The sequence below is a fragment of the Fringilla coelebs genome, assembly GCF_963513975.1.
Source record: "Fringilla coelebs genome assembly, chromosome: 12".
Taxonomy (NCBI): Eukaryota; Metazoa; Chordata; class Aves; order Passeriformes; family Fringillidae; genus Fringilla; species Fringilla coelebs.
In genome coordinates this window covers 13,833,644-13,961,137 of record NC_140038.1, presented here as the reverse complement: position 1 = coordinate 13,961,137, position 127,494 = coordinate 13,833,644, and the positions used below count along the sequence as shown (strand labels likewise).

At 44.3% G+C, this 127,494-nt stretch overlaps 3 protein-coding genes across 4 annotated transcripts; 2 read left to right on the top strand and 1 right to left on the bottom strand.

The window, feature by feature from the left end:
* Positions 1-45,812: 45,812 nt before the first annotated feature.
* Positions 45,813-92,953, top strand: CEMIP (cell migration inducing hyaluronidase 1; the record flags this gene model as incomplete). Its single annotated transcript, XM_084213598.1, has 28 exons — positions 45,813-45,888; positions 48,766-48,918; positions 49,582-49,720; positions 50,487-50,723; positions 51,122-51,301; positions 55,243-55,313; positions 56,056-56,151; positions 56,777-56,898; positions 59,072-59,213; positions 60,029-60,220; positions 67,902-68,077; positions 68,636-68,845; positions 74,084-74,289; positions 76,896-76,965; positions 77,772-77,900; positions 78,570-78,655; positions 81,316-81,447; positions 83,314-83,349; positions 83,555-83,710; positions 85,202-85,382; positions 86,592-86,807; positions 87,734-87,945; positions 88,400-88,585; positions 89,279-89,483; positions 90,205-90,291; positions 90,605-90,762; positions 92,194-92,294; positions 92,826-92,953. The coding sequence occupies 28 exons, from the start codon at positions 45,813-45,815 to the stop codon at positions 92,951-92,953; spliced, it is 4,083 nt and encodes a 1,360-aa protein (XP_084069724.1).
* Positions 92,954-100,983: 8,030 nt separating this feature from the next.
* Positions 100,984-108,699, bottom strand: MESD (mesoderm development LRP chaperone). Of its 2 annotated transcripts, XR_014616448.1 has the most exons (4): positions 108,481-108,699; positions 105,085-105,317; positions 102,900-104,372; positions 100,984-101,228 (listed from the first exon to the last, which is right to left on the bottom strand). XR_014616448.1 is itself a non-coding variant. In XM_084213358.1 (3 exons), the coding sequence occupies exons 1-3, from the start codon at positions 108,673-108,675 to the stop codon at positions 104,108-104,110; spliced, it is 693 nt and encodes a 230-aa protein (XP_084069484.1). In that variant the 5' UTR covers positions 108,676-108,699; the 3' UTR covers positions 100,984-104,107. The 2 variants fall into 2 exon arrangements, 1 of the variants encoding a protein (XP_084069484.1); XM_084213358.1 differs by having other exon boundaries at positions 100,984-104,372.
* Positions 108,700-117,281: 8,582 nt separating this feature from the next.
* On the top strand, positions 117,282-120,736 carry TLNRD1 (talin rod domain containing 1). Its single transcript, XM_084214135.1, has one exon. The coding sequence runs from the start codon at positions 118,898-118,900 to the stop codon at positions 119,963-119,965; it is 1,068 nt and encodes a 355-aa protein (XP_084070261.1). The 5' UTR covers positions 117,282-118,897; the 3' UTR covers positions 119,966-120,736.
* Positions 120,737-127,494: the final 6,758 nt, after the last annotated feature.

Here is a 127,494-nt window from a genome sequence, read left to right as displayed (position 1 = left end):
TTTCATGTGACAAAGGCAATGAAATATGAACAGAACAGACCCAAATGATCACTTCAGTGCCAGGAAAGTCCTCAGGAACTTGGCTTTGACCTAGATCCTCACAAGGGCATTCTGAACTTAGAAAAAAGGTCACAACAAAAGCCATATGTGTCCTGCTGAAAAAGAGAGATTCCTGCTCCAGTCCCGACATGTCCAGTTGCTGTGTCCTCTGCAGGACCCTGAGGGATATTTTGGTGTCTGTGAGCATTTCCTCATTCACAGGGTGGGTGCTCAGGCTGACACTCCCTGACCTCCTGTGTTTTTCCTGACAACTTTTTCTCAGTCCTGTAAGGACTGAGAAAACTGTGAAAGGCACAAAATAGAGATGTGAAAGGGTCCCCTGAAAGAATGTATTCATGAAAATGCAATATAGAACCTGTACAACACAGGAGCACTCTTCATACATCCTAAACTTGATTTACATTGTTCATATCACTCGACATTTTTGATTGCCTTCCCATATTTGTGGTTTTCTCTGTCTGTAGAGCCTAATTCTGTATACAGAGTCCTCCTTGACAGGAGGCTTGTCCAGAATGTGTGGATGTAGTTTAGCTTTCTTTCTTCTGCTTGGGTATTAAAGCTCTGGAATTGAAGTAAGGTGTCTGGGATGAAAAAAAAAGGTTTATGCTAATAATGGTCTTTAGAAGAATGGTCTTGCTCTTTATCAGGAGGGAGGTGCTCAAGGGTTTATCTGCATGTGTGGGGTGCAATAGAGCAATCAATAATCCAAGTGAGATCCAGCCCTGGTCATGTGACCCTGAGGGCTTTGAGTTCTTGAATCGGTGAGAAGATTTTATAGTAAAGATTAAATATGTGATTCTTTGAAAGACTCGTGTGGCTTTGATCTATAGTCATTAAAATGAAGAGCAGCTAAAATGTAATAAAGAGCTTTGCTTTAAAAGAATTTAAAATAATTTGCAGTTCCAGAGAACAGCATGTGTATCAGAGCAAGGCAGTTAAATAACACAGACAGGCACCTGCTTCAGCATCACATCATGAAATTCCAGCCCCTGAGGCAGACTAGACCAGAGAGGAGGCTCCCCCCCTCCCTTCCCGAGGTTTTAGAGCATGTAATTTTAGATGTACATTGCCAGAGTGGTTTGTGCTCCACTGTGAGTGGGTCATGCAGAGCTGTCTGCACTCCCCTTCTCCATCTGCTGCTCTGTGCCAGGCTTGTGCTGCTTTGCAAGCCAGCAGCAGCTGGGGTTCCTGGGGAGCTGGGAGCAGGCTGGGCTGAGCCCAGAGCTGGGCACATGTCAGGCGTGTGCAGGCTCTGCAGTCTGCCATGGCCAACGTTACAGGGCAGAAAGGTCACCAATATTGTGTTGCTGAACTATTTATAATTCAGTGTTTAGAGGTGTATTAATCATCTAGTGCTGGGGACAGTGTGTCATGCTGGCACATACAGTGACAGTGCCACTGTGACAGTGCTGCAGGTGGGTGCCTTTCCAGGCTTGGGGTTTCTATCAGTGACATGCTGGAATTGATCAGTTATTGGGGTTTTGTTCTGATGGCATGGACCCTTATCTCTGAGTGCAAATGCAAGTGATCTTTAAATCACTTTAGTCCTGGTCACGAGAGTGATCTCTACAGTTTCGTGCGTGTGACTGTTCAGGGCTGCCATGCAAGCCTGAAGCTGGGACTGGTTCATATCAATTGGAGCTAAGATCTGGTTTTGGAAACAAGTCTGGCTTTTCATGCAGCCCTCTGAAGCACAATTAGCCAAACTGCAGCTAAATGCAGAAGAACGAGACTCTACAACTGAAATGCTCTTTAAAACAATGAGCAGTTTGTTGCTGCAGCTTTCTGTCCAAAGTTAGTCTTCCATGGCCTCCTTCTGCCCATCACTTGGGAGGGTGGAAATAGCCAGGCTTACTGATCTTAGCAGGCTGGCAGGCACACTTGCATTTTTGTCTAAATCCATTTCCTATTTGTGTTTCCAAGCCTCAGCTGGCTGGGAGGGACACGCTCAGTGTCAGCTCTCTGTTCCCCTCCCTGTGGCTCACTCCAAGCTGCTGCACCCATGTGCAGGGTCCTGGTGAGTTTCCAACACTCAGTCAGGAAGAGCTGGGTACCTGTGAGCCTCATTTTGCTGTGCCTCATTTTTAACTCTCTTTTGCACACCTCATTGAGGCAGAAACAAGAGCAGCAGATGACAAGTTTGAGGGGTGACTGCCAGGAAAACAATGAAGTCCAGCAGAGCTATACCTATGGGGACTGTAGTGTTTGTGGCTCCAGATGTTATGTACACTTGCAGCCCATCGAGGGGAAATTACAGGATATGATTCCACGAAATGGATTTATTTCAAGTATCCCTCTGTATACAAAAATAACCAAGCAGGTTAATATTAGTTAATCTTGCAGTCTTGCACAGACATAACTGACGTCAGCAGGAATTTTGTATGCCTGAAGAGGGAATATAAATGCTGACAGGGATCATTTGAGTACAAAGTTAAGGTTTCTGTAAGATTTAGGAACAAATAGCTGGTATTTTAACTAGCCTGATTTAGTATTTACATTTAAAAGAAGGATTTCAGAATTTATCTTCATAAGTCTGTACATCAAAGGAGGCTTGTGCTAAGCCCTTTTGGTCAAATTAGGGTTTAATGCAATATCCCTGGGCATGTCAATTAATATTAAATGGACTGAAATAGTAAAATACCATCTCTACCCAAGATGATCATTACAGGAAAGAAGTGGCCCTGCACCTTCTGAGAATGGAGGAGAAAGAACGTGAATCTCGTTAACATAAATTACTTTGCATGGTGCATTTTAAAGACTATCTTATTTAATTTTGAAAATGTTGCAGTCATAAAAATATCTAGATTAACCATGCTGATTAGTTGGTTTATCATGTGAGACACATTTATCTTTATGCATCTTTATGTAGATATTTACTCTATGACACTGAATCAAATATTCTCTCTGAGACCTGACGGTATTTTTAAATCCAGTATTTTGCAATTTTTGCTTAATTTTGCATGTAATCTTCCTCAGAGTAGTTTTAGATCAGTGGACAGTTTTGGATCAGTCCACAGTGATGCACACTACCTGTAGTTCCAGTCAGCTCCAGGACTGATGGAGGCACCTCTCAGTGATAGAGGGTTAGCAGTGTTCTTGAACATGCAAAAGATTTATCCAATGAAATAAGACAATGGATTTCAACACTTTCATAGTTATATCTGGCTTCTGTGTGTACCACTGCTGAGCTTCCCTCTGAAGAAAAACTCCTTACTGGGACAAACACCAATAATATATCTCCTTAATCTTCTTCTTAATGGGCCACTTGTGGCTTGCAAGAATATTTGGGTTATTTTTTCATGGAGAAGCTTCATAAAATCATAGACAATCCCTAACTCCTGCCATTGCCCCTAAAGTTTCTAAAAACAGACCAGAAGTTTCACTTTTCAGATATTTTCCAAAGCTTCTTAACTTAAAAAAAAAACCAAACCCCAACCCTTGGATTTCCTTCAGCTGCATTGAACAGAGCATGGATTTTGTGTTAATGTTCACATATAATTTACAATAGGTTCAGCATGTGGCTCCATAAATGACCATGTCTGACTTTACTAGAAGGTTTATTTTCCTTAAAGAGTGTCATTAAAAGGTTGTGTGGAGTTTTAAAGTCAATAGGAGAGTTGTGGCTCAAGTCCAGGGCAGTGCTATGAAAATGTATCCCTTCCTGTTTGGTAACTGCATAGGATCATTTTGATTTTGATTTTTCAGGGCTGTCAGCACGTTCTGGATCGCAAATCCAAACAACTTAATAGAGAATGCAGTGGCTGGTGCTCAGGTAAAACCATTTAATGGCAGTGCTGTGCTTTGCCTCCACTTCCCAAATATTCTACATAAGTTTTTACTAAGACATGGAACTTGGACATGTATTTCTGCACCCTTTGTCTCTGTTAAGAACAAATATTTGCCTACACTTGTCCACTGTTTTCTCTTACAATTATGCCTGGAAACAGTGTGTGATATCTCTTGGAAAATACTGATTTTTATTAGTAGTTAATAGCTAAAGGCTCAATAAAATTTTATATTTCTATATATGAATACATACTCTCTCCTCATTATTATCCCTTATGTTTACCCAAAACATGTTCGTGCTTTATATACCTGTACAGACCTGACTGTTTTCTAATAAACCACCTGAATTTCACCCACAATAAATGCATTTTTAAAACCCTGGGGATCAGTGTGTATGCCAAAGGCTCAGCTGGGAGGTGCAGGAGTTATGGGCTGCCCTGTGTCCCCCAGGAGCCGCATGTTGGACAGGCTCAGGGTGGAAATCTGGCCAGCACAGTGTGAAAAGCTGCACTCCAAGGGAGCCTGCATCACTGATGTGAAGTTTCTCACACCTCCCTCTGTCTTCTAGGATGTTGGGATATGGTGCCTCTTCCACTGGGTCCTCACCAGGCAGACTGGGGGAAAATATCCAGAGGGACAGGCTGAACACACCCCGGGAGGGTTTTACAGCAGAGCCCTCTCCAGTTTCAAGGCAAGTGATGGTTTTTGTGTTCCTGTCAATACAATAGCATGGCACTGACTGTGTGTGCTGCTCTGTGATGCTTGTGGGTGTCTCACATTTTGAAAAAGGTCTTTTTAACCTCTATCAAGACACAATCAACTTTTGGGGGGCCCTGTTTGTTCTAAATATTGAAGAGGGAGCTGAGGGGAGTAGAGGTCCCGTTCCAGGAGCTTCAGCTGGGTGGCTGTGTTAGAGGCAATGTGCCCAGGCTGTGAGAACACCTACTCTAAGTGAGATTTAAGGACAGACAGGCAGGACTCTCAGCACTGCTGTGATGCCAAGATGTAAGGGGATGAGGGGAAGTAATTTGTGCCAACAGCTGCTCATCACCTCTGGAAAATGAGACCAAAAATTCAAGGGTAGTTCCAAGAAAAACACTTTCCCCCAAATAAACTGTTGATGTGAAAACATAACGTGTAAGACATAAAAAGCATTTTAAACTTATTTCTCAATATTCTAGATAGAAATTGGTTTTGTTTGCTGTGCTGTGTGTATTTTACCTCTTGGTCCATGGCAGCTGCTGCTCCAGCCCCAAGCCTGTAATTTGGCTGCAGCAGCTCATGTTCTCTTTTGACTGTCGGGGGACTCGTCACTCGTTATTTAAAGCCTTAATTCTTAACAACACTCTTTTTCCAAAAAGTTATCAAGAGCTTGGCAGGGTCCCTTATTGCTTTCTGCGAGGGAGGGAGAGTGGGAGTTCAGAGCCTTGCTTTGGGTCAGAAGAGAGCCCAAGATGCTGATGGATAACACATGGCAGGGCAGGCTCTGTCCGCATTCAGCGCGCTACATCCTGCGCTGATGTCCTGCAGAGCAGCGCCAGGAGACACCAAAGGGAAGGAGAGCCTGGCTGCTGCTGCTCCTGTGCCTGCACGCTCTGCCTGCCCACACTCATTGATAAAATCTGCTATCTTTGGTCCCTGCTGAGCCATCTGTTAAAGTAACTGGAGGTGTGTGCATTTCCAGGCTGGGTTGTTTATTGGAGAAGGAGTAAAGACAATGAGAGCCTGAGGATCCCAGGGAGGATCCTGCTGTCGATAATGCCAGGTGAGCACACGCTGCAAGGCTCAGTGTTTTGGATAGTTGGACTGCATCTTGGCTTCTGCATTGCATTTAGCAGATCATTAATGCCTCATTATGGCTGGAGCCTCTGAAAAAAAACACAGGCTTTCTCTGATGTGCAGAGGCAACTATTCCATAGCTGTGCACTGGGTTGCTTGTGTTATTGCTGGCCAAAAGGGACACCCATGCGCTTGGGGTTGTGAGGACTAAGCAGTGAAGCATGTGGAAGGGGATCCAGATCCCATTAGTGCATTAGTGGGTTTGTAAACTCTAGTATTCATCACTAATTGCTTAGAAGAACTTACATCTGAAAGGTGATGTGAGAGGCTGCTGAGACTGCTCTGGGACTAATGAGGAAAATAAGAAGCCTCAAAGGTTTTTGTCAGCTGCCTCTTGCAGAGTGGAAGCAGGTAAATCAAGGCCATTTTCTGCCTCACTGCAGTCCTATGGGTCTGTGTGAGAAAGTTGAGAGAAATCAGCTGCTGCTCCTGGCCAAGCCTTGGCTTTTTCCCTCCTGCATCATCCCCTATCAGTATGATGTTCCCATAAGGCTGAAAGGAAAGGATGACTGTGTGTCCCTTGGGACAGCCCTGCCAGGGCCACCCCCTCGGGCACCAGGGAGACACGTGCCTTTGTACCTCAGCTGGGAGAGGTAGGAGGTGAGGGTACTCTCAGAAAAAGAAATGGTCATTCTTTTCCCAAACACGGCACAAATCTACCATTGACAGCCACTGTGGCAAGAAATAGCCTGTGAGCAATTTAGGTGCACCCAGTTCCCAGAGAGGATCCTTTTGCTTTCAGCAGCTTCTCCTTCAGCAGCCACAGAGGCACTTGGGGGTTTGGGCTGTACCTGCAAGGAGAGCAGCTCCAATTACTCTGTCAGCTTTGCTGAATGAGATTCCTGGAAGTGGCTAATTGATTTTCCAGCATTAACAGAGGGATTCTCAATGGGCCCTCTAAGGACATCTACAGAGGGTCTGAGGGACTTGGGAGAAATGTTTTCTATGCCTCTAAATCACATGGAATCAAATTAAAGAATAGCTGTGGGCTCATTGGTGTCTAGTGAGAAACCACCTGCTCCTTCACCTGGGCCAGAATTCCAGCCTTATGAATGTTTCTTGTTTTCTGCTTTACACCAAAGCTCAAAAGTGAAATCAGGCTGATATCCTGACTCTGATTCAGGGCATCTCACCTCTTTAAACCCATCATGCCAATAAATGGAAGACATTTACTCCTACTGGGCATTACTGCCTCTGTCTGATGTTGATTCATGTGTCCCTTGTGCTGCATTAACTAAGATTCTTTCTTCAGGTTTTGCCCACATCAAGATGCTGATCCTGAAGAGCCAGGAGTTCCTGCCATGACTGATGGTCTTATTGCTCTTAAAAATAATGACCTTAGGGCCTGGGATGGTGACATTATTTTCTGCAACTCAGGGTAGGTTACTGTTATATCATTCCTCCCCCAACAGGCATAAATAGGTCTGTAGGCCAAATTCACTGCAGACATTCCTCATCATTTACACCCCTTGTGTTTCCTCTGTCCCAGGTTTTCAGACAATGGAACTGGACTCTGGCAAGGTAATTTCTTAAAATGGGTCTTCCATCCATTTTTCCCCTCAGTGTAACATGCTCAAGAATGGAAACTGAGACACTCCCCTGCTAATGAGTGTAAGACAGGAGAAAAGCTTAATTCTCCCTCTGGACCACATCAACTCTTCCCTGGGCAGCCATAAATACAAGGGGCAATTTAGCCTTTCATTCTGTTTGCCTCAGCATGCCTGGGGAATACATGATAATTGCTGAATATTTCCTGCTGACAGGAGGTCCTGGACAGGAGGTCCTGATGCTCAAGCACAAAGCTAGCTTGTCACTAACTTGCTGGTTTCTACACATACTTTAGAGCAGGCTCTTATAGAGCTGCATGCACCTTTTTCCAAAGTAAAGACACAAATTCTACTGTGTCTGGGGTGTAATTAAAAGTGTTAATTAATTGGTGTGCTGTGCTGCATATTTACATGGTGTTTCTTTGCCTGCAGTGATGGGACTTTCCCAACGACAGCTCCAGCTTGGAGGTTACATGTTCCATTTTTGTTGGAGAAAGCAGCAACTTTGGCTCCCAGGGAGGCCAAAACAGCTACTGGGGAAAAGGGGCAAATGGAGAACACAGAACACTGACCAGAAACAAGTGAGTTATTCTTCTGCTGTTTCTTCTTGGCGTTAGCTTAAGGTAGAAGAAAAGCCCCAGGAATTAATGTGGCTACCAATGAGTAATTTATACCAGGTGCTTACATTATTGTTCAGGCCAGAAATAATAAGCATCCAAATAAACTCACTCTTCAGGCCAACAGCTTGAGAGCATTCTTGACTGAAGGTGTTTGATTTAGTTTTCTCCTTGGTTCATTAGTCAGTGGAGAATGGGTTAGAGGATCTGACTTATGCCAAATGGCTCTTGTGTGGTGCTTCAGTGGTGCAGCATCAAGGTGCTTGTGTTTAAATCTCCTAGGACATTCCCTGTCCATGGATTCCAGATTTATGATGGCTCTGTCAGGATGGCAAGTTGACAGATACTCAAGGGCCATTGGATTCTTCATGAAAAACCCCTGTCAGATCAGCCCTCAGAACAATGTTCACAGATCCTGATGGAGAAAAGTGTGAGAGAAGCAGAAATGTTTGCTGTTAGATGTGATAGGTTTTGAAGTTTTTAGCAGTGATGAGAGATCAATCCTAAAGCAGGATTTCCAAGCAGAGGTGTGTGTTACATTGGTGCATGCCATCAATTATTTTTGAAACCCTTTTCTTCTCAGTAATGAAGGTTATTCATAAGCAAGTAAAATTTGATATCTTATGCCTGGGCAGACATACAAAAAGAAATCTGCATTGGAGAAAGGTTTCACCTTGCAATCAGAACACCCAGAACACAAGTCTCAGGTAGTGCAGCATTGCCAGCTGCTGAGGAGCTGGTAAGGACCTGGTCTCAGAGGTTGAGAGGATCACACTGAGGATATCAGGAGCCAATAAGCTGCAAAACAATTCTAGAGAAGTAGCAAATGCACTGAGAAGCAAAGCCACGACCCAGTTTCTGAGATCAGCTGTGAAATTCCTGTTGTGCACAACAGGGACATCCCTTGAGCTGTGACAACAGAATGGGGCTCTGTATCTCTGCCTTGGCAGAAGCTGGAGAATGCTGAGCAATTCCAGTCCTTGTCCTGGATTCCTGTAGGGTTCATGACCCTGGACCCTTGGCTTTGGAAATGATGGATTGCACCTGGCTCTCTCCAGGAATCATGACCTCCTTAGCTTTTTTCAAACAAGGTCCACAGTTGTTGGGATGTCCATGAACTGCAGTAACTTTGGCCTGAGGTTTGGCTTTACCTTGAGGAAAATTTCCATTGCTCTGAGATTGACCAATATCACTCCTCTGGCAAGCAGAGAGTTTATCTGTCCCCTCTCTGGTACACTTTAGACCAACAGCCAGGGGGTATTTCATGAAAGGATGGTGTTGATTGCAGTCACTTGACTGCTCCTCTGAGTAAAAAACATGGTCTCTGTGCATTTTGGTGAGAAGATCTTAATTGCCTTGGATGCTTTATGGACCTTTGGAACAAGAATAAGGGGTAATTTGCTGTTCCTTCTTCATGTGTTCCCTTGGGGAAATGGTTACAAGATGGTCATGGGGAACATCAACAAGAAAATCAACATGGAACAGGGGAGGGGAGCTTAGAGAAAAAATGTTTGATCAGTGAGGTGGAAGAGAGTGGAAAATTTCCTCCAGTAAAGGCTGTAGGACTGTCCACCAGAATGGTTTCAGACAGGTGATATCTGTGCACATTGACAAAGGGTTGATTATATCTCAAATGGCTGAAAATGCAACTCTTTAATACAGTCCCAACATCTGAGGCCAATGAGCCTGCTGAGTATGCAGCATTATCTGTTTGAGAGGCAGTTCAGTGCTCCAAGACCTTTAGGATCTAAGGTTTTCAAAGTAAAAATGGTCAGAAGATTTCCTAAATAATTCTGCAAAGTAAATGAAACCAGTACAGTGTAAGCCTATTACAAAAAAAAAAAACCAAAAAAACCAGCAAACAAAAACCCCAAACCCAAACAAACCCTAATGACATGATCTCAAGAATTATCTAATAATTTAATTATTATTAAAAATTAATTATTATTTGTATATTTCCAAGAAAATATCAACTTCTGAAGCTGGCACTTTGCCATGTATGTTAGTAAGCACCTGCATCCCAGGAATTTTCACTTTGATTCTCTTTTATCTGGATTGAATCCAGATGTGCTACCTCTGATTTTATACTTGTAGGATCACACACAGTTTATTTTTTTTGCTATTGTTGTTGCTTATTGCTATATGGGGTAATATATCTTTGCCTAGTTAAGACAGAGCCTGTCAACCATTTTAATTAATTTTCCATCTCCAGGCTTCTTAGTTTTATTAGCCATTTTATTAGTTTTTAAAGGATGGCTAAGTACTAATTCCCTAAAGTACAATCATTTTACTGTTGTTCTTTAAGAAGAAATTAAACATAACTGCAAGTTGTGGAGTGATGACAAAACTATTAGTCATGCTGAAGGATAATTGTGTAATTAATCAGACTAATCAGCAGATTGGTTAGACAACAAAATAATAAAGCCAGTCAGGTCTTGTTTAAATCCAGCATAAAAATAACAGTGAAGCAGAACAGAAGACCTAAACATTACACTCCACACAAAGGATTCTAATTGTCTATCCACTGGCAAAGCTGAATATCACATATTATCTATGCATTTATCCATTGCAATATTATTGCTGGGCTGGTTTGCTGGTTTTGAGAAGAGTGCTTTTAAAAAGTGATTTCAAAGCAGTGGGAGCAGCAGTTGGCTGCAGCCCAGCAGAGGGATGACTGATGCTGTGGTCTGTTGTATCTCTGTCAGTCAGTGGGATCCGGAGAGCTCAAGGAAGATGCCCCAGCCCAGAACCAAGCCTTGTCCAAACACTGGGGCACCACTGCTTGAGAAGACCTGGCATATCTTTTTTTAGTCACAAAACAGCCACCCATTCACCCCTGTGTCCTTCTGAGGCACAGAGGGAGGGGAGGAGCAGGAACACCCACCTGCAGCAGGTGCAGGACTCCCAAACTGTCCAGCTCACCCCCACTGCTAAACATCCCTCTGGTCATTTTGTCCCTGCAGAGTTTAGGGTGGATTCCACCCTACCCCACTCCTGCCTGTGCCAACTCTACCCCATCTCAGGAATTGCTTCTGCCAAAGAAATCCCCGTGGGCTGTGTTGGGTGGGTTTGTGGTGCCCAGGAGAGCTCACAGGGGCTGCACTGAGCCCTGGCTATGGACTAGCAATCCCAGCTTAGCTGAGATGGGCACCTCCTCATGTTGGCTTTGCTATGTTTAGCCTGTGTTGTTCTAGTGCTGGCTTCTGTGTCAAAGCACACATTTGCAAACAGCTCATGATGGGAAAAAAGAAAAGCAGACAGTTAGTAAAGTCTGTTATTTCCTGAAATAGAGAGGAGAAAGAAACCAGTCCCAACCCTGAAGTGACTCCTGACCAAAGGGAACTTGGCAGGGTGAGGGTTTGCATCACTCCAGCAGAGGAAAAGCCATGGGGACAGAGACCCTGGGGGTAAATGAGAGGAAGATTCCTGCTGGATGAAAGTGGTTTTATTAAAATGATAGCAGTGATACAGTGAGATGTCTTTTGTTGGCAGCTTGTGCAAACACTTGAATGTTACAAGGAGTTACTAATTATTACAATGATTTCAGCACCTTATTGTTTTTTACTATAGAAAGTGCAGTAGTCAGGGCTCCCTGCAGGTGTGTTAGGTGTGCTGCCCTTGGACAGGTTGAGTTAGCACATTCTTAAGAGATTACAAACTCTGTCAGGCTCCAGACAGGTAACTCAAGTATCCTTTTTACCGTGTCACTCAGAGGTGGCCACACCTAGTGAAAAATAGGTGTCTGAATAGTACTGTGGTATCCAGACATGACCTGTCTCTGCACCCTCTCCTAGCTCCTTCCTAGCTCCATGTGAACAAACCTGAGGAGCAGAATCTTTGTTCCTGTGTCTTCACTTAGGAAAAATTATAAACAAACCACTGCCACAGCTGTAATTGCAAACTCAGTGGCACTCCTATCCCCAGTGTACCAAAGTAAGGTAACCTTGAGGCTTACACAAGAAGTGACACTGCTCATTAAAATTTCCACTTTTATTCTGACTTTTTAGAGGAGAATGTAAGAGATGAGAATAAAATTAACACCCAAAGTGTCTGCTGCCGGATGGAAACACAGAGTGTTGATCAAATGTGAGATGCACTGGCTGTGCCTTGGTTGGTTTGAAGTGCAGCTGACTTTGTTCTCCTCCCCGGTGCAGTGCCTGTTTTCATAGGCAGCTCCAGAAATGCCATCACAGAGTATTTGTAATGGGGTTTTGAGCTGCTGCACGGTGTTTACATTTTTTAATATCTCATTTTTTATAAATTAAAATGAAAGAAAAAACCCGACACGTTTTGGAATCCTCCTAGGCCAAGGCCAAGTAGCCTTTTGGGGAAAAACTTCCTGTGGTGCAGCGAGAAAAGACTTAAAAAACCTCAGAAATGCACCTTAAATTTCCAAGTGTTTGAGCCTCCTTTAAAGGAGACTGCCTCAAGTATTTGCTTATGAGATTCATACTTAGACAAGAAGGTGGCAGAAAATGGTCCTAGGCTTTAATTTCATTTTAAAGGCATAAAGACTTTTATTCTGCCAGTGGTTGTTGCTGCAGGGTTTGGGTTTTTTTAAGGTGATGGATTTCCCATCCAACTCAGAGTCACAATAACCCTCCTATTCTCCTAATCCCATCTGTTTATTATTGTTAAAATAAAGCCTTTAAAGCCCTTAATAAACTTTCAGCCTAATCCTGCTGACCCTAATTCTCATTCATGTGCACAGTCCAATTAAAATGAGTTGGGGTAAATGGAACAAATGACACTCCTTTGGGCTGGCACCATCCCGTGGTTATTTATGCTGTCTGCTCTGATATTCATTGCCAGCAGATTCATTCAGAGTGCTTGACCTGGAGTCATTATTTTCTTGATTACTTCGGAACTTAATCTTCACACCCTGTAATAATTTCATCTGCAGACATTAAAATATTCCACGCTTCTTTGGCTGAACATCTGCAGTTTCCTTGTTTTGATGTATTTTCATATCAGGACAGATATTTTTACTTAGCTGCTGAAGAATCTTGAGAGCAGAGCTATGCACAATGAGGATAATGCTTCTTCCTGTTATTTCTCCTTCCTAAAAAAAAAAAAAAATCATGGGATATATTAGAATTTGCATGAGAGCCAATTCTGAGAATTTAAAACTTTTGTAAGTTTTATGGGGGTTTAGGAAGAACAATTAGGAAAAAAAAATGGCACAGACAGAACCACTTAAATGGGACATTGAAAAGATATGAGAAAATTCCCCAAATACCTAGGTTTTTCTTTCTTTATTAACAGCTGTGATATTCCTCAGTATATTCCATAATCATCCAGTATTTTCCTACACTCTCAGTCACCCTCTTCTTTTGCCACTCTTCAGTTTATTGCTATGTGATTTCAAGCAACACATGGTGGTGTGGGTGCACTCCAAAGAGCCAAAAGTCTAATTTTTGTGGCAATATCTCCTGGGATTAAGAAATGAGAGGGAGAACCAACATGGCTGGCATATTTTCTAAACAGAAGAAGCAAAACAAAACCCTGCTCAGACAACGGAGCTTTCTAGTTCCAGCTCTATCAGAGTCAAAACAGAGTTTTGCAAAGTTCAGTCCTTACTCTGAGCTTTGCAGTGATTTTCCACCTTATTTTCTCTTCTAGGTTGGACTGAAAGTGTTTTTTGGCAGACCAGGCCAGTGGTTTGGGAACAATGAGAATGGAAATGTGCATCTTCCGTGATGTGGATGGCAGAGCAAGTCCCTGCTGCCTGACCCAGCTCCCTGCTGGAATGGGGGATCTCTCCTGGGCAGCTCTCAGGCAATGGGGCAGCCCAGCCAGCACCAGACACTCTGCTGAGGAGGGAGGCAGTGAAGCTGCTCAGCACTTCCCACACCAAGGGTGAGCAATAAATTTGGTATGGTTCTGCTGCAAGCTGAAATCCACTTGGGGGAAGGTTTGGTGCTTTCTTGTTCCAGGCATTTGTCCACACTTTGATGGGGCTCTAGTGGATTGTTCTGGTGAATCAAGCCTCAGTGAGGGAAGATGTTTCCTCTCTGGTACATCCTACTCGTGTTCAGGGTGGTTGAGATGCAAACTCACAGCAATTTCTCATTTCCCATGCGGAAATCACAGGCTGAGAGATGGCCTTAGACCTTGCCAGCAGTGAATGTCCCAGTCAAACACAGAGTGTGCATGTCTCCTTCAGCTAAAAGCATTGGATGCATCTGCTTTAGCTGCACAGCAGAGAGCAGGAGTTGCTATTTAAGCATCTAAACACTGGAATTAAAAACTCTGGTGCGTTTTGGCTGGGCAGAAAAAGGATTGGGCTCCTATGAAACAGCCCCTTTGAAATAGGATTTTGTCCTTGGCACTTTGTTTGGCTCTGTGTCTCTAGAGAAATAATTGTCCCTGCTCTGGCAACCTAACAGTTAAATTCAGAGTTGCAAACAAGTAGGCATTTATATTTTTATTTCTATTAATATCCTCCTGGTTATGGCACTCTGCATGGTGAGACAGTTTTTCCACCATAGAAAATTTCCTTGGCTAGGTTTAGCCAAGCATAAACATTTACTTCTCTGGGATCCATTACTTACCAGCATTTTTCAAGTAATAAGCATCCAGCAGGATGAGTAAAGGTCATATGAAATGCTTCACTTTATGGGTTTTGGGGAGGGAAATATATGTATGTGCAGGGGAGAAGAAATTGGTCTCGTGCTGCAGGGTTTGATTAATTTGAAGAGGATAACTGTTAGAATATTTCAACCTCACTCTGATTCTCAGCACCCTTTCTGACTGGTGGCTTGTTTGTCTGCTAAATTCTGAGTGTCATACTTCAGAGCAAAAGCCCAAAAGAGTGAATCCAATTACGGAGCAAGATGGTTTGCTTTGATCTTAAAAACTTTATTACAAAATCTGTTTTTCTGCTCCTTTTCATGTAGCTCTGCTAGACAAGAACTTGCGTTCTCCCCTAGTGCAAGCAGGTGAAAATATCCTTTCAGCTAAGGAAAGAGTGACTCCTGTGTTACTGCTGAATGGAGCCCAAGACAGTCAGTCTAGGGATGGGCTGCTTGGCATGGAGAACTGGGATCCAAGTCCTTCCTCTAACATTGCAGGCAAATCCTTTCTGAGCTAAGTGCCTAGAGTACAGTTAATTCCTTTCTGCTTGGTTTCTCTCAGCCCCATTTCATGCTCCTCTTCTCCTGGATGTAATTTGCCCAAGAAAGGAAACGCCTGGGGAAAAACAATTCCTCTGGCAGTGTTTCTAGATCCAAAATCCTGGGGATGGGCTTTCCTGGGGGGGTTTTCATCTGGCAGCTCAGGCTGATGTTCCCACCCTCTGTGGCTGGTTCATGGTGCTGCCTCCTCAGTGTCTCCAAGGAGCATCAAATCTCCTTCCCCCTGTGGTGTCCAAGGGCTCCCTCCAGCAGGGAGCACTCAGGAATGCCTTAGTTTGGTTTGGGGACCACCTTAAAATCATGAAATTCACTCAGCAAGAACCAGCAGGTGTTCTAGTCCTCCCTGTTTGGTTCTGGAGTCTGTGGGGTTGTTGTTGTCCAAACAGGACCAACCCCTTTGCTCTTTAATGACAGCTGAAACTCTCATGTTGTAATGTAAATAAAACAAGGCTTATTTAAAGGAGGGACACTAAACAGAGGGAAAGTCACAGGGAAAGCACAAGAGCTGTCAGCACCACATCTTCTGGAGTCTCTGAGTCACTCAGACTTCATCATCGGGGCACCAAGGTCCTTGGTGTCCATCAACCTGATTTTCAGCTGCTGCAAAGGCCAATAAAGAAAGAAAAATGTAGAAAGAGGTTTCATAGTTCTCCCCATGCAGGCGTGTGAGATTTCCAGTGGCACAGAACTGGAGACTCCTTGACACCTGCAGTACTTGCTACAATGTAAATGAGATTCCTAAACCTTTTCTGATTTATGGATAAATTGTAAGAGAAGTGCCTTGGGTCCCACAGGGCAGTTGAAGCTGGGCATTTACTGCAGCACATCAGGGGAGGCTGTGAAACTTCTTTTCTTTGGTATTAGTCTTTATTAAAATAAGCAGAGTTTTTGGCAGGATGTGCTGTTTTCTTTAATAAGCTTAAAAAGGTGTTAGACAGTCATAAGAGACTGCCACACAGCCAAACTAGTGTCAGTTTTGAATTTAAAAAAAATTGATGCCTTGCAATTCTAAAATGCTCCAGGATATGCTGTTGATTTTACACCTGTTCACTCAGTCACTCCTTCACTGCTGTTGGCTGAAATAGGAAATATTCCATTTTTGTTAACTCTGCCCTTGCAGTGAGTGTTTGCACTTGTGCTGATCCTTCATCTCTGGGCTTCACATCCTCTGTGGGCTCTGTGCCTGCCTTTGGTACTGATGCTCTCAAGTGTAAAGCAAGCAAGAGATGCAGGAGGTAGCCAGCAGTGGTTTTTCCAGCCCCAGGAAACTGCAGAGTCCCAGGATGTCTGTGGTGCTTGAGGATTATCAGCACCTCACACTCTGGGAACAAGGAAAAGCCTGCAAGACGTTTTTCAGTTCATGGTGTCTGTTTTTGGATAAAGAGGTTTAGTTTGGATCTGTGATGCACATCAGTTGAAAACCAAAGTAGTTTTCCTGATGCCAGTGACATCCCAGCATGCCTTAGAGAAAGAAAGCTACTTTTTTTTTTTCTTTCTGCAAGAATTTTAAAGCCTTCACTTGGAAATTTCAGCGAGAAAATGTTTTTCCCTGAGATATTAATATTTTTTGAGCAGTCAGTCAACCAGAAAGGGAGAAGGTATGTTTTGATCTTCTCATTTTTAAGGTTTTTTGCCCCAACATGACAGCTGACAGCATGACAGGACAAAAGCAAGAGCAATGAAACAAGAAAGCAAGAAAACCTTTTCTCAGAAATCAAGATTGTCATTTCCAATACTTGGCATGTTGCTTATCTTCATACTCACTCTCCAGCTGAATACCAGATCCCCCTGAATTGTAAAGAACTTATCTTCTCAGTTTCACAATCTACTCGGGAAAATTGCCATGTAAGCACGGGGGAATCTGACACATCTCTTCAGCATGAAGTGTCAAGCAGCTAAAATGACAACTATGTCCACTAAACCACCCAAGCAATGAGAAGGCTCACATTTTATAATGTTTTAACCAGCTCTTCTTCTCCTACCACATCAATCTGTCACCATTTCTCTATTTTAAAGTCTCGCTGTGACCCATTTTCTTTTAAAGATTTTGATAGAAGTAACCAAAAATTGTGGAGGTGGTTCTAAGGAAGATGGATTTTTCATTCTAGAAAGTGGGTGAATTTTTCATTCCTGTTGACTTAGTGATGTTCCACATGGGCAAAACAGACTCTTCACATAGGATCTGGGTTTCTTGATCAGGGCTGTAGCCTCCTTTAGTAAGAAACACGTTCAGAGAGCTGTCAGATAATACTGTTGCATTTCTAGGGGAGTGACAATCACACTCTTGCTGTTTTGCACTTCTGGAGAGCATTCAGCCGGTGGCCACTGTCACTGCAGGAGGCCAAATGACACTCTGCAAGTCATTTACAAGTAAATTTACAACATTTCTATAATGCATACGTGGCATTTTCCTTGTTCTGGTTAAGGTCATTCTCCAAAGAGCTGTGATCATTATCCTTGTGTCAGACCTGTGTCTTGGTCCCTACACACCTGGAGGAAAATGCTCCCAAAAAATCTCTGACCTCCTTTCCTCATCACCTTGTTGAAGCATTCCAGCACTATTCCAGCACTTCTTTGGGTTCATTCATAATAGCAAGCACCTTAAGCCATGCATGGCTCTCTCACTCCCTTTTATTTTTTTCAATCTTTACACAAATAGCTCAAAGCACATCAGAGTCTTATGTTCTTGGTGACCTGTAATCTAGGAATCTTCGGGGCTCATTGAGTGCATCTCCTTCCTTTCTTGGCTTTTCATTGGTGCATTTAATTTTGTAGTTAAGTGCAATGTAAGTGTTCATTCCAACTGGTTTTCATTAGAAAATGCTGTTTGGATTGAGAACAATTAATACACTGATGGGATTTCAGGTCTGAATGTGTCTGATGGGTCTCCTGCTCCAACCTCAGCACTACCCCATCCTGATGGGACCAAGTGAGAGTGAAATGAGGGTTATTGTGTTTTGTGTTATTGGCTTTCCAACCATGGTTTGAATGTGAATGCAAAATAGGTTTTTCTTCTTGGTTTCAGAGATAAAAAAGGCTTTTTTTATCAGACTGTGAAATAATTCACAAGTCTTTCTTGATTCATCAAGAATGAGCAAATTCATTACCGCCCAAAAATGTTGTTTGGAGTGAATTCCTTGATCAATAGTTTCAGGCATCAGGAAAAAATTTATGTTAATGTCATTCTGGGATCCACTTTAATCTTCCAGTATCTGCAGACACCACTCAGAATTGCTTCTCATCACTGAAGTGCAATGGTGTGAAAGGAGGAGTGGACTGAATATCCGAGAAATTTTCACAACCACTTTTGGACTGTTCCTTTGGCAGGAGATCCAAATGTTTAATTTAAGTACTCAGCATAAGGCTGCTGGATTCAGGGATGAGAGGAGGGGTAGGCAAATGTGGTCCATCTATTGGAGCTCCTTAGGAGCTCAAAATCAACACTAGGAGCAGGAACAACTGCAAGATCCTTCTGAACATGGAACTGGAACGAAGGATGAACTCATTGAATCCATAACTAAAATAAGCCCACATACAAAGCAAGGAGAGATAGTCTGGTTTTGCAGAGCTTTCAGTTTCTGTAGACAAGAGGAGGATAAGCAGATCTGGAGATGTGAGTGCCCTGCATTAGCAGGCAGATATCTTGATAGATGGAGTCTTAACCTCTCTGCTAGTCTTGGCTGCACTTGTATCCTTGTGAAATTAAAATCTGATAAGAAACTACTGCTTCCATTTAGATCTACCTCAGAGACACAAATTGAGTTTAAAAATAATTTTGATGGATGGATGCTCATGTGGAAGGTTAGATATTTGTGAGTTACCATGGATTTCTATGTTGGATGCTTTAAGTTCTTGATGCAAAGAGTGTTATTCTACACTGTAGGAGAGCGAAGGCAGCAGGATTACAGATGTCCTCATCTGTCCTTTGTGCATCTGAAACCCTTCAGGGAACATGACAAGCTGCCTGAAACAGCCCTGCGTGCAGAGACAGATTTGTATGACTAGCTGTGTATCTTCCTTTTGCACTGGAATTTCACATGGGGGAAAGCAGGGCAGTGTCATACATTCAGCCTTAAAACTAATGTTTGCCACACAAATTTGCCTTTGAGTGATGGCAGGACAGAAAAAGCACACAGCTGGAGTGTGGCTTTGTAATTGTTCTGTAGAGGTGAGCTGCAGGTCAGAGGCATCTCTTGGTCCCTGCAAGAAGAACTTTGCTGAAACCTTGGACTTTGGTATTTAGTCTGTAAGGGGATATAGTCAGGACATCAAGTTTTAGCCCCCAGAATTTCAGCCTAGTCTGCTACTTGAGAGCAAAGATGTGGATTCTATTAGATAACTGGGTCTGGTCCAAAGACCATTGACATAACTTCAGTTTTCTGTATTTTCAATGGAATAAGCCTGTTTTGAAAGTGCAGTCATTTGAATTCATAAAAAAAGGGTTACCTTGTGATGCTTCCTTGATTACCCTTCTCCCTAAAGATTTTGAATAGTGAACATTTTTATGGCACTGTATATCTCATATCCCACTTCATGGTTGTCCCTGTGGATGGCTGCAGATGCTATTTCTGGTTTACCTTTTTATTTGAACTGGAAACATTTCAGTGACTTTCCAACTGTTCTGAACTCTTCATTGGCAGAAACCATTTACAGGCAGCGATGATCAAATGCACATGTGATGGCTGTGCCTGGCTGGTTCAATGGACATGTTTGTCATTTTCCTTTCACTCTCAGCTTTACATTCAGGCCAGATGCCCCCAGGAACCTGACCCTGCCCACTGCCAGAGCATCATTCCCTTCCCACTCTGTGTGGCTGCGAGGTGTGAGCGGGCTGCCAGCAGGGCCAGCAGTGCCAGCCTGCTGTCCCACTCCAGCAGGATTAAATCCTCCACTGGAATGGCAGAGCACCTGAAAATGCCATCCTGGACTCCAGCAACTTCAACAGGTACTGCCCTGTGTTGACAGAAATCGTTCTGTTTTCCAAAGGTCTGGAGATTTTATCATTTTATCAAAATATTCATTAGTGACCTTTTGATGGTCTCAGCAATTTCGGAGAGTGTGGAAGGAAGGTTTCAAAGCTTGACACTAACTGATGCAAAGAGATGCTTCTGCTTTCACTCTAGCCCAGCTTTTTTGATGTGCAGAGAGGTTTCTCTTTCCAGAAAGTTTTGAAATATAATCCAAGTAAGTCCTGGCCTGCTGTCCCTGAAATCCCTCCAGAGGAGCTCTGGCTCTGGTTCATTTATTTGTACTAGTCACTGCTCACATAATTTATCTCCCATATATATAAAGTGCAGAAATGCATCAGAATGTGCACAAAACTTTGCATCTTCTGTAACCCAAACAGCACTGGAATTATTGTGTTTTTCTAACTCAAGGTTTAAAATGTTAGGTCTCAGCACAGCAAGATTGCAGGCTCTGCTGTATTTATTTCCCATGTTTTCTTAGCATTGTATAAAGACAGGGTGTATCCACTTTAGATGCTGCTTTTCCCCTTGCAATCTTCTTCATTTTGCTCGATTTCATTTATGGTTTTTATTGCTGTTGTTACTTTAATGAAGTTACTTGTGCCTTGCACTGGTTCCACTGTTAGGAGAGAGCAGGGGTGGGCATTGCCATGGTGCACAGAGGAGACGCTGCAAGGGATGAGCACCACAAGAAATCCTGGCCATCACCTTGGCATCTGCAGTGTGTCTGAGCCCTCAGTTATTGTTAAAAACCCACTGTGGTGAAAAGCCAGAGGTTTGCAAGTGAAACCTGACCTGGTTGCACACAACAGAGGCTCGGGTTGCCAAAGCAGGTTTGAGATAGTTGGCATGAAAGGCAAAGGCACTGGGGACGTGAAGCAGCACGTTCTGCTGGTACACCTGGAGGGCTCCCAGCTCCCTCCAGTGTTATCCAAACCCCACACCCATCTGCTGCTCCTCTGGCAGAGTGTCCCTGCTGTGCCTTTGGGTAGGACAGTTTTGGGCAAAGCTTGAGCTCTGTTTGCTTCCCCTGACCTTTGGAGCTGAAAAAAATTCTAAAGATCTTGTCCTTTGATGGCAGCATGAATGCCCATGGGAATGCACCTGAGAAGGGCAGTGTTTCCTCTTTATACAGGCCCATTCCAGAGTGACACACACCCTGATTTAAACATGTGGTAGCTGTAGGGTCATGACTGAGTTGCTGCATGATCAGTGTTTGGACGCTACTGTCACAGGGGAATTATCAGAATTAAATGACTTTTTTTCTGTATTAATACATCTTTGTGCACTCTAAGGAAGAGGAAAACCTACTAGCTGCTCATGGACAACCTGAGTTTTGCAATTATTATCTGTCTTGGTTTTGCAGTTATTATCTGTCTTAAATGGTGAGCTCTCTCCTTGCAATTGCAGAGCTAAATCCTCTGCCAAGTCCCTGATGGCCAGCTCACACTTGCCAAAGCTTTGGCCCACAATCTTCAGGCACGAATTTAAATCTGAAGGCAGCACCAGGGCTTTGGTAAAGTTCAGCTTTAACTTTAGCTCTTGTTCAAGCATCCATTTAACTACATTTTACTATTGAAAACCACAATGTGGTTGTGGTTCCTTTTGTCTCGTACAAAACCAGTTATTTGAACTGGGCAAAGGTTTGTAGAGTTTTCTGATCCAGAAACTGTTGGCAAGGTAGCTGTTTTGAAGAATCATAAGCAAGAAATAAACTGTAACAAAGGAAAACCACAATTTGACTTTATTTCATTTAGAGCATCTTGCTAAGAAATAATTGGGAATGAATTGTGGGGCTGCTCTGTCTACACTCAAGTATGCTGGATGCTCACTAGTGTGAGACTTCAGGCTGATGCAATAGTGAAATCTCCAGACTGCATGGAAAAACATGGAGAAATGAGGTTCCCATGGAAGGGTGAAGGAATTAAGGAGAAAAAGTGTTTTTTGGAGTTTGAAGGAAAGTAAGTGCCTGCCTAAGTGATTTCATGTCTGACCTCTACTAAGCATTGTATTCCAATGATTTCTGGAATGAAAGAATTCTCAGATTGTGGAGCCCAGAGTAATCAGGGACAGAAAACCAGATTTTTACCTGTCTCAAGTGGCTTTATGTTTTATCTGTTCTTTTAAAATTCAAAATACTGCATAACTTCCAAAAAATGTTCTCTTAAAATAGTAGCATCTGTGCCAAACGTGAGATGCAAATGAAATCACATTTGGACGAACTTTATCAGCAATCTTCTAGGGTTAATAATTTCAGAAATAACCTGAGTGAACAGCTGAAGTGTTTTCAGTGCTGTCACTGTAAGCTGACAGATGGCTGTGTCCAGGATGCTGCCTTTGCAGGCTGCCCTTCTAGAATGATCTGCACTAGGCTGGCTAAAGGAAGGTCAGAGGGGAAATAAAGAATTTGACAGGAAGATGTGTACCAGGATTTGGATATCACTAATGTTGGACACTTGCATGATTAACACTTTCCCTGCATCTGAGGCACGGTAGAAAGACCCAGCAGATCTTGTGCCAGTGCAGACATCTGTTACAAGGCTGGAACACCCAGATTCCTGGGGTGGGCAGGAGCTGCTGGGGATGAATTCACATGACTCAGCTGAAATTGGCAGAGCTGAGAGCTGGGAATCTTGTCCAGTGAGCTCAGAGGCACTGCTGGGGTGGGTTTGCTCAGGGAGGAGGACACCAGTTACAGCACAGCCAGCAGATCTTTATCTCAATCCTTCTGCTGTGCCCTTCCTTCCTTCCTTCCTTCCTTCCTTCCTTCCTTCCTTCCTTCCTTCCTTCCTTCCTTCCTTCCTTCCTTCCTTCCTTCCTTCCTTCCTTCCTTCCTTCCTTCCTTCCTTCCTTCCTTCCTTCCTTCCTTCCTTCCTTCCTTCCTTCCTTCCTTCCTTCCTTCCTTCCTTCCTTCCTTCCTTCCTTCCTTCCTTCCTTCCTTCCTTCCTTCCTTCCTTCCTTCCTTCCTTCCTTCCTTCCTTCCTTCCTTCCTTCCTTCCTTCCTTCCTTCCTTCCTTCCTTCCTTCCTTCCTTCCTTCCTTCCTTCCTTCCTTCCTTCCTTCCTTCCTTCCTTCCTTCCTTCCTTCCTTCCTTCCTTCCTTCCTTCCTTCCTTCCTTCCTTCCTTCCTTCCTTCCTTCCTTCCTTCCTTCCTTCCTTCCTTCCTTCCTTCCTCCCTCCCTCCCTCCCTCCCTCCCTCCCTTCCTCCCTCCCTCCCTCCCTCCCTCCCTCCCTCCCTTCCCTCCCTCCCTTCCCTCCCTCCCTTCCCTCCCGCAGTACTTGTGCCTCCCTCTCACAGATTCAAACCAAGTTTAGAGTAATCCTTCAGTTTCTTTGCCTCCATCAAATTAGAATTCCAGCATCTCCACACGCTGCCAGGTGCTGCAGAGAGGCTGCTCCACGCCTGCCAGCGTTGTTCCCAGGGAGAGCTGGACTGGTTTGCGTCTCTCAGGGCATCTGTGTCTCCCACTGCCTGCTGGGCAAACACAAAGCCACGATGGAGACCTGCAGGTTGTGTTTTCAGGCTGCTGGGGAACGTTGCAGGCTCAGCAGAAATGCCTGATGAAGCTCCAGATAAGAGTTGTCTGCCTCATGCCTGGGAGTGTCCGTGTGAGGATGAGCAGGAGGATGGGTGTTGATGCTTCTGGAAAAGGGATGTGCAGGGCAAGCAACTCTGAATGTTCTGGCAAGTGAACAGGAGAGCACTGGCTGGAATTTTAATGCCTAGCAATGAAGTGTGCTCCAGAATCTGCTGGGTGTTTCTTTCAGGGCAGAAAAAGTGAGTGTAAAACCTTCATGCACCCTCAGATCTCTTCTTCAAGGGTTTTGTCTTTTTGTTGGAGTGGTTTCCATGACTTCACCCTCTCCAAGCTTTTTTTATTTTTCCTTTCCTTTTATTTGATTTGGTTTACTTTTTATCTTTAATTTTGGGGGACAGTGTTGGCTGTGAGGCTTTTGAGGTAGGTTTTTTGGGGGGGAGGGGGGTGTTGGTGTTTTTTTCTGCTTCACAGAAGATGATAATTATCTGTAAGACTTATTAAGGGCTTTCCTCAAAATTATTGTCCTGAAGCACAAAGGTCCACAGAGAACATCAGGCTGGTTACAAGCTGGAGGAGAGGCTGATAAGCCTGGAGGAGAGGATGGAAAACATTTATTGGTAGCCAGTAAGTGCCTTCTTTTGGGTGCTGGAGAGCAGTACAAAGATTGGCATTTCATACAGTAATCAAAGGCAGAATTTTAATCCTTCCATTTAATGACCCAGGCATTGTGCCTGTGCAAATCTTCTAAGCAAAGGCAAATACTATTATCAAAGGCACGGGGCTGTTCAGTAAGTCAGCCAGGCTCCTTTGTGCTATCAGCACATCTAAAGATAAGAATTATATCTCCTCAAAGCACATATCTGAAGTACAGTGTAATAAGTCATGTTGTTGAGGCAGCCTGAAAGCAGTGGCAGTTGGATGAAGCATTCCTTGCCTTTAATGAGAGCAGGGAAATACCTTCACACGTGCTCTGCCCAGGCTCAGAGGGAAGGGTTTTCCCTTGGCAGGGCTCTCTGCTGTGGGTTGACAGGGAGAATTCAGGGAACTGTGCCTGCAGGTGGACAGTGAGGGACACAGGGCTCTTTGGTGCCTTGGTGAAGCAGTTGGACCCTTATGAGAATCTTACAGAAAGAAACAGGGAGGGGAGGGCCAGATTTCTTGTCAGCAGCAAACAAGAGGGCAGATGCCCATGTGAGTGCTCAGGCATGTGCTCAGCCTTTCTCCTGCTGTGGTGTTTGTGCAGGGATGGGCACAGGTTCACTGCTCAACTCCTCCATTTCATGGGCTAAAAACCTGTGCAGGGGCTTGTTATCATGTTCACTAGTGAACAATCTTAATTATTTGAAAATTCAAGAGCCCAGAACAAGCTTGTGTCTAAACTTTTCTTTAAAAATCCTGGACCTTTCTGACCTTTGGTGACACAAAGCCTCCAGGAGGCTGCAACCCATCCAGAGATGGAGATCTTATTGCAGGGAAACTTCCACAGCCCAAGCCTGCACTCAGACTCTGGGGGACTCACTAGATTTGTATTTGCCATGGTTGTGCAGGTAGATTTTTTCCTATGGCTTATTATTCCATGCCAGTCTGATTCATACTTTCAGCTACCTGCCATTTTTGCGATTAAATTCCTTAGTGGTGATAAGGTCTGGAGAAAAACAAAGATAACAAGACAAGGCTAGATTGTGCTTGTTGCAGTCTTGCACAGTTTAGAGACATTTCCTAAATTGTTTCTTTTTCAGATTAGTTCCAAGTCAGCTTTTCCTCTTGCTTCCCAGATTGATAAATGCTCAGGAAGGCATAATTAGTATTTCAAAGTAGAGCTCACAGTTTAAAGCTGTAAATGCTTTCTTGCTCTTGTACATGCAGGAGTTCTGACCCCTCCATCCCCTAGATCCGGATGCAATACAAGGAACACCACCACTACTTCCAATAATAATAAAGTAAAGTGCTACTTGGGTTTCATAACCTGCCCCTCCTGATAACATCTGTGATTCAGAGTTAATCATCCACACAACACAGAAGTCAGCAGATCCCTTTGAATTCCCTCCTGTCTATTTAAATCCCTTAAACTACCCACAGATCAACCCATGGATGAAAGCCACAAGATTTATATACCTTTGTTTTTATAATTGGAAAGAAGCTGGAGCACTTGCCAGAACACCAGGCTGCAGATTGCACCACTCAGTGCAGTTGGGTGAAGCCTGTGCTGGCATTGCCATGTCCAGGTGATCCTAAAGCCCTGAAGTTTTCCCTCCTCTCCTCCTGCCTTGCTGGTCTCTGTCCTCTGCAGCTGGGATTACCAAGGTGACTCTGAGGAGACACATCCTCCCTGAGATGATCACATTACAGCAGGAATTAGAGCAATCCAGCATCAGACAGCCCCAGGTGGCTGTGGCAAACCAGGCTGCTTGTCACTTTGCAGCTTGGCATGTGAAACCTGAGGGGTTTTCCCTGCCTTGACCCTTCCCCTGGCCCAGGGAGTGGGGACTGGGGGTGCTGAGGGAGCATCTCCTGACCTGGTGTGCATCCGAGGCAATGCAGGAAAATACAAAACACACAACAGCCTGTGATAGAGAGCTTGGGGAGACATGAAAGAGATGGGAACTGAACTGGCATGGGATTCCTCCATGGAACCTGTAGGGTGGGAAAAGCCAGGATAAAATGATGAACTGTGTTTAAATGCAGGAAGTTCTTATTTTTGCTCGAATGCATTTGTCTGCAAGCCAGATGCTCTCTGAGTCAGACCTTGGTTTCACGAGGATCAGCAGATCTGTACCTCAGGGCAGGATCCCTCCTGTAATTTGTTGAGCTTCACAAAACCAAAAATCCTTCTTTTTGCCTAAGGGGATGTGGATAAAAGATTTTTAATTTGTATTAAGATATGGCCTATGCTTTTGAATTTTTAATGGCATTTCCTAAATAGCAGTATTTAGGAAAGGCATTTAAATCCCAGCACACCTGACTTGTTACAATCCCTGCAAAAAGCAGTCCTCCAGAAGAGGCTACCCTCAGTAATGAGGCCCTGGCAAAATTGGCTGGATGCTCACCCCATGTTTACCATTGTGGGGGCTGGGTGTGTTTACTGGGCTGGAGCTGAAGGCAGAAAACTTTTAAAAAAGCCAAAATCTAAGAAAAAAGGAGCGAGTGGCAGCTGCAGGGAGCTGGTGGGAAATGGAAAACAGCTTGAGCTGGGAGAAAGGGGCAGAGCCACGGGCAGGTCCCTCTCTCCCTTTCTCTGCTCCTCCCTGCACCAGGGAGATGCGTGGGCAGCTCTCACTCCTCTCTCCTCACCAGTGCTGCTGACTGAAGATGAGGTGACTGTCCTGAAAGCAGCTTTGGTGCCAGAGGAGATCCAGCCAAGTGCTGGGCAAGACGTTGGGAGAGTTTTTGTGAGAGAAAAACCAGCTGTATCCTGAGTGAGAGCAAGAAGCACTGACCTCCTGTGATTTATTCTTGGGATGGGTTGGAGGCTAAATAGGGGCTGTGCATTTTTTATGGTCCTTTGAAGTTTAAACTTCAGCCTGTAAGAGACCAAAGCAGCATGTGGGGATTTCTGTTTGGTTCCCATTTTATGAACAGGAAAGTTTGAAATTCCCAGTTCTCTCACTCCCTCTGAAAGTTCAGCTCACGTAGATGTTGACCAAAATGTCAGAGGGGTTGTTTTTAAATAGGAGAAATAACAGTTGGGGGAGACTGACTCACTGGATGGAACTCTCTTGTTTTTTCAAGCCCAAGGAAAAAAATATGTAATTTTCAGTTGTGCTCTATGGCATTCCCTCGTCAGTTTACCCCAGATTTTCATCAGTGAGGTCAGGATTTGGACTGTGCCCTTCCATGTTCATCAGCTGTGTGACACACCAGGTCAGTAAACATGGCAGGGCTGTTTTCTAGAAAAACATTCATCAGCTTACAGGTCCCCTTTACTAAAATACAGCCAGGATGGACATCCAGGACGACCAGAAACCCCAGCATGGATGATTCCCATTCAGCCAGGACTCACACTGCACCTGACATAGCCAATATTGTGGTTGCTCACAATATTCAACAAGTGTTATTCATCCTCTGCCAGGCAGTCAGAGCCCCAGACTTGCACTTTTTGTGTCTATTCCAGCCAAATCTCATCTCCAAGTTCGTGACTGGCTTTACATCCCCCCACTCAGGGCAGTCTCCCCTCCTTTGCTGCTTGATCACCTTTCTGATCACATTTCTCTGGTGTCTTTGCTTCTGAGAGTTCAGGGTTGAGCTGGAGGAGTGTTCTGGGGGCTGTAAATGAGCTATGGACGTGTGTACGTGCAGATCTCTATCTGCCACATGTTACAGAACAGGAAACCTCTCGCCTGCTTTTTTGCCTTTCCTTGTCCTTTTAATGCTTTTGCTTATCCCAGGAAGCCTGCTCATTGCCAAAGCAGAACATTTTTAACACTTTGTCTGATGGTTTTGCTTTACCTGAAAGAGCCAGAACTGCAAATTGCAATATCTTGGTGGAAAAAACCCAAATAATCATTGGGTTTGTTTCATCCAACCATTTCCAAAAGAAAACAAGCAGGATAAACACAATGGTAAAAATGCATGAGATGCACTGTGGGGATTGTTGAATGACTGAAACAGAGTGGCAGAAATGTCAGGTTTTAGACAGTCTGGTGTCAGCAGATCCTCAAAAATTTTCAAAGTAATGTTTGAAACAGTTGGCACCCATTAAACATTGACTTTTTTGCAAGTGTATATTAAGCTTTCCCCCTTCAAAGACCAAAAAAAAGTTAGCCTGATTAGGAACACGAATTAAAAAAAAGGAAGACTGTTCCTTATCTATAAAATGAAATGAACCTTTTCACTAGAAAAGGTTGTGAACACAATTACTTAGTTTTGGGGTGCAAATACCTTAAATAGCTTAAGTTAATTTTTTGTGCATGTTAGTATGAGTTTAAGTTAAACTGAAAAGTTAGCCTTTCTACCTAAAAATATTTTCATTTGTTTTTATTGCAAGAAACTCCTAAGAATGAAAGTAGAAGACACAAAAGTGGTCCTGTTTATTGCTTTGTGGTGGGACAGTATTTATTTCCATCTCTTCCTCCACGAACTCCAAAGTAGGTGCTTTTCATTTGATCTTTTCAATCCTGGAGTGATTGATTTCATTGCTTCATTCAGCCTGCTCACCTGCACCCTAGACTGTCGCACTCCTATTCCCAAGTGACCTGCCAACTCAGGATGTGGTTTTTATTTTTTTTTTAAATTCTTTCACCCTCTAGTTTTCTTTTCTCATTCCTCAGGGAGGTGGCAGTCAGTGCAGCAGAGCACCAAAGCTGGTTCCCAGCATCTGGGGGAGTGACAAGCTCTTTTTGTGACGGTGACTTCAGGGGATGAAATGTGCTAACCCATGCAAATCACCCTTATGAAACAGCCAAATGTCCTGGGACTCCATCCTAAAATATTCCATGAATATGGCTCTGGTGCATTTCTTTCATTTCCTCTAGTCAGAGGCCAGATCATCTGAAAATATATCCGTTTTTGAGCTGTGCTGTGTTATGACACAGCTGGAGCTGGTTAAAATCTAGAGGGCAGTATCTGGCTTGAGCTGATGGCTCTTTGTGTAGCTTTGATTTATTATTTTAGAACAGCCTGTCCCCTCTTCCATCCTGTAGATAGCTTTGTTTTGTTTTGATGAAAAAACCAGAAAAAGGCCAAAATAGCTTTTCTGTATTGCTGTCCATGTGTAAAGCAAAGGAAAGGTCCAGGCATGCAGACCCCTGATTTCACCACCATGAACTGGTTTCCCCTCATTTATTGCTCTGCAGCCAGGGATGGCTGGTGGGTCACTTCAGGGATCCTTTGGAATAATTCTGACTTCCTGAGCTTTATAGAACGCAGAGAGGCAGATGATGAAGGTGCTGCTTCCTTTCTCTACTCCAATTTTATATTTTCCATTTTTACCAGGAATGCAGGTAGTTCAAAGAACACATTTAAATCCTGGAAGGTGACACAAGGAAAGCAAACCATGGTTCAGGCATCTTGGTGCTACATGCTGAGCCACCTAAGAGGGGAGAAAGGACAAAAAAACCCCAAAAGCAAATTATCTGGAGTTTAGTTTTTCTTTCCAAGTGTAAACTTCATGTGGCTTTCTGCTTGGCACAGCTCAGGTGCCCCTCATAGACAGGAATGGGTGTTGGGATCCTTTGTGGGAGATCCTTTCTATCAATAAAAGAATTGTGCAGTATCTGCAGCTTTGGCTCTGAGGCTGGAACCAAAGGTTTCTAGTTTGGAGCCTTTTTTTCTCTGAAAGAGCGTGGCAATGGGAACCAGAGGGTGAAGGAAAGACACAGGGGCAATGTTTTTGTAAATGTGTAAGCTGAAATTTGGGGAAACAGGAGTTAAAAGATGATTTAACTTTATCCTTAGTTATTCTAAACTGACATTGAAGAAACAGCCAGGGAGAAAATGGAAACCATAATAATAAACTTCACTGTAAAGTGGAGGAAGCAGGTCTCTTTAGACTGTGGCTCTGGTTCAAGTTGGAGATTACTTTTCTAATTCCTGAATCTGTGCCCCAGGAGAAATGTCTGCTGGATGCTGGTTCCCTCTCCTGCAGCAGTGAACTGGCTGCCTCAGGAGACAGAGTGGGTATGTGACTGGTTGTTCCTCAGCCTCACAGGGCAAGGAAGAGAAAATCCCTGGTTTTAAGCCATCCTGGCACCTGACTCAAAGTTCCCAGAGGTCAGCTGGGGTCCCTGGATCAGACCTCTGTAATAAGCAGCCGTTGTTTCCAGACAAAGCAAAAAAAAAAAAAAAATCTGATTTTCTTTGGCTTTGAGGATTTGTTGTGTTTTTTTTAGAGCAGAAAGAGAACCTCAAAGGACATTTCTTTGTTTTTCCCTGAAGTCTGTACTCTTGGCTGCAGACCATCTCTCTGTACTCCAGCCTTTAAGTGCATTTTTTCCCTTTGCCCCTGCCTGCCCTTTCTGCCAGCAGAGGACACTGGCAGTGTGTGACCCTCTGCCATCCCAGGGAGGGACAGGGACAGTGTCCAGCACATGGAACTGGTGAGTGGCTCTTCCACCCAACAGGGGTGAGCCCTGCTGTGCTCTGGGTGGGCAGCAAGCCCTTGGGGTCTTTTTCTTACCCCAGCACCTCCTTTCTCTTTCTCACAGTCAAAATTCAGGTCTGTCTGCCTTGCATGCTCTCCTCCCTGATTTCAGGCCAAAAAGGGTTTCCAGGCTGGAGTGCCTGGGGCAGGTCTGTGCCCGTACCTGAGCTGAGATTGGCAGGGCTGCTCAGAAAAGGGCTGATTTCCAGGCTGGACTGGGCTCCTTGTGCATCCCTGCTGCTCAGACTGCTGCAGGTGTGGGCATGATGTGAATATTTGTTTAAACCCATTGTACCCCAAAGGGCCATGAGAAACACCCCTTTCATGACCAACACTGAGACAGTTTGTGAAACTACGACCTCCTCATGTACCCACAAAAAAAGATTTCTAAAATAATCCCATTCTAAAAATCAGATTTTGTGAAAAAAGGTGAGCACCAAAAGCACATCTCTTATTTTGGAGGCATGAAGACTCCTGAAACTCTTGCACTGTCTTTGTGAGACTTGAGGACACCTTTGGTTAAAAAAACATATTACGAAACTGTGTTTCTCAGTCAGCTAAAATAGTTAGGCAGGAAAAAAGTGTTTTGTGGTTTAACCATGAGTCCCATGATGCTTCACCTGACTAAGCAGCTACTTCAGGAATCAATCCACAAACGCCAGATTTGAAAATAAGATGGGATATATTTATTCATTCAACCATAACACATGAGCAATCGAATCCCGGAATGCCTTCCCTGCTAACCAGGCTCCTTGATGATGGCCAGGTCTCTCTCATCACAGGAGTTGTGAAACACCAATTTGGTAATTAATCCTACTTTTTTTAAAAAAAAAGGTTGCCCAAATTCTGTAAACATGTTGTTTACTACTAAATAGCAGGAAAATGGTCCCACGTGTGGGGGGAGAGCCATGAGAGCCATCTGGAGCTGGCACAGGCAGACTGATGGGTCCAACCTGACTGAATTCTGGCAGTATCAGCACTTTGCTTCTCTCTTTAGTTCAGCAGTTATTTTTTTAGCCTTTCAGAGTCCAGAAGTTATGGGATTGGCTTTTTTCTTTTCCTGTTGTTGTTTTTAGACTATTTCATAATGAGTGGGATGTTTCCCCTTCTTTTTTTAACCCCACATGCTGGATCTTTGGAAAGGAACCAAGCTTACTCAGTCTCTCTTCCAGACAAATGGAAACAAATATTTAGTTTTGAAAGAGATAGAAGGAAGAATCCCTGTAAAGCTCACGTATCTTTTTGATCCTGGAGCTGAACTGAGTTGTTTATATACTTTCCTCAGCCTGAAATGCAGAATGGACAGGATTGAGCACATACTTGGAACAGTGAGAAATAAAAATGAGCTCCAAAGGCCAGAAGCCCTGGCTGCCTTGGAGCTCCTGTCATGCATGCTTTGGGCTGAGCTGGTGCTGGTAGCTCCAAGCCAAGCTGTGTCCCTCTGCACAGCAGCCTCAGCACGGCTGCTGCTCCTTCTCCTCCTCTGGGGGGATGCCACCCTGCCTGGCAGGCAGGTGGGTGCACATCCATGGCAGCTCTCCCCCTCATTTCTTTCTCTTAAACCAGAACCAGAGGACTCTTGGGAGGGTTTATTTTAGATGAGCTTTGAATTCCAAAGATATTGCTGCTGTGTTTCAAACCAGCAGGTAATTCCGGTTAACAGGAATAACTGAAAAAGTAGAGGCAGCTTTTCTGCTCATTTGCTGTAAATTCACCCCCCTCTAAATGTGCAGAACTGTCTCAGGCTCATACAGATCTGCACTTGATTTTATAGCCAGGTAAAATGTGTGAAATCCATGCTCAACTTCCTTCAAGCCAGAGTGTTTATCAGAGGATCCCTCAAACTGCCCTACAACAGCCCTTTTATAAATACTGATAATGAACACTTAAATGGGAATCAGGATCACAATTTGAGTAAAGGATCTTATTTGTGGGATCATGTCTATCTGGGCCTTGATACCCAGTGGGGTTCTGCTGATGAAAACCAGTCAGCAAGCCAATTTCTAAGGTTGTCCCTGGTGTCATTGCAGGTTGCCATCAGCAGCACACCCTCAGTTGAGTACATAAGGATCCAGATCCAGTCTCTCGGCAGGGCAGACCTACAAACCCACTCTACATCTGCATTCTTTAAGGTATTTTGTGTTTTACTGAATTTGAAGCGGTGGTTAAACAGGGGGAGCTTTATCTCCAAGGAGAGTTACTGCAGAATCTCACTGAGCCTTGGCAGAAGGAAATGGGAAGTTCCCTTGGGAGGGGCAAATACATTGTTCTCCCTTACAATTAACTCAATTAAAGTCACTGGGAGTTCGTATTCTATTCAGATGAGGATTTGAGCTCTTAGGGGAAAAAAAAAGGCCTTTTATCACCTCAGAAGAAGAATTAACTCCACTGCTCTAATGTAGAGGAAGGGGAGGAAAAAGCAAACTAGAAGCCATTGTTTACAAAGGATGTGGGGGAAAAAACAGGTTTGTTTTTCTGATTATCTCTGCTGGCATTGCACTAAAAGATAGAAATAACTATGTTTCACTACTAAAGAGGTTTGGAACTGTCAGATTGTCCCTGCACATGACTTATACATCTGTCTAGACAGAGAAGGGTGAGTGAAATAATTCTTGCAAGGACACTGCCAAGGCTTACATGCCTGCGTGCTACTGAATTATAATTCATGCTGACAAATGCCAAGCAAAGCTGGTACAGCATCCTTAAGGAATATGAGCAGCCAAGGTTTCTTGCTAGTCAAAAATGTATTCAAAGCCATTAGCAAGCAGGTGTCAGTGGAGGCAGCATCCTCGCCGTGGTGAAGCACAGACACCTGTGTGGGATCCTCAAAGCTTCTTTGTCTTTTCTAAGGCTTTAATGCAAAGTGCTGTTTTTCTAAGGAAGTTTTAATTTCAACACATGTAGTCCTACCTGAGGTAAAGGCTGGTATAGGCAAAGGGTAAAGGTTAGTGCCTAAAGGGGGATTCTTACCCTAAATCTTGAAAGCCACAGAACATTTGGAAAATGGAGAAGGACGTGCTTTGTTCTTGTTTTGCTGAGCAAAATGCAAAAGCTGGATGAGATGTTTTAAATTTCTGATCCAAGCTTCCCCAAAGGCTGAGTGAGCTGGCTGTGGTGTGCCCTGCCCCAGGTGCCACAGGGCTGTGTGCTGGCTCCTTGAGGGATGGGACAGGACAGACAGACATCACAGCTGGCCCTTGCAGTGGCTCACCTGTAGCTCTGTTTGCTGGGGTGGTTGCTCTCTGCTGTGCTTGCATCCAGGCTTTCCCACACTTCCCACACTTAGGATGGTCAGACAGCCAGGACAGGCAAAAGATTTTGTCTGTGTTTGCTCTTTCTCACTCCCCTTTGCCTACCCATGGCCTGCACATTCATGTTTCCCTTACCCCTGACCCCATACTGCATTCAGCATCCTCTGACATCTTGCAGAAGTCACTTTTCAACACTTGGCTCCCACATTTAGTCTGGCCTTATATTCCCTGGAGAAATGCATGTTTCACATTGATGGGATGGGAACTTCCTGGTCCTGCAGGCTTTGGAAAACTGTGTGCACTGCAGTCTTGTGTCTCCTGGGTTCAGTGTTCTGACAGCCTGACCTTGCTGTGCTGTTGCTCTCCTGGGTGGAGGTTCTGTTCTCTCAGCATGGGCTGTGCCCAAGATGTTGGGAGCACACACCAGTGCCAGGCTGCTCAGAGAGCTTTTGGCTTTCTGAAAGTAAAAACCATGGCACATCTTGAGGTCTGTTACCTGGGGAAAGAATTCTTGCTGTAGGAAAGGAGAAGAGCAAGAGCTATTTCTGCTACAACTTTGAGGCACTGGGACAGGCCTTCCAAGAAGGAATAGTTTGGTTGGGATATTTACATTTTCAGGGGAAACAAGAAAAAAAGCATGTGTAATTTCTATTCCCCTGTCTGCTGTCTCAGCACCTCTCCCAAATCTGCTTTGCCCAGTGACAGTAATTTTCCCCACATGAAAGGAAACTGTATTAAGGCTGAACTAAGCATTTTACTCTCAGGATTCTTGGCTTCCTATATGTGTCTTACTAATCCACAGAAGATGCTGATGACCTCATTGCTCATGGTTTTGTACCCCTTTGAGAAGGGGTTTTGCTTCCTCCTTCCACTGACCCACAATCAATGATGTCACTTCATCTGTACCAATGATACATTTAAAATTATAGGTATTTTTCAAATGCAGATATTTTCCTTGCCTGTAACTCCCTGAAGGAGGGGCAGGATCACAGTCTAAGGCTCCTCAGCCTGCCTCCATAAAACCTACCTCTGCTTCTCTCATTGCAGGTAAATGGCACAGTGCTCCTGCTCACCAGCACTGGGATATTCTTCATGGTGCTGGATGCATGCTCAGGAGCAGTGGTGGTAGGCAGCACTTTGACACAGTTACCAGTGAAAACCCTGCCCTTGCACTGACTGAAAATGTCCAAACATCCATAAAAGAGAGGTAAGAAAACTGCTGAGACTCTGCTTGGTGTAGCAGCCTGATAGACAGAGAAAGAAAAATGATGTCATTTCATAACCAAACCTGTGCTCTGAGGAAATCTGACACAAATTAAAATGCACAAATCCCAAGCATCAGCCAGATAAGAGAAGCAGCATTTCTCTCCCAGGATTGTACAGACTAGAGCAGACAGAAACAGGTTTTCTAGAAAATTGGCAATTTCTTCTAAATTAGCCAGTCATTTTCCAGCATGGAGGAGATAAGATCCTTGCAATGACACTTGCACCATCCCCATGCCCAGCCACTTCCTGGCAGCTAGTGATTCAGTTTTCCATTTTGGAAACAAGTCCATTTCTGTTTCTTCTTACTGATTGTTTTTGTCTCTTGTGACAGATAAAAACCATAGGTGTGCCAGATTTTCCAGAGGGACTTTTCTTGGGTGAGCCAATGACTAGTCCTGCCTTGCGTGGGTCCTGGCAATGGCCTGGACCATCTCTGTTTGTGTCTGTCCCACATTCCTTGTGGTTTTCTGTGTTGCCACATAAACATGGAACAACAGAGATGGACAGATATATTCTTGGCTGCTGGTAGGAGCAGGTCAAGTAGCCAGAAAACAGACTTTCAGTCCAAGGCATTTCTGAGCAGTTCATGGCCAAGGATTTGAGCACTGCTGAGTTATTACATCTGCATTTCTGCAGGTGAGTGTGTGCAGGGATCAGATGTGCAGGAAGGGACACACAGCCATGCAATGTCTGTACATTTCAGTTTGTTTTCCTGGTAAGATTTTGCAGTGAGGCATTCAGCTAAATGTGACCACTTGTGCCTGCAATTCCCTGCAGGAACAACTCACTGGGGGCTGAAGGGACATCTGTGAGCACCAAAGGCAGGGTGAAGATGGATTGAGAATCAGGATGGAGTTGGTTTCAGAGTTTCAGCACTCTCATGAGCCAGGGATTCACTCACAGTCATTTGGGCTTGTTTTGATTCCATGTGAAGCACAGGTTTAATCTAGGACCATTTAAATGGGGATTTAAACTTGGGAGAGCTTACATGGGATTGAAATTAAAGGGATTTAGGTGTTCTTAAAGTCAAGCACGCTCCCACATACTTTTCTGTATTGGAGCTTAAACGTTTTGAAGATCCTTGATGAAGGAGTATTTTGCAATCATGCAGTAATTACTGTTCTTCTTTTCAGCTCTCTTGTCCTTGTGTGCTCTAGAAATATCACAGACCTGCTGGGCATGTCTGAAATGTCAGTTTTTGTCAGGTTAGCTTCAGCAAAGCCTATTATCTTCCACAAGGGAGGTAAATGTATTTATTCTATCAGCTTTCTTTGTCTTTTTATTGCTTTTCCTGTTTCTTTGGCTTTTAATTAGGTTGGAAAGCACAGAAGAATTACTGGTGTGTATCCCATCCAAAAATGTACACACAGTTATACAGTGCTTATCAATATACTTCCCACCACAACATGCCAGTGTAACCCAGTGAAAACCTCTTGGCTTAGGGATGGTGAGAAAGAGGAGAGTTATTTCAGGATTTTCACTCCACTTAGTCAGTGAGAAGTTGCATGCTGCAAATTTTCTATCCTAAAGGGAGCTTGGTTTTCTAACAAAAAAAAAAGAAAAAAAAGAAGAATCGTTTGATAAAGATTCCATCTCAAAATTCCACTGCTTTGTGAGGAAAAACAATCATAACCTGAGAAGCTGATGAAAGAGAAAGCAGTCTGCAGTGAAATAAGAGCTGTTTATTGTTTTGGATAGAAGGATGGTGAAATCAACAGTTTGGGAGAGTCCTTATTATAATTTTACCTTGTATTGCTGCAAGAAATCCATTGGTATCATTGGTCCAGAAAATCCATGCTGGGTTTCCTACTGGAGAACTAAAGGCTATTGAGTCCAGGTTTGGATGAATAATGTGAGTGATAAAGAAATCAAGAAAACAGCAGCCTAACCTAATGCAGATTTCAGGTCCTCATGCAGAGATCAGATGGAAAATTGACTGTATTTCCAGCTTCTTATTTTTTGGAATGGAGGAGAGGGAGCAGGTTGCAGGGGGTTGGGGACTTTTCCCCACTGCTTTACTGAAATTCATATCAATTTCTGGTTGAAACTTCAAAGCTCATTGCTATGACCATTCCAGGGGAGGACAACACAGTCTTTACAGCAGAGGCAGAGATTTCATTTCAGTGCATGTTTGATTCCTGAGAAGCTGCTTCTTCTTTCCTTCTTTGAAAAGCCAAAGTTTGATGTTTTCTTTTTTGCTTTTGTCCTGAAACTTTTTTGTTTCATTCTCTCATCAAAGCCCTGAATAGTTTGAAAGGAATTTTTTTATTAAAAAGGAGTCTTTTATTTTTGTTTGTTTTGCCAAACTTTGTTCCCTGAACCCCCTGTGCCATCCTCTTGGCTGTTTTGGGAGCTGGGTTCAGCTTCCTGCCCCGACTGCTCCAGGGGCACAACAAGCAGCAGGCAGGGCCAGCCCCACCCTGGGGACACTCTGGCTGGGGTTTTGTCCTGGCCCTGCCAGGCTGGTGGCATGCTGCTGCTGGCAGTGGCACTGAGCTGCTGCTTTGCCTTTCCTAAGGGCAGGGGTGCTCAGCCGTGTGCCTGCCCTGATTTCCAGTCTGGGGAATCACATTCTGCTCCACGAGCTTCCTCCTGCTGCTTCAGGTATTTGGACTATTTGACTCCACAGCTCCAGGACTGCTCTGTGCTGGGGGGGCTGCGTTTCAGGGCAGGCTGGAGCATTTCTCCCAAGCACACATTGCTTCTGCCAAGGATAATGCAAAAAAAAACCCCAATCCTCTTGACCCCAGAGGGATCAGGGTTTAGGGTCTTGTTTCCTGGTTTTGCTAAACTTTATTTAAATTAGAAGTGTTTACAGGAATAGTCTCGATCCAGCCAGCTGCAAATAGCCTTGGGAGTCTTTGCAATGAAAAACATAATATAAACACAAGACATTATTATTAAAATGGAAGAATACATAATGCCTTTGTACTTTGGGGCAGCAGAGGACCAGAGTCGACATGAGGGATAGTTAAGGCACAACAGGATGAAACAGATGTAAACTAATAAAAGAAGGATTCAAAGTGTCTAACCATTTTCAGGTAGTCAAATAAGAAAAAGTACCAGTATTATTTAAAAATAAAGAGTATAACAATATTCCTGCTAACTGACATCTGGGTACCTGGCTTAGCCTGTTGAAATACCAGCAGATCCATCAGGCAGCAAGTTTACAGTTTCAGTGAGGCTCACTCCCACTCCTGTCCCTTTCTCCCTTCTGCATGTTCTGTAATTTTAATTCAAGAAATAAAAGAAGGGCTAAGAAATGTCCATGATGAGTGGAGGAATCTCAAGCTGTGCTGCTGGTAAGTGAACTGCCACACCCAGAGGGTCACTTCTCTCCTTGTGTCTGTTTTTCAGGGAGTTTTGCCAGGCTTGGCTATAAAGGACAAGCCAAACCATCCTGGATTAAAGTCTTTATCAGAAAGTTGCTTCTCTTCACCATTACATTCCCTTGAAGCTGTAAAAATATCAGTGTCCTGATCATACTGTTGAGCTGCTAAAATCTGATTTTTCTCAGACCTGCTTGGAGCACATCCCTGCAAAGGCTGGGGTGCCCTGGGGCACTGCTGGGGAGCACCAGCCAGGCAGAGCCCAGCACCACCAGCACCAAAACCTGCTGTTCTTACCACATTGTACCAAACTGATGGTGTTCACGTGTATGTTTTATAACCAATAAATATATTCTCACCTTACCCTCTGTGGTAGAGATTTATTTTTCAATCAGTGCCTTACATAGCAGAACAGGAGCAGTCTGTGGGCTGCCCTTCCCTGGGGAAAGTGTTTCAGCATATCTGTGATTTGGTACCAAAGGTAAGTTTTAAAGGCAGGAGCTGCTCTCTGGTAACTACAAATGAAATTTGGTGTGGAAATTCAGCAATTCCAGGGAAACGTGAACTTAAGCAAAGGTAGGGAATTCTTCCTTCATTCCTGCTTTTATCCATTAATGTTTCTTTTTTAAAAAAGGTGTCCATCTGCTGTGCCATCTTAGGTGAACTCAGCAACCTCTGCTTGGTCAGTGGGCAGTGATCTTGTGACAATGTCTTCTGATCACACTGAGCACAGAGCACAACAAGGAGTTATAAATGTGTTTCTGTCTGAAGCTAATGACTAATCAAATGATGTTTGTCTAACTGATGTGAACACTTAATTAAGGACCTACAGGAATAAAACCCAGGATAAAGTATGTGCTGCTTAGGGTGAAGTCTTGTGCTCCTTTCAGGCAATGCTCATATTGACTTTGGCTCCCAATGATGACTGAAATATTGTCAGCACTATTGGCTAATTCTCTTTGCTTTATGTTTATGCTGCAGCTGTTTGAAGTAAAGACAAAAATAGAGATTTATATACAAAGTGAGAAAAAAATGGTGACCTCACTGACTGCAGCTAGGCACAAAGTGACCCTGGAATGATGAAAGAGTCACTTGGGTTTGAACATGATGCTACTTGGTGACAGCAGTGAAGGGACAGGTGATCTCAGATCATCCCTGCCATTGAATAACTTGGGCTGCTCAAACAGGTAGGTGAAGGTTGTGTAACTGATGTCCTGTTGTTTCTCTGGCATTCTCAGAAATGGCCAAACAAGTTGCTACAGGGAAAGGTTAGCGTTTTGTTGGCCAGAATACTGCTCCCTGGTGAGTGATTGCTCTGGCATCCACACACTGGCCAGCTGACTTGTGCCTCTGAGTGGGGACTGAATGCCTTGGGTGGGACACTTGCTTCCATCCCACCCATTGTGCCATGGTCCTTGGATATGGGCTGAGAGGACACCCAGAAGGTTTACAGGCAGAAAAGGAAACTGTGGCTCCATCCCCCCACCAGGTGGGAGAGGTGAGAGTTGGGTTTGGCCGGGGAAGAGGTCCTGGCTTGCCAGAAAGTGTGAAGAAATCAGCGATGCTGCCCAGTAAAGGTAAGATAAATCATGATGCATGGGACATCACGGGGATGAGAATGGTACAACAGCCTGGGCAGCTGGAACTGACCCTCTAGGGAGATCCCTGAAGTCCTTTGGAACTCCTGGTAATACCTAATTGTTGTGATTTCTGATGCTGTACAGGAGGAAAAAAGCAAGATGTTTTTGGCTCGTAAGCATAAGCCCAGCACTGGAACAAGTACTTACAGAGCCAGCTTTTAGCTTCTTGGAGATTTATTTGATAATCTGTGACATGTCCAGACCCTGGATCCCAATAAAACTTTGCAGAGCTCTAACCCCAGGCTGAGACTAAACAATTGGCAAAGGAAGAGCCTGGTGAAGGAAGGAGAGGAATGTGCCTAAACCTCTGAAAAATCTCTATTCCTCCTCCCGCCCCAGAAGGAGAGCAAATGGCAAATGTCCTGGAGAGGAAGGCGTGGAGTCGTGGCGAGCCAGATGCAAACAGTGAAGTACCACAAAAGCAAAAAGAAAAATATTTACATCCTGATGCAGTTATTTGGGTAGTTAAAAGCAGCAGTTTGAAGAGGATTCAGGATGCTGTGATCCTCTTCAGCCACAGCACTCACTTTCCTTACCTTGGGAGGGAAAAGAGCCCTCTGACCAGGGACGCTCTGCAGAGGGTACTGTTCCTCCAGGGACATCCAAGGGGATGTTTTCAGAGGCTGCTGCTAACTTGGCACACACCAGGAGCCCGTGTGAATGAAGCTGTGGGGTAAGTGCTGCATGGGCGTTGCGTTGGAAGGAAGCTGCCCTGTTCCTCCTGGGATTCCCTGTGGGTACCCACCCATGTGCTGGAGTCCACAGGGGCTGTGTGTGTCCTTGTGGACTCACAGCTAACCCAGGTATGTCCAGCACATCCCTGCACTCAGGGTGTGTGGCCGTTCTGGTCTTCCCCAGAGCATCTCTGCTGTGGCTCTGGCATCCCCTGGAAGCACGAGTGGCTGGCACAGGCACAGCAGGGTCAGTGCACCCTGAGCCTCAGCAAATGGGGCTCAGCTTCCCACTCCCCTGGTGCTTTGAAAACTTCGTGTGCTGGAGGAGGGTTTGATTCAGTGAAATGCTGAGCACTTCGAAAGCATGTGAAATTGGGACTCAGTCAGCCTCGGATGGGTGGAGTGATGGGAATTGCAAGTGATTTTGTTTAAACAGAGCCAAAAATTGCTTCCTTTCCTCTTCAAAGTCGGTAAGCCTCTGAAAAAATTTTAAGAAAGAGTAAATTCTTAAAAAAAGTATAGCTTTAAAACCCCTGCTTTCCCCCTTTTATTTCGGTCTCAAAATAGCTTGCCAGTATTGTAACAAATTAGCAAACACCTTCTTTTTCTTTAATTTATTCATTGTAAAAATTTCCTCTAACTCCTGCTCCTTATTCAGAATCTATTTTTATGGACATCAGGAACCGAGGAATTTGCAGTGATGTTTATACAGAATATGTGAGCAGAACCTTCTTGTTGAGAAAGTTATTAGATAAATTTATAAGAAACCAAGGTTCACTGGGAAAACAGTCAGAATGTTGCTTTTGACTCCAGTATTGATTCATTGAGAATTAAAGTCTGTTCCTGAGTTTAATCCTCCTCCTCTTGCTAGTAAAAACGAGCAGCTGATGTGTGGGTGGCAAGCAGAAGAAAAAGATGTGGAGCAGAGGCAGCTCTGCTCTGCCATGCTCTGGGACTGAACAACATTTCCATTAGCAATCCCCAGAAATTCGTGTGTTTATTTTCTGAAGGCTTTAGCTGTGCCTGTGGCTGGCTGTGTGAAAATCCCCTCTGTATGTCACTGTAGCAAGGGCTGGCATGATCTCAGGTCAGAAAAGCAAACTTGCACCTCAAATCCATCTTCCCAGCTGGGGCTAAAATGCAGAATTCCACGAGCAGGGCGAGGGGACCTGCTGCCATGCAGCGTCAGCAAGAAGGGAGCAGAGGCGTGAATTCAACAGCTCCTCCTTCTCTCAGGATCAGCTTCCTAATAGATGTTGCCCTCCCTGCATATGCATGAGGAAAGATGCAGCAAAGCTTCAGACAAAAACTGCTGCAACCTCAGCATCAGCGGGAGGGTCTGGGCTTGGTGCACCACGGCCCTGGCACTGACCCCTCAGGGTCCCTGAGAGCATCTCCCTTGCAGAGGAGGCCCCTGGGGCACTTCAGTGTTTGCTAGGAGTTCACTCCCCATCAGGCTAAAAGACTTTTTTTCCCTGTGAGCTTTCCCTGTTCTCTGGGGATGGTGCTGGATCCCCACTTTGCCCCCAGGCAGGTTGGTGGTCTCTTTCACTGGGCAGTAGCAGCAACAGAAGCCACATGGTTTGCTGCCCCTGTTTGACCCACATGGTTTGCTGCCCCTGTTTGACATCTTCTTCAGAGATCAGGTAGCTGCTGCTTTTTTCCAGTCCTTGCCTCATTTCTAATTGTTTGTGAATGATCCCATTATGCTCTGCTTGACATACTGAAAGGAGCTGTCTCCAGCAGATGCTGAAGGTGCATCCTCCAAAGAGTGTCAGGTCAGTCTCAAAAAGCACTTCTCAACAATAGTTTATCACAATCCTGGTATTGGGAGGAACTTTTTAAAGTTCTGTTGCCAGGTTTGGGTGGTTGGTCCGGAGCTGTGCAAGGGGGTGAGTCATGGTGTGTGTTTCTGAATGACCCCGGAAAGCTCCGCTCTGACCCTTTGGACTCAGGGTGTCTGTGGGACCCCACCATGTGAGGATCCAGCTTCCTCAGAGCTTTTCTTCACTGTTTTGTTCTCAGAATTGTCCTCAGGGTGCTGCCTCCAGCAGGGAGGGCGGTGGAAGGGACTCCTCTCTGCAGCGTGCTTTCTAGTACAGCATCGCTGCCGACACCTGGTAGCAGCCAGCTGAGGACTAATCGTTTCCTGCATCTACTTTTAGCATTGTCTGCTGCTATTGTTCACTTTTTGGAAAGGTTCAGCAGCTGGGAATCATTTCAGAGAGCCTGCCTTGCCAGATCCAAGGATATGAGTCCCGCTTGCCATTGCCAGGCAGCTTTTAATGGCTAGATATAAAAGCTTTTCTCGCCCAAGAGAGACGTCCCAGATGGTATTTGAGAAAGGCTGGAGATGTGAGGCTTAGGCAGCCACTTGCATGGCCTTGTGCTCTGAGCCCCATTCTGCAGGGAGATTTGTTGACACTGGTGGTTACATCAGAGCTGGAGCCTGCTCAAGGATGTGTGGCTGTATCCCCTCAGCTCCCAGCTGAGCCAGGAAAGCGCTGCCTGGCAGGAGATAACTGCTCCTGAGCCTGCTCCTGCACCACAGGGACCAGGGGAGTCACTATCTCTTCCTCCTCTTATACTGAACAATCAAACCAGACAAGCCACTGCTTGCGCCCAGGATTTGGGAAAGATGCTGAATGGAGAGGTTTAGAAGGAAAATTCCTGAGATTATCCTGCGAGCAGCATTTTTCCAGCCTGGTGTTAGTCAGAGCTGAATCAGAGGAGTCAGATCCTCTTGGCCCTCTTAGCTCCCAGCCTTTCCAACCCAAGTGCCAGTTAATACTAGCACTGCAATGAACTCGGGCTTGCTGTGAGCTGAATCAAACACCCTGCCTCGGTCACAAAATAAGCAGGATATTCTTTGGACTGGGGCAGATCAGACACTGGGAAAACATCGGAGCCCTGGCACACAGCTGATGCCTCTGAAAATGACATGTCTTCCCAGTGTCTGATTGCTCGTTTTGAGCTCTGCTGATGAAGGTGGATGCAATCAGGGAAGCAGTCCCTGGTGAGCAACAAGGGATATAAAATCAGAAGCCATTTTCCACAACCTGATGGTGAGTACTGTGCAGTTCCTGGTTCTAAAGAAAGCAAAGGCTGAGAAATTTCTTGATGTAGTTTCCTACTAGCTTGCTACCAGTCTGTGTCAGAGGTAAGGTTTCAAAAAAGCTCCTTTGAGCTTTTATTGAGCCAGAACAAAAACATTTCTTTGCTACCTACACAGCAACAGGAGGAGCAAATGCATGCCACTGTCAAAAAACCAGTCCCTTCTTTTTATTCCTGTGAAACCTTATATCATCTGAGTATATTTTATGAGCAAAACCTCTGGCTGGTTGGAATCTGGAGCACTAAAACACAGTTGTGTCCACGCTGTGAGAAATGCTGTTTATCTGCAATGACCATCCTGAGCTATTACCTCTTGTTTAGCTCTTCCTCAATCATTCCAGCAGAGCCTAACGACTGGGTCTGCAGATCAGGCTGTGTAATAATCACTAATAAATCCTGGCATTTTAATGGTGACTGCTGTACTTTGGGTGCACCTCTAATAATGTTTCTTTGAAAGAGCTTTGGCTTATCCAAAGCTGATGGTTAATGCTGTTAAAATGTCAGACACGTGCAGCCTGGTTCTGGCACAAATTCCACGGCGGCGGCGCTGCTCTCTGATAATGTGCATCATTCAAAGTTATAGCACTGCTAAGTGCATTCCTCTCTTCCACTGCTCTCTAACAGCATTTCAGCACCTGATAGACTCCACCAAGCCCTGAATCTAGGCTGTTTCCAGAGCTCAGGGCTGTCAAATACACTATACCAAAGCAAACAAACATTTCCCTGGCAAAATATTTCCTGTGAAATCTGGTCCTAGCGCTATTTTTACTGCAATCATTGGATTACATGTGTTTTGAACCTGTCATTGTACTTTGAGCTGTGGCACCTTTATGAACAGTACAGATGTGTTTTACATATACACTACAAAATTTGCTTCAGAATAAATCCTGGCTTCTTCCATTCTTTTTCTTGTGTGTTTGTTGTTGTTTTCGTTGTTGTTTAACAAGTGACATGGAAAATAGCATTTGGTTTTGCCCTAAAGAAACTGGGGTACCCTGGAATTGTTTTTCAGCGGGTTTTTTTTTTTGTGTTGAACTAAACTGTGTGATGCATACATTTATCCAGTTTCATCAGTGGGATGTGACATGACAGCTACAAATAAATGTCTTTGATATTCCCCAGACACTGGCTTATATGATAAAACCTAAAGACTCCGAGGACTACGTGTGAATTTTAAACAGTGCCTTATGAATACAGAAGTGGGTGTCCTTGCTTCCCTGTGAATACACATGTCAATAAATTGTCATGAGCCCGAGGCAGAGCTGCAGAATCAATCACTGGAGACCAGAGAGAATCACATTAATTCTAACTTTGACTTTCATGACACTGCTTGTTTGTTTTTGCTGGGGGTTGGCGACGGAAGAAGCAAAAACAACATTAGGTAGACTGGTTTCAAAAGCAGCTTTTGGTTTTGCAAGAAAATTCTGAGCTGGCACACTACATAGACAATATTTTCTTAGACCTGAAATCTAAGAAACTGCATGCTTCAGGTTGGAAGTGTGAGTACAGTTTATCTGGGGGTTACACAGAACACCACTGCTAAAAATGTGTGTGTGTTTCGGGGGGAGAGAGGTGCCACCGAAAGGTTACTCCACGAAAATGTGTCACTCTGCAAACGCCTCCTCTGCTGTGTTTCATTACTTTCTAGCACATGTGAATATGCAGCCCTAGAGAGCCCTGACACTGGATGTGTTTATGCCACATTCCTAAGGCGTTTTTGGTTACAGCTGGTGGCTGCTCTCTGAGTGTCTATTTGGATTCCCCAGTGGGTTGATCCTAAACCAAACAAAGGGTGAGGAGCTGCCCATGGCTCCTTGCTCTGAATCAGTGCAAAGGTGTTTTCAGCCTCTTCTTCTTTCTCTTTTTTTTTTTTTTTGGTGCAGTGAATGAGCTGAGGAAAAAAAAAAAAAGACATTTTCTTGATATTCTTTTTTCACAGTTATCCATACAGAGGATTGAGGATCCTGAAGAATGGCTCTACCTAGCTCCAAGTGTCTGGCTGGAAGTTTGGGGTTTTTTCTGTTCGTAGTCTCTTCAGCAAGCACAGGTAAGTTTTCTATCTATGGGGAGAAAGGGTATGGTTTGTAATGCTATTTTTAATAGGTTTAAATTGACCAGCTTTTCACTCGTTGTATAAAAAGCATCAAGGAAAGAGTGAAAAAACTCAGGAGAAAAGCAGTTTTCTGGTGTGCCAATATACCCAGTCAAGGGCAGCTGGAGTGGCAAAGACTGAAATTTCTGAGCAGGTGAAAGTACCCTCAGCAATGCCTCAGACTCTACCACACGTTCTTAAACCAAACAGAAACCCAACAGACTGCCACAAAGAAATAGCAAAAGAAACCTCAGGTCTAATAGCTGTGGCTGAGGGAGGTGAAGGGCAAGCATTCTCCTGCATTTCCCAAGCCCAGATGTGGAAAGTAAAAAGCTCTGGCCTGGGACATCCTGTCCCTTGGGTTTTGTCTCTTCCAAGCTGTTTTTTTAACAAGCATTTTAGGGAAGGGGGAAAGGGGAACTTGATCTACATATTCTATATACAGCTAGTTTGGAGGTTTGTATTTGTTTGGAACAAAGAGACCATATGTCTTGCCCCAAACACTGCAGCTGCACGAAGCAACCTCTCATTGTCATGCTCAGGCCCTTTTGGTCAAGAAGCAAACATTCAGTTAATTCCTTGTGCTGGGTAGAATTTGCACTTTATTTCAAAAATGACAATGAAAGCAGTAATCAAGCTGTCAAGGTAACTGGAGCAGCTGGCAGAAGATGCTCAGCCTGATGGTGTCACTGGCACAGCAGATGCTGGTGATGTGCAAAGTTCCTGCTACAAATTGGTTAATGAAATTGGGAATTTGGGTCCTCTGCTTCTGGCTTGTTGGCTTTTGCTGTTTGTCATCCCAAACACCAGCCTAAATTCCTCTTGATTTCCCCTTAGGCTTCCCTGTGTGCCTCTCTGTTTCAAAATAATGAATTTGGGGGCACAAGTCATCTTTTGAGAGTGCAGGAAGCTCCTTGCATAGTAGCATTTTCAAGTAAATGGAAAAATAAACAAGATTTTTAACCTTTACATTTGAATTTGTTAATTAAGGTATAATTGATAAATTATACCTTTACATTTGAATTGATTCTCTTGGTTTTATATCACTTCTCATCATGAGCAAATTTTTCTATTATCCTTATTCTCAGGGAAACAACAGATGTTTGTTTTTTTTTTAAATTGTTGTCAGTGTGTACTGCAGTTATATTTGAACATCTATTTACAATGCAAGCCCCATTCCCTGTCTGAAACATTTATCTTTTCTAACTTTTATTAATTCTGTGTGGCTTCTGGTAGGAACCCAGAAACACCTCCTCATTTTTCTCAATTACTGTAAATCAGAGGGAGTGCCTCTGACATTATTAATGCAATTCCAGCTTCCAGCTGGCACAGTGGTATCAAAATCAGGTCCTGGATGTTTATCTGTATCTGACTTGCAGCCTGGTAGATTATTGTCCCTCTCTGATTTACTTCATGTATTTGGGGAAAGTTTGCAAAGAGACAGGTCTGTGCAGCCCACAGGAAACATCCCTCACTCACCTTGATATTGATTTGGGCTCTGGAGACTTTAAAGGCAGGGCTGGTCCAATTCTATTGTTTTCTTAAGATATGAAGCTGGTGGAGGAATGTGAGGGGAAACTGAATGCAGATGGACAGATTTTGTTTTTGTTGAAGTGGAATTACAGATGTCCTTCAAGTTCCACAGTGGCAGCACAAAACAACTGCCTGTTGACTGCACCAAGCAGGAAATGTTCCCTTGCTTGGATTCACATCACTGTCCTTTCCATCACCTGGAGGCATTAGTACCTGTGGGGCAAAACCCACCCAACTTTACCATACCAAGTTCCACAGACATAACCCTGCTGAGGTCAAGGTGTTTATCCCATGCCCATCATCACTGATTTGTTGGTCCTGTACTTTTCTCCATGGTGTTTTTGTTTTAAGGGATCAAAATTGTAGAGCTGGTGAGAACTCCCAGCCCTTTCTGAAGGCAAAGGGCTCATTGTTCAAACTTCCACTGACCTCAGCTTCCAAGGATTAGAAAGGGTTCTACCCTCAGAAAATATGCATCACACTTGAGACTCTCACCCACAGTTTGTTGATTACAGTAAGACATATCATATTTGTTGATTAGAGGCTCACATATCAACTGAGATAGTACCAGGGAAATATTTTATCTGAAATAAATAGTTGCAACATGAGACTCTTGCATGTGGTATGAGAGCTGTTCAGACTAACACGTCATGGCAGCCCATCATCAAATTGGTGTGTGGAGACTGCAGATGTGTGATCCCACAGTGAAGGACTCCTTATTGCTTCTGCCTGGAAAAGCTCACAAACCCAGACACACTTGTGAGGTTCCTGTTGCTCTCTGTTACTGGATGCACTGGTAATTGCTTGGTGCTTGGTGTTTCCATGTTAGTTCAATCTCTTTTTTTATCTCCAGTGAAAACACATAATGCAAACATATTTTAACATTTTTATAGTAAACAAAGCAGGTTTTGGGGGGCATTTTTAAAGGTAGTAGTTTTATCCTTTTACCAACACCTTCCCCTTGTGTATAGATGGTATGAACAGAGCTACATGTCACTGCAGGAAGGGCTTAGTGAAAGTCCTTCTTCAGTAGTTTTCTAGAAACTGCATCCCCTGCAAGGCTCCTTTGCATTGGGTTTTTCCATTCTTCCAGAAAACAGAAAACCATACAGCTCAAGCTGTTGTTTGTTTTCTTTTGGTCGTGACCCACATGTGCCCTGGTGCGCTGAGGTATTGCTGCGTTCCAGGGAATCAGCCAAGAGGCTGATGCTGAATGATACTGCAAAGATGCCCAGGTGCAGAGCTCCCTGTCTCCCTCCAAACAAACACTGATTGTCCTCTCTCTCCATCTTTGCCCAGCAGAAGCAGCTGTCACGTGTCCTGACAGAGAGCCCGAGTTAGAAATCTGGAACCCAGGTCACAACGAAGAAAACCGCGTTGAAATCCGCAACGGCAGGAAGCTGCTGCTCTCTTCTTCTGCCACTGTGCACTCCATCCACATCACTGATGGAGGTAAAACCTCTGCTGCCAAGGCTGCCTGCACTCTGCTCTCCACTGGGACTGTTTAAGTCACTGGGCATCGTGCTGGGGGAGCTCCTTGCTGAGAAGGGGGTGGCGACTGGGCAAACGCAGCTTTACCTCAGTACAGGGCTGGGCGGCAGCTGAGGTGCTGAGATTCTGTAGCTGTTGTAACCAGGCTAATTTCTGTCCTGTCTGGAGAATTTACACAAGTAGCTCAGTGTAATTACCAGTTTTACTTCTGCAATTTGCTTCAAAAACATTTTTTTTACCAAACGACTGGCCTGACAGCATCATACTTCAGTAGTTGTGATATCAGAGCCACAGGACAGGGCAGATGCTTATGTCCCTCTTTGTCTCTAAGGACAGAGTCAAAGTGTTGCTGGCATGAATAGCTTTCATTAATCTTAACTCTAGATTTCTGTCTCAGTTTTGAATGGCTCCTCTTCCATGTAAGTCTTATTTGCACTCTTCAAGACCTGGACTGAATAAAAGCCAATGTTTCAGGATTTGTATTGAGAGATGTTTTGGGACATATGAAGAGAATTTTTCAAAAACTGAGATGACAGAGCTCAGCACTGGGTTTAGCACAATGATACCACAACCTCCCATGAGCTGCTGGGTGATAAAGCAAATGTCATAACCTTCTCTGCTTAGGAAAACTGGTGATCAAAGATGATGTGCAGCCCATCATCCTGCGTACAAGACACATACTCATTGAAAACGATGGAGAGCTGCACATTGGCAGTGAGCTGTGCCCTTACCAAGGCAATGTGGTTATCATCTTATATGGGCGGTACGTATGCATGATAAAATACTACCTTAGAACCTTCTGGCACCTCTCTTCCACGTCAGGGAATGAAAATGTTCCTTTAAATGACATGTTCTCAGGTATACTTCACATCAGTGCTCTGTGGAAAGTTCAGTAACTTTTTAAACAATTTAAATGGCCCACAAAAATTGATGCAGGTTTGGGATTTTTTCTCTTCTACTGGGATATGAACACTGGTATGTTTGGGCATGCTAGAGAATCAGCATGCACCTTCCCACAACTCAAACTGATTTTCCAGAACAGGCTTAAAACATGAGGAGTTATTTTTGTCTGAACATTTGTCTCTAAACATCCCTTCTTTCTGTATGGGAGTTGTGAGCTGAAGGATAATATGTTTACATCTTGCAGATTGGTAGAGGATCACTTAAATTTCAAGGATGCTAAATGAATATTTAATAACCACTGGACCTCTTAGCTCCTGGTTAGGGTCTTGCCTGCCTCCAGAATTCAAAAGCACAGATGTGCCATTCAGTCTGGGCTCCAGGCCTCCTCTGGCCTGGATATAATGAATATTGCATGTATAAGCTATGTTCCAGATTGCTTTCAGTCCTTGGTAGCTGCCACTATTTTTTTAAATAGAACATGGGCAGCTCCTGATTCTTGGAACACCTGAAAGAAATGCACAGCACACTTTGAGCCTTCTCTCCTTGGGTCTCAGCAGCACAAGGAGAGAGGTTCCTTGACCCAGAACAAACCCAGAACTGGTCCCTTTCCTCCCTCCCTGCTCTAGAGCGGATGACGGCAGCCAGCCCAATCCTTACTTTGGACAGAAGTACCTCGGAGTCAGCAAAGGCGGCACTCTTGAGATCCACGGAAAGAAAAAGCTGTCCTGGACTTTCTTAAACAAGACTCTCCATCCTGGTGGCATGGAAGAAGGTGGATATTACTTTGAGAGGAGCTGGGGCCACCGTGGTGTCATTGTCCATGTTATTGACCCAAAGACAGGGGCGGTTGTCCATTCAGATCGGTGAGTGACCCTCTGGCTGCCTGCATGGGAGGATCTTGGGGAACAGGCTGGGGACAGCATCTCAGCGAGCTCAAACACACACATTTCAGCATCTTGTTCAAATGGGTGTAATTGCAATTCACATTTCAGCATCTTGTTCAAATGTCTGTGCAATTCCTCCTAGAGCAGCCATCTCCAGAACCACAGAGTGAGCAGTGTTGTACCGTGCAGTTTGTCAAGTGGAGTTTAATCAATTTGGCTTAACAGAACCCCCTAACACACCCTGCTAGACACTACAGCAGGGTAGTATTACAGTGAGCAATACAAAAGAGTACTTTCTCTATAGCACTTGCTTTTCAGTACATAAAGGTGTGGTGAATGCTGCAGTAAATGTTTATGGGGGTTTTTGATCGTTTCAGGTTTGATACCTACAGAGCAAAAGAGGAAAGTGTCCGCCTGGCTCAGTATTTGGGCAGAGTTGCAAATGGCATGATCCTGTCGGTGGCAGTGAATGATGAAGGATCCAGAAACTTGGATGACTTGGCCAGGAAAGCAATGACCAAACTGGGCAGCAAGCATTTCCTCCACCTTGGGTTTAGGTATGTGCCAGTCCTGCCAGTTCTCCCAGCACAGAGGCTTTATTATGTTCCTGAGATGTCCAAATAGTTCCACTCTTTCAAAGTCACAAAGTTCTTTCACATGGGAGAAAAAAAAAAAAAAAAAGAAAGAGGGAAACATCTCAATGTGCAGTTTTAGCAGGCAGTTAGATAGTTTCAGATGCACTCAGAGTCTATATTGGGTATTTCTATTAGCAGATTGAGGAACAGCATAGGATTCACATTAAAAAAGATGGTTTCCCAAGATATTGTTCCCACAGGTTGCTTATTCCAATTTATTTTCAAGCCATCCCCCAAAGATTTGGGAAGCACATTCATACACACAGAGAGGGTTAGATGGGCTGAGCATTAAGGAGAGCACAATAATTGCTGTGTAGCCCTGGCTAATACATACAGACACACATACAGCACATTCCTCTGCTTGTCCAATACAGGTCTGGGGACTTGTGCAGCACTGAAATTTAGCAAACATGGATTTATGGTGTGGACTGTAAATACTTCTGTGGCCAAAACAGTGTCTGTGTTGGCACACAGACTGTTGAGAATATTTGCTATTTACCCAACTGTAGCCATTATATTTTTGTGTTTATCTGAGTTTGTGTAGGCTTTTTTTTATGAGGCACTAAGAGAGTGCCTGCAGAACCCACACACACACACAAAATCTGCCTTGTAGGGAGAAGTGTTTCAATACAGTAGTTTGTGGAAAGAGACATCTGTCAGCTGGGCACACACAGATGGAGCAAGATGTGGGGTGGCTGATGGAGAGGTTGTGTCAAAAGTTACAGGGGCTCCTGGGCACCAGAAAACAAATTTCAAAGAATCAACAAGGAGGGCAGAAATGGTCTCCAAAACCAGGCTGTCTACATCACTGCAATTCTTGCTCTCAAATTTAGACCCCATATTAGAGCCAGTAGCCTGCTGGGTGTTTTTTCAAATGCTGGAATTAGGGAAACAGACCATGGTTTTTGAATCATTATTATGATTATACTTTTTTTTTCCCAATAATGCTACAGGAAGGAGTTGATAGTTTTTGCATATGTTTATAAAAGTAAATTGCAATTGACTTTTTTAGGCTGCTGTGGTGTTTTAATGCAAGCTTCTCATCATTTTGCCATCAATGTTCATAATGGAAATACTGCAGAAATTCATCCATGGAAGTTTGACTTTCAGTGTTGCTATTGTTTGCAGTCAAAAGGCTAATCCTTGCCATGCTGTTATCTGAAATACCACAAAACTGCATTCCACAAATTATCCAGATGTGGATAAATAATGAGGTAGTAACTGGCCAACACTGTCTTCCACCAGCACGCTGGTGTGTGGAAAAATATCTGGTGCATTATTTAAAATAACATATTTTTAGGAGTGTTCTTAGAGTTTAAGTTCATCAATTCTCAAAAACCACATTGTCTGGATGGCAGCTGGGGCCAGACTTAGAAAGGCAGTTTGGTGGCACAGTGGAACACAGGCAGCTTTGGGTGTATCCAAGCTTTTCCTCTAAAGCAAATTGAACTTCCACTGCAGTGTAACAAGATTTAGATACAGTGGTTTACATTTCAGATACATCTATCACTATGAATAAGGATGCATGCACTTGACAGGTGCTTTTGGAAATTTATTTTTTTTTAGTATCTTAGAAAAAAATGTTCAGAATGAGAAAATTACACGCATGTGTACACATTTTACCCTCTGTGGCCATGGCAGGCTCTGACTGAGGAGAGCAGATGGATTTTTATTTCTAACATGCCTGTCACCACTCTGCCCAGCACTGGGGTTTGCTGGCTGCTCCTGCTGAGTCCTGGCTGTCAAATCTCCTCAGCTCCTGAGGATGGCTGGGGCTGGCCATGGGCATCCCTGGGAGGATAGGAGTGTAATTCAGATTGTGTTGGTTTCTGGAGGGGTGTTGGTGGGGGTTAATGGGCACATTCCTGTCCATCTCCACTTGCTTGGTATTCAGCCAGATTGTGAAGTTGTGCAACTCCCCCTTGCTGTAGCAGAGCTGATGCACAATGCTGATTTATTCAGAAATGTTTCTGTGCTCCTGGAATCTCTTTTAATTGCCTATTTGCTGAGTCCAGAACATTCATTAGGAATGAAAGGAAAATCTTGCATTCCTCTCCTATTGTTTTCCTTCTGAAAAGTGTGTTTACTCTTTCAGTGTGAGCCATTTTTTCCCCTTTTACTAATAAATGAAGAGAAAGCCTTTTTGCACTTGATGACATAGTTATTCTCGTTGGAATTCCACACAAATATCTCCTGCTTGGCTCTGGACTTCCTGGTCGCTTCATTTCATATAGCCCAAACAGATTGCATGTGTCCTTATGTGTCAGGGTTGAACGACTTTAAAACTATTTTTAGTGGTAAAATAACTGGGAGAAACAAGTATTTTAACACATGAAATGGGGCCAAACCTTGAGTTGCAGGAGTGAATAACTCCTTATCCTTTAAAATTTTTTTCGAGATTATTTTTGAGGCATCAAATTTTTTGTCGTTTGTGTTGAATTTGGTTTACCAAAATAATAATAATAATAATAATAACAAAAAAATAATAATAACAAAAAATCTATCCTGACTGCTGAGTGATAAAGTGTCCCCCCTGCTCCCACCCCCCTTCTCTCCCTGGATGGAGATCACAGCCTGTCAGTGCCTTCAGCAATTGGCACCGAGGCAGATTTTCCAGCAGGAGCATCTGGCTCGCTGGCAGGCTCCCGAGGCAGTGGTGCTGGCAGCTCCCACCAGCCTGGCCAGGGCTGGGGCTGAGGACACGCTGCTGGGACAGTGTCCCCTCGAGCAGCCACGTCCACCAGGGCCATGGCACAGCAGGGGCTGCCCCAGAGCTCACCCCGAGCCTGCCCCTGCTGCCCCCAGAGCAGCAAACCCAGCAAACCCCAGCTCGTGATTTGGGTGTGTTTTTGTGGCTCTCTCTCAATGTCTGTACGTGTTTTCTTCTGGAGTTCCAGACCAGAGTGGTTTGGAACTCCACTTGCACCAATGTAAGGTGACCTGCAAGACTCTTGATGCAATTGAAATGACCAGATATTTATAACTATAGAGACATGACCTAATCCACGGGAGTTTTTGGTAATTCAGGACACTCTCCCTACCACCCTAAAAGCATATTTTTTATTCTCTTACTCATTAAGAGCAGATATGCCTGAACTACTTCTACTTTGAAGATAAAAATCCCCTCTGACCCCTCCTAATTGGGTTCACCCTCAAGGTTGGGAGGCACTTTAGTCCCTGTCTCCATTGTTTTCTCATCCTCCAGGGTGGCTGATAGCTACTGAACCCACTTGATCAAAAACCATCAGATGATAATGAACTGAACTCTGACTTGGGATCAGACTTGAATAGACAATTCAGAGCTGTAAACCTTTATCCTTGTTCAATGTTCAATGTTCAAAGAAGGAAACCAGATATGCAGAGACTATCTAAGAATTTTTACTGTCCTTTGCCAGCCAGTCTGTCTATTAGAAATTCTCATGGGTCATTCCAAAGACAATTGTCATATACAGGGTTTCAGCACGAGCTAAATTTATTTAAGCAGAAGTGGTTCCTTTTCATATTCCTCAGTGTATACACACGGGCACACACACAGAGGATTTATTTTCAGGCTCCCCAAGGAGTTGCCAGTGTCTCTTGGGTCTGTCATACACAAGTTTCTTCAAACATTCATTTAAAAAACAAACACACTTGTTACAGGCATGTTTTAAGTGGGGATTTGTCTTCAAATTTGCTTCTCTTCTGATATATTTACTGAAGAAATATAGAGTGTTAAGATAATATTAATTTTAACTGAGCTGCCTGTGACACTAATGAGACTGTTTTGGATGTGGTGCCTCTGAGAAATTTAGGGACACTGGGCTATAAGAAATATGCATCTCATACTTGACATTACTCCATCATTTCTCATTTTCATTTTCCAGGCACCCATGGAGTTTTATTACCATTAAAGGAAATCCCTCCTCTTCTGTTGAAGACCACATTGAATATCAAGGTATTTAATGCACAAAATGCTGTCTTGACGTGATGTCTGCCAGTTACTGGAGTTATAGCTGAGATTAATGTGGTCAATGGTGTTTTTACTTCCCACTGCATTGCATCAAAGCTATGAGCAATTGGTGGTTTGACACATTCAATTGAATGCTCTTTTTATATATTGCTTCTTCCCACTAATGCATCTGAAGCAGCTGAGTGAGGGATAGCTTAGGCTATCCAAACCCTTAGCTAAAAGGTGAGATCCTGCACCAGTGTAAATCCATGTAGCTTCCCTGAGCTCAGACACTGCCTCTTTGAAGACACAAATCTGTGGAACAGACCCAGTTCACACCAGCTGAAAATTTAATCAGTGTGTCCTGAATTAGTAGCCTCGACTCCTCCTGTGAACACTGTTGAGTCTCTGTCTTCTCATGGCATGAGTAACACAACTTGCTACAACATTAAATAAAAATAGTGATATATGACACATGACAAATAATTGTGGGCTTTATCCTCTCTTGATTTTTGAAGATTTTTCTTCCTCATTATCCGTGCAATTACAAAAGTGTCTGAAGCCTCATTGCAAGATTAGTATTTTTTTCTGGAAGTTGTTCAGGAGTAATTTTGAATAATGTAGTCAAAGTATGCAAATATGCACAGATACAATTATTTTAAGTTCTTATTCGTATCAATTAAATAAAATCCAATGATTTTACCAGTTGATTTCAATGATTTTACCAATGTTTTGGTTTTTTTAACAGGTCACAAAGGCTCAGCTGTGGCCAAAGTATTCAAACTATTCAAAGCTGAGAATGGAGAACATTTTAACGTCTCTTCAACGAGCGAGTGGGTTCAAGGTGAGGGGTCTGTGGGCCATTTCACTTGGTGCTAGACAGCTGACAAATAGGGTGAATCATCCTTTTACCTGCAATCCTTTTCCATTTGGGAAGAGTGGACCTGCTAGCTGCTATTTACGTCATCAGTAAACCAATTAATGAGCACTCACAGATTCTTCCCCCAGTTGTCTCTAGGACCCTCTGAATAACTGGGATCCTTTTTCCTTTTCTGTGCTGGGTATGAAATTCCATCTCCTATGGTCTCAGAGATCACACACAACCTCTTCTTTTCACTGCACAGTCATCATGTCCATGTTTCAGACAACACACAGTAGCTGGTGCAACTTGATCTCAAGATCAGAGAAGGCAGCTGAGGCAGACACAGATCCAAAATCTGTATCTATTAATAATGCTTACAGTGCACACGCCAATTAAGAAGCTTTTAATAACTCTGCTCTCCCCTGGCTGGTTGCACTTCAGAGCATCATTAAAAGTGGCTGACAGAGTGGCAGGAAGAGGCATGAATCAGATCATCAGTGAGGAAACTTGTGAATGATATCCGAGATCATATTATGCTCCGTGCATTTTTGCTGCACTCATTAAGCTCGACTTTCAAATGACTATACTTGTTTGCACTTGTCTCCAGATGTAGAATGGACAGAGTGGTTTGAGAAGCCTGACAAAGCCAGATCTAAGGACATGGAGAAGCTGTCTGACTTCAAAGCTGCTCATCCTGACAAAATCTGCAGGCAGCCCATTGACATCCAGGTAGGCAGGCTTACAACTTGCTTTAGAGGGGCAAGTCTTCTTTGGACTGGCACTGAGCCACAAAAATAATCGTGCTTGTCAGTAATTTTTGTTTCTAAATAAAATACACCAATTATTTTACCACTCTAATACGTAACCAACAAGATCTTGTATACAGTCTTGTATTGTTCTGGGACAAATTTGACAGAATTGAGCTCCTTTCAGTAAACTCCAGCTCCTGGCATGAAAAGGTGTACAGATGGGTCATGGACAGCACAGATGCTATCATGAAATATGTGGTTCCCTGCTGGAAGATTAAAAGGAGCAAGCACATGAAAATTTCAAAGGTTTTAAATGGTTCTGGAATGGACCCTACCTAAAAAATTAATCACAAAATGCAACAAGATAGTGAGACTACCAGCTGTAGCAGGTGGTCAAAAATATTGGTGAGCTTTCAGCCATTTCTTGGAACCATTTGTTTTATCTCCACGGAAAGAAATTTAAATTCTGTTTGGAGCTCAGCATTATAATGATGCCATCAGGCCAGCATGCTGAGGAGCACTGAGATACCTTTTCTGATACTGCAGAAAAGCTCTTTAAGGACAAAAAAGCCTAGCAAGAAATGAGGGTATTTTTTTTTTTGTACATGATCACCATATACTTTTTATGTCTACCAATAGCAGAAGCACTGCCTAGAAAAAGACAATAAAATCCTTCACATCTGTGTGAGGCTGAGCCTAAAGTTCCTGTGTGCTCTGAGCCAGTGGAGCTGTTCTTATTCACAAGAATGTGGCTATTGAAGTAAATGGGAATGCTGACTGTATGAGTGAAAGTTTCCAGGGCTAGATGTTATAAAGGATCTCTCTTGAACAGAAAGGAAAAAACTGCCCTGCAATTTTCTGCCAGGTCTTACCAAATCCACATTTATTTCTGCTTCCATATACGTGTATTAGAAGTGACAACTTAGTTCAAAACAGGGGTCAGAAGTTTATGATACATCCCCTTCTAGAATGCGTGTTAAAACAGAAAGAAGATACTCTTCTGCTCTAGAAACAAAACTTTTTTTTTCCTCTTCTGTGAAATAAGTTGTTTTTTTCTTTTTTTCCTGCATGTATATTAAAAGCGAGACATTTTTCAGTTTATCCTGCAGATCTTAAGGCAAATCCTTAGGTAGTGTAATCTGGTGCTGCTTGTTGCTTTTACAAAGCTACACTGATTTATAGCAGCTGGCCTGCCCCAGCTCTGGAACATGGGAGAAAATTGAAGATATGATGATAATAACAGCAGAACAGCACAGCCAGAGGCACATTCCTCCAGCTGACGGTGCTAATCCCACACACAGCAGCAGGGTGGATTCATTAATAAGGAAAACCTGCCTGAGTGAGAGAATCAGGATCAGACCCTTCATTGAAAGATGGCTTTTCTCCTGGTGCCTTGCCAAAATGCGCACAGTATTTGGATTGCCCCATGCAATGCGCCACATTTTTGTGAAAGGGTCGAGAGAAATGCAGGCTCTAGAGACAGAATGTGAAATTTGACATGACCCTGAGATGCTGCCCCAGCAGGAGCAGCAGAGAGGTTTCATATCTCACTGCTTCTTGGCATGATACAGCCTTTTTTCTCAAGGCAGCTCTACAGGCTGGTACTTGCCTGTGAGAAAAGGCCACTTTCTCCTTGTTTCTTTTGGAGCAGGCAGCAGTGTTGCAGCACCCTTGGGGTTTTTTTTTTTTTGAGAGACTGATGCATGCAATGGAGAAATAAAACCCAAAGCCCCTTTCTTCTGCAAGGTTCAGCCAGAGCCTAGCCCCAAGCAATGGAACAAGTGCAGTGCAGAGGCTTGAAGCCATGAGCTCATCTGGGCGCAAGCATCCGTGTTCAACGTTTCCATCTGCACTCAAACCAGTGGTGAGAGAAAATCTAGGGCACTGAGGCAGCTGTTTGTGAAGCTCACAAACTCCTCCCAAACAGCCCATGGGCTGAGTACAGACACAGGAAAAGGTGTGCACCTCCGCAGGAGCTGTGTGCGAGCAGCAGCTGGAAGTGCTGGCTGGAGAGCCCAGTCACAGGGGTTTGCTAGGCAGAGCTTGTGCCATCACCAAAACAAAGCAAAGGCCTCTTCTGATGGCTCAGATGTTTTGGTGAAATCCCTTCACCTCACAGCAGCCCCTGAGTTGTATTTCCATCCCTTTTCCAGGCGATGACTCTTGATGGAGCAGATTTAACCACGGAGGTTTTCTACAAGGGCGGCCACGATTACCAATTCCTGTGCCACGGCAAGGACCAGACAGGAGAGGGCTGCCACAACTACAGAGTCAGGTTCCTGTGTGGCAAATCTGGTATGTGCCCCACCACTGAAAGCCAGAACAGAGAACAGCAGAAATCCTGTCCTCCCTTGACTGGCTCGCTCTTGGTGTCACAAAAACTTCTGTAATTTTTCCATGCTAAAGCTTTGGGCTGGGCTATGAACACGAACTCAGATAGAAGGGCAGAAGATTTATCTCAGGAAAAATTCCTGAGCACTAACAGAAGCAGCAGGGTGGTTTTTCAAATACCCAGCAAGGCTGTGAGAAATATTTGACAAGTTCTTTCCTGGTAAATTCCTTGTCTTTTGCAAAAACATTTTGGGATGAGGTAGGATTTGTCAATCAGAACCTGTGAAGACAACAGGGTTTGAAGCTGTCATTTTGTAGTTAATCATTCCGACACCACTGCCATTAGACAGGTCATTAGGATTTTTGGTGCTGGCAGGAAAAGAAGGGTGGCAGAATGTTGTTTTGCTGGAAAAAACCATCCTTAGGTTAAAGACCGCTTGGCTGCTGTAAACAACAGCACCATACGCCCACATGAGCTGCTGCTAAGTGGGTGTGGTGAGAATGAGCCACTAAGAGCTACATTTAAATTTATCCCGGGGTTAGTGGAAAATCCACCTGCCTGCAACTAAAGAAAAATAATTTCCTGTTTTCTTGCTTGCCAAGCCAAAGCCAGTAAAAAACATGTTTGAAGGAGTTAACTTTTTTTTTCTTTTTAACATCAGAAAATAATAATTTTTGGTGGCACTCCAAGGAGGGGTGTGGGGAGAAGAAAAAAGAAGGAGCAAGCTTTTTGGGATGAGATTGACTGAATTGCCCACCCGTGCATTTTGGGTTTTCAGTGAAGCCGAAGCTGACAGTGACGGTGGACACCAACGTGAACAGCACGATCCTGAACCTGGCGGATGATGTGAGCTCCTGGGGCCCTGGGGACAGGCTGGTGGTGGCCAGCACTGACTACTCCATGTACCAGGCAGAGGAGTTCCAGGTGCTGCCCTGCAGAACCTGCAGACCCACCCAGGTCAAGGTAGCAGGTGAGCTGCTTCATCTTATCGCTCTGGCCTTGCAGTTCACCCGTTCTGCCATTTGCACTGAGGTGACTCCAAGAGGAACTGAGAAATGTTGAAAGACACCTGAATTTGATGGCTGGTTGTTAGATGCTTTTGGGATACGTAACTTTCATGCTTGGAAACAATCTAATTTGATTTTGGTTCCTTTTTTGCCTTCTCTTTTCATAGCTGACTCCATTTTTGTCCCCAAGCAAGCTGTTGAGTGGGTGAATTTACTTGAGGGGAACAGATACAGGCTATGTATTTGAGATTTGCAATAACTGCATCTGAAATACCACTTCCTAGAAAGCAGATGAGCACAGCTGATGGGAAGAGGGAGCTAGGGCAGGAGCAGACTGTGAGACACTGTAAGGCTATGAAGTAATTTCCAGCTGGCTGCTTTCCTAAGTTCTATTTAACAAGAACTGTAATCTTACATTTTAGAAATACTGTTTTGTACAACTGAAGCTACTGTTTCCCGTTTACTGTGTCTCCAGAGAGTATTGCTTAGAGGTGATGTATTAACCAAACATTCCTGGCAGCCAGTGAGTTGTCCTGGGGCTCTGCACTGGGGAGATGGAGTGGCAGGGTGCTGCCAGAGCCAGCCTCAGAAGGAGGAGTGGGAGCCTTTGTAGACCCCCAGAATTTTTCTCTTGTATGACCAGCTCAAATGCAAAACAAATTGCTTTTGATTAATGAATTTTGTAGTCCAATGATTGTAGAATGGCCTCTGGACACAGAATCCAATTAAGAAACATAACCATGATGAAGCACAGACTATTTCCAGCACGAGCATAAAACTAAAACCCAGAGTGGGAGATTTAATCTTCACTTGAGTCTGTGAAGTTGTCTTTCCTTTCTAGAACCTCGTTTTGGCCCACTGATAAGCAGAGTATGGAAATAGCACATGAACTGCCCCTTATCTGAATGGATGAGGATTATTTTGCTTCTATAATTTACAAAAGCAAACATTATTTTACAGTGTAAAAGTCTGTAGTAGGTGAGGCTGTCTTTCAGAGGCAGCATCTGCCTGGTGGTAAATCATGCATGTGACTTTATCTTTGCTTGCATGCTGGCCATTGCTCTGCATTTACAGTAAGACTTTCTGAGAAACCATGAGGGCCCTTGGAACATCCAATGCACCAGGGAGTTCACTTGGTTCTCTGGAATGAACCACTTCAACATTATCTCTGATGCAACTTCTTCTGGAAGGTACCAGTACACTTCCTTTGGCAGCTGCCTCCCCACAGAGCTTTGGCCATCCATTGTTGGAGATGTGCACTAGGCCAAGAAAAATGTTATTCACAGTCTGAATGTATCATAGTCTTATGACTTCAAATGTCTAGTACTTTCAAAGAAGATGCATTTCCAAGCTGAACATTTTTCTTGAGCAACTTTTGAGCTGTTGGACTCAGACTGGTATGATACAAGTCACATCATGAAGATGGTCTTGGAAGATTGCCAGTAAAAATAAAGATGGTGTGGGAGTCCTGGCCTTCCCATAATCTGATGGATCTGTGGAATTCATGTTGCATTCATCTTCTGCAACAGTGGCAGCTAGGTTAGTTTAAGGAAACAAATAATGGGTCAAAAACAACAAAAAAAGTTCATGTGAATTTCAGGCAAAGAAGCAGTGGAAACACTTGCTAAAGCAATTGTGCTCTTGGTCTCCAATTTCTCTTTAGGAGAATTAGGACATTCCTTTATTACCACAAATGACATGAATAACAGGGCCAAAGTCTCTCCTCTCTCATATCCAGGCAACTCTATTGACGTCAATGGGATTTCACTGATTTATAAATCCAGGCAAAATTTGTCCAATTATAAAAATCACTTCCAACTTTCTTGTAACAAAAACACATTCACACTAGAAAAGAAAATAATCTGCCTGAATCTAAGTTCAGTCTAGATGAAATAAAAGCTGGCAAGGCTGGGATGTCCCCTGCCTTTAGGGGCCAGGAGGTCCCTGAGCTGCTCTGTGCCTGGCCATGGTGTCACTTCACCCACTGCCCTGTGCCATGACGTGTAATTAGCCAGAATAAGGATCACTAATGACCCCTGGTCTTAGCACAGGTGTGACTGGGTGTAGAACAACATTAATCATTAATGTCTGCCTGCCTTTTGCCATGGAGGTAGGCAAGATTGCTTTGCTCCTTCTGAGAAGAGCCTTCCACACATACGTTTATGCACACGATCTCAGAGGGATGTCATTTGTAATGAGTGAAAAGGCTTAATTTTCCTAAGAGGTTTAGTTTAGCAGCTGAGAACTCCAAAAGTTTGCCCTTTGAAAGACAAATGATAAAACCATGATGATTTATTCCCCTTTTAATCTTTATATTTCTCCTTTCTATTTATTTTTAAAATGAAACGTAAATGTCAGATCTGAACTACTTAAGAGTCTCTTTGTTATAAAAAAGGCAGAAAACTCCTGCTTTGTGGACAGCCAGTTTGGTGTGGCAGCCACTTGGCATACCAAGGTTTAATATAATTTATGCTCTCATAATTTAATGGTATTTTAATAGACATGGTTTAGCATATTGTGCCAAAAAAGTCAAACTCATTAGTTAGCTCATGTCCTATTTATATTTGATACTTCCTGCTGAAACTCGTACTTTCTTTGCTGCCTAGAAATGGATTGATTAGAGCTTTTCAAAAGAACTTAAGGGAGCTAATACTCAATTGCCATCATGTTCTAGGAGGATTTAGTTATTTAACCGTGGACATCTGCACATCTCAGTGTAGAAAGTGAGGGAGCACACACAGGCTCTGATCTTTTGCACTTTTTACTGGAGTAGCTGCCCTACTGTGCAGACTGTGGCTCCCATGGGTGAGTGTGGTTTGCATGAGGACCCAGACCTGCAGGTCCTGCTCCCAGTCAAATGGGCACTCCCTTAAATGGAGCTTTTCCCTCCACTTGCTTTCTTTGTTTAACTCTTTTTTTCGCTCGTCATTTTTTGCGCCCCGATTATTTTCACTGTGGGAACAGATTAAAACTGTTTGATCTTCCAACTTCACAAGGTTTGGGGAGGGACAGCAGTGCAGGGCAAAGGGAGGGAGGAGGGAGGGAGGAAGGAAGGAAGGGTTGTGTTGTTATGATAGAACTGGATAGTAGGAAAGATCAAGTATTTTGTCTAGTTTCTCTGGGGAACAAGTCTTATCTTCATCTTGGTTGCTCTGTATGAAGTTTCTACTAATGCTGATAAGTTCCACCATGGAACAGAAATGATGAAGTGCTCTTTTGTGCTCCTATATGCTCTTGATAAAGGATGAAAAAAACTATTCGTGCCTGGCATAATTACTCCAATTATCCCACATACTGGTGGACCTATGAATCCAAGCACACATCTCTTAAATCCTGCTTATTGGGTTGCAAATATTAGAGAGATAAGGAGTTTACTGTGATCTTGTTCATGCAGAGAACTTTGAATTAAAAGTATAAATACGTAGTTGTCTCACAAATTCACAGCCTGTGTCAGCATTCATCTGCTGCTGTAAGGATGGGAGAATCCACTATCGAAATTCAGATATTTTTAGAGATTCAGGGTGTTCTCTTTAGAAGTTTGCATCATTTTGGCTGGAACTTGACAAAAGCTCTTTTTTTAAGGCAACCCTGGTGCTTGAGGGCAGGGCAGGGAATCTTGTGAAATTGTCATTTCCAACAGTCTTTCAGAGCTCCTTCTACCTTGGGGCATTGCCTGGGAGCTGAGCTGACAGATCTCATTCAGGTGTACATAGATGTTCATAAGGGTAGAGTTTGTGCCTGATTGCTGCTATGTCTATTTGCTGAAAACTTAATTTTCCATGTAAAAGTTATGAATTGGGGGAACATTTGCTGATTAGGACATCAGGTTGTGCTGTGTGACTCAAGGAGCCAGCCAGCTCACCCAAACCATGCTGAGTTACAGGCCTGTGGCTTAGGGATGAAACAGCAAATCCCAGCAAGATAATTCAGAATAATGAGGATTTGAAAGATGCCAGTGTGAACATTTGTTTGGTATTGAATATAAGCAATAGGGGCATTACCACCAGTGATGACAAGTGCTTGGCAAAAATGATAAATCTGTCAGATCTGCTGGCATCTGCAATGAGTTGAACTGACATTAAAGATGCCTTGAAGGATTCACTGGCTTGTGGGTTGAACAGACAAACTGTGTTTAGCATTTCCCTTAAAAACTTGATTAGGAGACATCAAAAGACCATGAGATACTGGGTCTTATCCCTAGAGAGCCCAAAGGAGAAGACACTTTAGAGAAAAAAAATACTCCAGGAGAATCTCAGCTTTACTTTATCTTCACCAAATCCAGACCTTCAAGTGCTGGTTTCACTTCTCAAAGGGAGATTTAGCAGTTTGGGCCATTTAGAGCCAAGGGATTTAGGAATGCATGAGTGTACCTGGGAGGGTTTTCTGAGAGATCTAACTCACCAGATCTGAGCACTCTTCCACATTTGCAGCAGTTGAAATAGTTTTAAGACCCCACCCTGGTTCCCAGGTTTGATAAGGCCCAAGACCCAGGTTTTATGGCTGGTAGTAGGTTTTTTATGTGGCAGCTTTTCCTTTGTACCATCTACTTTGAATTGCTTTGTTGACATAAGCATACCCTTGCTGAGTGGATCATCTATGTTTATTTTAATGTATATTTCCTTTTAATAATTACCTTATCCTTACCAACAACTGACTTCAATAGTCACTGCCTTGCATAATAAGCACAGGAATGTGCTCATATTTTGCTGAATCAAGCCTTCCACCAGGCAAGCCCACATATTAAGGAAGTTTTCCCTGTGAATTTACATTATGCTAACTGGAGGCACTGCTATGACACATGCAGCAGCACAGCCAGGGAGCTTTTCCTGTGGCTGTGTTGTGGGGAGATGTGATCTGTGTCACTGTTTGGTTTAGATCACAGCCTGGCACAAGGCTGGCAGGGCAGTCTGTCCGTCTGTGAGGGATGCAGCAAACCCCCACCCAGAGGGGGAGAAGGTGAATCAGTGGCCTCAGGGCTTGTTAGTGGTTGGGAAATCACAGCACTGCCTCTGATGCTGAAGCAGCAACACATCCCTCCCACTTTCAAAGCACAGGGTTGCCTTTTTAGTATCAAACCCCTTCAGTGCCCGTTTGCAAACCCCTGGCTGGGGTTTGCCCTTGCTCAGTGTTCAGGGTCTCAGATATCCTGGCTGGTCTCTGGGCAGGCTCCATGTGGCAGCAGGGAGCAGCAGCCAAACTTCAGACTTGTGGCTCTGCAGAGTGAGATGGTGTGAACTCCCTGAGCTCACCACAGAGCAGACTCCTCTGTGGGGTTTTTTCCCTGCCCACCACCAAACACACCCCAGGCAGCTCCTGGCAGTGCCACGTGTCTGTAAATGCCCCTCTCACTGCTCCAGGTCCCGTGGGAAGTGCCCAGTGTGGTAGTGCTGGTTCCCAGCAGTCATTTACAGCTCCCATGCCAGCCTCTGTCTCCCAAAAGCTTCTTTCAGCCCCATTGCTGCAGGGAGCTTGAATTTCTGTCTGCCTTGAGAAGTGGTTTGTTTTTCAGAACTCTATTAAAGGAGCTATTATTCAAAATCCGCTTTTACTTTGGAAGGAGATTGCTTTCCGTCTCTCCTTTTATCTCCAAACATGTCAAATCAGCAAAAGCATGGAGTGAAAAACATGCACCCAAGAAGTTATATTTAGAAACTGGTTAGTCCGTATTTAACATTCCTGTCAGTGCTTACCCTGTTTTGCATGTCTGGACTGGTGTTAAATTAAATTAAATACATGCAAGCATGACATTTATTATTCTAGAGCTCAGCACAGGAATAACAAAACTGCCTATCTAATTTCACTGCCGCAAATCCTGGAGATGTGGCTTCAAATAGTATGTTCTTATGATTATCTAAAATCCTTCCTGCATTTCAGTAAATCAAGGAGAGGTCAGCTCTGGGGAAAACTGAAAAATAACAGCTTGAAAAAGGTTCCATAAGGAGAAGCTGTGCTCCTTTGCAGACTCAGTCGAGGCTCCAGCATGGGGTATCCTCATGTGGAGGGTGCTCACTGCAGTGGCTTTTTTCATGTATATGAAGAAAGGAAGCAAAGCTGCTGTTTTTTGGATGGGTTGAGTCTGGTTTTGGCCACACACCTGATGAGGCTGACTGGCTGCAGGGCAACAACACGGGCATGGGAAAGCCCAGGACTTTCTAGGGAGACGATTGCAAAAGTGGGTGAGGTGCAAATCCAGGGTCCCTTGCAGCCCCTCATTTCTGAGATGAGCACGCAGCTCTTTGGCCATCACCACTCCCCTCGTTAACAGAGAGTGTTTTTCACAGATGATTTTGAAGGCAGATGTGCACAGGCAGAAGGCACAGGTCGTGGTGTGAACCCTGTCCCACAACGCAGCTGTGGGAGAGCAGGGTGGAGCACTCACCCTTCCCAAACCCCATCGAGCTACACTGCTTCCAGCTTCAGGAGAAGAGGGAGTGAATGGTGCTTGCTTATCTTTTTCATACATTTATAGCATCATGTTTTGGTTAAAAATAATATTGGTTCAGTGTTCAAAATCCTCCCCTTGACTTGGCACTTCTGCTGAAGCATAAAGTGCTGTGCAGTGATAGCCAGGCTTCAGGCTTGCCATTTGTTTCTAATTATGGATTTGAATGATTCAATGGAAATTAAATACATGCAAGTGTAGCATTCCTCAAAGTTCAGTGTTTACTTAAAGAGTTTGTTACTTATTTTTACTGGAATAATACAGAATGGATTTGGTAAGATGAACCATTTCCCAGCTGACTTTTCTCTGCAAAACCTGCGGAAGGAAGGAGGTAGTAGGAATATGTTTGAATGAAATTACAACAAAGAGATACTTTGCTTTCTAGACTGGACTTCCCCCCTTTATGGTCAGGCCAGGGAAGGTTTTCTGTGCTATTAACCCCTCCATGGAGGAGGGTGTGTGTGGAGGATGTTATGAGCAACTTGGCTTGGCAAAGAGAGGTGTGGCTTGGGGTAGAGGGAAGATCCCAGTGACTCTGACTGCACTAGGGCAGGAGGAAGCCTTGGAGATGTGAGGAAGTTGGAGATGTGAGGGTAGATCTAGAATGGAGAGATCTGGAACACCAGGGAATGGGAGGTTTTACAGCCCACAGACTTGGTGAGGGGCTGTGATTGTCCCAAGCTACAATTCCTGCAGGGCTTTCTGCCCACTCTGCTCCTTGCTTGCATCAACAGCCATGGTGTTAGCAGGATCTGGCTGAGGCTTGCCCAAGAGTAGTGCTGCTGAGTCTGAGCAGCTCCCTGTGTCTCACTATGGGAAATGCTGTGCTAACCTTGGTGATTTAGACTTTCCAGCAGCTGCACCATCAGGGCTTTTTTGCCCTGGATGTTCGTACACTGTCGCTTGTAATCCAAAGTTCCTTTTCAAGGTAGGAAGTGTGTTTTGTCTAACAGACTGTTGGTTTAACTCCCTGGATAAATGCAGCAACCCAAGACCAAAAATCCCACTTCCTCCATTGCAAACATCCCACCAAGACCTCGGCTGTCACCGTTGCTCCTGCCTTCCCTCCTTTGAGGTACCAGCCAACAGTTTGTGCTGACTCAGTTGCTCCTTTCATTAGCACGCCAACCCCACCACAGGAAGCCCAGGGGAAGCCAGCAGCACTGGCAGAGTAACCCTGAAAGTGGATCTGGTTCCTTTAGGGAAGGCCACGTACCTGCACATGGGCGAGGAGGTGGACGGCGTGGACATGCGGGCGGAGGTGGGGCTGCTGAGCCGCAACGTGCTGGTGATGGGCGAGATGGAGCAGCAGTGCTACGAGTACAGCAGCAAGCTCTGCTCCTTCTTTGATTTCGACACCTTCGGGGGACACATCAAGGTGAGGCTGGAGCCCTTGGCTTTGTCCTTTCCTCCTTCCAGCCGCGCCTTCACATAGCAAGGAAGCCAAGATGCAGGGAGGGAAAAATTCCTCATCGGCCGTTGAGCAAACAAGCTGTCCCCACAGTACAGCAGATCCACCCTCTGGCTGCTGCCTGTCCTTTGGCTTGGAAGTGCGTGTCATGCTCCTGCAGACATTGAGGCTGGTGATCAGTACACCTGAGATAAAGTTTCCACATCCCAATCCCAGTTTTCCCTGGATCTTGGTGGGGCTTAGCCCAGGAAGTTCGATTTGAACCCATCTGGCTAAAACACATGGAAAATTATAAATATAAATTGCTTTCCTTCCTTAAATGTGTCTGTGGCAGGAGTGGGGAAATCAAAGAGCAGCTCTGGTCTCCTTAGCCACCATGGCCCTCTCTCCCTCACCCTGCAGCCCCACACTCCACACAGAAAATCCTTCAGCAGATACAATACAGCCCTTCCTATGCCTGTGTTCCCTCTCCTTGCCCTCAACAGATTTTTTGTGTTTCTTGACTGCTGTTCTTTTGTTCTCCAGATTGGTCTTGATTTTAAGGCTACCCACATTGAAGGTCTGGAACTGAAATACATGGGCCAGCAGACAATGGGGCATTACCCAATTCATTTCCATATGGCTGGGGATGTGGATGAGAAAGGAGGCTACAACCCTCCAACCTATGTGAAGGACACCTCCATCCACAACACCTTCTCCCGCTGCGTCACAGTCCATGGCTCCAATGGTTTACTGGTAAGAACTTCCAGTGTCTGCCTTAGAGATGAAGACAGCAGGGAATGCACCTTAATTATTGCAGAATTATGTGTTTTATTGTTAAGGCCAGTGCTTGACTCTTCCCACCTTGGATGTACAAGGAATATCTCAACCTGCCAGTGTGGCACTGGGGGCTGTGTGTGACTCAGAGTGGGCAGAGCATTTGTCTGGGTACTGTGCAGACCAGCCCATCCCTAATGAGTGGTTGGATCTTTCTGCAGACACAGAGTTTGCTATTTAAAGAGGATAATCAGAAGCTTTAAGTGTGCCTCATCTTTCCTGTAATAAAGGTTTGGGCTTGCAATGCCAGTCATAGCATTAAGCCCTCACCGAGCTGTGATTTGCTAGAGCTGCACTCCATAACAAGAAATCCTTTAGAATAAATCTCTAGAATGACTGATGGATACCAGACAAGTTACAGCACACCAGAGATGTCAAGAACATGTTCAGATTCTCCCCAGATCTAGGGGTGCCTTTGTTTTTGGGGTAGGCATGCTGGACCTGTTATTTGTGAACAGAAAAGGACTTGTGGGTGATGTGATGGTAAGAGGCTGTCTTGGGCATAGTGATCACAAAATATTAGCAGTTTTCTAATTAGCAGTAAGCAGGGGGTTCAGCAGAACAGCTGCCCTGGATTTCCAGAGGGCAGAGTTTGGCCTTTTGGGAACCTGGTTGACAGAGTACCTTGAGAGGCAGGTCCTGAAGGGCAGGTCCTGCTGGGGGACTGGATGATCTTCAAGAAGCAAATCTTAAAGGTGCAGGATTTCTCTAGGCAAAGGACTCTCACCCATTCCATGAAATGGCAGTGTATTCCAAAAGAAAAAAGTATACCCAAGCCCTGAAGAGGAGAATTTGTCAAGAGCCCTCCTGCTATATATAACAGAATTTTAAGTGGAAACATAATTGGCAGTTGTAACCTGGATGGCCACTGTGCATTAGGAGTTCATACCTCTGGAAGTGCCAGCGTTGGAAGGGAGAGTCCCAGGCATAATTAAAATGCACAGAAGTTGAACAAAGGGCACTTAAATTGCAGTTCCAGAAGTAGACCAGCTTTTATCTGCTATTTATGAATCTGAGGTTTTGGGGTTGACCTCTGTCCTTCTAAGATTATAACGTGATCCTGAAAACCTACCAAATGAACATGGCTTCTGAAATGAAGAGACATTTTACTGTATAAATTATATAAGTCATTCAGGGTCACGTGGCATTTGCCCAGTCTGAAGCTGCCAGTAGAGGGGTTTAGTACACAATGAATGTGCAGAGTGGCAGGGCAGCATTGCAGGTTTCATTTGTCACACTGTGGTGGGCTGTCACCAGTGGCACCACCAGCCCATCCTCTGGCTGCACAGAGGCTGCACAGCTGCTGAAGAGCTGCAGCTGCTTCTGGATTTATTGTGAGATCTTCATTCCCTGTTGCCAAACCAAATACCCAGAGCCTGGCATTTTTATTATCAGTCAGATGGATGGGTTCATGCAGAGAATTTGGAAATAGTTTTGTCTCTTGTGCTTTCTCTGGGCAACAGCTGTGCCACAGGGGATCCATGGCATAGGAATCCATGTGCTCAGATGAGGTGGCAAAGTGAAATTTAGGCTGATATAGCTGATGAAAGTGACTTGCTTCTCTTGCTATTATTGAACAACCACAATTCCCTAAATGATCATACTTTGCCTCTGTGACAAGGCACCCAAGAGAAATCTTGTAATTTAGGACATTCTTTAGTCAATATAATCCCTCTTGATTTTAGTTTATCAGAATGTGTGAATATGAAGCTCTACCTATGCTTCTTTTGGTTTTTTTAACCTCATCATTATTGCTGGTGCCTGAAAAGGAAGCCCCAGTGAACTAAAGCAGTCTGATCAAGTTTGTTCAGTTGCATCACAGAAACTGTGCCCCAAATGTTGCATCACTTAGGTGTTGTTTCATGGCTCTGATACACATCTGCAGTCAGCAGCTCCATGCCTTGATTCATCAGGCGATCCCACCACAATCTCATCTGCTTTCTGACTTTAATTTCCTTCCTTTCCTCTTCCTTCTCCCCAGATATATTCAAAGACACCCACATGGGTTTCTGATGACTGCAGCAGTTATTGCATACATTTCCCAGCTGCCTGTTGTCTTTTTACTTGGGCAGCACCCGCTGTTTCTACATGCAGGAACACCCCTCATGCAAACAGAGATGAGCTCTGTCTTTCCCCAGGTAACATTCATTCCCTCTGAGATCAGGCAGATCCAAAGTGTACTTTGCTGAGGGAAGATCTGCCTTAGTGATGTGCACAAACCACACCTTGGAAATAGCCATCAAAATTCTAGCTGGATTATTAAACCTCAGCACAGCACAGACTGAATGAATGATGTCCTTAACATTAAGCTGTTGATTTCAGAGCTGCTTCTTGCATAAATGTGGTAAAGTACCTGTGCAAATGTTTTAATAAATGGGAGAGAGGCATCAGTTGTTTTTTACTGTCATTAAAGCAGGCAGGTAATTTACATGCAGGCTCTCCTGCTTGCTTTGCTGTCACTTTCCTCATGTCACTTCAGAGATACTCATAGATTCTGAAAAGTCTAGGAGAAAAGAGCATCCAGTTATTTCTGATGGCAGGTATTTTTCTGTGGGTCTGCACAGTCTGTTAGGAGTAGCTGTCTCAACATTAGCTCACCTTGTTGATGGGTTATTCTGCACTTGCCTGTAAATTCATATTAGCTGAGAGGCACAGAGGGTCCTTATGGAAACAAATGTGTAGAAATTAGTTTCTCACCATAATTACTGTTTTAAAATGCAATAGTTACCCAATGTTTTCGGCAACATATTGGCCAAAAAAACCACCTAGTTACACCACTGCAACCCCAGGGATGGAACTTTGCTCTGATTCCCACTGCCCATCGGATCCCTGTGTGCAAGCTAAAGTAGAAGCAGCCACTGGGGAAGGAAATTAAATGGAGGTCAGTAAAGTCTGGCAGGACCCTGTGCTTCATGGGAAAGAAGTTGTGTTATCTAACAGCTTCAGTGGTGTCTGCTTTTACTAATCCAGCTATACTTCACAACAGTTGTTTTGCCAGGAAGGGCATTATCTGGCTCTAAATTGCTCATGGTTAATGTAAGATTATGGACTATTAGCAAGGTTTTAATCAAAGGAAAAATTAAATACATTAGAAGAGTGATTTTGGAACAAGTATCTTGTTTGCTATCCAAGCATTTCAGCAGTGGGCTTGTGCATGAAACAAGTCAGAGGTGGTTGAGAGATGGTTTATGGGGAAATATTTATTCCAAGAGAAGGTGATAAATGCCTAAGTGACCAGATCTAACTCTAACTCCCTCTTGTTCTGTGGGCTTTCGGGGATGAGTTAGGAGAGCAACAGGCATTTTTGGCTCTGAGCCTCTCTGCCAGTGCACAGCCCTGTCCCACCCTGCTCCTGTTCTGTCTCACTGCTCTGGGAGATGTGATCCCCTGGGATAGCACTGCCCTGCTTTGCCCCAGCTGAGTCTGGCCACTGCAGGTTTCCATGTCCCTGTCCTGGTGCAGTGCTGTGCCAGCTGGAAAGATAAATGGCTGAAGTGGCAAACATTTCTCTAGGGAAACTGCTTCCATCATCTAAATGTCCCAGCACCATTGTTTATGTGTCTTTTTGGTGTTGCTGTCCTGTGAGAGAAAGCTAATAGGATTTGGTGGCAGTGTCTGTGGAATTCTGACATCTCTGTGGTTAAAAGACTTCTTCTACATTTGGAAACCTTCTTCTGAATGTTGCTCACTCTCTTGAAATGTTCTGTCCTGTAAACCTGTATCATAAAAGGGCTGGGATAGTTCATTCTTCTGAGGGGGTACATATGTTTTGCACCTAAATAAAGAAGGCTAAACCTTGCAAAATCTATCATTTCATTAGACATGGGAAGTTAGCTATGAATTTCAGTGAGGTAGCTTAATGGGATGTACCATTTTGCAGGTCATTTTAGCCGTGTTTCATTTACTGTGATGACTTGTGCTCAGAGATTTGAGTATTTACACTGGAGCATGGATGCTACATAATAGAAGTCTGTGTTGTTGTAAGCCAGTAATAGATTTGGCAAGCAAAGTGTTTGTTCTCATGTGAAAACATATTTGTAATCATTTCAACACTAATACTGGCATTTTATTTGAAATTGGCGCTCCTTGCCTCAGGAATGAGGTGTGAAGGTGGCGAAGAAGCCTCAAGCCTGTTTACAAAAGCAGTTCAAGCCCTTGAATGCCCATGCACTTCGTCTCTCAGTGACACCATGATCAACAGGCCTTCCATCAGGGTTAATACTGTCCTTTGTCCCATGCCAATTGCTGTTTCATCAGAAGCATTTAGAGGAACACTTTTGTGTCAGGTTAACCTTTGCTAGGGAGGTTTCCTGAGTCCAAGGTGATTGATGAGTGGGGGCTGATGGGAACAGCAAGGGAGGAGCCCAGGAGATCCAGACCTTGTCCTGGTCAATGGAGACCTGACATTAATTTTCTATATCCCAGATATATCCACTGACAACTGATTTGTTGGACACAATTGCTGCATGTCCAAGGGTTGTTGCTTCCCATCTTGTCCCATCCTTAGGCTTCAAACTCACATTCCTGCTCTCAGATCTTCCAGTGGCGTGAGGGCTGTTGTTCTGTCCAGCCAACAGTATCCTGATGTTACCAACATCCAAACCAAAACCAGAGCTGTGATTAACTCCAGCTGATTTGCCTCAGGGTCAAGAAAAGCTTCTGTCAACAGCTTGAAGAAAAAGATCAGGTTAACCTAAAACAAGCCAGCCCGTCTGGAAAACAAATTTCTGCCTCTCTGATAGCCTGGAAAAATATTTTTTCATCTCAGCTGCATTTTTGAGATGCATTTTATGTAGCTGCCCATGCAACTCCACATGAAGATGAATGGGCCCAGATGTGATTTGATCTAATTCCTCTCCTCATCCCCCACCCGTGTTTTTTCCAGCCTCATGCTAAGACACTCTCTGATTTCTCAGGCAAACAAAAGAATAGAATGAGCATTTCCTAGGTGATGACAAATTCTAATTAAGTGTTAGAGTTTTTGCTTTGACTATAAGCTCTTAAGGGCTGAGAGGAATCTTGCTTTTGGTTTTGGTTATAGATCCTGAGTTCAAAAGGGAACTGAGGCTCCTGTGTGCCATCACACTAAAGTGTGTTCTAACTGTGCAGTGGCTGAAGCAGAAAACCTCAACACTGACCTTTGTTTTGCACCTGCAGGTGAAGGATGTGGTGGGTTACGATGCTCTGGGCCATTGTTTTTTTACGGAGGATGGACCAGAGGAGCGCAACACCTTTGAGCACTGCCTGGGGCTGCTGGTGAAGCCCAGCACCCTGCTCCCCTCCGACCGTGACAGCAGGATGTGCAAGCTGATCACAGAGGGAGCCTACCCAGGCTACGTCCCTAAGCCCAGGCAGGACTGCAGGTGAGTGGGAGCCTTCCTCTTCTCTTCTCTTCTCTTCTCTTCTCTTCTCTTCTCTTCTCTTCTCTTCTCTTCTCTTCTCTTCTCTTCTCTTCTCTTCTCTTCTCTTCTCTTCTCTTCTCTTCTCTTCTCTTCTCTTCTCTTCTCTTCTCTTCTCTTCTCTTCTCTTCTCTTCTCTTCTCTTCTCTTCTCTTCCCTTCCCTTCCCTTCCCTTCCCTTCCCTTCCCTTCCCTTCCCTTCCCTTCCCTTCCCTTCCCTTCCCTTCCCTTCCCTTCCCTTCCCTTCCCTTCCCTTCCCTTCCCTTCCCTTCCCTTCCCTTCCCTTCCCTTCCCTTCCCTTCCCTTCCCTTCCCTTCCCTTCCCTTCCCTTCCCTTCCCTTCCCTTCCCTTCCCTTCCCTTCCCTTCCCTTCCCTTCCCTTCCCTTCCCTTCCCTTCCCTTCCCTTCCCTTCCCTTCCCTTCCCTTCCCTTCCCTTCCCTTCCCTTCCCTTCCCTTCCCTTCCCTTCCCTTCCCTTCCCTTCCCTTCCCTTCCCTTCCCTTCCCTTCCCTTCCCTTCCCTTCCCTTCCCTTCCCTTCCCTTCCCTTCCCTTCCCTTCCCTTCCCTTCCCTTCCCTTCCCTTCCCTTCCCTTCCCTTCCCTTCCCTTCCCTTCCCTTCCCTTCCCTTCCCTTCCCTTCCCTTCCCTTCCCTCCTTCTCCTTCTCCTCCTCCTCCTCCTCCTCCTCCTCCTCCTCCTCCTCCTCCTCCTTCTCCTTCTCCTCCTCCTCCTCCTTTCTCCTCCTTCTCCTTCTCACAGACAGCATTCTGTGTATGGGATTCTGGAGCTATCTGTAGGGGTCTGGACCGTTTGCCCCAAATTTGGGGGAGCAGTTTGGGATCTTTATCCTTGTGCTATTCAGATGCCTACAGACCTAGGGTGTACTTTTAACTTTTTGTGTATAAAGTCCATTGAGATGGTTCCCACCTAAAATATTGTAAATCTTTCTTTCAAAGCGTGCAGCCCTTCCTTGTGTTTTGTGAGATCTTGAACCTGATGGCTCAGCAAAAACTTGCTGAGTTCAGAATGGGCCATGTTCTGACATTCATGCTCATCTCAAATGGCAGCTGATTTTGAAAAGATTTCATTATCACCCATTTTGTCCTCAGAACAAGCTGAGGTTTTGCTCAAACAGAGGTGTTTTTAACTTTCTAGTTTGGCAAGGGAGAGAGAGGAATTCGTGCAATGCTCTTTTTCACATCTGTGTTTGTTTATAAAATACACCTAATGTCCTTATTCTTGAAATAAGTGTTAATTAGCCAGTATGCTCATTTTCCACTGATAATTTGTTTAATAGTCATAGGGACATATTTTTTATTTAATTTTGAAGACTGTTGCATGAATGAGAGCTTTCCAATGGAAAGGTGTTTTGGTACTTTGATCTGCCCTGTCTTCCTTTATAAAAGAATTCAAGATCTGGTCAGAAAAACAGCTCAGCTTGTTTTGCACTGGGCTCATCCAGCCTGGAAGTGCATGAGTACACCAACACTAATCCCAGTGCAGAGACAGGGGATGAGCACCAGCTGTGGCTCCATCAGCCTGGGAGAGGCAGGCAGGGAGCTGCTGCTAGGAATTCAAACAACAGGATTGTGCCAAATGACACCGTAACCTGCCCAATCCATGTGGCTCTGAAGAACTGGATTAGGCTGAAAGACAGGTCACTGTGGAAATACACTGTCCTTGCCCTTGCCTACACAGCAGGAGGTGATCTATAAATAATCCAAATTTGTTTATTTCTAGGCCAGTCCCACGCCCAAACTAGAAAAATTTTGCTGTTTTCCTGATAGTCAGACAAACGGAAATGCAGCAAAATCAGTTGGCCTAAAGCCCCTGTGAAGTCTCTCAGGCAAGATTAAAATAGACATAAGGGTTCCACAGGTTCATATCCTGCAGAAGGGCAAATCTCACCCAGCAAATTTAGGGGCCAGTCTGCTGGCTGTAAGTGCTGGATGCTTCCCGTGCCTGTTGGTCAACAAATTCTGTATGCCACAGGATGGACAGTGATGGATGGATTGATCTGTCCTCCTTGATGGGAATCTTTCAATTGAGAGTCTTTTATGTGCATTAGAGAAATGGAGTGCTTTTTGTCCCAAAAGAAATGTGCAGGAGGGTGGGAGCAAATAAAGTTAATCAATCACAGCAGCTCTTGGAGCAGGCAGATAGGGGGGTATGCTTGGAAAGCCCTTAGTGGGCAATTCCTTGATTAAATGAGTCTCTAATGAACCCAAGGGCTTATGTGGGGGCAAAGTTCTTTTCTGTGACTTGTGCAACAACAACACATTTACCTTATCATAAACCATGACTGACATCTGACAGCTTCATAGCAGGCTTGGAATTGCTGTTGAAATTCCTCATTTAATATGTGGTGTTTTAAAAGATAAGGCCATGTTCTCTGTCAAACCACAGAGGACATGAGGTATGAGAAGAGAAGAAAAAACACATTCCTCTTGCCCCTGGGCAGGGCCCCTTATCTGGGGAGGTATCAGCCCTGTCTGCACTGGGGGAGTTTATGGGTGACTCTGGTGTGTGCTCAAAGTGTCATTTTCATTTTATTCTTTGTTTTTCTGACCTGCAGTGCTGTATCCACCTTCTGGATAGCCAACCCACATAACAACCTTATAAACTGTGCAGCTGCTGGATCTGAAGTGAGTGCACAAGTTTCTTATTTGGTAACAGCTCAGGCCAGTGACAGCCCTGCAAGGCTGAGGGAGGCTCTCACTGGAATAAAACCTGCTTTTCTGGCACAGACATTTTTAAAGCTGCTTGATTGAGACACACATTAATGTGGCTGGTGCCACCAATAAAAAGAATGGTTTTACTCTTGCTCCAAACTTATTGTCACTTGCTGTTTCTAGAGCTGGATTTAACAAAATTCCACAGTGTGCAGCCTGAATAAATTAAATAAATGTGACTGTGGAGTCACAGAGAAGCCTTTGGCAAGAATATTGTTGATTGTAGTACAGTAATGGTGCTCTGAAATTTCAGTCAGCCCTCATGCTAATTCCACAGGCATTTTTGGTCACATCAGGAACCCTTATTGTCCTGAGAAGCCATAAAAACAAGAAAACAGAGAGATGTGGTCTTTCCAAAGCTTTCAAATCTTGGGTACCTGTATTAGGACTCCTTGTTAAATTTTTAGGCAACTAAATAAAAATTATTTAATTTTTAAGTTTGGAAAGTTTCCCTTATGCTCCAATACTGATGCCAAAACTTAACCTGAGAAGTTCAGAAGGGTGAATATCAATGTTCATGTGTGTTAAACTCTCACCTGGGTTACGATGTAAGAGCATGTTCATGTGTGCTAAACTCTTCATGTGCGCTAAACTCTCACACAGAGCGTTACACGCGTCAGTGGCCGTGATTTGTCCTGAAATTTCCTGGCTTGTGTCTTGCGGCTCTCCTGGGGATAGCACAGACCAGCACAGCCTCAGATGTCCCTTCTCTCTCTCAGGAAACAGGCTTTTGGTTTGTCCTGCACCACGTGCCCACAGGCCCCTCGGCAGGGATGTATTCCCCCGGCTACTCGGAGCACATGCCGATGGGGAAATTCTCCAACAACCGCGCGCATTCCAACTACCGGGTGAGTCTGCAGCACTGGGAATGGGAACGCTGCCCTGGGAACAAACCCCATCCCTCCCTCCAGCTCCCCAGGCCTGCAAGCTGTTAGTGCCTGTGCCTTCTGTTTCCCTCTGGTTTGGGGCTCAGATAAGGCAGCTCGCGGGAGCGCTCGGCGCCAGCCGGCACCTGCTCCGCTTGGCGCTTGGGCATCCAGAGCGCCTCTGCCCTCTGCTCGGGCTGCTTCCCTGCCTCTGTGCTCCTGGAATGCCGCCTCCAGGAGCATCTGCTGGCAGCCTGTCTAATTGTACACCTCAGCTGCCAATGCTGGCAATGACCTGAACAGCTTCGAGAGGGATAAACACGGCCGCTGTGTCTAATCGCCGTCTCTGCTGATTTGCTCCTTAGCGTGCCCTGTTGTGTTACTGAGGGCTTTAGACTGAGGCAGAAGGTTTAGGTGTGTGGGAATACATGCAATTTGGATGCATTCACCTTTGGAAATTTGTAGCAATTTTGGGGGGCATATGCAAGTCTAGAGAGTCCTGGCAGCCCTCTGTTTCACATGCTGTTAACAGAAGCTGTTCTTAGCATCATGTGGGTGTCTTTGGCTTAGAACAATTGGAGGTAGAGTCTGGAGATGGAAAGAGCTGTAAAATTTATATACTGTGATAATTGCATTTCTGTTTTCCTTTAGGCTGGAATGATCATCGATAATGGCGTTAAAACCACCCCAGCCTCTGCCAAGGACAAAAGGCCTATCCTGACACTGATTTCTGGGAGGTAAAGTGTTTTGCATAGTTTGATTTGGAAAAGACTTCTCTAAAACACTGACTGAAAGCTATGAAACTGCCCCAGGGAAACTCACAAGAATCATTGCAATGCCTTTAGGGTGGCTCTTTTTGAGGAAAAGTCTTCACTTAGATACACCTTGCCATTTCTGAGTTCATCTCTTCATTCTCCTCTATAAGGGACCCTCAACACCCACACCCTTCTGGTTTCATCCTCGTTCTTTAGCTGAGCTGGCTTGGATATTACATCTGCTGTAGGATGTTCCGTTGATTTTTGAATTTTTTAGATAAGGAAGAAAATTCACTGCCTGGACAACAGTCCCTCTGCGCAGAAGTTGCTGCGAGAGTTTCTTAGGAATAAGAAATGTCAGTATTTCTTAGGAATGCTATTAATTTTGTTCATTCTTTTAGAACCTGCTTGAACAGGGAGTCCTTATGTCACGGAGCTCTTGCTTTGATTTCAGATTTCAGTCTAGTTTCAAATCTGACACTGCAGTAACAATCACAATTAAATACACAGAATGTTCCTTCATTTCTGCTGCTGTGCACAGCCTCTCTGTGGTCTAATGGAGTAATTTAGAAATAATGGAAGTTTCTCTATAGACTGTATGATATCAGCAGACCCACTGTGGTCTGGTGGCTTCTGAGAACCCACTCTCTCCCCAGAGCTGGCCCCAGAGGAGGCTGATGAAAGGGCTGCACTTGCACCCTTATATCTCATTAGAGGTTGAGTCTGGCTCTTAGTTACTAACCCCCAGACACGTAAAAGGACCTAAATACTCTCAAATTTCATAGTTTCTTTCATAACAGACCAATTGCCTCCAGTTGCACCCTAACCTACATTCCCCCACAACTGCATTTCTTGACAGAAGAAACCGTGTAAGGAAGAGAAACCTGCTGAAAGCAGGGGAGAATGACAGCTCTATCTCCTTCTCATCTCTGGGGTGTGGGTTACCCAGACTACTGTAGTCATGGACCAAGCATTACAGGGGTGGGATCCATCTCCCTTCCCAGGAGAGCCCAGCCAGGAGCTCAGATATCAGGTATCCACATCACCCCGGCGCCCTGGCTGGCAGCTGATGCTAAAAGATGTTCAAAAGTGAATGTTATTTACATTATTTAAGTGCTCAGTTAATTGAAGCAATTAATTCAATGGTAAAAGTAGCTGCTTAAAAAAAAAACTTAGGAGCAGTCTGCTCTTGGGAGCCTGATGCTGCTTTTCCATGTAGCTGAACATGTGCCTTGGGGAACTGCCTGCTGCCACAGGCACAGTTAGTGGTTAGAAAGGGCAATTTCTCCCTTGCCATACAAGGGCAGGAATGGCCCTTGGAAGCCAAATAATTCATAATGCACTCATGGTTGTGCTCAGGGATTACCCAGCAGCACAAACTGCAGCTCAGATTATTTATTCCATTTTCCACCTTTCACGTGTCAAGACTGAACTGAATAAATGACTAAAGTTGAGCTGGCTGGAGCAAACTGTGAGCTAGGCTGGACAGAATCAGAGTTGGAGAGATTATTCTGCATTCAGTAACAGCATTAAATGTCCCAGTTGAATTCTGGACCCTGTAATGTTCTTCCAGTTATCATGGAATCCAACTCAAAATATCTGTACTTAACAATGGCTGGGGAATTCACAAGAGCTGATACTAAATCTGTCTCTGCAAGTAAATTCACAGTGATGAAGCTGCCAAAGCAATATTCATTTATTGGAACCCTATCAGCCTGATGCTCAGTTTTAGATTGATATGATGGCTTATTAAGCAAAGCAAAGTGCTATTGAATATCTGTTAGCAATTTGACAGCTTGGCCTCGCTATCCATGGTGAGGAATGAATTTTAATCTCTGGACCATCCTTTGCTGGCACTGAGCTGGATACTCATCTGTCAGGTTTTCTAAGCGGTGCAGGGTGATGGAGGATGCTCCTCCAACAGCAGGAAGGATCATGGTGCCTCAGGACGGGGTAAATGACTGCCATGCTCAGCATCACCTTACTCAGATCCTGTGGCCCAAGCAGTGGCTGTCAGGGAGCAGCTGAGGGCACACATTGCTGCAGTTTCTGCTTCTGTCTGCTTTTTTTCACCAAATCAGGGCAATATTTCATCATACTGAGAACCTCAGGGTTACTAAATCTTGTACGTGTGTCCTGTGCAGTGGGAGTAGTGAAGGACATACTCTCAGCCCCTCTCCAAGATTTTCAAATTCCTTTCCACAGCAAGAAAAATCTGGCAGTGGTGCTCATGGCCATAGTATAGCCAGAGTTAGGAGATAAGAATGCTCAAAAGGGAAAACAAAAGGATATTTATCAAAATAACAGGAACACGCTAAAGGATAGCAGTAAGAGATTAAAAAAAAAATATCTGGAGCTTTTGGGAGCAATAATAAACTTTCCATGCTTTCAGCAATACATCAGCAATACAATACTGGAAAGGTGAAAGGAAACTTGGAGCAGGTCTTTACAACTGCCTTGCCTGGACCTTCCTTCCCTTGGCAGCTGGGCCAGGCCATCCCAGCTTGAGCAGACACGCTACGTGGATGGAGAGTGGTCCCAGAGCTGTTCCTGACTTACCACAAAGCAGATGTTCAGCAGGGCCATGCAGGCAGCAGGGCCACCTTCCCTCTCCAACCTTTCCTCTCTCCCTCTGCTTGCAGGTACAGCCCACACAAGGATGCTGATCCTTTGAAGCCCAGGGAACCTGCAATAATTGAGGGCTTTATTGCCTACAAGAATCAGGATCACGGGGCCTGGCTGCGAGGTGGAGATGTGTGGCTGGACAACTGCCAGTGAGTTTTGCCTCATTTCAACTCTCAGAGTTCAGCCTGGTGTTTATGGCGAGCATAGCTGTGGCTCAGACTGTTTATATCGCTTTGCACCCTTCATATGGCCAAGACTGAAACGAAGATGAAATGTTTAGCCACCACAGGCATTATTTTACACAACTAAACCTGCTTTGTCTGAGCTGAGGATCCCTCAGGTTGTTTCTCTGTGTGATGCTGACCAGCAATAAATTGTCACAATACACACACATAGATACACAGATGCAAATAACTAAAAATAAAGCCTATTTTTTTTGGTATTAAAGATGAGGTGCTTTGAAAAGAAAACAGTGAAATACACCACCTTTCCTGGCTCAGCCAGATCAGTTTTATGTGGTTCAGTGTAATGCTGAATAAGCAGGTACTGATGAAGCAGACATAAAACTATGCATCACAGCAGCAAGGGAGAGAGTCTGGGCCAGTGTGTGTTGTGCTCTTTGAAGGCCATTTCCTGCCCTGGCCAGAGCTGATATTTGTTTTGCACGTGAAAACAGATGATCTACTGCAGTTTCTGTTTCTGAGCCAGGCTCCTGATATCAATCCTAGTGAAGAGGAGAAATAGGAAAAAGCCCCTTTAGGAGGATATTGTGATAACCCTGGTGGGAATGGCTGCCACGCTGATATCTGGTGTCCAATTCCCAGCCAGAGCTGCCTTACCTTTGAGTGACCCAAAGCTCTTAAAGCAGCCGGTGGGATAAGCTGGCAGCAGTGACCTGGTGAGAATGGGGCTGTAGCAGAACACTCAGAAATGTCATATTGAGCAACACAGTTTGTGTTTCTTATGACCCACAAGAATCCACCCTGCTCCAAGGCAGCAAGTGCTGTCCTCACAGATCCCACTCAGGTCACTGGGACACTTGCATTGCTGAAAATCCTTTGCCAGGGTGCTAAAACACCAAGTGCTTTATGAGTTTCCAGCAGCAAATCTCTGAGTGTGTGTGAATTGGAGGAAGCAGCCATCAAACAGTAATTGTCTTTATAGCCAGAGCCATTTCCTTTTCTATGGCTAGAATCTAATTTATGTATCCCATTAACAGGGCCAGCGTTAATGTGGCCTGCAGGGAAGCAAGGAGGCCATAGGGTGGGAAGGGCTGCCACCTACAGACAGCAGCACGGTGAGGGGATCTGCTCCCAGGCCACTGCCAGGAGCAGTGACAGGTGTGGGAGGTGATGTTGGTGTGAAGTCACCATCAATACTATCAATTCATTGGAGCATTTCTTTAAGCAGCAGTCAAGGACCAACATCTGTGATTTATCTTATACTGAAATTTCAGCAAAATAGAAAGATATTCTAATTTTTTTTTGTTCTTATTTTTAATAAGGAAGCTCTGATCTCTGTACTCCTGTTGAGGAAAGAGAAGCCAAGCTGCTCTCTTTTTATCACCTTGCAAAGCTCTTTTATGGAAGCAGTTTTTGTAACATGGAGACAGGGAAGCCCAGTGTGTAAGGCAAAGCACCATTAAATAATAAAAGCTGGTTGGAGTGGGAGATAAGCTTGATTTTTTAATCTACCAGAGAAAAGCGTGTGATCATTAGACAAAGGGATAAAGCTTTATCAGGCAAGTAAACTATGGCTGGTAATCACCATGTTAACCCCAGCTGGAGCAATCAGGTGTGTGTCTGCTGCTTCATGTGATCTGCAAATTCTGCAAGATGTGCCAAAAGAGATCTTCTAAAACTGGAATGGGAGCAAGTCTGGAAAAACCCGAGTTTCCCTGAGCACTGTACAGTAATTAATCCCTGCTGCTCCCCACTAGCTTTCTTGTTATAGTTTGACATGACAAACCAAAGAGACCCCAAATCTCTTCTGAAGCATCTCTCTTCTCTTGGCAGGTTTGCTGACAATGGCATTGGGCTGACCTTGGCGAGGTAAGGGTGGCAGGGCTGGTGGCAGGGCTGGGTGGCAGGGCTGGCACAGGGCTGGTGGCAGGGTTGGCTGGCAGGGTTGGCTGGCAGCCCTGGCACAGGGCTGGGTGGCAGGGCTGGTGGCAGGGCTGGGTGGCAGGGCTGGGTGGCAGCCTGGGCACAGGGCTGGGTGGCAGCAGCCCTTTCACCTCCAGCCCTTTCTTCTCAGCGGTGGCACCTTCCCTCATGATGATGGCTCCAAGCAGGAGATCAAGAACAGCCTGTTTGTGGGGGAGAGTGGGAACCTGGGCACGGAGACCATGGACAACGAGATCTGGGGGCCTGGGGGCCTGGATCACCGGGGAAGGACCCTGCCCATCGGCCCGTAAGTTCTGCTCAGCGCATCAAAGCGCCCACGGCTCCCTCTCCCAGCATAAATCCAGCCCCGTGTGGTTTCCTCAGCGCTGTTCAGTTTAATAACCATTACACAGAAAGGATTTAATTTCATGTTTCCCAATCCCAGAGTCCTCACTGTGCAGCTGCTGCTGGCAGGTACATCCTTGCAGGCTGCCAAGACAGATCAACCTCCTCTTTCCTTCCCCCTCCCCTTTGCAAGGGGATTTGAGAGGACAGGAAGAGTGCTCTGTGCCAGCAGGGCACCTCTGTGCGTGGGCTCAGCAGTGCTGAGCGATGAGCTGAGCTCCATCAGCAGCCAGGAAGGCTCACAGAAGCCCCTTCCTAGGCTTGCACGTGCTCATGGGTGTGCTCAGTGCTGTTCTACTGTTGCTCCTGCAAATTACTTTGATGCCTTTGTTCAGCATCAAAGTTTTGACTGTTGAGTTTTGAAATGGCCAGTGAACTTCATGTGTGGCCTCCTCCTAGACCTTAGTCCTACGGATTGATTTGCAAATGCAATGCTTTTGCTTCCTGAAAACACAGTTATCCTAACAGTAGCCACACAGTGAGCAAACACATCAGCTGATGCTTTTCTGCCATATTGCTGGCTTCAATTTTGCTGTCAGCAGTGATGCTGGACTCATTATAAACTCTACCAATAATGAAAACCCATTCTGCTATGACTCTCCTAATATCCTTTACACATATGTGGACATATCTCATCTTGGATGTTGTGTGCAGGAACTCAGAACAAATGCACTCGAGCAGGCAGGAGTTCTCTAAAGGATCATACAAGGAAAGGATCAAATTTATTTATCATAAGTGAAATTTGAAATGTCTTATCTTAGCCTCTTAAAGACCTTAAGGATCTTGTTCATTTAATTGATGTGAAAAGGGTGCCTTCTTTACCTTGAAGCTGATATCAGAAAAGGCTGATAAAGATTAATTAATCTGCTCCACAACTCTTCTTAGCTCTACAGATTGTGGGACCTTTCCTTGTTTTCAAAAACATTTTTATATTGCAGTTGATTTGGAATGCTTCTTTCCAAATCCCTTTGAAAGATGTGGTGGGACTTCTTTTAGCCCTGCCATTACTCAGCCCAAGGAGTCTGCACAGCTCTGCTGAGTTTCAGGTTTCACTGCTGCAGAACTCATTTCTGATGGCAAACACGAATTTATTCATCTTTAGCTCAGTCCTTTGGCATTGCTGTTACTTCCTTCCCTGGAGAAGTACAGGCTAAATAAAGATGATCTGTTCAACACGAGAGAACTTGAGCTGAACTTGCAAGAATAAGAGAGCTGAAAAGAAGGGAAATCCCTTCTCTTCCAAAGCAGGAACTTGGGGCTCATCCTATGGCCAGCAAGAGGCGTGAGCAGCCACCAAACAAGCGCTGAGGGACTGTGCGTGTCTGCAATGCATCTCCTCCCGATGTGAGCATGCCATGATCAGATCTCCCTGTCTCCCCTGAATGTATTGCAGGGATTTCCCCATCCGAGGGATCCAGTTCTACGACGGGCCCATCAATGTCCAGAACTGCACCTTCCGCAAGTTCGCGGCGCTGGACGGGCGGCACACGAGCGCCCTGGCCTTCCGCCTCAACAACGCCTGGCAGAGCTGCCCCAACAACAACGTCACCGCCATCCGCTTCGAGGACGTGCCCGTGAGTGCCCTCCCCACACAGCCCTCCCTGCCTTGGAGATGGGCTGTGGGCAAGAAGGAGGGAATTTTGCCCGTTGGCTTTGCCAGGAGTTTAACAGCAATGAAACGCGATGGGTGCAATAGCAAGAAGGTCCAAATGTCTGTTGGGTTCGCAGCAAAGCAGATGCAGGGATCAGTTAAAAAAAAACCCATAGCAGCGCAGAAGTGAAAATAATTTCCATTTCTGTACGGCTCAGAAACTGAAGAATCAGCCCCCCTTTATTTTTGACAGCGGTATAATATTAAAGCGACAGAAGGAAGGCTGTTCTGAAAGGCCTGACTGACCTAGAAGCAGACAATACAGATTTTGGGGAATAGCCAGTGAAACTGAGCCGATGCAGGATAATTCTGCAGCCCTGCACACCAGACTCCAGTTCTGCAGACATAAACGAGAGCAGAGTCCGGCCAAAAGGGGTTTGCCAAATTTTGAATTACAGTATGAACCTCTGGGTGCTGGCCTGAACCCGTTCTGGGGCCTGTTCTTTTGAGTTATTTTTGTATTTGCCTGCACAAATATGTGCTAACTGTTTCACTGAGGTTCACCTTTAGCAGCTGTTAAATCCAGCTGCCAAACATTACAAACAAATAAATAAATAAAGTGGTTGGGCTGAAATTATTTGTGTTGCCTAAATTTCAAAGAATTAGCAGGCTTGCTCACAGGTCAGGAAAAATGCTGACCGGTGCCAAATATTATGGGAAAGGCAAAATTCCCCTGGAAGTGTTGGTTGGTCACTCTCACATTGCACAAGGCAGGCTGGTGACATGACATTTATTTGTGCTGGATAAAAATATCAGTCAGAAGTTGCCTGAGCAGCCATTTCCCAGGGCTGTTTCCCACATTGGTATGACTTCATGTGGCTTGGAACTTTGAAGCTGTATTAGCAAACAATGAGTGAAGTGGCTCTCGTGAAATCGCCCCAAGTCCTGAACCTTCCTCCAGAATTTTCAGACAAACCTTCTCACTGGTGAGGCTGGAATTTTGGTTTTTTTAGCCTTTCCCCCATGGTCGGCAGGGAAATGTGTGTCTGCTCTGCCTAACAAGCCAAACACTCCTTTTAAGTCAGAAAATGGGTAATTTGAGCCCCTGTAGTGACCAAGGGCATCCTTTTCTTGTACTCTAAGTGGTGAATTCCTTTCTGGAGATGTAAATTCGTTCCACTGTTTTGTTTAGATTACTTCAAGAGTCTTCTTTGGAGAACCTGGCCCGTGGTTCAATGATCTGGATATGGATGGTGACAAAACATCAGTTTTTCATGATGTAGATGGTTCTGTGTCAGAATACCCAGGCTCATACCTGATCAAAGAAGACAACTGGTTAATCAAGCACCCTGACTGCATCGACGTGCCCGACTGGAGAGGCTCCATCTGCAGCGGGCACTTTGCACAGGTAAGGGAAGGGACTGCTCACCTTGCAGTGTCCTCATCACTTTGGTCTGGTTAAAATTTCTGGGCACTTTAAAACTTGACCTGTAGAAATGGACTTCACAGAGTGCTCAGTGTTTGTTTATCAGCATGTCTGCACAGGTGGCTCTGGATGTGAGAAATACTGTGGTGTGTTTTCTGAAACCTTGGCCTTGGCTGCTGACAGCTCCAACAACTTCTGCCTGAAGCCTCCTGAGAGCTCCCTGGGCATTCACAGATTAATATTCATAAATCCATGGGCTGTCAGCTAGTTATTTTCCCCTGATTTATGGAAGGAAGTGTTGCCCACAGTGTTATGGGAAATGTGCTGATGAGTTGAAATTAGACTTCAGCTTCCATGCTCTTTCATCCTGTGTGTGACCACCAAACCATTCTCCCCACCACAGGAGCCCTGAGTGCTGCTGCCACGAGAGTCCTCACTTTCCTCTGCTGAGAGGGCCTGGTTTTGTCTTGTGTGTTGCAACAGTTGGGTTTTTTGGTGTGTAGTGCCCCTACAGCCAATTTCTAACCACTGAGCTGCGTTTCAGGCTTCTGAAATCCAGACAGAAGGATCCTTGTTCAGCACAAGTCAGATGTCTGAGGTAGATACTGTCCTGCTGCTGAGGGTTGCAGGGTGCTGTGGAATATCTCAGCCCTGCTGCAGCCTCTGGCACAGGCACTTGAACTCAGTGGATGAGGAAATTAGCCTTTTTTCTTTTTTCCTGCAAACAGTTTGCTTTGTTGAAATGGAAGCCTAAGAACTTGAACATAAGTGCACAGCTCACAGGTTCCTGCCCAGCACACAGCACTTGCTCCAGCTCACATCTATTGAGTATCTGAACCTTTCACTGTAGTTCATTAAACCCTTGGTGATCTCTTTTTTTGTTTGGTTGGTTTTTTTTTTCCATCCAGATATACATCCAAGCCTACAAGCCAGCCAACCTGAAAATGAAAATAATAAAAAATGACTACCACAATCACCCACTCTACTTGGAAGGGGCTTTGAGCAAAAGCACTCATTACCAGCAGTATCAGCCAGTTGTAACTCTGAGGAAAGGCTACACCATCCACTGGGACAAGACAGCCCCTGAAGAGCTGGCCATATGGCTCATCAACTTCAACAAGTGAGTGAACTGAGCCCCAGCATTCCAGTACAGTCATGTAACTGCACATTTTTAATGGGTGAGGTCATCACCCCGTGGGCTCCTCCAGAATGAACATGCCTGTTACAGGAAGTCCATTGAGTTCATCTTTTCATGAGCCATCTCAGGTTCCTGTTTCCTCCCCCAGGAAGCTCTCTAAGATAACACAGTTCATTTTTGGAAGTTCAGGGCTCATTCATTCCTGGTTCATGGAAGTCACAGGTGTAGCAGTCAGAGGCAGATCTGCCCTACATTGCTTAACTAACCCATTGTTGTTATGTCTAATTTATGTTGTATTAATCCATTCCAAACTATGAAAATTTCAACTGGACAGGAAAAAAACTTATTGTAAATTATTTAGTTTGGCTTCTAGCATGCCCAGGAAAATAATAGTTATGTTATAACTTGTTACAATGTGGGTCTTTGCTATTTTTAGGAATGACTGGATCCAAGTAGGGTTTTGCTATCCTAAAGGGACAACATTTTCCATTCTCTCAGACATCCACAACCGTCTCTTGAAGAAAACATACAAAACTGGAACCTTCTACAGAACCTCCCAGATGGAGAAACTGGAGCACAGATACCCTACCAAAGGGTACTACTACTGGGATGAGGACACTGGGTAAGGCAGCAGGGCTTGCTGGTTTGGACATTGCTTTGGGAGGGCTGCTGGAGCTGGGAGCTGTTTGCCTAATGCTGCTAGCAGGGATCACAACCAAACCAGGAGGGTTTGCTGGGAATGGGACCAGTGCTTCATTTTCCTGGGACTCCCAGGCCTGCCAGTCATTCACAGCCTCTGCTGCACTGCCAGTTACTCTGGGAAATGCTTTTCCAAGTGAATACAAATTAGAAAAGGAAAAAAAAAAAAAGAAAGACAAAAGCAAAGTGCTGACCACGAAACTTAACTGAAGACATGCACAGACTTTATTGTTTTGAACAACAACTATTTATAAACACCATGACAGGGATACACAGGAACTAAGTGCAAAGCCTGTTATTTTAAAGGATTAAAACAATGGGAAATAAAGAAGGACCTAAAATACAAAGCATATAGTGATATAGGTATCACTATAGAATAGAGCTCAGAAGGTGTTCAGGAGCTATCTGATTTCTCTGTTTTACTTTCCATGAGCTCCCTAAACCATTTCTGGGATGAGTGTTCCCTTTTATTTGCATGTGGGATGTTGGGCACTATAAACCACAGGGCCAAGGGCTGCAATAACAATTATTGCAAACCATAGGAAAGAGTCCACCAAAGCAGTATGTTTTTGCACAAAATATTTGAAGGACGCTATTTTTTTTTTCCTGCCTGCAGGCTGCTGTTTCTGAAACTCAAAGCTCAAAATGAGAAGGAGAAGTTTGCTTTCTGCTCTGTCAAGGGCTGTGAGCGAATAAGAATCAAAGCTGTGATCCCAAAGACAGCTGGTGTCAGCGACTGTGAAGCCACAGCCTACCCCAAGTACATTGAGACACCAGTAGTGGAAGTACCAATGCCAAAGAAGCTCTCCAGTGCACAACTGGTAAAGCAGCTGATTTCTCATCACAGAATCCCTGCTCATGTAAATCTGGCACATAGTGAGCCCACAGATTGTGCCAGGGTCAGCCTATGTTGTGCCTGGTTTTCTGAAATGGTTCAGGCAGGTGAAATAATTTGAAACAGATTCTTGCAATGTGTGGAGAGCCATTGCAAGCTCTGTGCTTGTTCTTTTGGGGCTCTGATGTGATGTGCTGTTCTTGAAAGCACAGGGTGAAAACTGATGAGCTGGAAGACAGGTTGGTCCAGGGAATGTGATTTTGGAGCCTCCAGCTCCTCCAGGCTGTAAGGACAGCAGTGACACACAGAGCTGAATTATTCTCTTTTACATCATACATAACACAATCTCCAGTATCCAGTCTGGTTCTGGGGGAGGAAGTGGGGTATTTATCTGTTATTTGTTTTTTTTCACTCATTGCCCTTGAAACAGGAATACACAGCAAAGCCTTGGAGAATTACGTGTCAGTTCTGCAGAGTAGGAATCACTTTGCCATTCAGTGAAACAGCTTAACTGGTGACAGGATGAGCAGAGAGGGGGGTACCATTGTGCCCAGTGTCATTAGCTATTTAATTTGGCAGGTCAGTGCTTATTATGTAGCTTCCTTGTTGATTGAATTTTGGGGTTTGAAATGTTTTCACTGGAAATGTAGCATTCAGGTAATGGACATTCTCACTAGAAAATCTGGTTTTTTTCATTTTGCAAACAGAAGACCAAGGAGCACCTAATTGAAGTGAAAATAGAAACTTACAAGAAACAGTACTTCCACCTGAAGGATGACTTTGCATACATTGAGGTGAGCAAATCCTCTCAATAAACTTAACGGGGTGCAATTCTACACCCTTGCTTTATCTTCATGGAAAACTTGATTACAAAGTTACCATGGAGAGTTAAATTCAGGCCATTTCTGCTTTGTATTTTGGGAAAAAAAAAAAAAAAAAGAGGGTGTATCTTCTCCTGATAGGCAGGATAGTGGGATCTCAGAGACCTGGAATTCTGCCCTTTGAAGCAAACAGCAATCCTGTGACTCAAGACTATCAGTGCTTCTTGCAGGTGGTTGTTTGCAATTGTGTTATTGTGAGATCAAGAATGTTTTTCCTGCTGCCCAGGTTGATGGTGTCAGGTTTTTCCTCACTGAAGAGGGTATCCAGCTGGTTGTGATTGATGGACACCATGGAAAAGTTGTTGACCGAGTAACATTCAAAAACTCCATTCTGCAAGGAATCCCAGCACAGATAGAGAATTATGTCAACAACATCAAAGATCAGTGAGTAAATAATCTGTTCTCACTAAGGTGCAATGTACAAGAATGCTGCATAACACCCATCTTTTTCTTGGATTTTATCATCCAACATGGGCCAGACACCCAGCAGCAGAGCAATACACCCAGTGTGTTTTAGTGCCTGATGAGTCCAAAAGAGCCCAAATGTGTGCAGGACATGCAGGCAGCAGCAGAATGCACACTCTTTGATTCAGGGACTGATTTTGAGCCCCAGATAATGTGCAGGGCTGTATGTGATTAATAAACTGCAGAGTTATGTTGTGGGTTATAGACAAACTGCAGACTTCAATTCACAAAGCACTGACCCATGCAGGTGCACACAGCTCGCAGTTTTTTACTGCATGTATGTTTTCTCAAATTGCAGATAATTCCACTAATAAAATAAATTCCCCTTTGCACATTCCCCTGCTCAGACATAAAGGCTGGATTATTTTGTATTTTAAGTATGGGCCGCCAGGAATGCAGAGTTTTGGAAATAAGTGATAAGTAGCCAAAAGGTGTTCCTGCATCTTGGAGGACAATGGCTTCTGCTGCTGGAGGGAGAATTGGAACCACATCAGAAACCCCATTACCCAAAGGGGCTGTTCCCACATTAGCTTGTGGACTGCTCGTGGGAAGTGAATGTATTTAATTGTTATGAAATCTGTTTGGATTTGAAATCTGATGAGTAACACTTAATACAAATATGAGTGCTTTGTTGACAAATCATCCCAAATTGCTGTGGGCAGATCGACAGGATGTTGTTCTGGCATTCACTCCAGAGACTTGGGGGAAGCTTGAGCAGTGTGCCATGCAGGTGCAGGCAGATGTGTTTCTATTGTCTTAAATCATTCGAGAGGTTTCAAAAAGCACATCACATAGTTACTTCAGGGAAGCATGGTAATTTCTCACTTCTCTTTCATATAAAAAATAAGCTGTCTTTTCAGAGGGGCCATCATCCTGCTTTACAAAAATCCCAATCCTGGCTAAGTCCAGTTCCTGATCAGGAATAGTAGTGATAATATTAACACACTTTTAAAAGAGAAGTACATTGAAAGAAATAAAAGTCTCAGGGAAGTGAATTTATTCAGGTTTAATCTGCTAATGAAGGAACAAGAAATTGCTTGAGACTTGCTAAGGGCATCCCAGGGAGAAGATGGGTTTCTCTGAGCAAAGCAGGATGGAACTGCAGGTTGGAAACATTTAAATCATTCTAGAAAACCATGCTTAAAAATAAAAAAATGTGACTTTTGTCTGGGTTTTGCATGACTGGAAAAATAATCTATGACCAAACTGTTGGAAAGCATTGAAAAGCATTAAAGCTGAAGCCACTGTAGTTCATGGGTGTGTGAGCACAGAGGCAGGAGTTACCAGTGCTCAGGACTAACAAGTGAGGAAGGTGTTCTGACTCTTTACAAACCTCTTTGTTCCCTTCAGCTCCATAGTGCTGGTGACATCTAAAGGAAGATTCATTTCTAGAGGACCATGGACTAAAGTACTGGAGAAACTTGGAGCAGGAGAGGGTTTTAGGTTAAAAGGTAACCAGTTTTTAAAAACTCATTTCTAACCTCCCATTATTCCAGTAAAGGGACCGTTTTCTGCTCCTAAACTTTGCCACACTTGTTTCTATCAGCATGTGCTCAAACATCCTGGAATCAGTAATTTATTTCTTCAGAAAGGTGGTATCCACTGCAGCTTTGGTTAACATGCTCCATTTAAAACTGTAAATAGAAAAAACACACTGGCAGTTTTTCTTAGAAGTCAATAATTCAGGGGATTTGATTTTCCAGACTAAGTTTAGATAAAACGACCTTTTAATAATAGAAATATTGAGCCTTTTCAGCATGTTGATTTCAGAGCAGCACGTATTGCATTAAAACACAGCTCCAAGGGCACATTGCTGCAATCAGCACTATGAGCTCTAGATGTGATTCCCTCTGTGTGTGTGTGTGTGTCACACCCATGGCTCCTGTGCACCTGCAGCCCCCCAGCCATGAGGTGCAGCCATGCACAGGTGGGTTTGTGGTGTGCTTCTGGCACGCTCCAAATGCGTTTGCTCTCATTTGCAGAAAAAATGGCTTTTGTCGGCTTCAAAGGCGGCTTCCGCCCCGTCTGGGTCAGGCTGGTCACCAGCGAGGACTCAGCTAAAATCTACCAAGCGCTGCCAATTCCTGTGGTGAAGAAAATGAAGTTGTGAGGACACCCTGCTGTGCCTGCTGGCCGCCAGCACCGCTCCGTGGGACGGACGGACGGACAGACGGACGGACTACTGACCGCTCTGCGCAGGCCTCGCCCGTAGCATTTTTTTGTTGTTGTTGCTGTTCACAAAGAAATCTCACTGTAAGTAGTAGAGTGGCCACAGGTGACAGAAGAGCCCCCTGTGACCGGCGTGTGCTCGGGGCTGGCTCTGAGCGAGGCCTGGGCTGTTGCTGCCTCTGCCAGCGCTCCTGGCACAGGCTGATCCTGGTGCTGCCTCTTGGAGGGGAGCTCTTGGTCTGAAGACCAGCAAGGATTGTTGCTTCCACCTTCCTCTGAGTTGACTTTTCTGTAGTGTCACTAGCTGCTCACGTAGACATGGGATGCCAGTTCAAAGACTGGTCGACAATTGGGATTGAGCGATTTCCTGGATGCTGGGCAGTGTAACTGGACAGAAGGCGTTTCCCCTACAGCTTCTGTGAGGTTTGATCAAGCTCTTTGGGGTGTGTGTTGTACACGCAGCCCACGGCACATAGTTGGGGAAGAAATGACAGAAGGAGTGGACAAAACATGCCAGCAGAGACTGATGGAACCACCTATTCCTGCTTCCTCAGAAAACTGCGTTTTTCCTATGGATCAAGGAGTTTTAATAGTGGCTGTGCAAATATGAAATTTTCCTTCAACAAACAGCTGCAGGCTAGAAGGAGAGCAATGTAAATTAGCACGTGTATTTTGTCAGCCTTTCCCATTCAGCCTTTCCCTCTGTATCGCAACATGCAGGATCAGTTTATGGTTGCCAGCTAATGCCATCCCAGTTCAAGGCTTCCAATTTTTGACTGGGAATACTGGGACTCACCTTATTTAGCATCAAATAGGGTGAGCTGCCCTCACCTTTCCCAGGACATCAGAGGGAACAGGATCAGACAGCTCTGCTGTGTGTTGCTTTCTGATCCTGTCTCCAGGCTTAAGATATTGTGTCTTGGTCCTCCTGTAAGAGCTACATGAGACCTGGATGAGGTCATTCCAGGTGGCTGAAGAATTAAAGTGGGAATCCCAGTGCACCAGTTGGATGTCTTGTACCTCCTTTAGCCCTGCTTCAAACAAAGACCTGGGTAATGATGGCACATCAGAATGATCAGGACTTTACAGGGGCATCTCTTGAAGGGGATGTTAACATTTTCTTGTAAAACACTGAAAGCATTTCTAGTGTTCAGTGATATTTCTGTCAGTTGCCCCAAAATACCACACAGGCGTTTCTGGAGGCTGTGGCTGTTCTTAGAAATCTGAGGACAGGGGGGAAGTGTGAAAGACATCATGACAAGCTTTTCAAAGAATGTCAATCTTACCAGTAAGACATGGGTTTATTTCCCCACTTTATCTCTGCCTGTCCCCATTGCCACATAAATTATTCCAATTGCTGACGGCTACTTTGTTTATTAATTAGGTTTTCCTTTTTCCCCACAGTATCAGAAATGCTACCTTGAAGTTAGACTAAAAAGCAAGGATTTTGTTTGTCATTCTAAAGGCTGTGCAGATACTGGTTTAGATCAGTTGCTCTGAATGTCAAAGCAAGCATGAACAAAATTTAGATCTACTGTAGGTTACATTCCACTCAAGCCTCTCCTGGGTTTTGAAACTGGAAATGTTCTTTTCAGTCTTACTACAAAATTGTTTTGAATTCACTGAATGTCATGTGTATTGTATTTAACAAAAAAAAAAAAAGAAAAAAAAAAAAGAGCCAAGCATTCCCTCCCAGCTTCCCAACAAGAGTCTGGTAATGAATGCTCCTTAGGTATTTGTGCTGTTTGCAGAGTGAATGGGCAACATTTGTAAAAGGCAAATGAGGTTGGTTGTTTATTCCCCAAAATTCTTGTGACAGTTTGGGGATTTTGCAAATTATTCCATGAAAGAGTCAGTCTCACTGTTGTTTCAACCATGATCATCCAAAATATTAATCTGATGTCCTGTGACGGCCAGATCCATGAATTAAAGGAAGAGGCTAGCAGGAATTCCCTAGGTTATGTCAGTTTGGGTTGTCTAAACCTTTTCCCTGCCCTGGGCCAGTGCTGTTGATTGCAGCAGTTTTGGTGGAACACATTTGCTTCCAGGAGATGGACCAAAGCAGGAGTATTCCTTCATGAGCACTTAGCAGATGGTGTGCAGGAAAGACGGACACATCTTGGGATGTGTCTGGAGTGGGATTTGCTTTGTACAAGCCTCAGTGCCGGGGTTGCCCTCTGCAGTGCTCCACTGGCCACATCCATTTCCCCTCTCCTGCTCCCTCTAAGAGTGTAAACACCCAGGAGCATCCCACCAGGTGGGTCTGTCCCCTAAACTGCTTTGTTCAGCTTCTAGGAGCATGTTGCCTTTGTGCGGGAGTGTAGCTTCTGATGTCGCTGTTTTGGGAATTCTCAGGGTGAAAGCATAAGACTTGGCTCTAGGAAAAAACCTTTTTCTTTTTCTTTTCCTTTCCTAAGAGATCTCACCTTATTAAGAGAGAAAACTTAAGCAGCTTGTCCTGTGATGCTGAGCCTGGCACGTGGGGCCTGTTTTGGAGCTGGGGAGGCTCTCCTGCTGTGAATGGCTGCAGGGAATCAATCGCACAGCCAGCAGAGCATGGTGTCTGTGAGCAGGGAAGTGCCCGGGGCTCCTGCTGCCCTGCACGGCCTGGAGCCATCCCTGTGTCCTCTGGAGGCAGACCAGACGGAGCCTGGTGCCTTCCCCAGGTGCCAAGTGACTCCTGCTCAGTCTCTGACTGTTCTGGAAGCTGAGTGCACACTCTGAGCAGTGAATTCCCCAGCTCCCATCCTCTGCACGAGCTGCAGTGACCCTCCCTGTAAGGTTGTATTACTGCAGATGTTTCCATGTTTGCCTGCACAGTTGCCATTGGTGGAGTGGGTTTTTTTGGTTGCATTTTGTTTGTTTGTCTCTTTGTCTGTTCGGATGTTTGGGTTTGATTGCCTCTGTTCAATTGCTTGTTTTACCTGTCGCCGAAACAGCTGGTCCTTTTTCGGAGTTAGATGTTTGTACATTTTCTTATAGACTTTCCAATGAAAAGAAAAAAAAAGATATATTTTCTATTAATTTATTACAATGGCACTAAGACAACTAAATTGCAGACATATGAAGCATTTTTACTGGAGTTGAGCATTGTCCAGTTTGTCAAGGAGGTTGGCAATGTGTCTTTTCTGATAATCTGCTTTGCACTTGAAAGCTCTCTATGTCCACAGACCGTGGTGGTGCATTGACTGTCGGGTTTATGATGACAAGAGCTCTTGGGACGTCGTTTCCAAAAGATTGTGGCTTACAACCGAGATAACACGTAGTTGTTTGGAGTACACAATGTTTATCAAAATAAATATTCTGTGCAAATTTCTTATTTTATTTTTGTCTCCCCACTTATTTCAAAAGACAAACCCAAGGGGCCAAGCAGTCTCTGTCTGTATTTGTTGGACAGTCCACACAGACCACAGCGCTTTTCACTGCCTGGTCACAGCTGCAGGATCTGAGAGGGAGGGACAGGAAGGGAGGGAGATGGGAATGGGAAGGGGAATATTGCAGCCATGGAAAGGCCTGTATTTAGGGCAGGTGGGGCACTGTGGGGGGACAGGCCAGGAAAAGGGAAATGCACCCAACTCGAGGGCCCAAAGGAAGATGTGAAGAGGATTCCCCTCACCTCAGCTCATGCCAGCATGCAGGCAGACATCATTGCTGTGCCACTGCTGCCCTGTGTGTGTGTGCATGGGTATCTGTGTGATCTGGGACCAGGGATGGCCGAGTGGGTCTGTTACCTAGGATTGAAAAACATAAAAATATAATCTAATTTAATATGTTTCATAAAATATAACATGATTTAATATTTAGATTACATATTATAAAGATAACATAAATCATTAAAAGAGTATTACAGACTAGAAGAGAATGGAATAGTTTATCTTGGAAAAAACCTCTAAGGTCATTGAGTCCAACAGTCATAACCAAGCATTCCAAAGTTCACTGGTAAACCATGTCCAGAAATGCCACATTATAATATATTATAATTATTTATAATTATATTATCATTATAATAAATACCTATATTTATGATATGATATGATATGATATGATATGATATGATATGATATGAAAAAGAGAGAATAGAATAGAATAGAATAGAATAGAATAGAATAGAATAGAATATATATTATATAAAATATACTATACATATTAGATTATAATATATATAATAGAATACATATATAATATAATATAATACAATATATATTATATATAATATATAATGTTATATAATATTTTTATATATTATATATATACTATAATATATATAATATATATTAGATATGTATAATGCAATATATAATATATAAATATATAAAATAGATTATTATATTATATTATATTATATTATATTATATTATATTATATTATATTATATTATATTATATTATATTATATTACATTATATATTACATTATAATATATATTACATTATATTATATTATATATTACATTATATTACATTACATTACATTATATTACATTACATACATTACATTATATTAAATATAATTTTTAGCGGGAGCAGGCCGTTCCCTGTCCGCGGGCGCCCTCTGGTGGCCGCGGCCGGGCCCTGATGCTCCTGCGAGCTTCTCCCGGGCGCCGAGGGCCAAACGGAGCTGTCCCCGCTCCTGCTGCCAGCTGCGGGGTGTGGGGATGCTCCCTCCGCTGCCTCACAGAGCTTTGATGATTCTCCCCAGCCCTGTGGAGCACAGCAATTCTGTCTGTCCGCTGTTTCTGCAGCGCTTGCGGCCTTTGGGAGCAGCCGGCCCCTCGCCCATCGGCCGCCGGAGCCGCTGCGGTGCGTCCCGGCTCTCTCCGCCCGGATCCCGCAGCTCTCTCGGGGGCTGTTCTGCCGCTCCCCCTCTGAGCTAAGGATGGGATGTGTCCGAAGCAGGGCTGCAGCCGCACCTTTTTCCTCCTTCACAGAACACCTGCAGGAGCTGCTCCCTCAGCGCGGAGCCGAACCCAGCCCGTACCTCACTGAATAACCTCAACAAGCCGGCATCGAGAGCTCCAGCGCTCTGCAAACGGATCTGTTCACAATTCCACAGTGCAAGGCTCAGCTGGAGTGTCCCAGCACTGTCAGGACATGGTCAGGGGCCTGCGATAAGGGAGCAGTGACAGGATTCAACAGGAACCTGCTCGGGAGGAAGCCCCCTACAAATAATTCTCTCTCTTCCTTTGCCAGAGGTGTAATGTGAGATCACAATGAAATTACCAGTCCCACCACAGCCCCATCTCCTCTCCTCCTGTGTTGGTGTCGGATGAGTAGCACAGGATAATGTTTCTTACAGCACAGATACCTCACCTGAAAGCAAAGGGCCTGCCAGCTGATAGCAGCACCTAAGGAAATGAATGCAGCTCATTTATTTCTGCTTTCCTGTAGAAAGCTCCAGTGTTCAAGTGCTACAGCTCTGTCTCTTGAACACGGACTGCTCTGATTTTCTCATCCCAAAAAGTGAGGCTGTCCTGGCTTATCGCTACTGCCAGAAATAACACCATGGCTGTAATAATTTCAGCCCTTAGTTGGGTTATCTGAGCACGGAGCAATATGGCTTAAATGGAGATGCTGTGTGGGAACAGAGGCTGAGAGGAGTGGTGATAAAAAGTGAAGTGGTCTTGCCCTCATTAGCTTGCACACCTCATTAGTTTTCAACAAACTACCTGGTACCCACATTAAAGGCAAGGCAGTTGTTTTTTCAAGATCTTGTGCTCAACTGCTGTCTTAAATGCCAAAGCATTTGCATGTCTCTGCTTCCATTAAAGTCCTGGCAACTGCATCCTATTATAAGTGCAATTATCTAAAGTCCACCCAGTGATTAACATGCTGTACAGCACCTGAAAGACAGCAGCTGACTATCAAGGGCTGGCAAGGCACAGGGTATGGCTGTGGATACAACTGGCAGGATGAATAATAAAATACTCACATAAGAGTCTCATGCAATTTCAAATATGTACTATTTTGGACACACTTGAAATATCATTTTAGATGAGAGGATGAAAACTGACTCGTTCCTGAATTTTTTGCAAAAAGAAGTTGGATGAAATTGAGTTGCAGGAAGGACAAGTTAAACAAATCCCAAATATACAAGATGGCCTTCAAGCATAAATCTCAGAAATAATAGCAACTGTCACATAAATACACCTATTAAACCTTTCTGCTTATTTTTATGTTGACTCAGCAAGTGCTCAACCATGATCTTGTTTTCCATACATCCTTGTACTACAATTATTCGTGTGCCATTCAGTCTTCCTCACTAGAGAGAAAACTTTGTATATAATGAAGTTACAGTAAGATCCAGCTCACTTCATGGTGCTGTTCAATCCTTGCACCTTGCAAAGCAAATTCCAGGGCCTTGCTGTTCACCTCTTTCCAATGCACACAGATGACATGTAACTCTGCCACCAATTAAGGCAGCCGAGCTGATTTAAATATTAATGATTTAATGAGTGCTTAGTGCTCTGGTCAGTGCCTCCCACAGAACTGGTGGGCAGGGTGCCAACACCAAAGTCCAGCCTCTGTTCAGACACAACTGATAATTAACTTTAAAAGCAGCAGATGTTACAGGCAGTAAAGATGGGCCCACAGGATTTTTTGAGGTACCAATAAATTATCTAAGGGAAAAACGTTTGGGTTATAAACTCCATGAATCAGAGCATTGCAGTTGCTCTTCTGTAAAAAAACAAGGGTGTCTTCTGTCCCACTGCAACAGAAACACAATTCTGAAGTAAGAAAGAAAAAAGGTTCTGTTTCTGAGAAGTTGTAGCCTTTGTCCATAAGATGGGGAAGAGGCTGAAGCTCCATTAATTGTCCCATTTTCCCCTCCCAAAATACCAATGCCTATGTAGTAGCAATAAATTAATAATAATAATAACAAATAATAATAATTACTAATAATAATAGATATTAATTATATATTTTGATATATAATTATGTATTACATGTGATAATGTTTTATTATTATTGTTATTATTATTATTATTATTACTATTACTATTATTACTATTATTACTGTTAATTTAAATGATGGTTAACAGATCTGGTTTTCCTATCACATTGATATAATGCCCCTGGTAACCCAGCCAGTATCAGCACTGGTCTGTTAAGTAGCATCACACTGAAAAGGAATAAAGCATTTCCCATCTGTCCCTGGCTAAAGCCTGGCACTGTGCAAGCCTGATTGTTGTGTGTTACAGTAGCTTTTTAAATGCTAATCAAAAAATGCTCTGGAGCCACAGTGCGCAACCTCCTCCACCACCTGACTAATGCAGGAGAAAAAATACCATCATCCAAAAGTCCAAGTGGACTGATTTTCCCTCTTTTCCTTTCTGGCAATTTGGTACTACCTGAATTCAGTTGGATTTGTCCTGTTAAAAGGGCACAGTATAAAAGATAAAAAATAGTGATATTCAAAAATAGTTCATTTTATCCCAGTAAGAATTATCAAATAGCAGGGTATGATGGACCTAGTAGGATGGCAATCTTAATAAAGAAAAACATGACAGTACCAAAATTTTAAAATTAGGCATTTTAAAAACAGAGGCATCCCCTCTATATTCAGGCACAAGTTCTTTGAATTTCTATAAATATCCGATGCAATTAAAAGAAAAAACCTCTGGAAAAGGCAGCGTTACTCCCTGATTAAAAAAGGAAATGAGCCACAGATAAAAGAATGGAAATAAATTATAAGTCTTACCAGAAACCCATCAAGAACAGTAGCCAAATATCAGATAAAAGTAGATTGTTCCACAGCTTTACAAAAGGGTGTTTTAATTTATAATTTCCTTTTTGGGACAAAATTGAAAGAGTTCAGGAACAGTGACAGAAGAGTAGATTCTCTGCAAAGTCAAGGCTGACCTGACTGTTCAGAGAAATGCTTTGACCACTCTAAGATCAGAAAACCTGTTGTAGTTTGTGTCAGAGCAGTTTAAAGAAAAACCCCAAGTCAACAAAACTCAGAATATTTTTCCAGTATTTTATTACATAAAAAGTTGATTGTCCATAGGAAATTTTTCACAAAGTGCAACCACATCCTGCGTAGCGTCACTGACAAACTGGTTTTTCTGAGTAGAACAGCTGGGTTAAAAATTTAACAGTAGCTCAGAAAAGTTAGTTCTAGCACTAGAACAGAGAAGCCACTATGCTGGGAGGAGAAAGGCAGCAGATGTTTCACTGTCATAAAAACAGATGATTTTCCATGTACCTCTGTATAGAACTGGAAAGAAAAAAAAAGGAAATAGTAAGAGCTATAATTACCATCTTACTGGTTGAAATTAGTTTTAAAGGAGGTATCTCAACGTCCTGTATGTGGAACCAAAATATCTGTTATTGAAAGCCTGACAAGCCTCCAAAGAAGATTTCATCTTCTGAGGTACTCATAGAACATTCCTGGACTTACATAACTTTTTGAGGATATGTATATATATATATATATGTATGTATGTATATATATACACACACTGATGTGTGTGATAGGGTTTGGGCTTCTTAAATCATCACTGAACATTTGGTTATGTAACACCGTCTCAGGACAAGTGCAACTGTTTCAAAGACACTACCAGTTTAAAAAAGCAATTCAGGTTATTCTTGAGTAATGAACTGTGACAGCAGAGAAAGATTGGCTGGGGTAAAGCAGCTCCTGCCAGACTGCCATATTACACTTACTGGTATATTTCAGTATTTGTTTAGTGTACAGCATGAAAAAGGGAGAAGAAAAATGGAAGAGTAAATGGAAGGCAGAATTTTGTGTTTTATACCAAAAAGCAACTGCCAAATCATCACACACACAAAAAAAAATCCCAACCAAATAAACAAAAAAACCCAAAACACAAAAAAGCAACCAACCAACCAAACAAAAAAACCCAAACATTTTGAAATCTGATTAAGCTATGTGGCACAAGACTCACCTGCATTTGGCATAGGAAAACTGACCCAGAAACAACCAACCAACCAAAAAAAAAAAAAAAAAAGTCAATTGGCTGGTTCAATTTCAGCAAAGCTCCTTTTAACTACAAAGGGGAAAGACCCAATCTGCTGTGAATGTAGATTTATGAATGACTGAAGTATCTAAACTCAAAAGTTGGGCTATAGCTTTAGTGTAGTAATTGTTTCTGCAACAGTCTCAAACCCAACCTGATAAAAAGGAAATAACATTAGGAGGAATTTAGGAGGAATACAAAACTGAACTTCCATGTCATTCTGATCAAAATCTGAACTGTCACCTCTATACCATAACTTGGAAAAGCAAAAACTCATTAATATTTCATTTTTATAGTCTCAGCTGACCTCTGTTCTTCCCCTGAGATGAGAAGCAATATTGTTTACAAAAGGTGGTGCTAACCCAGAGTATGTGACCAGATGATAAATTAATTATGCACAAAAATTGGACTGCACAGCTCAACTATCCAAGTATCACTGAGACTCTTCTCAACTCTGCTGCACATTTGCATTAGTAGTAGAATATAAAAAGTAATAGTTAATCCTGAAGAAAAAAAAATTAATTTTCTACTCAAACAGGTACAGGCCTGTTTAATGAATTGTAGCTGCAAAGGTTTCTTTAATCTAAATTAATACAGATATAATTAAAATTAAATAAAACTAATCAACTGGAACCTTCATCACCATCATTTAGTCCTTACATACAGAAACAAAAGATGAGTTAGTCTGCCTCTTGAATACATAGACAAATGCAGATCTATTTAAAATGTTTTACTACTCCTCAAAACAGTAAGTTTAGTGACATCTTTTATTTTAGAACAAGGACTCAGTTACAGTTTCATACTTTTGATACCGAAGTATTCCACAAGATCAACCATTATGGTTCAATTAGGACCTTTTATCCAAGACACTTGGATTTTAGCACCTTAAAGAAAAAGTAACACCATACCAGGATTGAATGAAGACAGCTGGTACTGTGCTCATCCTCTGCAAAATGATGTGGACCACACTACTCGGTGCCTTTTGTCCCTAACTGGAAGTAAGGCAGAAGGGAAACAATTCTAAGCAAAGTATTTGACTGAATACAATCTGAGTAAAAATTAAAGCTCCCCAATGATAGAAAGTTTTGGCTCCCATATGTCCAACTTCATCGTATTTGAATCAAATGGTCATTTACAATCCACCAAGTCAGTCAGGAATCTGTACCAAGGAAAAAACCCACCAAAATCTAACCAGATCAGCATCAGTAAGTGATATGTCTGACTCACAGTTTAACTCTGTACTGTAACTAGCACTTTTCCAAATATTTAAACAAACCATTAAATCAGTAAACCAAATTTAACTTCAGAGCTAAAAGCTTTTTCTTCCAGCTCACTGCCTGAATAATGGGGCACAAGGAACAGGTGCTTCCACAGGCACAGTCCTTTGGCAGCAGGAGCAACCTGAGTGCCCTGGATTTGTCTTCACTTTTCACCCTGACACTGCTCGTGCAGGTGCTACAATTCCATTCACTTCTGCAGGGCACAGTGTCCCTCCTGTACAGATCTGGAGTGCAGGAGCAGAGTTCCTACCTAAAGTCCCTCACATTCCTAAGCACAGATTTCCTGGGACACAAGGGTTGAGTTTATTTTAAAGAAACAGGCAGTCTAACCAAACATGTCCTAAACTCTGTAATTTCAGGCATCTTTGGCCACTATTCTTTGCTACTTTGGGCATCTTTGTGCCAATTATGTCTATCAAACCATCTTCCAAGAGAATCTTTTCACACTGTATGTGGCTCTCAGCAGCTGTGAATCCATGATTTGCACACCCAAGATGGACACAGCTACTACAGATGAACATCAGCGTATTCTGAGACCATAATTCTTCTTTGCCACTTAAATTAAGTTTGTGATGTTAGACACACAGATTTGTATGCTAGTTTTAAACAACAACAAAAGCATAAAAAATTACAAACTAAAGCAGTCAATTGCTGCCATGAAGCATTACCTTTCCTGTAACTAAACAAATGGTCAACAGCAATGAGTAAACTTGTGAATTTCAACATAAATTTAAACTTCAGTAGTCTCTGCTTCCTTCCTCCCCAAAACCCAGGACTCATCAGCAGATTCCCTTCAAGGAGCAGCAGAGCAGGATTCAGTCTGGGTACCATGGCTGTCATAGCTCCTCTCTCTGGTTGGTTGCTCGGTTGTCCTCTTTGACGCCGTTGGACTTCTTCTCTGTGTCTTTTTTCTTCTTTGCTTTTTCAGGTTTTGTTTTGTTTTTCACTTTCTCATTTCCATCTGCTCCTTTGCCAGGATAAACCTGACCTTCCAGAGTAACATCTGCACACCTTTCCTGATTGATCAGGAAGTCTTTGATCTCCCAGGCATAGCCACCATCTCGCAGCATGAAGATGGCCCGATTGGAGCCAACAATAAACCTACAGGAAAAATCCAAATTTTTTTCTGTTAACTCTGTGCTTTTCAAACACTTCAGCATTTGCTCAGAGAACCTCCATGACTGAGGCAGGTGTTTAAGAGCAAGAAGCTGGTCTAGCTGTTGCCTGGGGATGGGGACACGAGAACAATCTTCTATGACATTTAAGAATAAAATGTATGAAGTATATCAATAAGTAAGCAAGGAAGTAAGAATAAGGAAACAAATTTAGAACTAATTTGGCACTATGTAAAACCCACTAATGAGCATTAAATTTGCTTTATACACTTACTGCAACCCTTCTCAGCCTCAATACAAGAGCACAACATTCTTCTGTTCCAAAATTATGCTCTCTCTCAGAGAGAAAAACACTCACATTTTTTAACAGGGGAACAAAAAGCCTTTTGTGGTGACCAATTTTCAGAGTGTGATGTTTTCCATCAAGCACGTAGAGGCAAACTACTGCAGCTAGAACTGATAAATAGCTGAACCCTAGTGAGATAAAAAGAATCGGGGCTATACACACACACAGTGCACAAGCATGGATGAGGTTTGTGCACCACACCACAAATATTGTCACATCTGACAAAGAAACAGAAATAGTAATGGATGATGGAGATGGAGAACAGCAAAGGATGAAGAGTTGAAAAGGTTTTCAGGTAGAAAGAGAAGGTTCTGCAAAGGCAAGGACTTTATCCTTGTGCACACCAGCTCACCTCTGCACGTCATAGTTTGCATTGAAGAGGCTGCCCTGCCACAAGCTGGTGATTTCTTCTGTCTCCTTTTCTGTTGGATCTCCCGACACTGTGACAAACATCATCAAAGTCTTCCCCTTCTTTGTCAGCTTTAGGATGCTTTCAGGCTTGCCTGGATCTATTTTTGAGAAATCTATTGGTGCTGGAGGCCTCTTGTGTTCAGGGAGATCTCCCTCTTCAATGTCATCATCTTTCTGTTTTGAAAACAACAAGGAAGCTTTAAACTCAACTGTTCCACAAATGTATTTTAGGTATTTTTTTTTAAATTTCTCTTTGTTTCGAGAATAACTCTGCTTTGATAAAATATTTTTTAGCAAAATGATGGAGATTGTGAAACCAAAAGGAATAGTGATTGTTGTTTCAAGATACTTCACCAAGAGTGCTCTTTCCATTTATAACCCTCCCCTGAAAATGATGCACATTTTCATACTGACAGGTGGAATCTCACTTTATCACATACTGAGAAATATTTCAGCCTTAAAGCTAATTCAATACAATTCCACCTATGAAACTCGTAAAATGGTATTTTTTTCTTCAGTTTCACAAATATTTATTTTGCATGCAAGATGAAATGGGAAAGTTACAATGAAAAGCCTCATACACATATATATGAAAAAACATTCATCTGCTACTGCTTTCAGAGGTCAAAACTCACTTCTGGAATCACGTGATTGCTTGAGAATTTAAGTTCCCTTATTTTTGTCTTTAAACAATTAAACCCACAAGAATTCAGATCTGCGTGCTTATGCCACAGAAAGACTTTGATTAAAGGTTTCATGACTTTTCTAATGCACAGATGCAGCTCCCAGCCTGACAACATAATCACACAGAGTAAATCACTCCCACAAAAAAGAAAAAAATTAACCTCTGCTGAGGTTGACAGCCATTTAAATATTTGGAAAGGCACAATCAAACTGCTGCCCCTTAAAACAGCTCACAACTGTGAGCTGAATATGGTGACAACTTACATTAAGCCAGAACCTGATTTCTGTAACAGTAAACTTTAAAGTTTAGGGACTACAGAACAGAAGCTGTAGGAGCCTTAGATTTTATCCTTTCTTTCCTTACTAATTATGTCTTTGTTTCAATTTTGCAAGTCTGAAACATGCTTCAAGTAGTTCACATGCCTTGAAATTTCTGAAATGAGTGAACTGAGAGGAAAGGAGAGCCCAAGAAAAGTCCCTGCCCTCACTAAGTGGGAACATTATCTTACAGGAGGCCAAAGAATGGTCAAATTGGTAAAGTACAGTGAAAATACAAAATCTCATGTGATTGACTGAAAAACATTAGTAGCATATCTCACTTAATTGCTTTGTCTATTCAATGATCAGAGTCAAGCCTGAGAAATCCTGAGCTTGTAACAGTAATGAACTATTTAAAGCACTTGATATTTCAATAACCAAGAGTCCTCTGGTCCAGATTCTCAGTTCTGTGTCCAGCTCCCCAGGACTCCAGGTTTCAGGAGAGTCCCTTTCCATGAGGAAAATCCCTCAGTGGCTTCCTCCAAGCTCCAGCTGTGCAACTGAGCTGATGAAGCTCCTCTGCCTCTTTGTCCTGCTGCCTATCCTTGTTTTCCACCAGATCAGTCTCCTGGATCAGCAGCCAGTCATGCACAGGGTGCAAGGGGCAGCACGAGACCCTGTGCAGAGGTGGCTGCCCCTGCTGGGAAAGCTGCTGGAGCCGCACACTCAGGCTTGTGGCCGAACCCAAGCATGTCAGAGCCACCATGCTCCAATGGTTTTAGACTAATTGCTATGGAAATAAAAAACCTTTGGAGTAATTTCATTCAGTTGAAAGTAATGATATTTGATTCTGTACAGATCATTCCTGTGTCCCTCATTCCCAAGCACAGTTCCTGCTCTTACCCACATTCACAGTGGCGCCTTTGTTTCTCATCCCACTCCATCAAGTGCACTCATGCCCTTTCTTCTGCTCCACCACCCCTTCAAGCCTCTCATATTCCCTGTGTGTCCTGACTCCCACCAGACAAATGCCATGCAGCCGACCATCCCAGGAGACCAAACAACCTCCAGCTGCTGAGCCCTGCCTCAGTCCCTGCTCCACTCTGTGTGCCTCTCCCCAGGGACACCCCCAGCTGCTCTGCCACATCTGCATTTCTGTGACCTGGATCAGGGACCTGCTCCAGCTGAAAAGGAAAACCCCTCCAGAGCCTCCTGACCTGCCCACTAGGGCTGGAGCAGAATATACAGTCAAGAGTTACAACAGCATGAACTTGAGTCTACCCTTCAGCCATGCCATTAATAAGAGATGCTCAGGCTTTTTTTTTCCTACAAGGCCAAATTTGGTTCAAGTTGGGCAATATGAAGCCTTGATTTTTTGGAAGCTGGGCCTGCTGGGTCCTTGGCTGATACCACTAACAGAAAAGTGAACTTTGAACCTTTTATTAATTTTATTTAAAATCTTAACTCAATTTTCTAAGAACCTCCCTTCCTGAAGCGATATATGGAATAACAATCTACAGGATGAACAAGTCCATAATCTGCCAACCAGGGTCGAGGCAGGCATCCATACTTCCTGTTACTTTAGCTATAATTCACATATAAAACACACTTCTCCACATTGACTTACAGCTGCAACTAGTGTTACATAAAACACAAGTTTTCTCTCTATTATTTCTTTCAGAGTTTTTTGCAAAATATTCCAGGGAAAAGCCTCACGGGAAAGAATAAATGACAGTGAGGAGTGCTTTGGCATTTATCAGAAGATGATGGAACATAACATAGTGAAAAGAAGCTAACAGTGGCATGACAAGCACATGGAGTAGAGAGTGATGGGAAACGGCCAAGGAAAGTTAAGGCAGCGGGCTGATAAGGACGGTGACGAGAGAGCTGGAATTAGAAGTTGTTACTATGAGGAAAGATAGGAAAGAAACACCAAACCAAAACAACGTATCTATCCTGTAAACGTGAAATTAATACTCTTTCTGGTATCTACCCCTCGGTCACACAATGTGTATCATTCAATACTTCAAAAAAACCAGACTTTTCAGCCAGACGAGGCTGCTGGCAGGCACCGAGCACCAGGCTGGGTGCTGGGGCTCTGGGAAGGCGGGACAGGCCCAGCCGGGCAGGGCAGGCCGAGCGCCGCTCGCCCCGACTTTAAACCCCCCACACACTGACCCAGAAGAAGGAACACGGCACCGGCCACCCTCCACCAGGCTCGGGGATCCCTCCCGCCCGGTCCGACCGGGCCCGGGGATTTCCGCCTGTCCGGGAGCGGGCAGAGCGGCCGCTGCCCCGCGGAGCTGCCCCGACCCGGCCCCGCCGCCCCCCGGCAGCCGCGGCGTCCCCTTCGCGTGGTGCGGGCGGACACCGCCGGCCCCGGCGCCTCCCGCACCTCCCACTGCTCCAGCAGCCGGGCCATGTCCGCGTCATTGTAGTCCCGAATGTCCTTCTTCTTGGGCGGCCGCTTCCCCTCGGAGCCGCCGGTCGCGGCCGCGGCGCTCAGACACAGCGCCAGGGCCAGCAGCACCCAGCCCGCGGCCGCCGCCATCTTCTGCCGCTCCCGGGAAGGCGGCCCCGGCTCCCTCATGGGCGGGGGCAGCGCGGCCGGGCCGGGAGGAGGAGCTGGAAGGGCGGCGGGATGGGATGGGATGGATCGGGAGGAGGAGCTGGAAGGGCAGAGGGATGGGATGGGATGGGATGGGATGGGATGGGATGGGATGGGATGGGATGGGATGGGATGGGATGGGATGGGATGGGATGGGATGGGATGGGATGGGATGGGATGGGATGGGATGGGATGGGATGGGATGGATCGGGCCGGGAGGAGGAGCTGGAAGGGCGGCGGGATGGGATGGGATGGATCGGGCCGGGAGGAGGAGCTGGAAGGGCGGCGGGATGGGATGGATCCGGAGGAGGAGCTGGAAGGGCGGCGGGATGGGATGGGATGGATCGGGCCGGGAGGAGGAGCTGGAAGGGCAGAGGGATGGGATGGGATGGATGGGGCCGGGAGGAGGAGCTGGAAGGGCGGCGGGATGGGATGGGCGCGGCCCGGGCCGGGTCCCCGCAGCGGCCGGGGCTGACGGGCACTGCCGGCCCGCCCGCCGCCTCCCCGGGTGCCGCTGTCCCCGCACCAAGCCCCGCTCCAGGCGGAGCAGCCCCCGGTGCGGTGCTGCAGGGCCCGGGCAGGGAGCGAACGCTGAGCACTGAGATGATAAAACGAGTAAATAAATGATGGGCCCAGCGCCTGGCATCTAAAGTATGTGATTGCTTCTTGTTTTTTAAAGAACAGGATGAAAAGTATCTAGGTTTGCTGATCTGGGCCCATTACATGAGTCTTCTGATTTTGACTACTGCCTCAGCAATATTAGATTTCTAAAAGAAAATTATTAAAATTAATGCTAGGTGGTACTAAAATACAACTCCAGAACACCTGACCACCACAACAATGTATGAGGTACGGGTTTTTCTTTGCACAGGCTATTTTTCCATTATCTAAACCAAATTACATGCATGGATGTCTGCAGAGCCTTATTTCACTCCAGTCTTCATTTTTTCCTCATGGTAGCATTTTAATTACAAAGAGCACAGTCTTCTCTTCTACCTTTCACCTTGGATTCCAGCAAGTTTAAGCTTGGGAATTCAAAGAAGCATCACTGTTTTTACTGCTGGTAGATATTAACTGCAGTCAGGCTGAGAAGTGAAGAGGCTGCTTTTCCATTTCAGCATTGAAGGTAGACCAGGTTCAGAGCAGAGAAACTAATTCTGTTGAGAGAACTCTTCAACCCCAATTCTGTTACTATATCACAGAATCCCGTAACCACAGAATGGTTTGGGTTGGAAGGGACTTTAAAGATCATTAGTTTCAACCACAGATGATCCAGTTCTGGTCATGAACCAGGAACCCACTGCCTTTATGGGCAAGGTGTGTACACTAGCTGGGGAACATCAGGGAGACAGCACCTGAAGGAGCAGCTTGCCAAGCACAAGAACCATGAGAAACAGCAGAGGAGGATCTGGGATCCAAGATTTCAGCCCCCCCACAACCAACCGGCCTGGGCTGCAGCCCCCATGCGTTTTATAACATTTCAGACACGCTGCCAGTGCCTGAGGAACAGGAAGCAGCCCAGAGCTATTCGTGGAGCTTGTTAAATGTACATAACTGAAACAGGATTTAGACAAGTACTTCTCACAGAGCTGTCCAATACCAGAGCCACTAATGAGCACATTTGCTCGGTGATCTCTCATTAAATATAATGAACATCAGGTATGCTAGATCAGATTGCCGTGATTAATGAGGTTTTACTAAAATAGGTTTCTGCTAACTTTTGTTATTACTGGATCGTGCATACATTCACTGGAAAAAATAAAAGGTTCTACCTTGGAATGCAGGACTTGCAGTGTAAAATATTTTCATTGAATTTCTACTAGGAAATATTTTCTTGAATTATGTTTTTTCTTGTTAGAACAAACCAAGCCAACTTACTTTCTTTATTATCGGAGACTATGTTCAGATATGGATCTCAAAAGTAACCTGATTCCCTTTGGTAGGTGAACAAGTTGTTCAGTATACCCAGCACTGCACCAACACTATACATTTCCTTGTCGTGCCAATAAAAGCTTTATTTGAAAAGGAGGTAGTTTTCATCCTTGGCTCTGACTTTGCAACTACCTCTGTTCAGGCAAAATTCTGTGTCTGGGAAGACTCGTTCAAGTCTGCTGCTTGTGGGGTCAGCTGCAGGACAAACACCTGTTCAGCCCCTGCTCTCTGCTGTTCCTCTTTCCCATGCAAGAAACAAAGGCAATGCAGCACATACCACCGACAGCAGCAAATTCAATTGCATTCTCTTTTTATTGAAGCACAGTGTGTTTCAGAGCATCTACTGAATCACACCAATATGCTCTTTATAGCTTAAGCCTTTTCACATTTCTTAACAGCTTTTATAGTCCTAGCAGTTAACACCATTAGGATTGCAATACAGAATATCAGATAATACATGGCTACTTTCATTGTAGATTGCAAGGGTAAGGTGGTAAATACTTTACCTTGTAGCTAAAAGTCCCATCTAGTCATGCCAGGGAAGTTATATCTTACCAGAAAGGCAAATCTACCTTCACTTGTAAACTGTTTTCATTATTGAGCAGGGCTGGGTCAAGTGATATGAAGATTCACGATGTTCTAAATTTCTGTTAATGAAGTTTTAGATTATCTCCTTTTTTTCCCCATTTTTGGAACTTATTTCTGCAAAATGTATTTTCCATACCATTCTTTCTTATGAGTCTGGAGAAAAATGTGAATTTTTAACTGCCAAAAGCTCTCTCAAGTCTTAGCCAGTGGTGGAGTTTTATACGCAATTTTCTATTTTAAAGTGGATTCCTATTTGTCACATTTTACTTTTCTGTGCAAATACAGTGCAGTAGAATCTTAAAGCTTGTTCCTTGTCAATCCTTGGAATTAAAACTCAGAAAGAACAGAGAACTTGACTTCATTAAGGAAAAGGCAGTGCCTGCCTTCTTGGAAGGACACACAAGACAGAAGATCAGCACTAAGCATGCAGACAGGAGAATGAACATGCAAGGGCTGTCTGCTATCAGCATTTGCTGTGTCTGGAAGAATCAATTCATTTCAAGAACTCTACTGACACAGAAGGAGGTTTTATAGAAGCCCACATGAATTAAGTGTTGTGCAAGGCAGCCTTGCAGTGGTAATTTTGGATGCAAGTTTTGAGATGTCCCAGCATTCAGCATATTCTTCCCTGTTTAAAAGCACTATCATACATTTTACAGAATGTCAGGCTATTATGAGTTATTTGCAGTAAAAACATTCAAAATTATTGTTTTCATAGGTCAAATTATCTCAAGTACCTTAAATGTCCCCTGCAGAGAGAATCTAATGCCCGAGCTCTCATGCACAGACAGTGCATTTGTTAATCCAACCCTCTGAATTTACTCACAGGCAGAATTAAACTTGAAGAATCAGACCTGAACATGTTATCTTTAAAAACAAGAAAATGTCTAAGATAAAAAGCAGCACAGCAAGCAGAATATGCTGTCATCTAGAGCGTGAACATTTGAATAATTCAGAATAATTTCAGTCCTCAACCAAATTTCATGCATAAGACAAGCAACTTACTTGCCATCTATTAAAAGAACAAATTTTTGTTCCCCAGTTTGTCAGATCTTGAATTCCTGGATCCAATTAAAAAAACTAAGTTTTTAATTCAAAATTTTCCCAGATTAGGGATTAACTATGATGATTCTGACATGAAATTCTAATTCAGGTACTAACCTTAAAATTCAGATTCTGACTTGTATTTTGAACATAAAATAAATCTTTACCCTGAATTTGTGTTATCCTGTGCACATGCATTTTATAAATTAAAATTCATTGATGGGATGGAGATGCCTGATAAATGACATCACAGCTTTGTGTCATTATCTACCTGCTCAGGGCTGGGGAGGGGGTATGCTGCCTGACTGTCAACTCAGCTGCATTAGAGCTACACAGTGTGATCCTTAAATTCAGAAACACCACAGAATGTTCCTCTTAGTACTCATCTTACTGCAAGATTTGCTACAAATATGTGCTGGTTAAAACTATGTGCTGGTTACACAATTTCAAGTTACCCTATTAAGAAAAGAATTACATTAAATCAATGTCAAAGAAGATTTACCGAGTTCCCACAAGAATTCCATTTATAGTCTAATTTTCAGAATCTAAATGAAATTAATTTTGTAGTCCCAATTTCATTTTAGGTTTACAGGTCAGTTTTGGCACCTACATCTAATGTAAGTAATACATTACATTAACTTCAGATGAATTAGAGGTGCTAGGCTTAAATTGTTAATGAGCAGCAGTCCTGCTCACAGAACACAGAGAAAGGCACAATGAGAGCAGTGTAGGATCAGAGACTCCTGTGAAAACATCTATTAAACTTCTCTCATAATACATTAAAAGAAGGCAGGGAGGGGAGAAACCCAAACCCTTCTGTAGAGTACTACAGCTGCAGGACAGAACATACAACCAAAAGTGCAATTCAGGAAGGGTGGGCCCTTGCACACTTTGTTCAAAATACCATGTTCTCCTTTGATCTCAAAAATCCCAGATGTAAGAGACTAAGGGAGGGTCTTGGATTCCTGTTCATGCTGGACCATTCTAACCAACAGCATTTGCCATTCTTATGTTTCAAGGTTACAAACCTGCCTCTGGCCCTTCTCACCTGCTCCAGGGAGGGAGAAGGGACACAAGGAGCTACACGGAATCTCCTGGCCAGCAGCCTCCAGACACACAAGGTGCAGGAGGGATGTCTGCATGTGTAGACAGCAGGCAAAAACAAGAAGCAAAAAGCCATTGTCAGCTGTATTCACATAAAACATGGCACAGCTGTCCATTCAGAGCAAGAGGAGTTTTGTAGCTGCATTTTCCTTTTCATAAAAATGTGTCTCTTTTCCACCTTGATGTATTAAATGTCCATGGTAACAGCAGGGGACAATCAATTGATTATATACAGCAAACGGTGAAAACAGTGCAATAAATAATGAATAAAAGGACAACAAAAGAAAAACCTCTTTTGCTGTATTACCTTTCAGTTGAGAAACAGGAACTGACCAGCATCCCACTACTGGGATATTTACATTAATGTTGTCTACATAATGAATTGGTTCTTACCTTTGATACTGTGGTTTCAACTATGCCATATTAAAAAAAACAAAAACAAACCACCAGAACATCAGATTAATTAAACCTTTATGTGAAAGCCCACCCACTATCCTAAAACCTATTTATTTATAGACAAAAGAAACAAAACTTGTGACTGTGTTTGCACTTTGCTGTCTCAAGTGCCTAGTTAACTGTTCCTCCAGATCTGTGTTTTTGGCTACAAGCAGACCAGTTCTCAGGTTGCATCCCAGTGCATCAACCATGGCTACCTCTGCAGACCCGAGGCAGACCCAGACCTCACAGTTTAATCTCTCATGAAGTAATGGCTGTAAGTACTGACCACAAAACACTTACTCAGCACCAAAGCATTTAAGACAAAATAGATCTTAAGAACAATAAGCTGGTCATTCTTGGAAACTTGCCTTTCCTTCTGTGTGACTTACACTGCTGCAGAGAGGAAGGCCCATCTTCATCCACCCTCTTCTGCAAACTCTGCTTTGGTATTGAAGTATTTCTTCCATCAGTCCCTGCCAACTTTATCCTCCTATGATTTTCAGTTTACAGCCTGACAAACCAGCTGCATCCCTCAGAACTGGAGCTATCATTCCTATAATTACCACCTCATGGGTTTAGTCACATACAGCTGACACAGGGGAACCAGTGAATTGCCTTTTATTCCTTCATCAGCTAGCTCCCTATTAGGTTAGATCAATACATCTATACAGGAAAGTAATATAAAGAAGTACAACCCACCATATAGTAACTTCCTCTCACCCACCTGGCCACATACAGTGCTCATGAAATTATTACAACTTGGTATTCTTCAGCTATTACTCAACAGTGGCTACACTGGCAAAAATCAATTCCTCCTTCACAATAAAATATTTTACTAAGCAATAAAAGGACCAAGTTCTTTCAGACGATTCAGGAAAGAAGGCTGCAGCCTCCAGATTCTGTTGTACTAAGCACAATGCAAAATAAAGATCAATGTGACAAAAGAAGAGCTCATACAAGTAAGCCAATCTTCTGTACACTACTAAGCCACGTTAAAAAGCCTTTTAATCCCTTGTATCTGACAATGCCTGCTGGTTTGAACCCCAGAGAGTTAATTCATTCAGACTCTGTCAGTGAAATCTTTTCAAAGCCAAACATGGCCACCTGATTGTCACATCGCCCAAGTTTCTATACCAATTCAGTGAGCTGCCCAAGCCCAGTGAAATTAGCACTGAAATTAATGGGTATCAACACATCCTCCTTGAAAGAGACATGCACAAGACTTAGGAAGGAAATACCCACCCAAACATCACTGGGTACACGTCTCCTCAAACACAGAGATGCCTGTACTGGCACTTTAAAGCACACACCCTGCTCAGGGTACCAGCCCAGGAGAATCCACCTCCAAGGCTGCTTTTCAGAATGAGACTGCATGTTCATGGGAGACACAGACTAAGAGGGGATCCAGCTAGGCCAGGTGTACCCAGGCAGCAACCCTACAGTCTGTAGGATGGATCTAACAGGGACCTGCTCCAGGAAAAGCCACTTGCATGGTAAAAATGACTAATGAAGGTGGTATTTTCTACACTATTTTTTCAAAAAGCAAAAGCCAGGTCACTCTTCCCCAAACATTTAATATGCAGAAAAACTAAACACCAAGGGCTACTATGGGAGGACAATGGCATTTGGAAGACTTCCTTGGACACTGTCCACATGTAACACCTACTACAGGACAAAAATTACCAGTTTTCCCCCTGGCTAATACCAAGGCAGATAAGGACTGTATCAGCCTGGTGGATAGGTTAGAAGAGCTAGAAAAAAAATTTGCTTTCTATCGTAGCAGCTACTAAGAGCTTTGGTCAGGAACTGCCACAGTTAAGGCCCAGCTGGGTTTCTGTGGAGGGAGACTGGTGGAGGAGGCACTGCAGGACCTGTCCAAACCAAGGATCTCTCCCCTTTGTCCTTGGGGCATGGCACAAATCACACAGAGCATCATGGCAGGCAGCAGCATCTAAAAATGGAAAAGATTATTAGGTCATATAATAATCTTCTAGCCAGGGATGAGACCTATGTTTTCTAAAATGAAATCTTTCAAACCCTAATTAAATGTAGTCAATCCTCATTAAAGATAAACTAGGTTAATATTTATGAGAGACATTCCTTGTGCTGGATACTATCTCACCTCATTTAAGGACGTATCTGGAAATACTTTGAAATATGGTTCAGCTGGCTTCTTCTGCCCATTGATTTCTATTTTTCAGAGCACTCTGAAATCATTCCTATTTATACTTTTGAAAACAAGTTGCTGGCAGTAAGCCAAAATTGTTTAGGCCCAAATCATGACCTTCCTTGAAACTGCTATAATCTGACTCAAGTAAACAGAATTTCCCTCACACTGTTTTTGTGAGGAGGGATGGGTGGAGAACTGCCCTATTTTTGACACACCCATAGACCAGCATCTACCCCTTTCCTCAAGCCTGGCTTTATGGTAAAGGCTTCCCCTGCCCCCCAAATATGTACAACCTGCTAACCCCCCCCTTTCACATCTGTGTTCATCCTGCTCATATCCTGCTCTACAAGGAGAAGGCCAAAGGTTCTTCTAGCCAATGGCTAAGAATATGTGCAAATGAACTTGTCTAAAGCTCTTTAAATGTATGGAATCCATTTGGTGGGCTCTGTTTGTGCCAGGATATTGTTGGAGCTGACCTGCAACTGCAAGTGAGGAATCTGGTTCAATTTCCATTTATTTCAAGGTCACTTATACCCCTGCAGCCGTAGGAATGTAGCAGGATGTTAACTGTGAATTGGGACAAATGTACTTCTGGAGCTCTGTAACCTGCTCAATGCATTGTAAATGCCTAGAAATAGGCAGCTGACTTAAAAAGAGAATTCTGATTTAAAGGTGCAAAATAATGTTATTATTTAGCTGCAGCTTAAGCTACAGTAAAATACATAACAAATGTACGATGTGGTTTCAATGTGGGCTTTGATTAATCAGAATTATATTGATGCAGATACTGTGCATCTGATGAGTGCCTCAGGTTTACTGAGCGTCACATCTTGCTTTTGACAAGAATGCAAAAGTTCTCGGTGTGCTGCAGAATGGAAACAGATTAGAGGAAGTCTTGGTAGAGCTTTCAGTACACAGCAGTGTCAGTAGGTTTACATTTTCCCTGCTGAAGTCTAATAAACAGTAACCAGTGTTCAAAAACAGCGACAAAACCAGGAGAGCAACAGACCAAATTCGTCTTCATCGGTTTAAAATCTGGGTCAAGGCCTGCGCTGAGAGCAGTATTTGTGTGTAAAGAGAGCTGCAGCAGTCGCCCATCCCGCGTTTTCAGCACTCCCGACGGCCAGCCCGGCCCGGGTACCCGGAGCCCCGCGGGATGAGCGGCGGGCCCGCGCTCCGAGCCCGGTGCCTCGGGCTCTGCCCCTCGGTGCCGGCTGGCACAGGGACGGGTTCTGCCCCCCGGACCGGGACAGCCCGACACGGGCGCTGCCCGGCGGGCCGGGAGCTCCGAGCGGAACGCCGCACTCACCTGGCGGGCTGCCCGGGGCAGGGGCCGGGCGGGGAGCGGCACCCGGGCCGGGGCTGGGGCGGCTCCTCGCTCTCCGCTATCCGACCGCTCCGTGCGCCCCCGGCCGCGCTCTCCCGGCGGCCGCTGTCCGGCTGCCTCTCGCCTTCCTCGCAGGGGCCTCTCGCTCCGGCGCCCCCGCTGTCTGTTTATTCGCGGAGCCCCTCCGGAGCCCTGCGCGGCGGGGACGGGGCAGCGGCGGCGGCGGGCGGGCGGTGCCGGCGCTGCTGCCCCCTCCGCCTGGGAGGAGCGAGCGGCGGCGGGCGCGGAGCGGCGGCGGGGGGAGGGCAGGATTTAAACGAAGGGCGGTGACACCGCACAAAAGATTTCGATAGGCTCAAGTGAGGTTACAGCAAAGGCAGCGGGGCGGGGGAGCTCCCCCGGAGCCGTGCAGCGTCTGGCTGGCAGCGCCGTCGCAGCCGCCGCTTCCCAGTAGTTTGTCTGAAAGCCTGAGGAAGGGAATTTAAGATTTCCTAGCTCTCTCCTTTTTTTTTTTTCCTCTCTTTCATTTTTTTTTTTTTTCCCTGGGAGTTGGCTGTTCAGCCAGGGAAGATGGCAGGAGGAGCGCAAGGCCGGGCGGGTCGCAGCATCCGCGACTGCAGCCCGCGGCCACCACCCTTGTTTGCGGGAAGAGCCTAAGTTGGTGCGGCGGCGGCCACCGCGGGAGCCGGCGAGGAGGGCCCGGGGCGCAGGGGATGGACGGCGGCGGGGAGCGAGCGCGCAGCGGCCGCGTGAATGATCGCGGCAGGAAGGAGTGAGGCAGCGGCAAAGGAAGGGGAACGGATCCGTCCGCCCGCCCCAGCACCCGGATCCGGTGGAGCTTTTTTTTTTTTACCCCCTCTTCTCTTTCTTCTTATTTTTTTTTCCTTCCCCCCGCGGTCCCCCGCGTCCCGGCTCCCCGCCGTGCCCCTCTCTCCTCCCGGGCCGGCTCCCCGCGGGTGCGCGGCGGGGCCGTGCGGGGCGGGCGGGCCACACCCTCCGCGGCGCTTCCTGCGAGCCGGGGCCGCGGCGGGCGCCGGGGGCGGCACATGGTGCGCAGCCGCCGCCCCTCCGGCCCCTGCGAGCTGCGCCCGGCGGGCGCTCCCCGACCGGAGGCGCCGGGGGCGCGGTAGCAACTTGGAGGGCTGCGCCCCTGCCCCAACTCCGCGCGGCGGCGGAGCGTCCCTGAGGCATCGCGTCTGGTAAAGGGAACTTCGCGCAGGATCCCGCTGCCGGGGAGCCGGACGAGACGGTGGAAGGAAGGCGAGCCAGCGTTCGAGAAGGAAAGGAGAAACAAAATTACGTATTTTTAGCTAAAGGATGCCAGACCGGGGCCCGGGGGCGCCCGGCGAGCGCCGCCCCGCCGCGGGAGCGCCGTAGGAGCGGAGGCTGGCGCCGGAGCGGGGCGGGCGCCCCGGCCGAGCTCGCTCCCCGAGCAGCGGCAGCCCCGGCGCCCAGAGCCTTTTCTTGCCTCCCGGCGATTAATGGAATGATGTTGCGGAAAAGGCAGAGCGATCCTGCCGGGCTCAGTCGGGACTGCTCGGGCGGCGGCGGAGGCGGCAGCAGCGGGGTAGCGAGCGGCATGCGAGTGCCCCCCCGGCGCTATGGCTAGCGGTGGCTCCGGCAAGTCCAGCAGCGAGGTCTCCGGCGGCGGCATCCCCAGCAGCAGCTCCCTGCAGAGGAAAAAGCTCATCTCTATCTGCGACCACTGCAAGATCAAGATGCAACTGGTGGCCGATCTGCTTCTGCTGTCGAGCGAGACCAGGCCGGTGAACACCGAGAGTCTGTCTGTCTTCGGTGAGTCCTTTGAGAAGTGCAGGGACACGATCATTGCTAGGACCAAAGGACTCTCCATCTTGACCCATGACGTCCAGAGCCAGCTCAACATGGGACGCTTCGGGGAGGTGGGAGAAAGCCTGATGGAGATGGGGGAGCTGGTGGTCTCCCTGACCGAGTGCTCTGCCCACGCTGCCTACCTGGCTGCGGTGGAGATTCCAGGGGCCCAGCCTGCCATGCCTGGCTTGGTGGATCGCTACAAGGTGACCCGGTGTAGGCATGAGGTGGAGCACGGCTGCGGGGTCTTGAAGACCACCCCTTTGGCAGATATGAGCCCTCAGCTCCTGCTGGAGGTTTCTCAGAACATGTCCAAGAACTTGAAATTCCTGACAGACGCCTGCGTGCTGGCCAGTGAGAAATCCAAGGATAAATTTGCTAAGGAGCAGTTCAAACTCAGTGTCAAATGTATGAGCACCAGCGCCTCTGCCCTCTTGGCCTGTGTCAAGGAGGTCAAGACCTCGCCCAGCGAGCTGACCAGGAACCGGTGCGTCTTGTTCAGTGGACCTTTGGTGCAGTCTGTCTATGCTCTGGTGGGCTTTGCCACTGAGCCCCAGTTTTTGGGTAAAGCTGCCACCATTAATCCAGAGGGCAAAGCTGTGCAAACCGCCATCCTAGGAGGAGCCATGAGTGTGGTATCTGCTTGTGTGCTCCTGACCCAATGCCTCAGGGATATAGCCCAACACCCCGAAAGTAGCACCAAAATGAGCGATTACAGGGAACGGTTGAGGAACTCAGCTTGCGCCGTCTCGGATGGTTGCAACCTGCTATCTCAGGCACTAAGAGAAAGATCTTCACCCAGGACTTTACCGCCAGTGAACTCCAATTCTGTGAATTAACCCCCTCATCTTCTGTTTAGATCCCAGTCATTGCTAAAGGAAAATAATATCCCACCTCCTCGCCCCTTTTTTGTATACCAAAGAATTTGCTTGGATGAGCCCAATCCTTTGATTTCATGTGGTGAAGAAGCAGAACGTATTCAAACTATATGTACTAATAAAGGTAGCCAGTTTTGGCTTCTTTTTATTTTACTTTAAAGTTAAGCGAGTATCTGCAGATAAATTTTCCTTTATTCAACAAGGTCTTCACGCAAGTGGTAAAACTGTTTCAAAGTTTTTTATATTTGGGGAGGTGGGGGTATCTTAGAAAAAGGAGAAAAAAAAGAGCTTTAATCGCGCTGGGTGCGGTTTTTAAAGTTTGTCTTGTCTTGTCTTCCGAAATTTCCCTTCTAAATTTTGCTGTTCGGTTGTGCAGGAAAAAGGTTACCTCAGTTCTAACTCATTTAAAAAAAATGAAAAAACCCAACAACACATAGATGATGGATGTAGCTACTATTTTGTTTGTTTTTGTTTTGTATGACTTTTTTTTATTTTGCATCAAGTGTTAGGTTAGAAGTGCATTTGGTGTGTAGGAGTGGAAGGACTGGAGGTTGTGATTATGTTTTCCATGTGTTGATTTCCAAACTGGGGGAAAAGCTACTGTGAGTGTTTAAACAAACAAACAAAATTACACTATAACAAAAGTGATTTTTAATTTTTTTCCAATGTCAGTTTTTATCTTGCATGTACTGGAGTATTTATTTCATCTATTAAAATGTTATGTTTCTCAGATGCTTTTCTGTGAATCTTTTAATACTTGAATAATTGAACAACTTAGGCCTGTTTGTATTGTATGTCATTTCCCCCAGGGAATGGGTGGTACAAACCTAAGTTCTAGACAGCAGCATACAGGCTTCAATTCAGTTCTTTTATTTTCATAAATACTGTCCCTTTCCCAGTACTACCCCTAGCACACAGAGCTACTCCAGTTGTATCTGTGGGCAGCTGGGCAGTGCTGCATACACTGGGATTGCTGTGCACTGGGACTGCTCTGCAGAGCACTGGTGATTGCTGCAGCAGGGCACAGCCTGGCTTTGCTTGTCTTTATCAGCATTTGGTGCTACCTTTTGAGAAGGTTTTGTATTTTAACTCTTGCAGGTGTTGTGGGCCATCTCTGTGTTAAATCTATGAATTTCAGCATGATTTCTTAAAAACCTTTGCTGGTTAGCCTGGCGTGTGCCGTACGTCTTCTTGGGATTGTGAAGGTTTGCTGGAGTGGGTACTTTAATTCCTCAGAGGTTTGTGTTGGAGGTCCTCAGTGGAGATTTCTGTCACAGCAGTTAGAGTTTGGTGTTGTAGATTACAGGAGACCATGGCTAGCTTTTGAGGTGCAGCCGACCACCAGTTGAATTCCTTGGGAGGTGAGTGGAGCTTAGTGCATACTGCAGTAGTTCCCAGAGCTGCAGTGATGAATGTTGTCAGCCTGGCCCTGTGAGATCTGTTGCCTTCTATATGTTCTGTTAAATAGAAGAGCAGATCTTCTGGAAAGGAGGTTTTGTTTCTCTGTCCTGCTCCGTTGCATAATTGGGTTTTTTAATAGCTCTGCAGATCGAACCATGTTGAAAGCTATTGGCATCTTAAAATGTTACTGTGACTTAAACCTCAACAAATTCTGTCCTATTTATTCCTTTGAAGAAGGAAACCTTTGGGCTTTGGGTATGGAATGGACCTGGAATAGTGAAAGGTCTTTGTGTTATAGCATTATTGTTTCTCTTGCATATGATGCTTTTACTTAAGTGCAGTGAACCATCATTGGGTAGTGGACAGACACATCTGTTGGAGGAGATAAAAGCTACATCTGTATCTTCAGGGTTAGAGAGAAATAATTCCTTAAGTGGACCTCTCTGTTAGGTTTTGTTTATATTTAAGTGGAATTTTTCTGACTTCAGTGAATTGTATGAACAATTCTTAGCCATAATCAGCCCGGGCTGCGCTCCTTCGGGGTGGGATGTTCTCGCCATGCAGTGTGTGCTGCAGAGGCGTGGGTGCCACAGCTATTTGGTGAAGTATAGAACTCCTCTAACTCTTCTTTACTAAATAAATCTGTGCACACAGTGTTCTAACTTTGGGATGCCTCCACAGGTGTTTGCTGAGGCTCTCAGGTGTGCACACACAAACCTTGTCCCATCAGTACGGCAGGAGCAGCTGTAGGCATCCCAACCTGTGGCTCTGTGCTGGGTGCAGTCTCTGCTCAGCTGCCTTCGGATCTCCCTCCCTCGCGTGTCTCCGTGGGAGCTGAGGCGCCTCCCCAGTGCCTGTTCCTCCTTTTCTTTTCCGCCGGGGCTCTGGGGAAGGAGGAAAAGGGGCAGTGTTCAGGATGTGCTATCTCCTGCCGCAGACAGGAGGTGAGGAACCCGCCCCACCCTTCCTGTGCGGGATCCCTTTGGGGCAGGATCCGTGCGGGACGTGCAGGGATGGGCTGGGAGCTGCAGGGCACAGCTACAGCCAGCATCCTTTAGCTCCAGGGCTCTGCAGGTACTGTCACCTCCATGGTGCAGCCTCCTCCTGCCAGATAGAAATCAGAGAATTCTGAAGAGTAGCTCTGCAGCACGTCTGACAAAAAAAAAGGAATGTCCCACTGGCTCTTTTGATGTTTCTGCTTATTAGTTTTTGGTGCTGCTGAACTAATTAGATCCTTTTTGATTCATTTGTACATTATTGAGATTATATGGATCGCAGTACAGCCTCCTTATTACCTCTGCACTGAGGTAATAGGAAAGGCACTGTGTTATTAACGATGATAACGCTGATTTCTGTTGTGGTAAGATCTTGTTTGAAGTGGTTTAGTGCAATTTTTGTTTTAACAAGGTTACTGTAGATTCTTCCTCCCCTTTCTTATTATATTTTTAAGTGAGGTACATGCATACATATATAAATAAGTACGTATCTTCTTCTTTTTTTAATACTGAAAGAAACCAGACTGCCTTAGGTGTCCCTTTGCTTTTGAGCTGTGTGAGTTCAGGAAAGATTCAGTTTTATAAATTAAGTGGGAAATGTAGCCAGGCCATGATTTTTTAACAGGCTGATAAAAAAAAACATATACACAAATAGTAAATTCACCAAAGTAACTTCCTGTAATGTTTTAAAACAATAGTAATTTTAACAGTTTAAAATGTTCAATCATTTTTTTTGAGAGTACAGCTCACACAAAGGGAGGCACACACTGCACCCTGGCCTCAGCTCAACGCTTTATCTGTCAAAATCTGTGCTACTCATGTAATTAGCACAGCAAACTTGAAAAAAAAAGTTTTGACGCCAATGAGCACAACTTGCACATTGTGGCATTCTTCTGAGCTGAAAAAAGTGGGGTCCCACTACTAAGTGTGAATATATGTATCTTTTAAATGCAGTAGTGCCACATTATAGACTTAATGTATATTGTGATAATTATTTGGAATTTGTTCTGATAGAATATTAATTCTGACACAAGACATTAGTTCAGTAGGTAGATTCATGCTGTTTGCTTACTTTGTACTCTCTGGGCCAGAAGAAATACAAAATGGATGAGTTTTCAGGGTGCACTTGCAAGGCCCATCGAGGTCAGTGATTATCACTTGGCACCATCCTTAGGCTCCTGCTTCCAAATCTTCCACACCATTTAAATGAGCAGGTACTGTGACTAGTGCATCACGGGCTGACACAAGCATGAGATGTTTTCTGATGTGGAGTCTTGGAGGAAAAAAAAAGTTTTAGGGTGCTTGTATCACATATGTCATAGACTACTCTAATAGTGCATTTAATAAAATGGTTAACTTATTTCTAAAGACATTATGCAATGCACATTTGTAGCCAAAAACAACGCTATCCCCACCACACGAGAAGTAAGCTTGTTTTTTAAATGTAATAATTTTTTAACGGGGAAGAAGCTGCCACCTTTGTATTGTCTGTAAATTTGATACTATCTTGTGGTTGCTTCTTCAGCATGGGGAAGGTCATTATTGATGTAATAATACAGCAGCTGAGTTCGAGTTTGAGATCAGAGCAATGTGTTTTCTGATTCTAAAAAAAGTAAGTTCTGTAAGGCAACCAGTAAGCCAGCAGCAGAATGCTATTGGAAAGCAAGTACACTATTTAAGGGAACTTGCAAATGTAAAGCATGTTATTTTTCAAAACTAAGAAAGAAAAAAAAAAAAAAAGACCCTGGGTCAGATAATTCCCTTCACTTTTTACCACAGGAAATGATCAAAGTAGCAGAAAATCTGCTCTTTTTGGCCAAACTTCTGTCAGAGACAGAAGGGGTCCAGCCAACACATGGTGTATGCAGCCTTGCAGTAACAGGGGATGTGGCTGATGGGAAAGGAGGTGGGACCAGAAAAAATCTGTAGGGCAATACCTCTTATTAAACCCACAGGAATTTTCCTATTCTAGATAAAACAGCGGCTGATCCAATAAAGCAAATCTCAGACAGCAGAGCCTTTCTCTGGGGGCTGTCAGGAGGCTGGGAGGGAGGACGTGGGGCTGGGAGTGTTTGGGATGCTCTGTGTTCAGCAGCTGTGCTGCTGCAGGGAACCAGAGGTCTCTAGGGCGGCCCTAAGATATGTAAGAAGCACAGGCACAACGTGTACCTGCCAGAACAGTTTGGTGGGAAGAGAAGGGGTTGGGGTTTATCTTTCCTTGCTTTCTTCCCTGTCAGGTTCTCTCCCGACTTCACAAGCAGAAGCAGATGGTAGGGGCCAGTACATTTTCCTTCTTTGTTCTTGCTGCCTGTGAAAGGTGCCAGATGGGCAATGATAAAGATAGAAATTCTCTTCCTGTAGCCCAGGGATAGCGGAAAACGCAGAGCTTCAAGGCTGCCCTATCCACACAGGATCACCATAACATGTTTTTTTGGGCCCACTGTTTCACTCTTTGATTTTTTGCCAAGAAACTGACAGAAAATCCCAATGGCAACTTGACAGGGGCATTGAGGACCAGTTAAATATTTCCCATATGACACCAAACCACCACCAGGTTTGGATCATTCACAAATGATCCAAAAAGGGGATGGGCTAGGTCAGATCTACATATGAATAACTCAGAAAATTGAATACTGTATACTCTGAGGTGTTTACTTATATGGGAATTAGAATTACCATATTTTCTATATGTAAAACTAGTTCAAAAGTGTATTTAATTTACATAATTAGCAGCAGTACTCAGAACCATCTTCTTAATGAAGACAGACATCTATGGACATGAAGGGCCTTTTCCATGACTTTAATTAAATACTGATGTTTTCCAAAGTATGTTCAAATATTAAGGGTTGTTTTTTGTGTGGCAAAGTAAGGAATTACATACTGATTTTCATTAATCTGAATATTTTCCTAGAGCGGGTTTTATTGTGCTTGAGTCCTTTGAACCTAAGAGCGTTTTTTATTTTGTTTTTTTAAAACCATGCAGAGTATGATGCTATATTCCAACAAGTCAAAAGCAGCATTTCAAGATTAATGCAGAGATTCCTGGGGTCTTTTGTCAGCTTGCCAGGCTCTTGTTCCTGTTCTAACGTAATTCTTTATAATTTCCTTTTATGTTAATAAAGACTTCTTGTGGCTGTAAAAGTTGAAGTTGTCTCACTCCATAGACAGCCTGGTTCTTATGTAGATACTATTTAGATTATTTAGAAATCCTGCTGGTTGCCAGATGGAGCTCTTCTGGGTTTTATGTTAAATACTTGGAAAGCTAAATAGCTTGATTTTCCTCTCCTCCCTCCCTCAATAAAATAAATACTTGAAAAGTGATTACTAACAACTTGCTTAAATTCAATTTTAAAATCAAATTATTTTCAGCTGAAGTGACTGGAAGTACGAGATGGCTCAGAGCAGCTGGGTTTTGGTCTGACTTACCTATCAAGATCTTAGACCAGCAGTTTTGTTTGGGCAGCAGGAACCTGAACTTTAGTCTGGGGGTAGAGAACACAGCCCTGGAGCCTGCTGGGCACTGGCACTGATGAACTTCTGTTTCATACTGAATGCACACCAGGTGTCCCCCAGGTCACAGAGAAGGTGCTTGGGAAGCACGGGGAGTCAATGTCCCACTAACCATAATTCTGTTGTTGGCAACTTACAAAATGTCAAGAGAGCAAGTCTGGCCCTTGGGGTTATGGTTTTAAGCACAGAGTGAGACATTTCCTTTTCCTAGTCAATTTTTTCAGTATGTATTGATTCTGTCTGGTTCACAGTACATATAGGAAGTCTCTCAATTGGCTGTTCAGGTGCACTTTGGCCCCTGTTTGCATTCTGACCATGCACAGAATGGAAAAATGTGAGAAAAGTCATCTTGATCTATATAGAGAGTGACAAATTATAGGCCCTGCAGCACTTCTGAATTGGAGTGCAGTTAATGCTCTGGTCTTATTTAAATGCTTCAAATTTAGTCAATGTTTAAAAATTTACTTTCTGTTTAAAAATTTACTATGAAATCAATCTGTTCTGGCTATATTAGATACATAGTTCAAAAACTTTATCCTCTTTCATCATCTTAGAGTAGTCATTGGTCTAAAACTCTTCAATCTCTGGGTCTGGCTTAAAAAACAAAAAGAAACTGAGCCCTGTATTTCACTTTTAGTACTTTTGAAAGCTTTAAAGCTAATGAGTTGACCTATTTTTAAATTACAGAGCATGGAAAAATAATGGATGTATTCTTTTTCATGCTGAAGTGAGCTATGGTTTCTCTGCTCATAATTAAAAACTCACTTTTTAGAAACTCAGGTCCTAGGCATTGCAAGAAAGTCTGTTAGTGAAACTACCTGCATGAAATTTCCTTCATACTGAGTTTAGACATGGATTCATTCAGGATCTGTAATTTTGTCTTGTGACTGGCATTAGAGGAGTTTGTGCCTGTAAATGGAGCTGGTAACATGTGAGTGGGCTGAAGAGCAGTTGTTGAAGTGAATACTACATGCTCCAGACACCAGCACTATCTCTCAAACTCCAGATAGGTGCTGCTGCCTGGGCACTGCAGCTTGTGGTGCTCTCAAGAAATTACAGTGAAATGTAGGACTGAAAAAAGCTATGAGCAAGAGAGGCTCAAAGGGACAACACAATTTGGGGTTTTTAAGGGGGGATAAAAGGAAAATACTTGGTCAGAACTATTGGAGTATTTAGGGGCTTAACTCCCACTGATTTTCATTGGGAGGTAATATGTCTGGATGTTTTGTGGGCCTGGTCATTTGTGATGAACTTAGAATGCCTGTAGGTTTAGAATTAATTTAGGATGTTGGGTAGACTCTTACTGGAACTCTGGGAAGCTAGGGAATTTGCAGTTGCAGTGCCAGCATGGGCCATAATTGTGTTCTGCCATCCTGACCCTTCTGCATGGGTTACAAGCTCTTGCTATCCTTGCAGGCACCCTGGCTGGCAACAGCCCAAAATCCCAGCTCTACCTGATGTGTCTTTTATGGCTGCCAGATGCCAGCATTGTGCATCTTACTTTCACATCAAAACCACAGATTTCATCTCTGTCCCTCCACCCACCCTCTGCTCCTGGTGCAACACCCAGATGTGGAAAAGAGA

Coding starts and splice junctions, on each gene's coding strand:
- MESD (XM_084213358.1), bottom strand. CDS start 108,675: ATGAGGGAGCCGGGGCCGCCTTCCCGGGAGCGGCAGAAGATGGCGGCG. Junction 105,318..108,480: donor GGCTGCTGGAGCAGTGGGAG/GTGCGGGAGGCG, acceptor TTTTCAAAACAG/AAAGATGATGACATTGAAGA. Junction 104,373..105,084: donor GCAAACTATGACGTGCAGAG/GTGAGCTGGTGT, acceptor TTTTTCCTGTAG/GTTTATTGTTGGCTCCAATC.
- TLNRD1 (XM_084214135.1), top strand. CDS start 118,898: ATGGCTAGCGGTGGCTCCGGCAAGTCCAGCAGCGAGGTCTCCGGCGGC.